The sequence below is a fragment of the Physcomitrium patens genome, chromosome 7 (assembly GCF_059467195.1).
Source record: "Physcomitrium patens ecotype Gransden chromosome 7, ASM5946719v1, whole genome shotgun sequence".
NCBI lineage: Eukaryota > Viridiplantae > Streptophyta > Bryopsida > Funariales > Funariaceae > Physcomitrium > Physcomitrium patens.
The window spans coordinates 1,475,275-1,619,453 of NC_143416.1; the positions used below are offsets into that span (position 1 = coordinate 1,475,275).

General features: G+C 35.0%; 10 protein-coding genes, 1 long non-coding RNA gene and 1 pseudogene across 25 annotated transcripts in view; 7 read left to right on the forward strand and 5 right to left on the reverse strand.

Annotated features, from left to right (window-relative positions):
- The window catches only part of LOC112284794 (lipase), a 4,304-nt gene extending 1,455 nt beyond the window's left edge, over positions 1–2,849 (forward strand). For both annotated transcript variants that reach the window (XM_024525033.3, XM_024525032.3), the window contains exons 4-11: positions 199–264; positions 454–501; positions 731–798; positions 879–951; positions 1,110–1,271; positions 1,434–1,628; positions 1,949–2,037; positions 2,197–2,849. In XM_024525033.3, coding sequence (XP_024380801.1) covers positions 199–264; positions 454–501; positions 731–798; positions 879–951; positions 1,110–1,271; positions 1,434–1,628; positions 1,949–2,037; positions 2,197–2,338 — 843 coding nt within the window. In that variant the 3' untranslated portion in view covers positions 2,339–2,849. The remainder of the gene's footprint in view (positions 1–198; positions 265–453; positions 502–730; positions 799–878; positions 952–1,109; positions 1,272–1,433; positions 1,629–1,948; positions 2,038–2,196) is intronic.
- Positions 2,850–3,129: 280 nt separating this feature from the next.
- LOC112284795 (uncharacterized) lies at positions 3,130–4,481 on the reverse strand. Its single transcript, XM_024525034.3, has 2 exons — positions 3,596–4,481; positions 3,130–3,484 (listed from the first exon to the last, which is right to left on the reverse strand). Coding segments are annotated over exons 1-2 (453 nt in total). The 5' UTR covers positions 4,048–4,481; the 3' UTR covers positions 3,130–3,483.
- Positions 4,482–29,811: 25,330 nt separating this feature from the next.
- Positions 29,812–32,605, forward strand: LOC112285223 (uncharacterized). Its single transcript, XM_024525901.3, has 8 exons — positions 29,812–29,970; positions 30,322–30,441; positions 30,551–30,618; positions 30,739–30,847; positions 31,073–31,141; positions 31,374–31,431; positions 31,623–31,858; positions 32,092–32,605. The coding sequence occupies exons 1-8, from the start codon at positions 29,968–29,970 to the stop codon at positions 32,209–32,211; spliced, it is 783 nt and encodes a 260-aa protein (XP_024381669.1). The 5' UTR covers positions 29,812–29,967; the 3' UTR covers positions 32,212–32,605.
- Positions 32,606–34,119: 1,514 nt separating this feature from the next.
- On the forward strand, positions 34,120–37,165 carry LOC112284385 (uncharacterized). Of its 2 annotated transcripts, none has more exons than XM_024524133.3 (2): positions 34,120–35,393; positions 35,784–37,165. In XM_024524133.3, the coding sequence occupies exons 1-2, from the start codon at positions 34,937–34,939 to the stop codon at positions 36,821–36,823; spliced, it is 1,497 nt and encodes a 498-aa protein (XP_024379901.1). In that variant the 5' UTR covers positions 34,120–34,936; the 3' UTR covers positions 36,824–37,165. The 2 variants fall into 2 exon arrangements, with proteins under 2 accessions (XP_024379901.1, XP_090107772.1); XM_090251646.1 differs by having other exon boundaries at positions 34,182–35,397.
- A 19,846-nt stretch (positions 37,166–57,011) lies between these two features.
- On the forward strand, positions 57,012–58,567 carry LOC149988513 (uncharacterized). The gene is made up of 2 exons (XR_016504045.1): positions 57,012–57,686; positions 58,223–58,567. It is a non-coding gene; the product is annotated as an uncharacterized LOC149988513 (long non-coding RNA).
- A 16,254-nt stretch (positions 58,568–74,821) lies between these two features.
- On the reverse strand, positions 74,822–85,098 carry LOC112284641 (protein ALWAYS EARLY 3-like; annotated as a pseudogene). Its single transcript, XR_016504325.1, has 19 exons — positions 82,950–85,098; positions 82,573–82,671; positions 82,060–82,122; positions 81,871–81,948; positions 81,400–81,586; positions 80,871–81,115; positions 80,173–80,629; positions 79,897–79,995; positions 79,363–79,619; positions 78,772–79,170; positions 78,455–78,630; positions 78,057–78,337; positions 77,606–77,699; positions 77,335–77,366; positions 76,896–77,087; positions 76,614–76,745; positions 75,987–76,190; positions 75,433–75,861; positions 74,822–75,251 (listed from the first exon to the last, which is right to left on the reverse strand). The product of XR_016504325.1 is annotated as a protein ALWAYS EARLY 3-like (transcript).
- A 3,349-nt stretch (positions 85,099–88,447) lies between these two features.
- LOC112284911 (uncharacterized) lies at positions 88,448–90,558 on the forward strand. 7 transcript variants are annotated; one of them, XM_024525276.3, is made up of 5 exons: positions 88,448–88,533; positions 89,079–89,185; positions 89,314–89,458; positions 89,865–89,951; positions 90,230–90,558. In XM_024525276.3, exons 1-4 carry the CDS (start codon positions 88,519–88,521, stop codon positions 89,910–89,912), a joined length of 315 nt encoding a protein of 104 aa, XP_024381044.1. In that variant the 5' UTR covers positions 88,448–88,518; the 3' UTR covers positions 89,913–89,951; positions 90,230–90,558. The 7 variants fall into 7 exon arrangements, with proteins under 7 accessions (XP_024381044.1, XP_024381045.1, XP_024381047.1 ...); XM_024525277.3 differs by having other exon boundaries at positions 90,241–90,558; XM_024525279.3 differs by lacking the exon at positions 89,314–89,458 and adding an exon at positions 89,479–89,557.
- On the reverse strand, positions 89,476–95,524 carry LOC141045595 (uncharacterized). 6 transcript variants are annotated; one of them, XM_073535250.2, is made up of 3 exons: positions 94,284–95,524; positions 94,006–94,090; positions 89,476–93,425 (listed from the first exon to the last, which is right to left on the reverse strand). In XM_073535250.2, the coding sequence occupies exon 3, from the start codon at positions 92,932–92,934 to the stop codon at positions 91,300–91,302; it is 1,635 nt and encodes a 544-aa protein (XP_073391351.1). In that variant the 5' UTR covers positions 92,935–93,425; positions 94,006–94,090; positions 94,284–95,524; the 3' UTR covers positions 89,476–91,299. The 6 variants fall into 6 exon arrangements, with proteins under 6 accessions (XP_073391351.1, XP_073391347.1, XP_073391349.1 ...); XM_073535246.2 differs by having other exon boundaries at positions 93,997–94,090; XM_073535248.2 differs by lacking the exon at positions 94,006–94,090.
- A 2,060-nt stretch (positions 95,525–97,584) lies between these two features.
- Positions 97,585–100,447, reverse strand: LOC112284910 (isocitrate lyase). The gene is made up of 4 exons (XM_024525273.3): positions 100,313–100,447; positions 100,117–100,161; positions 98,326–99,925; positions 97,585–98,108 (listed from the first exon to the last, which is right to left on the reverse strand). Exons 2-4 carry the CDS (start codon positions 100,147–100,149, stop codon positions 98,038–98,040), a joined length of 1,704 nt encoding a protein of 567 aa, XP_024381041.1. The 5' UTR covers positions 100,150–100,161; positions 100,313–100,447; the 3' UTR covers positions 97,585–98,037.
- Positions 100,448–103,648: 3,201 nt separating this feature from the next.
- LOC112284299 (isocitrate lyase) lies at positions 103,649–106,621 on the forward strand. Its single transcript, XM_024523993.3, has 4 exons — positions 103,649–103,789; positions 104,111–104,151; positions 104,339–105,938; positions 106,155–106,621. The coding sequence occupies exons 2-4, from the start codon at positions 104,119–104,121 to the stop codon at positions 106,223–106,225; spliced, it is 1,704 nt and encodes a 567-aa protein (XP_024379761.1). The 5' UTR covers positions 103,649–103,789; positions 104,111–104,118; the 3' UTR covers positions 106,226–106,621.
- A 2,815-nt stretch (positions 106,622–109,436) lies between these two features.
- Positions 109,437–113,599, reverse strand: LOC112285040 (glucose-6-phosphate 1-dehydrogenase, chloroplastic). The gene is made up of 12 exons (XM_024525509.3): positions 112,926–113,599; positions 112,653–112,746; positions 112,287–112,516; positions 111,971–112,065; positions 111,679–111,793; positions 111,356–111,561; positions 111,058–111,166; positions 110,893–110,933; positions 110,652–110,772; positions 110,169–110,404; positions 109,870–110,070; positions 109,437–109,763 (listed from the first exon to the last, which is right to left on the reverse strand). The coding sequence occupies exons 1-12, from the start codon at positions 113,088–113,090 to the stop codon at positions 109,523–109,525; spliced, it is 1,854 nt and encodes a 617-aa protein (XP_024381277.1). The 5' UTR covers positions 113,091–113,599; the 3' UTR covers positions 109,437–109,522.
- A 25,095-nt stretch (positions 113,600–138,694) lies between these two features.
- Positions 138,695–144,179, forward strand: part of LOC112285003 (putative ABC transporter C family member 15) — a 7,863-nt gene continuing 2,378 nt past the window's right edge. The window contains exons 1-8 of the mRNA XM_024525432.3: positions 138,695–139,052; positions 139,777–139,828; positions 139,981–141,545; positions 141,661–142,197; positions 142,307–142,627; positions 142,876–142,962; positions 143,075–143,770; positions 143,966–144,130. Coding sequence (XP_024381200.1) covers positions 139,798–139,828; positions 139,981–141,545; positions 141,661–142,197; positions 142,307–142,627; positions 142,876–142,962; positions 143,075–143,770; positions 143,966–144,130 — 3,402 coding nt within the window. The 5' untranslated portion in view covers positions 138,695–139,052; positions 139,777–139,797. The remainder of the gene's footprint in view (positions 139,053–139,776; positions 139,829–139,980; positions 141,546–141,660; positions 142,198–142,306; positions 142,628–142,875; positions 142,963–143,074; positions 143,771–143,965; positions 144,131–144,179) is intronic.

The following is a 144,179-nucleotide window of genomic DNA, read 5'->3' on the forward strand; positions in this document are numbered from 1 at the left end:
CGAAAGCTAGAAATATACATTGGTGTCTAAAACGTAAGTTCATGGTTGCCTTCATCTATGATTAGTGGCCACAAGATATAGATTGGCATATATAGGGTTTTAAGTAGATACTTGTGGTTTCTCGTGTTGTGATGCTGGCATTGCGTTTGTTTCAATCTATATTGACCGTGGTCATTGTATGCTGGGAAACACTGCCAGGTTTACAGTGTGGATGACGTCTCACTGCTAGCTTGGAATTGTTCTAGGTGTCAGGGATTGAATAAGGTGGAGTACACCAATCAATGCTTTTGATAAGGACTCTTTGGGTTTCGTTGTCATGCTCAAATTACGACTACATATTGTTGACAGAGCATCGTATTCAACATTTTCTTAGGTGTCTTCTACGCCCATTAATCTTGAATTTTATTTCGGTCATGTCTTGAATAACCAGAGTAAAAATGTTCGTTTTGACAGGATTTCAAGATTCATTCTCTGATTGTAGATGTGCAACATTGCCTTCAGGTAATTTTAGATTGCTTTACAAAACTGATGAAAAGCTGATGTTTAAGCAAGCATGTGTTTGTTAATCTGTTCCTTTCCAACCATAATTGTCCAATTGGTAAGACAATGAGAAGCATCATAATGTCGCATGGAAGTACGCCGGCGGTGATCACCGGAAATAGAACAACTTAAGTATTCGATCAGTAAGATGATTTCTAAACATCGCAAATTCTTTTCGTGATTTGTGCAGGCATTTGTAGGAGTTGCAGAAGATTTTAATTCCATTGTGATCGCCTTTCGTGGAACTCAAAAAACGAGGTGATCGTTTTTTCACTTACCAAGTCTCAAGTTTTAGCTCAGCACTGTTACAATCTCTGACATGCTTTTATGATTGGCAGTATGCAGAACTGGGTGGAGGATTTGTATTTTAAGGAGCTCGACCTCAACTATCCCGGGATCAGTGACGCGATGGTGCGTTGAATTATCCACGTGTTCTTCATTAATTTTAAAGTATTCTAGGTTTATATACGCTGACCGAATTTGATGGAACATCTGATGGTTTGGTGATTGGTAATTGTTTTACAACCTGGAAGGTTCTTAAGAGTTGGTTCTTATGTCATTGAGTCCAGGTGCATCGAGGATTTTATGCAGCCTATCACAACACAACATTACGCGAACAGGTCGTTGCTGCAGTTCAAAGCATAAAGCAGTTGAGGAGCGACTTGGAGGTCACGATCACTGGGCATTCAATGGGAGGGGCAATGGCTGCTTTCTGTGCATTGGACCTAACGGTATGCAGAATTCTCAAAGATTATGAGACTTGTCAGTTAGCGAATCAGTGGTGTGCATGATTAAACATTTCGCCACCTTCTTGATTAATCATACAACAAACATTAGTGATTTTGGAAAGCTGACCTTTTCTTGTCATCAATGCTGTTGGTGTTGAATATCAGGTAAATTACGGTGTGAAAAACATCGAGGTTTACACTTTTGGACAACCTCGATTAGGAAATGCAGTTTTTGCTGCATTTTACATTGCGACTGTTCCACGGACAATTCGTGTGACACATGCACATGACTTGGTTGTGCATTTGCCTCCATATTACGTTCGAATGGGTGAAAAGACATACCATCACTTTCCAAACGAGGTACTTCTTTCTCTCTTGACAAATATTTGTTTTGAAGTCTCATTATCTTGCTTAGGTATAAGAAATTTGTTGTCCTTGATAGTAGTCCGTGCACCTCATCACCTGAATGAAATGGTACTGTAAACTATTGAAGACAAGACATTTACTTTTGATGTTAGAGAGTACAAAATCCTGCTTCTTTGTGGTTAGTTGATCCAGAATCTTACATTGGATAGTCTTTTCCTTTCTTTCCTTTTCTTTTCTTTTTCTCTTCGTTTGTTTCTTTTGACTTGTAACAATGAAATATATATAATTTATCTGTGTAAGTGAACTTGTGGCAGGTATGGCTTTACAAGATATCTGTAGATAGACTCCACTATGAATTCGAGCAAATATGCGACAGCTCAGGAGAAGACCCATACTGCAGCAGGTTTGTATCTGTCATGTTTTCAATTTCTTTTGTACTGATAGATGGAAAACGCCAACTATCTTTCATCTACTTATTTTGGTCTTTGAATATTGAATAATAGCGCAATTGTTACAGTATTTTAGTTACTCAAGGTTAGATCTTCTGCATGATGGTTGTCAGGTCCGTTTCAGGTAACAGCGTTGCTGATCATTTGAACTACTATGGCGTTTACTTGAGGACTGTGGACAAAGTTCTGGCCTCGATTAGCGACTCAACCAACTCTTCTACAGAATTGGGTTACTGCCGAACTGAAGTAAAGTAATTCTTGTAACCTACACTAACTTCCTTGGAGCGAATTCAGGAGTGCATTGACGTGGGATTTGAAAAAGCAGGAAAGATAAATTCTCTGCTGCAACTCTGATGGTGCAAATCAGGCTCTGTTCTCGTCCTAGTGCTGTTATATACATGTTAGCCTGGTGAGGTTAAGAAGCATTACATGATCAGGTTGAAGTGCAAGAGCTGAAATGACTACTGCCGTTCAAGGAAATAGTCGATTCTTTGCGGCTATCTTTCAAGCACTGTGCATATGTCTGAGGAAAATTGGTCGACGTTTGAAGCGATCACAGTTCACAACCTCTGCTCTCGTGATAACAAAGTTGTATTGTTCACACAATTATCTAGTGTCAGATTTTGTATGAACATTTTTGTTGTATATATATATGATTCTTAACAGTCAAGGACATATGGGAATATAGTGTGGCAACAAAGGATAGAATGATGATTTGTTTTTGGGTTTAAAGACTAGATGTGTAATAAAAAGATTTTTTTCTTCACGAACATTTTTACACAATTTGCGCCAAAATTAGAGTTAGCAATTTTATTCAAGTGTCGGTTAATTATAATGGAAAGTTGAGCAGTTTTAAGATTATCGACCATGTGTGTTCTGCGATTGTTACAATGCCACAACTCCATGTTAGTGTTTGAGGTTTTTCCACTTCACACGGCGTCTGATTGCTAATAAAAGTTGATCGAAGATCGTTACACTTTTTCTCAATCTCCCATCTCACGTGACAAAATCTTCAAGAGATTCTATAGACGACGCTCCACACCAGATTACACCGGAATACAGTATTTATTTATTCACGTGGACAACCATGATACAGTTGGTCCTGTGATTGAAAATTTCAAAAGTACTACTGAAAGAATGAAAACGTATGGTCACACCTTTGTAAGTTAGTACATTGCTGGAGATGGCAACCACTACTTCAAATAAAACTACTAACACTTGCTGTACACATCCCATTACATGAGCACCATGAAGATAAAAATATTAACAACTGAAAGTTCCTCCGAAAACTCTTCCGCCAGAAAACCCTCCAAAACCAAACTTCAACAAAACTGGTCCACTGGAGGATTGGCATCGAAGACAATTCTCCTCCACAGACCAAACCGGTTAATATCAGGTACTCTGCACGGTCAAATAGAACCCAATGTTCAGTTGTGCAAATTGACAGCATGGAATCAAGATCCTGTTAAATTGCAAAACTTAAGATTGTCGGTGTCAACAAATCCAGCTTACTAGTTCCAGCCGACAACGAAACTGTATGCCATATCCTTCTTGTCAGCTCGATAAAATCCATCGAACTTGATCTGCCAGATGCAGCTAGCGCACGGGGTAAGAGCAATGGCTCCGACCAGCTTGCGGTGACCCATCACGCCCTGCCATACCTTCACATCCTGCGTGTGGAGCTTGCAAGTAGGTCCGGCTGCGCAGTCACTGGAGTCCGACCACTCGAAGTGACAGGTCCAGCCCAAGGAGAGCATGTCGCCGTTGAATTCCCAGAACTCAGTGCCCATTGGGGCGATTGTAACGGAGGGGCGGTTGGCATTGTCAGCGACACAGGTAGTCGTAACGGGGTCTCCGATGAGGTTCACTAGCTCCACCGATGCCTGGGCGTTAACCAAGAGAGGCCCAGAAATCATGAGCGCTGCAAGCGTGACTGAAAGTAGAGCTCCCAATTTGAGGTCCATGACGATGAGTGAAAGATTCTGAGAGAGCAGTGAGCTCCTGCTGAGAAAATCAGCAACCTTCTAGTTATCTTCCGAGTCAAGAAGATGGGATCGATACAGGCGAGAACGAAAGACTCGAATACGGCAGAGGGAACGGGATCAGGACGTTTCAAGAGCTAGAAAACTGCGAGTGATTGAAATATGTTCAGGGCGATATATTATATACTAAATCCCAGGTGCACACGGTCCAGCCAGAGCAGGATCCAGATTTTTACTGCTCCGAATTCGAGAACGTGTACTAGGTGGCTGGCATCTCGAGATCATAACTTTCTGCAATCTGCCGTGAGAGCAAGCGAAGTGTTCCAAACCGGCGGTAGTGCCGTGCTTACAAAGTGGCTATTGGAGAATTTACCTCGGAAGCGGAGCAAGATTGCTTCCAGCTTGAGTCGAAGTTAGAACCTCAGTTTCAGTGTACATGTTCTTACCACTCATGGTATGACACGCATGGAAGGACGCGAATTCCATCCCGCAACGACGGCACATGTTTCTTTTTATGAGGACAAAGAGAGATGCTCCATGAGTGTGTATCCCTTCAGTGCTCCGCACATAGTACTATTACTCAAGTTTATCCAATCCATGAACAGCTCACCTCGCGAGTCTGGCAACAACGAAAAAACTAATTCTAAAAATTACGTGAAAGCGAAAAATTCAAGGCTCTGAGCACAGATTCGAGTTCATGCAGCGATCGAGTATGGGCGGCCAAACGAACCGACGGCTGGCGAAGTTATGAACCATCCACTGCAAGTAAAGAAGGTCTAGAGATTCTTAAGCTACTCTACATGGCCACGGGATTGAAGCGACTATTCCCTGTCGAGTTTAGACTGCATGAGTGACGGCTCCTCCCATGAAGTACATCGACCCCTGCAGTTCATAATGCGAGAGGCCGGCTGACTTCATGTCCGGCTCCGCTCCGCCATGAAAGTTGCACTGCTCCACCACAAGCTGGCTTTAGAATGAATCCAGGAATATTTATCCTATTTCGAATATGGTTCTTCCTGTTTGGCAAGCTCTGAATGGTCCGGAATCCACACTTCTTTCAGACAGCTCATTAAACCCACTTCTGAGTGCGTAAAAAGGGGCGTGCAGAGAGCACGGGGGCTGGGGCAATGACTCATCAATCAGGAGCTCGTGCACACGCCGAGCACCTTTCCAAGTGGCGGCAGGGAGGCTTGAAGATGAGAACCAGGCAGCAGCTCAGTAAAGCACCAGGCACGGAGAATGACGCCAGTCATTCTCTGACATCACAGGCATCTGCAAGCAACCTCGCCATTGCCAGTTTCCGCTTCTAGACGCTGCCCGCCTGACATTCTTCCCCTGTCAGCACCTCCCACTCAATACTGATAAGCAACCTGGGCTTCGGTTTCCATCTAATCACTGTATCGAATAATCTCTCGCATGGATCTCGCACCCCAACGCACCACCACTGCTGTTGTGTGCATCATGTCTGCTTGTGCTCTGCCAGCCTCCATTCAATGGCATCGCTGCGAGGTGCTGTTGTCATGAACCGGTGTGTTTCTTCGAAACCCTGGAGCTCTCAAAGCTGCTGCCCCCCATCACAACTTGGGTCTCTCACTTCCTTGCCTGGACATGAGCTGCGTATCCATATGTGTGTGTGCATGCCTGTGTGGTATATAAGGTAGTCCACCCATTTCCAATAACTTAAAAATTTTGGTATATATTCATTCAGTGTAAAAATGAAAAACAAATAAATAAATAAATAAATCCCAATGTAGAAAAATAGAAATCAAAAGGATTCCAAGTGTTTATACACAATTTGGCCCAAAAATATAATTTATATAAATATTTTAGTAGAAGATTCCCTTTGATCCATTTTAGACATATAGATTAATCTAATTCCAACTAGTGGTGGATTACAAAATCTAAAATCCAACTTTTACAAAATCAAGAAGTATAGCACATAATTATGTTGCAAAGAGAAGTGTGCACCTAATTGTGTAATTATTCTACTCCAACCAATTAACAATTTCTACCTATGTTAAAATACACCCACTCCATCCTACAACACTTTTCTGTGATAAAAAATGCCATAAACTTAACCATCCCTTGGCCTAATTCCAACCATAAAGTGTCAAAATTAATCAACAATAGGTTGCCAAACTTACAAAAATTTCCACCTTATAAGTTAGAAATGAGAAGGTGGTCAACAATGGATTAGCTACCTTAGAATACTAAAAGATTTGTTGTATTATTTGTGGCTAGGGATTTGTATTTGTTTATTTGTTTTTTGTTGTCTTCATCTTGACAAGTAATGACAAGGAGTAAGCTTGAAGCATAGATTTCAATGTTTGAGAAGTAAAAATTCATCTTAAGTTATATAGTGATGCTACTATTATACAACACACATAAAAAGACAAGGTTAGTGAATATCTTACAATTAATCTACTTAATTGATTTATTTACAAAGAACTTATAATTACTTAGCTATGTAGGACTTTATTTTTTAATCTAATAATATTTTTAATTTCTATGTTTTGTATCTATTATTCTTTTTGATTCATTGTTTTTGTGATGTTCTTTGTTATTTATGCACAAATCTACCTATAGAAATAATTAGCTTTAGTCAAATTTTTAATTCTTTTTTTAAAAAATTAATTATTTTTTAAGTTTCTTCCAAAAGCATCTATATTTATTGAGGTTTTTTTTACATTAACCTTTTTTTTACTTGTTGCTCCAAATATCTTTTTTTTATAATCTTAATTTTTTTTATTCTATATTATTTATACATAAATATTTCTTAAAAGTAATTTCATAGTTCCAAATCTTTTTAAACTTACTAGAAAGTATTAGCAAAAAACGTTTATTTTTTTGAAGAATTTGTTTCATAATCTTTAATGTGTAAATGAGGTACTAGTTTGTTAGAAAGTAATTCAATCTAATTTCACTTAGTTTTTTTTTTTTTTTTTTTTTTTATCTTGAAGGAATTCTTAAAATCTATGCATTATAAATTCAATCATTTAAAGTATGTAAAATAAAATTTAATTGATTAACTAATTAATTAATTATACATATATATATATATATATATATATATATATATTATATTTAATTATTAACTTCTACTTTATTATGCCAAATTAATAATATTAACATTATCTTTTTTAAAGTTCTAACTTTAAACCAAATATCTTTCTAATCAAATATAAAATTGGTCTTATAAGATTATTTCATTTTGGTGGAAGTAAGTATTATAATTGATATAAAGTAAGTATTATAATTGATGTAAAATAATTTTTTTTGTGCTTTACACATTGGATTCTAGTTTTTAGACAAAAAATGCTATGTATGATGTAATTTCAGAATTCAAATAAAAACAATAGTTAACTTTTTATATTCTCTAGAATTATGTAATAAAAGATTATTTTCAAGGCTATTTTTCACAATTATTTTTTTATTAAATTTTAATCTATTTTTTTTAAAACACAATCAAGCTCTTTTTTAATCTATCTAACTTAAGCTTTTTTATATCTTATTCGTACAACATAATTGTTTTATTATATCAATATTTAAGTCTTATTTTATTAAAAAAATTATATCATCAATATATTTTTTGATATCTATTAAATATCTAATTATAATGAATATAAAAATAAATAAATAATAATATAGAAGAATAATATATTTTTTATAATTGTGATTTTTAAATCCATTTTTAGTTATTTAAGATATATTATTTTAAAGAATACTAATAATTTTTTTAATCTTTTTTTCTCAGTTTTAAAAAAACTTATTCACACTTTTGGATTTTAGCAAAATATCAATATAGGTATTTTTTAATCTCTTTTATAAAATCCTTAATTCAATTCTAACCATATGTTTTATTCTATAAAGACAAAGGTTTTGCTTAATTAATCAAGAAATTGAAGATGCAATCTAATTGGTTGCTTAGCTTAAAAAAAATAAAAATTTATGAAAGATAATGATATTATTATAATTTACTCTTCTATTATGTAAATATTTAATATATAAATATATGTAAATTAATTTAGTAATTAATAAATATTTTTCTTCAAAATTTAAATTTCTTTAATATAACCAATTTCCATTTTTCAAATTGTCAAGGACATAAATCTTAAAAAATTAAAAAATAAATATTTTCTTGTGTCACTTAAAAAGACTAGAAAATCATTTAAAGATGGTATAATATTAAATTAGAATGGCTATTGCTAAAGACAAGAAGATTGGGAAGACTTGAAACAAGACTAAGGACTAGAGAGGAATTGATAAGAGTGACAAAGGCTTTATTCATGCTCCCATATATACTATCGAATTAGGAGTTATGTAGTGATATTCTATGGAACCTCCAATATGTGTTCAATTTGTTAAACATGTGTCTTAATTTGTAAGGCAATTTTTCAATATATGCGCCATATTTTAAGCTTGTACCACAAGCTATCCACATGTATAATACAAGGCCAAGTTTTTAACCTATCAATCAACTATTAACATATATAAAGTCAAATATATATCTATAAAGCTTTTAAGGAGCTTTGCCATAAGATAATATCAAATCTATCTATATTTATCTTCTACCTAACTTTTTTTATCTAAATAAATATATATGTTTGTAATATTATTCCCTCTTTAAGAAATAAGTTCCACATAGAGTAGTCATCATATATTAAAGAAGTCCAAGATGTTGTAAATTTTATTTGCCACAAATTATGATTTTTGTTCTTTTTAAAGGTGGTTGATAATGTCCTCTCAATCATTGATAATGTCCCATTCTAGGGCAAGAAGACTACCATCTTATTTGGTTGTTGTTAAGGCCTTTATGACTTTCTTCAAACAAAATATTTCTAGGACCATTAGAAGACGTTTCTATTTCCAATAAAATCACTTAATATTAAAAATTTCTTTAAAGGTCATGATATCAAACATATTGTATCTGTAATAAGATATAGATAAGATATTTATATTATTGGCATATAGAAATAGATATTTAGAACCATGTTTGAGAAGATATAGAAGTTTTTAGAATTGGCGTTAGATTAGTGGACTAGATAGGATCCACCATGGAACATTTTAGAAAGAATTTAGGATAGTTATCTAAGTGAGGTCCACCATAGAACCTTCTAAAAAGACTTAGGATGGTTATCTAAGTGGAACCTACTATAGAACCTTCTACAAGGAGATTAAGGCAATTATCTAAGTGGGGTCCATCATCTAGGAACATTCTAAAAATTCTAGGGTGGTAGAACAAAGTATAAATAGGAGTGTCACGGCCTTTTGGAGCATCTAATCAGGTATGGCTTCACATCCTTTCTCTTAATATAATTGGATTTTATATCTTTCTGTTTTATTTTGTTTTGTTCTAATTCCAATTACTTAGTTTTTTCTTCTATATTTCATTCTAATCAATTTTGTTCAGTTTAGTTCTACTCCAGTTTGTCCTATCTTGTGATGAGGTTTTATGTTGCTGTAAATTAGAAGGGTCTTAGATACTTGAAATAGATCGGTATCATACTGTAATTATTTATAGTATGTAAAAATTAATTAGGACATATAATATATTCATAAATCTTGGTATATGTTAGAATGGTTAATAGGTTAATTTAAAGAGGGTGGATAAAAGAAAACTTTATTTTAAATTTTATCTATTTTTGATTATATCATTTAAAAAAATTATAGGACCTAAATATTTAGTATGAAGCCTTGAGAGGAAATTAGAGCCTAAAGATAAAAATCTTAACTAATAGAAGGTTTATTAGAAGGGATGAAAGCAAGGCATGGTTAGATGAAGGTAAGAAATGCAGATCTTCATTCCTATTGGTCAAAGGCCATGCCCAATGGGCTTCAAGGAGGCTGCTCGAGGCCTTATTAGGGAGTAGGGTTTTTTTTTCAAGTCATTTGAACTTTGGAGGCTAGGATCAGCAAGTTTAGGTTTTTGGGTACAGATTGGATGCAAATTTTGTGTGATTTGGAGTTTTTATGAAGGAATTATTGGCACTCAAAGTTAAGGTATTAATTTCATACCTACTGTCACTCTTTGGGGCATAACGTACAATTATAGATAGCAACGAAGGATCGACGATTGGGGTTGAAAAGAGCATTTTTTTACTATACTTTTTATATATTATTTGATGAATTTGAAGTTTGGATGAAGAAGTTATAGAGACTTAAAGCCAGCACATCCAAATCAAAGGTAATAAGTAAGTGATTTTGTTCATAGTAATGGTTAGAGCCATATCTTGAGTTTCTGGACAAATTTTTAGCTCAAATATTTTAAAAAAAGGTAGATTATTGTATTGAAAAGCTATATATATAAATTTTGTGGCATTTAAGTACTTAATTTGTGAGTAATGAAGAAAATTACATGGAGGTGTATAAAAACTAGAAGTTGAAGCTATTTTTAGGATTTTGGTAATATCTTAAGATCCGTAATGAATTTATGGTTGAAATTTGTTGTGATAGTTTTTAAAAATACATCAATACTTAATATAAAATTTGAGTGTGTTTGAACAATCCAATTAGAAGATATGAGTTGTTGAAGTTTGGGAATAATATCCTGTAAGGATATTTAAAGATTTATAGGTTTTATCATATTTTGGATGTTTTTAGGAACTTAAGTCTTATATATTTGGTGTAATAGCACCTTTATATATAAACTTGGTCTTTCTTATCTCAAGACTTGATTAAGCAATTAGTAGAAGTTAAAAGCGTAGTGCTTTCTTGAGGCAAACTCTCTCTACTCTGACACCGAGAGGTGAGAAGGCATTATAATAATTAAATCCAATGGAGAAATTACAACATGGAAGTTATCACGGAGCAATCCCAGATAGAAGCTCAAATACAACACCTTTTAGGCTAAATTGCTACTTTACAAGGACAAATAGAAGCCTTGAAGATAAGAGAGTCGACATTTGCTAGGCTAAAGTTGAGTAAGTCTAGTACATACTTTGAAACTTCAAGACAAGAAGATGTATATCAATGGCTCTTCAACATACAACAATATCTCCAACTATTTGAGCCAAGTACCACTCAAAGAATTATGTATGTAGCCACCTATTTGACAAATGTGACATCCATTTAGTGGCAATATCGAGTTCAAAGCTATAGAGCTCAAGGTGGATTTTGTGATTGGGAAGAATTTGAGACCAAGTTTAGGAATCGATTTTGGCCCATTAATACAGAAAAGATAACATGTAATCAATTGACAAATCTTACACAATCTAGGTCAATGCAAGATTATGTCTCCCGATTCAAGTCTATATCTTGAAATTGATAATTTTTCAAAGGCAAAGATGATAGATTAATTCTTATGAAGTTTGGAACTTAGAGTCTACGAAGAGGCAAAACTAAAGGATCCACAAACATTTCAAGAGGCAATTTAGATTACAGAGAAAGTCAATGCTATAGATTTTACAAATCATAGAGTACAACTTATAATACAAAGTCTTGTACTACTATCTAATACTATGGCATAATAACCAATGCCAATAGAGATTGATATCCTACAAGGATTATTAACACTAAAAATTTGATAAATATTAGTATAAAAATAATTATATTTCTATTTTTGAAAGCTAAGCTATCAAATCAAAGGTTGTCCAAAATGTCAAAATTCAAGCACTAGCAAAACAAGGTAGGTTCACCATCTCGAAACTCACCAAGTCAATATTGAATCAGAGCAGAAAAATGGAGCTCTCTAGTAAAGGTGCCAAAAGTTAGTACTAGAGATAGCTATTGTCTTTTAGAGACAAATGGCATGGCCTTAGATAACTATAAAAAGAGTGGGCTAGTGCTTCTAACGGGACTACTAAGAAGACAACCATGTCAAGTGTTTGTAGATTGTAGCTCTACAAAAAATTACATATCAACTGAAATTACCTACCGACTTAGAATTAAAACAAAGACAATTAAAAAAAGAAGTATATACCTTGTAGATGATCAAAATAACGTATTGAGTAAAATATGTGAAGAAAAAACCTTGAGGTTGACTAATACCTACGTCTTAAGAGAGAGGTTTAAGGTAAAAAAGCTAAGATATGATGTTATCTTTGGTATGCTATGGCTAGAGATGGAAAATAAGTAAGTTGATTGAATAGCAAGGACAATCTTTTTTAGAGATGATGGACATAAGGTGACTCTTTGCACCTCCACATCAAGTAAAGAAAAAAGATAATTTGCAACCAACAACTTTTTCGTAGAGATGACGTTTATGAAGAAGCAAATAAAACATAAGCAACTAGTATGTATGGTAGTTCTAAATCTTGCATCAACGGTGGGACAAATAACCAAAAAAGTAGAACAAGCAAATCTATTCATATGAGAATATTGAGATGTCTTTCCAACCAACCTACCTAGTAGCATGCTTCTTAATTGAGGTGCCTCCTTTCAAATAGAATTATTACCTGAAGCCAAACTAACAAGTTGATCAGCTTATTGCCTAGCTCTAAAAGAATTTGAAGAGTTATAGAAGACATTGGACAAACTATTGGAGAAAGGCCTCATTCAAGAAAGCACATTACCATTGAAAGGACTTATACTCTTTGTACTGAAGAAAGATGGTGGATTTTGCCTTTGCATTGACTATCGAAGGCTCAATAAGTAGAGTGTTAAGAATGCATATCCACTTCCGTATGTGGATGATCTTCTTGACTAACTTTGAGGTATGACCATCTTTAATAAATTGGATCTTTAGAGCGGCTATTAAAAGACATCTATTACAAGAGAGGATGTAGAAAAGTTGGTATTTTGTATGCATTATGGACATTTCGAATGATTAGTTTTATATTTTGGCTTCATTAATGCTCTAGCCTCTTTTATGGGATGATATGAACAGATTATTTTGGGACCTTTTTGACAAGTATATAGTTGTCTTTATTGATGATATCCTCATATATAGTAAAATTCTTGAAGAGCATAAATAACACCTATGAGAAGTGATGTGTTGGCTACAAGATAGTTGCTTTTATTACAAGCAATCAAAATATAAACTTTAGAAGTCAAAAGTCATCTTTTTGAGGCATATAGTGTCCTTCAAAGGTATGCATATGGAGCAAGATAAGGTAAAAGTAGTAGAAGATTGGCCAACTCTTAAAGATACTTTTGAAGTTCACTCATTTTTAGGCCTTACTAGATATAATTGCCATTTTTTTTGGCAATTTGTATACATTGTTGTCTTATTGACAAACCTATTAGAGAAAGGTACTCAATTTGAATGGAAATTAGAGTAGCAAAGCGCCTTTGATAGGTTGAAGGAGGCATTCATTACTATTCCAATATTGCAACCGTATAATCCCAACCTTCTTTGTATGCTTGACATTAATGCTTTCAACATTTCTATTCGAGCAGTCCTTCAACAAGATTTTAGTAGAGGCCTTCAACTTGTGGCATATAAATTATGCAAGTTCAAAAGAATAGAGTGCAATTACTCTACATGTGATTGAAAGCAATTAGCAATTATACATGCCACAAAGGTATGATAAGACTATCTATTAGAAAAGCTAGTGGTTATTCAAACTGACCATCAATCTTTACTTCATGATTTACATTTGAAAAATATAAAATCATGACATCATTGTTGAGAAGAATAATTATAGCTTTTTGATATTTTGCTTGAGTGTAAGCAAGGGCGACAACATACTGTGCTAGACAACTTATCACAAAAATCAAACTTAAAAGACGAAAAGAGAGATAAGACAAAAGTCGCTACCATTAGTAGTATCATTTCAAATCTAATCAAAGAGATAGAATAGAAAGAAGCTACACATAAAGATGTTTATTTTAAGATAATTAGTAATTGATTAAAGGTAGGCAATATACAATATTAAAATTGTAGTCTTAGTGATGGCTTGTTCTATTTCAAGAAGCAGGTTTATTTATCCAACAATGTTATATTTTAGATGTGCATATTTTAAGAGGGACATAACAATCATATATTTGGACATCTAAGACGAGAAAAGAATCTAGAATGAATCTCAAGGATATAATTTTGGATAGATTTAGATTGTGATATTAGAGCTTTTTTATACTCCTATGAGTTATATCAATATAATAAAACATGCAATGCAGCGTCTCCTAGACTATTGTAGTCGATTCTACTACCTACAGCATGATGGGAGTAAGTGATTATGGATCTCATTATATAATTGCCCTAGACACCTCATAATCATATCACGGTTTTTATCTTTATAGATCAATTCTTAAAACAACTTCACTTGGTCGTGGTGTCACGGCCATAATAATGTAAGCTAATAATTACATATAAAAATAGGTAGAAGTAAGTAAAAGTAGATAAAAGTAAGTTAATTCTATAATATTTAATATAGAAGCTTCCTAGAAACTTCCTAGATGCTGCTTTGACTTCATAGGTGTCTTTAATTGACTTTTTGGATTAGAAACGTGGTCAACAAGTTGGCCATGTGCCACACATGTTGTTAGCTTGAAGATCAAGCTAACTATGTGGCCCACACGTAGAAAAACTTACCTTGTAAGTCAAGGCATGTGTCCTACAAAGTCAACACATATTGGAGGTCCTATAGAACGTCGCCACGTAGCCCCTAGTTAGATAGTATATATAGAGACAAGAGTGAAGGCTTCTTCACTCTTGTCAACTCCTTTCTTGCTTCTAGTCCAGGTTCAAGAGTCTTTAGTTTCTTGTCTTGTGGCAATAGCCATTCCAGTTTCCTTTTAATATACCTACTTGTTTATATTTTGACTTATTATATCGAGATAGCCTTTTTGTGTATATTTTCCCTCATCGAGTCTTTGTCCTTGACAGATTGACAAGAGTATACTTACAATATCAGAACTTTGTTTTTCTTGAGTGAGAGTGGATTATCCCTTTCTCTTGACAAGACATAAGCGTATTAGAAGTTTGCGGATTACCCACTTCTAAACTGATATTGTTCTTAGTATCTTCTTTGTTATCAAATCTTTCTATTCTTTTGTCTTGAGCAGTATAAAACAAATTTTTCTTCTTAGTGTCATTATGGAAGAGCTTGTTGAAATGAAGAGTACAATGGCACAAATGCAAGAGCAAATGAGGGAGTTAATGCTTGCGATGCATCAACTCAATTCACCAAGACATGAAAGAACAAGAATAGCAGAAAGTGGGGATATAGAGATGATCGGAGCTGCTTCAACATCTACAACAAATCACGTTCCTTCTCCAATTGTACAACACCCTGTAAGCACTAGAGAACCAAGAATTGCCTTACCCGAGAAATTTGATGGTACGAGATCTAAGTTTCGAGGGTTCATCAATCAAGTACAATTGGCAATTGAACTTCAATCGCAAAGCTATCCAACTCCAGGATCACAAGTCAGGTTTATTGGCACTCTACTTTCTGGTTCTGTATTATCATGGTTTTCATCTTTTCTTGAACAACGAAATCCAATATTGGACAATTTGGAAGCTTTTTTGGTGGAGTTTCGATCTATGTATGGTGAACACGATGCAACTCATGTTGCAACAAATAAGATCCAAATTCTGCGACAAGAAAATCGCTCAGTAACAGTGTATGCTTCACAATTTTGACAACTTGCAATTGACATCAAGTGGGATGATGCTGCACTCATTAGTCAATTTCTTTATGGATTGTAATACGAAGTAAAGAAATTGATGCTCAACTTACTTGGTCCTCAAACTTTGAGTCAAGCAATCGATTTTGCGGTAAAATGTGATAATCGACTTTTCGAATTTCGATCTGAGAATCATTCACGGGAACCTCAACGTTATTACTCAATAGCAACATCAACATCTTTGCCAAACATACATTCGGAAGTAGAAGACATGCAAATTGACGCGGTACGTTTTAAACTCCTAACTGAGCAAGAAAAGATTCGTTGTCGTCAAGAAGGATTATGTTTATATTGCGGAGAACCTAAGCACACTGCTCAACATTGTCCAAAGAAGCAACGTAACTATAAAATGAGGGGTACGACGGTCAAAGAAAACAACATGTCGGAAAACGGATTCGTCCAGTTACAATAGGGACCATGCAGCTGGAACCTTGTACAATTCCTAATGAAGGTCCTATCCTCTCCTCAGAACCCTCTCCTTGTTTTATAATAGACTTATATTTAGGACCTATGAATTACAAAGCCTCTGCTTTATTAGATTCAAGAGCCTCAGCATGTTTTTTAGATGAACAATTTGTTAAAAGTCGTAAAATACCTTTTGTACAGAAACCTAAACGAGTACATGTAGAAGTCATAGATGGTCGTCCCTTGTCTTCTCGAGATGTTACTCATGAAACTCATCCTATAAAAGTAACAATAGACGGTCATGATAGCTACATAGCTTTTAACATAATTAAATCCCCGTCCAATCCAGTTATTTTAGGTTTATCCTGGATAGAAAAATATAACCCTCGAATAGATTGGAATTTGCATAAACTTGACTTTTCCCAGAGCGTTATTAATAGTTCTACTAACCAACTAAAAAATTATAAGTCTAGTATAGTAAAACCCGTACTGATAAGTGCAAAAGCATTTATACACGTAGCAAAAGAAGGATCAACTTTTGCTATTTATGCTGCACCTATTTCTGAAAACGTAAAGACTTCAAGTGACATTCCAAGTCAATATCAGGAGTATCAAGACGTTTTTGAGAAAAAGAATGCAGATATTCTTCCTGAGCATTGTCCATATGATTGTTCAATCGACCTCAAGGAAGGAACTCAGCTACTATTTGGACCAATTTACAGTTTATCGCAAGATGAGATGGCTCAACTCAAGACATATATTGACGAGAATTTAGCGAAGAATTTCATACGCCATTCAAAATCTCCAGCAGGAGCTCCAATTCTATTCGTAAAGAAAAAAGATGGATCTTTACGAATGTGTGTTGATTATCGAGGACTCAACAAGATAACAATCAAGAACAGGTATCCATTACCTTTGATATCAGGACTCCTTGACCAGTTGAATCAAGCTAAGATCTATACAAAAATAGATCTAAGAGGAGCATATAATCTAGTACGGATCAAAGAAGGAGATGAATGGAAGACTGCGTTTCGAACCAGGTATGGACATTTCGAATATAATGTCATGGCCTTTGGACTGACGAATGCACCAGCTGCTTTTCAACATCTCATGAATGATGTATTTCGTGAATTCTTAGACAATTTTGTCGTCTGCTATCTAGACGATATCCTGATCTATTCTAAGAACATCGAAGAACATGAAATACATGTTCGTCAAGTATTACAAAAACTTAGAGATGCAGGATTGTACGCCAAGATGGAAAAGTGTGTATTTCACACTACTCAAGTTGACTTTTTAGGATACATCATTTCAAATGATGGTCTCATGATGGATTCTAAGAAAGTCCAAACAATCATGGATTGGAAGATTCCAAGGACAGTAAGAGATGTCCAATGTTTCTTGGGATTTGCCAATTACTATCGGATCTTCATCAAAGATTTCTCACGAGTTGCAGCTCCACTTACACGCTTGACTAGTAAAGATAAATTTCAATGGAATCAAGAAGCGGAAGCAGCATTTGAAGCCTTGAAGACATCGTTTGTCTCTGCACCAGTCTTATATCGTGTTGACTTCTCCAAGGCATTTTTTATGGAAACAGATGCATCAGATTTTGCCTTGGGTGCAGTTTTATCACAAATGGGAACAGATGATAAACTTCATCCGATAGCTTTTCATTCAAAAAAATTCTCAGCAGCCGAGATCAATTATGAGATCCACGATAAAGAACTTCTTGCGATCGTGGATTCCTTTTAAGAATGGCGTCATTATCTAGAAGGCGCTTCTAGTCCAATCACTGTGTATACAGATCACAAGAACCTCGAGTATTTCATGTCAGCATGCATGTTGAATCGTCGTCAAGCTCGTTGGAGTATGTCTTTGTCAAGATTTGAGTTCATTATCACTTATCGGCCAGGAAAACAACAAGGTTTGTCTGATGCCCTATCTAGACGTTCTTATTTTGTACCAAAAGAAGGAGATGCAACTTTTGAGCAACAAAGAACGGTCCTCTTGAAACCGGAGCAATTTCATCTCCGAGCAATGAAATCAACATTGACTGTTGATTCAACTTTTCTCAAGCAAATCTAGTCTAGTATGTCCTCAGACCCTCTTGTTCATGATATCGAGAATAATTCTTCGAAGTCTCATGATCCTTCTAAGTTCGAGTTCAAGAATAATCTATTATATTTTGAAGGACGCCTATATGTTCCAGAAGGAGAAGCACGTTTACGTATTCTTCAAGCACGTCATGACTTTCCAGCAGCAAGGCACTTTGGATATAATAAGACTTTGGAACTCATATCAAGAGATTTTTGGTGGCCACAAATGTGGAAGTCAGTCAAAGACTTTGTACAATCATGTGATATTTGTTCAAGATCAAAAATTCCTCGTCATCGATCTTACGGACTTCTTCAGCCATTACCTATATCAGAACAACCATGGTCTTCTGTTTCTATGGATTTCATCACAGATCTTCCAAGCTCAAGATCTTATGATTCTATATTTGTGATAGTAGATCGTTTCACCAAGATGGCACATTTTGTGCCATGTACAAAATCTATCACAGGTGAAGAAACAGCTAAGCTTTTCATTGATAATATCTATCGCTATCATGGATTACCTAAAGATATCATATCGGATAGAGGAACTCAATTTGTGTCAAGATTCTGGATGATCCTTTTCAAGATTTTAAAAGTGGACATAAAGCTATCTTCGGTTTTCCATCCTCAAACTGATGGACAAACAGAGCGTGTAAACCAAGTCTTGGAGCAATATTTAAGGTGTACTATCAACTACCAACAAGATGATTGGATAACCCTTCTGCCATTGGCAGAGTTTGCTTATAATAATACGATACATTCTTCCACGCAACAAACACCTTTCTTTGCCAATTATGGCTATCATCCACGACTTGATACTTTTGATTTTTCAAAAGTTGATAATCCTGCAGCAGAAGATATGGCAAATCGGTTGTCAGAGTTACATGCAATAATGAAGACACAATTGAAGGAAGCTCAAGAACGACAAAAGATAAACGTAGATCTATATCGTAAGGAGCAACCACAACTCAACGTGGGTGATAAGGTATGGCTACTTCGTCGCAATATCAAGACTACTCGACCTTGTGACAAGTTGGACTATCGTAGGCTTGGCCCCTTTTCTGTTTCTGAACAGATCAACCCAGTTGCATATCGATTACATCTACCGGAGTCAATGAAGATCCATCTTGTATTCCACGTATCTCTTCTTGAACCATATAAGATAGTGGATATACAAGGAAGAAGACAAATGCCACCGCCTCCTATAGAAGTAGATAATAATGAAGAATTTGAGGTGGAAGAGATATTAGACTCAAGGTGGCGCCGAAATAAGCTAGAATATCTTATTCATTGGCACGGATATGATATTAGTGAACGCACATGAGAGCCATCCAAGAATCTAGCAAATGCATCAGCTAAAGTCAAAGTTTTTCATCAACAACATCCATCGAAACCAAGATGAAAATCTCTCTTATAAAAGAGACAAGATTGAGGCAAGATAACATTCAATTTCCTATCCTTGTTTGTAACTTCTTTGCATTTGTGACGCTAATTAGATGGAGAGCCAACAACCAGCGGATTCAACTCAAGAACCTTCGTTTGCTGACCTGCCGGACGAGACATTATGATTGTCACAACCTTCAAGACGACGCAATCGAGATGAAGATCTTCAAATATGACATGTTCTTCTTCGAATAGATGGTGAGATACAACGCGTTTGGTATCACGATTTGGGAAGGGACTCCCGATGTTTGGTGATTTTGCTAGAGGTAGAAACAACTCCTGATGGTGTTCTAAATATTCTATTCGAAGGAAGTTACGAAGACCTGAACAATGATCAAATAACTGGGTGGTCTTCCCGCCCTGGTATGGGACACTACCGATGGTTGAGAGGCCCTATCAATCATCTTCGAAGAGAACAGAGATCAGAGTATGTGACGAATACAATTTGTCGCATCATAGATTTCCTCAACATATGATGACCGCTCCTCGTGGAACTCGTCTCTAGAAGGGGGGGTAATGTCACGGCCATAATCATGTAAGCTAATAATTACATATAAAAATAGGTAGAAGTAAGTAAAAGTAGATAAAAGTAAGTTAATTCTATAATATTTAATATAGAAGCTTCCTAAAAACTTCCTAGACGCTGCTTTGACTTCATAGGTGTCTTTAATTGACTTTTTGGATTAAAAACGTGGTCAACAAGTTAGCCATGTGCCACACATGTTGTTAGCTTGAAGATCAAGCTAACTATGTGGCCCACACGTAGAAAAACTTGCCTTGTAAGTCAAGGCATGTGTCCTACAAAGTCAACACATATTGGAGGTCCTATAGAACGTCGCCACGTAGCCCCTAGTTAGATAGTATATATAGAGACAAGAGTGAAGGCTTCTTCACTCTTGTCAACTCCTTTCTTGCTTCTAGTCCAGGTTCAAGAGTCTTTAGTTTCTTGTCTTGTGGCAATAGCCATTCCAGTTTCCTTTTAATATACCTACTTGTTTATATTTTGACTTATTATATCGAGATAGCCTTTTTGTGTATATTTTCCCTCATCGAGTCTTTGTCCTTGACACGTGGTGTACTTGAATATTGATACTCGGGTATTTATATGAATCTTTTTTAATTTCAGGTGTTAATTTACAAATTTGGATTGTTGTAACAAGTAGCAAGTTATCTTCCATGTTTTGCAACTAAAAGAATTTCATATCAAGCCAAAGCACTTTCCGAATCAACAATATCTATTATCACCACCAATTGTAGTTGATGACTAACAAGAATATGAAGTAGACAACATTTTGGAGCATCACTACTTTCATCGTGGCAGTCGACATCCACAACTTCAATACAAAGTTCTTTGGAAAGGTTATCCAATCCATGATGCAACATGAGAACTTGTATAAAACCTCACCCATTACCAAGAGATAATTTGGAGATACCATTAGAAGCAAAACAAAGACGTTCCATATTAGTGGAAGAAAATTAATTGTAATAGGATATAAATAAGATATTTATATTATTAGTACATAAGAATAGATAATTAGAAGCATATTTGAAAGGTTATGCAATTTTTTAGAATTAAGATTAGGCTAGTAGACTAGGTAGGACATATTGTGGAATATCCTAGAAAGATTTTAGTGTGATTATCTATGTAGGATCCACCATAGAATTTTCTAGAAGGAATTTAAGGTAATTATTTAAATAGGGTCCATCATCTAAGAACATTTTAGAAAGTCTAGGGTAATAGAACAAAGTATAAATATGATTAGCTGGGGCCTTTTGGGACATCTAATTAGGTATGGCTTTCGATCTTTTTTCTTAATACAATTGGATTTTATATCTTTCTGTTTTATATTGTTTTGTTCTAGTTCCAATTACTTAATTTTGTCTTCTATTTTCCATTGTGTTAAGTTTTGTTCAATTTTGTTCTAGTCTAATTTATCCTATCTTGTGATGAGGTTTTATATTATTGTAGATTAGAAGGGTCTTGGACACTTGAGATAGACTAGTTCCATTTCAGTATCTTGTCATCTATTAGAAGAAGATCTTATTGTTTTTGAGGATCTTTATCTCAATTATGTTGTCTTGAAGAGTAAAACAATTGCAATGTCTTATTTAATAATTCAACAAATGATAATCTTTGAATTGAATTTTTTGGTTGTTGGTTTTTTATCTCCATAGTACCACAAATACATATAAATTATAAACAAAGATAGAAGAAAATATATATATTTTTTTAAACTATATTTTATTTATAGTAAAGATTTGTTTTTCTTTATCTTAGTTTTCATGGATGTCGTCAATAAAAAGTAAAAACTTTTTTTGCTACATTTGCAAGATTCTTAGTTGGCTCTTATGTGCATTTACTAATATTATATCTATTCAAATAAATAAGATATTTTAATTAAATTTTATAATATTAAAATATTAAAAGTAATATTTTTAGTGTTGCCTTAAATCTAAGATTCATTCTACTTCAAAAATTTTATTATTATCCACTTAATAGATCCTAATAATTCTATTCGGATTATAATTCTATTAGGATCTATTAAGTGGATAATCCTATTAGAATTCTAATCAAATTATAACAATATTAATCAATCTTTAATTAAATTTTGAAAGATTTTAAAAGAAATTACAAAGAAATGTAAAAAAATTATAAATTAGTCTTAAATATATATATATATATATATATATATAATAAATCAATTTTAAAGAAATATGAAAGAAATAATATAAAAAATATTTAAAATAAAAAATTTAATTGAATTTTAATCAAATTATAATATAATCCTTAACAAATCCTAATGAAATTCTAAACCAATTCTAACCAAATTTTAAACAAAACTTAATCAAATTTTAATCTAATCATGATAAAATCTTATTTAAATCCTAATTAAATCTTTATAAAGTCCTAAATCAATTCTAATCAAGCTTTAACTTTGTGCCTCAAGGTCTGATTTCAACCTTGGTGGGCAACCAATCCTCTCCAAGTATCATTTTTTTTTTTTTTTGAGGAAAATATTCCTAAAATCAACTCATAATTTTTATTTTCATATTTCTATATTTTTATTTTTTTAATCTATCTTATTTTGCCTTATTTATGATTGTACAAAATTAATAGAATATATTTTCATAAAAGGTAATTTTAATACTACAATTTTTTTTTATTATATCTATTTAATTAGACTCTTCTACAATAAAATATTTTCTTTCTTCTTTAACCTAATAGTTGTATTATTACACAACACCATATTTCTCATTTTGTAGTTGTTTTGTTTATTTAGATAATGTTGATTAGTGTGCTTAGGTTCTCCATAATATAAAAATTAATTTTTTTGATAGCATCAAGTTTTTTCTTGCTTAGTAAGAAGTATGAAAGATATCATGTTAATTTGCATAGGTTTCAATCTTAATGAAAAGGCTTTTGTGAACTTAGAAATTATTGCCATGGCTTGATTTGTACCTCCCTAATTAAATCTTAGTTTTAGGCATCTTTCAAAGAATTGATTATTGGATGTAATGGCTTAAAAAATAAATCCTTCTAATTAAATTGATTTCGGAATTATTAATAATAAATCTTTGATATTATTTTTTAATTCATATTAAAATGGATTAATAAAGATTTTTTTATTTCAATCTACATCACAAGTAAGATTTTAAAATTTTATAGCATATATAGTAGTTAAATGTGATCCTTGTTGTAAAGATACAAGTTTAATTTTAAATCTTATTTTCAATCTTGATTTTCAATCTTTTTCTTCAAAAATGGATACAAACACTTTTAAAAATGAAATCAAATTATAGAAAAGACATGAATCTTTTTTCATCAAAGGTACAAACCAAAAAAAAATACTCTTTAAAAGAAGTAAACATACATATCCAACTTGAGTAAATCTATCAAGGTATTGAAAAAGATGCATCCTTAGATTAAACTTTACTTGTTATAAAAATCGTCAAAATTTTGATCTTGTTCCATTAAACTTCTCAGGCATATTTATCTTAGCCTCTCTTATACTTGGCATAGCAAGACTTCTTGGATTTAGTTGTGAGCTTGATTTACTTACTTCACTCAATTCCACACCTTCTTAGTATAGACTGTGAACTTTGTTGTTGATCTCTTTTACATGTATCAAAATACTACTTCTATAATTGATATTAAAGATACATGAGATTTTTACTTTTATAGTATTGACAAGTTTGTGAAGATCTGTAATAATTGCAAATCTATTCTCACTTCTATGAAGAATAGCATCCATAATCTTTTTTGCCATTGATAATTTAAACAAATCTAAAAATCAAATTAAAGAAGGATAATCTACAACTTCTAATGTCAAATAAAAATTTCTACAAAAAAAAATATTTGATTTTTATTAAGAAAAAATAATTGGTATTAAAAAATTAAAAGTGAGTTTAAAAGTAGGTAGTCTATAACCTTCAAAATACAACAATAGAAGTGGAATAACCTACTTACTTCTAATACAAAACAAGAACAACAAGTTAGCATTCTTATCAAATTGTCAATGATATCAATCTTAAACAACTAAAATATCAATATACTCTTGTATTATTCAAAAAGATTGTAAAATCACTCAAAGATAATATAATATTAAACTAAAATGGCTATTGCTAAAGATGAAAAGACTAAAAAGTCTTGAAACAAGATTAAGGACTATTTGGGCATTGATAAGAATAAAGAAGGCTTTGTTCTTGCTTTCATACATACTATCCAATTAAGAATTATATGGTGTTGTTCTATAAGACTTCCAACACATGTCCAATTTGCAAGACATGTTTTTTAACTTTTAAGGTAAATTTCCTATATGCATGCTATATCATTAGCTTGTACCAGAAGCCATCTATACGTATGACACATGGCTAACTTGTTGGCCAAGTTTCTAACCTACCAATCAATTATAAACATATATAAAGTCAAATATGTATCTATAAAGTTTTTAAGAAGATGCGCCATAAGATATATCAAATCTACCTATATTTATTTTCTACCTATCACTTCTTATTTAAGTAAATATGTATGTCTAGAACACAAATTATATTCTATTTTTTTAAAATTAAAATTTTATATTTTTTTGATTAATTATTTTTTTATGCAATGTATAATATAATTTTAATTATTTAATAAATAAAATTTAATAATAAAAAATTATTTTTTCTAAAAATATATTATTGGTAATATTTTTTACATGCAATTTGTTCTTTTTTTTGCTATTTTAATAAATAGATTTTCTATTATCTTTTTTTTGGTCTTTTATATATTTTTTACATCATACTTTATTTGTAAGATTTTTATATATTGATATTTTTTTTATTAATCTAAAATATATGATTTATTGCTTTATCTTTATCCGTCTTCTATTTAAGCATTGTCTTTATCCTTTAAATTATTTGCCTTTAATTATCTTATTTTATGAAAATTTCTTACAATATATTTTTTAAATAATTTAGAACTTAATGTAATCTTCTTAAACTTCTTTATTCCAACTAATTTTATAAGCAGCAATATTTTTTCTAATATTTATGAATTATTTGATCTTTATAACAATTTTTTAGATATTTAATAAAATTCTTAAGTTTGAATAAAAAATTAACTTTCCTACTTTTATTTGTCTATTTTTTACTTTATGTTTTCTAATAAGTTTCAATTTTAGACAAAAGAAAGATTTATTATGTATTATTGAAGCAAATTTTAATAAATATTATAATCCAATTAAAAGATATTGAATAAATAAATAATATATTTATATTTATTTATTTTAAATACTCGAATTTCGATATATAATCTATCTTATCTATCCTACACATTTACTTCTTTATGCATGTTGTTTTTAAAAACTTCAAAATGTTGTTTTCAGAAAAATAGTCTTCTAGTTAAAATCTAGATTCAAATAAATTTTTATATCTTCTTTATTTCTTGTAAGAATTATTATACAAAATGATCATTCTTCTTATTTTTGTCTTTGACATGTTTTAATATCCACCAAAAATCTATAGAGTCCTATTTAGAAGTTAATCCATCAAGATTTCTAAAATTCAATTTTTTAATGATAATTATTTTAATACATGATTCTTGTTAATCTAACCTATTTTTCAAAATATATTTTGAATGATTTATAATTTTTAATGGTTATTTAAAAAAATTATGATTATTTATCTAATTTTAATATAGGCAACAATTATTAAATATCCTACATATTTCTTCAATTTTATTAGAATTATTAATGTATCTTGGATCAACTCCTACTATGTTAAACTCTACATCATGTCATATGATTCTATTCAATTCTTAGGATATTGTTAATAGTTTATACATACTTATATTATTATATTATTAAAATATCACATCTAGATTGTATATTATTTAACAAACTACATAATTTAGAAATATTTTTAAAATAGTATTTCTAGTAATATATAATATTTTTTTAATTTTATTTGAATTTGATTAGAATTATAAAATATGAGTAATAAATTTAGATATTATATTGTAGATAATAGGTTCTTCTATTTTTTGTACAAAATATTAGATATTTTATTCTTTAAAATGATAGAATACTTAGTTGAATGCAATTTGTTTTTAGACACTTTATGGTTTTGACTTAAGTTTTTTATGACTTTTTGTGAATTTATGTCTAAAGATACACAATGTTATAATTTCAAAGTCTAAAAAAATATAAGAGTGGCATTTACAAAGTCATATATATTTTTTTGCTTTTTTATTCAAAGGTAGAATTTCTTTTATTGTATTAATTATTAGTCTCTTGATAAACCAAATCATTAGGCTAAAACATCCTCAAAGAAGCAATTTCAATCCATGATTGAGTTTCTAATTTTGTTTAATTATAATTATATGTTTAGATTTTTTAATAGATATTATTTCTATAATTATTTTAAAAATTAAATTAAAATCCTTCTCAATTGATATTTCTTTGATTCTACATCTATTAGCATCTTTTATTGCATTCTACATTGTTTCTTGCTTTCATTTAAGTTATTATAGATTTAAGAAATAATTTGGTATAGTTTCTTTAGTAATTTACAAATGAATATTGATATAGAAATAATCTCTATCTTGTACAAATTATTAGAAATTTATTTGTTTAAATTATGTCAAATTCACAAAGTCCTTATTTTTAAATGGTTATATACTAAAATTCTTTAGTAGATTCTATAGTTCTACTTTTTTGTTATTTTTATTTCTTTATAATAACTCATGCTTGAAATATGCTTTAACTTCTTCCTAACCTATGATTAAGTATTTAAAACTTATTAATATTCTTTTCATTCTAGGTTCTTATTTTGTAATCATATATCTAATTTTTTAATTATTTTAGCAATTAAGAATATTACTACGTTGCCATAGGTATACTTACTTTGCACTCTTACTAACTATGTGTTGTCCTATCAACAACTTTATTAACGTCCAATCATAAGGAACATTTTATAATTTAGAGACAATGTTGTAGTTTAAACATAGTTCACAATGCATAGTTTTCAGAATAAATTGGATTATACATCACTGAAAGGAGGCAATAGTTTATCCATCTTAAATTGCAATATTTAGTGGACTTTAATGGGGATATGATGCAAATATGTAATGTATGAAATGTAGTAATTATGTTGCATGTTGCACATCAATCTTAACCTGAACTTTACATAGAAATATTTCTATCACCTTAAGTTTTTTTGTTGAAAAAAAAATTGTATGTGAAGTTATTTTTAGAATGTTTAATTTTAGAATGTTTAATTTTATAAATTTTAATTTCTCAATAATTCTTATTATTTTTAATTTAACATATTGAATTGCACAAGTTGGAAAGTCAAGTATCATAAATGATACTTTATATGCATCATATGTAGTTAAAATTGTAACTTTTTAATATTATTGACATTCATATGATAGAACAAGTTTTCATATTTTTATTTTAAGAACAGTTAAAATTAAATACATGTCATTTCTATATGTGTGCTTCCATAAAAACTCAAAAAAAAAAAAAGGTTTTTTCATAATGAAATATTTGATATATTTCCAATGATGAAATTTCTGGAAAAACACAAGCTCTGGAAAGGGTTTAAATTTTTTTCTTTGACATCTATTAAAAACTAAGAAATTGTGTAGACTTTCTTTTTCAAAAATAAAATTACTCGGAGTTGAATAATTTTACTTTTCAAATACACTTTCTACATATCATCTATAAAAAATAATAGTTTGAAAACATGTTATACTCACTGTGTAATAATCCCATCCATTAAAAATGAAGAAAATTTATAATATACTGTAGTACACAAAGAGGCATATAATTTAGTTTTTTTTCTCTTTTTTATTTTCTTCTTCAATAAAACCTTTTTATATTACCATCGTGAATTTCCCTTGTTATATTTTTCAAGAAATATCAATTATAATATGCATATCTAACTTGTTTATGTAAATATGCTTGAATTATTCTTTTCTAAAATAATTCAATAAATTTGAACTAGGGAGGAAATTTTCCTGTGTAAAATTCTTAAACAAGGAGATTACATATAGATTTAAATTAATGTTTCCAGAAATTAAAATTTTCAACAGTCACATTATTTAATAAAAATATTTAAATTGCCTCTAATGAATGCAAATGAATGCAATTTTTTTCATGCTTACGAGCTCACACTTAAAGCTATATGAACAGTTTAATTGCAACTATTGTTTGGGTTTTAAACAGAATTTACTGTATATATATATATTTATATATCATTATATGATTTTGAATGTATGCATTACAGGAATATATATATATATATATATATATACACACACATAGAGACATACATACACATACAAACCCTAAGAGAGTTTAGGGTTTTATAATAAAATCCAGTTACAAATGCTTTGCCCAAAGATGTTTGAATGTGAATATTTGGAGTGCAGGAGACTCAGAATTATTTCTACACCTGCTCAAAATTTCAGAAAATTAGTTTTTTGGGAGTTAAAAAGATATCATTTTCTAGTCTCCACTTCACTCACTTGTGTAAGAATCAAATAAAATGAGAAATAAAATATTTTTTTAAGAAAAGGTAAACACTTAATTTGCTAAGAAAAAATTAAAGTAACTGTATATACATGTATATAAATACAGAGGAAGAAATTGTATGATCTCTAGAATTTGAACTGAATGCTTAAAAAATAAATAAATAAATAAATAAATCTTTGAAATGTTTAGACATTGCGTAAGACTATGAGCATGAAATGCACTAAAATTGTAGTTGATTTATAATCTATGTTATCTTTATGCTAATCCTAAAATGAGGCTCATTTTGAAGTAGCTTTGTGATGTTGCTTGATTTTGGACACATTTTTTGATGTATACTATGTTTTATACTTATCACATACCAAAAGATTGGACAACATTTCAAATTACAAATTTGGTATAAAAGAATTTATATAATTCTATTAATAAATGCATGAAAATGAAAATTTCAGTAAAAGGATGTTTTAGAATAGAATAGAATAGAATGATTTTTATTTGATCGTTTTAATATGATCGAAATTATTTCCAGCTTCCAAATTAGGATTATGTTTAATTTAATCAAAATTCAATGTAATAAAAAAAATATGTAATGGAAAAACATGAGGAAAATAAATAGTAGTTATTAAATCCACATACACTACTTTCAAATACACTATTTTATCATTAATTTGTAGTTAAAGCTCATAAAAAATAATCGTAATAATAATTTCATTTAGCTTTTAATTTATATTATTAAATAATTTAAAACATGATTTTCAATTTATTAATTTAAATAAATAATTATTTAAAATAATTTTTTTTTTTAGATAATAAGTAAATATTTCTTTTTGTATGTTGTAAAAAATGAACCGGGGAAGAATGTTTTATTTGATTTGATTTAGAAAGATTGAGGTCTTACTTTCTCTCAATCTTAAAAAAACCATTGAAATAGCAACTATTTTTCTCAACATGCATGTATTGAACTTTTATCAACAACATTATAAATTAAACCTCTAACATTGTAATATATATATGTATATTACAGAGGAGGACAATTCCGCCAAGGAATCTACGACCTGCCACTCGCAGAGCATTACGCTCCCATAATGACTAGACAACCGGGAAAGTGCCGCGGAAACCGGCTACGTGCCGGTTTCGCCGGTGGCTCCTCCCCAACGTTGTTGCCGAAGCCACAAAGGGGCAAGGGCGGCGATGGCTCCGGCAGGGCATTGTGTGTGTGTGTGTGTGTTGCGCCGCCCTCACCTGGCGAGAGGACGACAAATCCTTTGTCTCCTAATTTGCGAGGTTGTTCTCTCATTCCCTCCTTCACGCCACTTCCCCCTCACGCCCAAGCCACAAACCTCGTGGCGGTGTTTTGAAAGTCTTTCACCATGGTAAGCTCTCTCCATTGTTTGCTTCATCACATTCATTGCGGCCTCTCTTCTCCGTTAGGGTATTTGTTGGAGATGCTTCTCCTGTTAAATTTTTGGTTGAGTTGTGGGAGGATTGTGAACTGTGTTTCGTTAACAGTCAGGTTCTCTGCCAGAGTTGGGTTAATTTAGCTCGGAGTGGCTACTGCCGTATGTTTAGGTTTGCGTTTGGGAGTTTTAAGGTTTTGGTGGTTGTGGAGGCATTGGGTTTGGGTTTTGAAGGTGTAGAGTTTGTTTGGTTAGTTTTGAATGGTGAGTTTGTAAACTTACTTTTGGTATTCTGTGTTATTTGTTTTTGTTTCCACTGGGTAACAGCCGCAGGGAGATCATATTGACTTGCATCGCAAGCGTCATGGGTACCGACCGGATTACTTCGAAAGGAAGCGCAAGAAAGATGCGCGTGAAGTTCATAAACGGGCGGCCTTCGCCCAGAAGGTATGACGTCAACTTTCTCCCAAATTTTACAGTCTTTGGGGTTTAGGGTTTTGTTAGAATTGGTTAGACTTGTGTCTGTTAACTCACAGTGTTCTGGTGTGGGTTACAGGCTCTGGGTATCAAGGGTAAGATGTACGCGAAGAAGCGGTACTCAGAGAAGGCTACCATGAAGAAAACGTAAGGAGTCATTCGACACCGTTACATTCCTGCCGAATTTCTTTAAGTATTGGGTTTTCTTTTTGGGTATGTAGTTATTATTTGTATTAACTGTTTTAATTTTTCTGTCTTCTTCTACAGATTGGCTATGCATTCTGAACGAACCAATCGCCACAAAGCTGATGACCAAGTACAAGATGGAGCTGTACCTGCTTACCTATTGGATCGTGAACAAACTGCCCGTGCTAAGGTATTGATTTTTAAGTATATTTCTCTTTTTTCGCTGATCCTTTGATAATGGACTTAAAACTTTTCGCTTCTGACTTGAAAAGTGCTGGTTATTGTGTGCGCGTTCATTCTTTTGAATCAGTTTCTGTACTCCTGAAAGTTTTTCATTTTGCGGTGAAAAACATTTGCCGTCAAAGTCACTTCATTTCGTATTTTCCGCCTATAATACTTTCATGCGAATTTTCAGGTTCTCAGCAACACCATCAAGCAGAAACGTAAGGAGAAGGCTGGTAAATGGGAGGTGCCTCTTCCTAAGGTGAGCCGATATCGTACGAATGCTGTAGCTTGTGAAACTCTTGAATAATCCACCACATCACTTAAATTGTGAAGTACGTGAACGGAGGCGATGTGGTTTCAAAATAGAGTGTTCGAGGTCGGCTGTGACGTAGCGGATCTGCGAAGGGATTTGAGGTTGAACAAGGATACGATGAAGTTTTGTGGATGTTTTCGTAAATCTTGCTTTACAAGCTATGTTTTGTGTGGTGTAGGTGCGGCCTATTGCTGAAGATGAAATGTTCCGTGTGTTGAGGACGGGAAAAAGAAAGTGTGAGTTATCGTGATTACGACCTCACTTCTTTATATTTTATTTTCTCCTTTATAAGTGAATGATTTCTTGTCTACAGTAGCTACATTAAGGCCGTTTTAACTACTTTTTGGGTTGTCTGACTGCTAAATTTTTCAATGCTGTTGGGTATTCATCATGCTAACGTATATGTCGTGGTTCCTTCGTGTTTCAGCTAAGCAATGGAAACGAATGGTGACGAAGGTCACATTTGTTGGACCAGGCTTCACTCGCAAGCCTCCTAAGTACGAGCGGTTTATCAGGCCCATGGGACTTCGTTTTACCAAAGCTCATGTAACGCATCCAGAGCTTAAGTGCACTTTTAATTTAGACATCATTGGAGTTAAGAAGAATCCCAACGGACCTATGTACACGTCGATGGGAGTAATCACGAAGGGTACCATCATCGAGGTATGTTCGTTTCTAAGCTTATCCTTTGTATCTTTGTCTACTCCTTCCAGCACTGCAGCTCCAATTGCCTCTGTTTAGTCTTACCTTTCAGAGCAGCCGGCCAAGGACTGTACCTGCTTCGCACCTGATATACTCACGTTGTTATTGTGAACCTTTGTAGCCTAATGAGTACGCCCCTTATCAAACGCGTCTTAGGGTACAGTGTAACAATATGTGAATTTTTATGCATGCAGGTGAATGTCAGTGAGTTGGGACTCGTGACACCAGCTGGAAAAGTTGTATGGGGTAAATATGCCCAAGTTACAAATAACCCTGAAAATGATGGTTGCATCAATGGAGTGCTACTTGTGTAACGCGGACAAATGTCATCGGGATCTGCAGTTAGAAAGCCTGCGTTTTTTTGGGCCCCAGCAGCCAGTTCGAAGAAATCTGGATGCTTTGGCGTCGTTGCTACTGCGTGAGAAGATGCAATTCGTGTGCGACATTCAGCTCTCGTAGAGTTCGATCGCTGAAGTAGAGACTCGTACTCGTTGCTGCAAGTGGGCAACGTGAATGTGCGAGGTTTATCGTTAGAAGGGTTAGTAACCCGATATAATTCCAGTAGGCTTTGATGACATTTTTCCATGTCGTTCACAATAGGATGATATTTCTTGGCTTTATATTGGAATATTCCTACTTCAACTGTAACATGCTTCATAATTGGCACGGCGATGTCACTACGATATCAATTTGTATTTCCTTTTTCAATGATTTTTATTTTCTCACAGTTAAATGTACAATGTTTGAGAGTCATTTATGCATGTTTTTATTATAAATGTAAAACAAACTGAGAAGGAAGAACTAGAAATTGACAGGTATTAATATTATTCAAAGCGAATATTATGAATCCGTCAAGGTAACTCTGATGAGTGACAATCTCCTTACTTGAAAGTAGTGTTGGCGAGTTTAGAGATAGACCTAGTCTCCCTGTTTGTATACTACCTGAGAGATTCACAATGTAGTCAGGCTGTTCGACTAGAAGTAATTATCTTTAGAAGTCCCGATCTTTGTGTAATTCTAAATTCCAATAAAGTTAACAGGTAAAGTCATTGCAATTTTCTATCTTCATGGTGGTTTTTATTGCACCACCTCCACTCCTCAGTGAAATTTTAACTTAAAATATGCCCCTTTTTTTTTTCTTACTTTTCCGTTTTTACGATGTACGAAATAAAAGTACGTCATATAAGATGATTTCTTTTTGAAAGATTCTCTACTTTATTATGATTTTGTTTGCCCTCTAAAACCGCTATGATTTTCTATAAGTCTTCTGCATTCATTAGAACTTTTAGAACCTGTTTTGGAATCAATCTTAAATTGGAGCGTTAGGCTCCACCATGTCTGCTCATATGTTTATTTAATTTTAAAATGGGTCTAGCAACACTTGTTGGGACGAAATTGTTCACCTATAGAAAACAATTTCAAAACAACAAATAAAATCCATCATTTAATCTAAAAGTAAAACATGTTTGAAAACATGGTTTTAAGTTGCATGTTTATTTTTTGATGGTTTTAATTGAATGGAGTTCTATATTTAAGCATTCCTATCAAATCACATTGAAAATACTTGCAAAAGAATTGGCACAAATAACACATCAAAGGTGAAAAAAACTTGTGCAAAATTCGAACAGTAATTGTTGAACTTCACAATAAGAATCCGAGCCTCAAACTTGCTAATTTGCACTCTTACTAGACGGGAAAATTACCCACCCAATATCACAATGTGAGAAAATAAGCCCCCAACTTTGACTCATTCCTCTCAACTACACAGAATCAGGTGGTGATAGAGTTCCAAGGCAGACACACACACGCCCTCACCCTGCCCCTCCCACCCAGCCCATGATTCGGCATATCCATGTTGCAAATATCATGCAACTAACAGTGTCACCGACGACAACGCTCTTCCCTGATCCAACAGCAAGCGACAGGAACTCTAGATTCCACAAAAACCTCAGGGAGCACAACGACCCTACCATTTGGGGAATACCATCTCACAGTTTTGCAACGTTAAGAACTAGGGCGTTGACTGGGTCCACAGTAAAAATTCTTTCTCGACCAATCGATAAAATTCGCTGCATTGTTGGCAACAGAAAGGTGATGCTACGCGTTACCCACACCGTTGACTGGTGACTTGGCAGGTTGAATAACGGCTACAACGGTGATGGTGGTGGTGGCTGGAGAAGTAAGTGATTATTTTGTGGTGTGCGTCCAGTTTCATGCGAATCTTCGTCATGGCTGTTCTGAATTCCTCATATAAATTCAGTTGGAATTGATGTGGAAGCTGTGTGCCTGCCAAATTCAGTCAAGTGAAACTCATGTTTGACAAATGTGAAGCTGCCGGATTGGATCACATGTGTTTAGGTTGCGGGATTCTCGTGGAATCCGAGAGTTGTGATTGAGCTTTAAGTGTAGAGGAGTTGGATTCTGTAATCAAAAGGAGTAGTGATTGAGCTCTTTTAGTCTGGAGGAGTTGTGTTTCAAGGACACCGGTGAAAGTTCGGAGTTCGACGAGAAGTGACTGATGATGAGCTGGATTTCGAAGTAATATTGATCGAGTGCTGGTTGGCACTGATTTCCTCAGTGTTAGTTCGAAGGGTCGAATCTGGAATCGGTGTGAGTGACAAGCTGGAATTTGCGTGGGTTGTTTCTGTAGGGTGGGTTGCAACTATAATTGCGTACAAGGGGTTTAGGGAGGGGTTTTAGTATTCTGAAGTAGCAAGCCGATTTTACGTGAGAGGGACGTTTTGAAGAGGGGAAAGCTTGCTGGGAAATTTTCTGGTTCAAATCGAAGAAGATAAAAATGTTCAGCTGCTTGGCATCGCGAATTTTTTTTGCAATCGAAACGAAAGTGTGCATCGCTCGACTTTTTTCTTTCAGGCTGGAGCTCAAATACTGGGCTGATTAGAGTGCTGTTGGAGACAAAATCCGGAAACGAGAGCTTGCTTACAATATTCAAATTAAAGATCAATCGCGTGCCTCCACAATTCGGAGAAAGAAGCGGAAAATTTCGAAGCAAGATTTGTATGGCCTTCGCAGGCGCCAATGTCAGACCAGCTTGAAACTAACAAACAACCAGAGATTCAAAGACCCCCTGACTCAAATCCTAACGCATCGAACTCCACCTACCGGGGTATACCCAACCCAGTCACCGAAGTCTCCATGATCATAAACGCGCTGACGAATGCTGCAGGACTGCTTGAACCATTGCAAGTGCCGGAACACGGCTATGGCGCACAATGTGCCAAGACTTTCCGAATGGTGTCAACGACACGAGGCTCACAGTCAGAGCATGTAGACGTCGCTGGCGCATCTGCAACGCCGTGGTTGCCAATCAATGCGGAGTGGAGCGAGCAGACCCCGCAAAGAAGCAGCCCTAGCCACGCCCAGGACAACTCCCCCCAGTCTGCCCAGTTCCGTGAATCAAGTTGGCAGCAACAGCAACAACAGCAGCAACAGCAGCAGCAGCTCCAGCGTCCTCTTGCCCCGTTGCAGCCTCGAGGTAGGTATTGAATGAACTCTTCACTTCTCCTCACAACCGACCATAAGAACTTCTGACAGTGTTGGTCCTCAGGACAGCTTTAGGTCACGATGCCCGGAGTGTAAGTTAAGGCACGAAGGCATTGCTTTCTTTTGGTATAATATTAAAGTATGTGGGGCCATAGTTCCCAGTAAGCGTGTCTAAAACTATTTGGATTCGTACGCAACCTGGGGAAGCTTTGAACTTCAGTCTCTTCCATTTCCTCGTAGCGAACAGCCGCCTCTCCATGAATCATCAACAGTCGATGTCATCGACATTAGAATTTTATGTGCTTGCACTTAGGTGGGGTATTGCAGATATGGGATAGAGTTGATGCTGAGCTTCGTCTTGGGTTTGAATTGTGAATCGCAGAGTCCCAAATGCACAGGACAGGGTTCGATCAGGACTCGAGCGGCCACTTTGCTGGAGCAGAAGCCGAGGCGGTGCACAGCCTGGAGCCAGAGAAGAAGCGCAAGTTCCGCGGCGTGAGACAGCGGCCGTGGGGGAAATGGGCAGCCGAAATCCGTGACCCCAAGAAGGCTGCACGAGTGTGGCTGGGAACATATGACACCGCGGAGGAGGCCGCGCAGGCTTACGATAATGCAGCCAAGGAGTTTCGGGGATTGCGTGCCAAGTTGAATTTTCCCGATGGGGAGCATCTGGGCATCGGAACGTCTTCGAGGATAAGCTCCTCATCGAGAACAGCTCGCGGACCATCCAGCGATTCACCTCGCGCCTCGTCTGATGCAACCTCCGGATCTCTCTTTGCGCCTAACGCAAGGCATCAACTCTCTATTGTCGAATCGTTTCTTTACAGTGATTCTCATTCGGTTCCTGAGAATTCAAGCTGGAATTCTCCGACTCGCACTTCCTCGAGCACAGACCACTCTCCAGCTTACTCTGCGCCCGCGACGTCCTCCGAGACACCTTACTTATCCGGGTACTCTTACTTTCAACCTGATTCTGGGTCGCCGTCTTATTACAATCAATTGGGTCCGTATCAAGAGCGTCGGTCGTGGCAGGAGACGCCTAGCTCCTCCGGTCACCAAACCATCGGCATGCACAACGATTCAGCGGCTGATAACCGGAGCCCTTCGAACATATATCAGCCAACTTATTCAAGCACTCCAGATGAGTACTCCACATCGGGATCGTTCATGGCAACTTCGTCAAGTTACATGAATTTGCATGATCAGGAAGCAATCGACCCCTACAATTGGGCACCTCAATATGCGTCGAATGAATCAGACCGCTATTCCTGTTTCCAGAATCTGCAAAGCTCAAGTGCACCGGAGCTCTCGTACGATCAGATCTTTGAGCAGGACTCGGGTGCTTTGCCTTCTTCGAACACAGGAAATCTATCACCTAGTTATTACTTTCCATTCTATGACAGGCAACAGCAATTTATTTGACCGATAATAGGACAATTAACGGATGATCATCTCCGACGGAAAGTTTTTGATGTGGCGATGATCATTCCATTTATTTGATTTATTGGTGGGCACAGGTTAGAATTTATGGGTCTTTTGTTACACATTCTTTACAGAATAAATGATTAAAGTTGGAGCTTGGACGAGTTCCAGTTGAAAAAAAGTCGAGAATTGGAATAGCCATTGATGGAAGGAATGAATCTCATAACCAAAAAAAACCTCTGACTGTCATCAGTAACGGTCATATGGGTGCCATGTAATATGGATTCAAGTTCAATTTTCAGCCTGTCCGCCCTGGCGGATCGAAATTCGGCGTTCACTCTACTTTTGAACTCTCCCGTGTTTTCATATAATTGTCACAGCTCATGTGAGACTATCCATCCAGGAAATCGTCGATTGTCGGAACCATTTCAGCGTGGTGACTCAGTCTCGTCGGGAAAGTTGCATACTTGGCAACGACAGAACGTTGTTGGGCTTTTCGAACATTCTGAAATGTTCAAAGGTTGGTGAATCCTTCACTGTTGCATGAAGGGGTCCGTAACTGCCCATTATGCGCACACCGTCTGTCAGATCTGTCACTCCCGCGTACCCTGTCGCTGTCCCGCAATTCATACAATCTCACACCTCGGGGGAAGTGCACCAACTCATTGCACACGTTAATATAACAATCCTGCCGCTTATATGTTTTAAACTCAAACAGCTCGGAGACAGCTCACGTTCCTTCCACCTTGGTCCCATCCACTTGCTACTCCACTTGCGATGGAGTGCCAGTCGCTATCTCGTTTCCTTCTCCGACCACAACCTGGCAGAAGCTGACAGAGCGGTTTCTAACGATCTGTCGAGAAAAACCCAGTTTGCGGTGGTTTCCGCGGTTGTGACGTTGCAGAATCATCACGAATTCGACCCAATCCCAAGGGCTCATCCAGAGCAAGAACCGAAACCTGATGCATCTGGTCGTGAAGGTGGGGATTCTACTAGATGTATCCACACGATTCCATGGATGCGATCGACGAGGAAGGCGAGGTTGCAATTAACTACCGTGACCTGTTTACGTAATTTTATGTCTCCGAAGCGCGGCGCTGCATCGATCACGACAACAGGTGTTCGTGGAAGCCACCCAGCCAGATGCGATGAAAACGTCATGCCCGGGGGACCAGCAGTGGAGTGCCTGAGCTCAGAAGATGATGTCATGGGATATCCGAGAGGTGACGGGAAGATGATGCCAATAAATTAATGGTGGAGTTGGAGTAGGAGTTAGTAAGGGACGAGGGGAGGATGAGCGAGAAGGGCACGTGGAACTCGAGGCTGCGTTGATGTGTTCGACATGCTCGACCTTATCTTAAGGGAGCCCCTTGCCATGCCGTGTAGTGCCTGCAAGGTCCTATTGGCTGAGTTTGTGCACTGGCCCCAGCATCGTGGACGCGCTGGTTGTGTGGGTCTCTTGTGCTTCGCCTTCTGTCAGTCAAGATAACAAACCTGCCCATCCACCAGCACAGGGTCTCCATCCGAAACTGCGGTACCTCTTTCCAGCTTGAGGAACACACCTCTATCCACGACTAGGATTAGTACCTCAACCACGAAACCTCGACTTCGGTGACCATAAATTCCATATTAGCACAGTGGCATCTTTTCAAATAAGGTTCTCAAAAGCACAGTTCCATAAGTACACTTTTTGAGAAGGAGATCGGGTTTATCGTTTAAGTGATTCCATCATGATTCGAAAAGTGATTCGGAAAGTGATTCGAAAACCATCTCGTTGCGAACACTTCCCAGCATTGTGACATCTGTTCGTACAAAAATATGCCCTCGCAGTCCTGCCATTTTCTTCACTTCAACTTTGCCATACATGACAAGCAATTACTCATTCGCTCCAACTCTCACTCTAAAAAATCCTCGTTTACCTTATTGAAAACACCAAGATAACAAAAAATTGTGAGTCAACGCAGCCTAAATACGATGAGCAGATGATCGGGGATGGTGTTCCTCTGAACAAATCAAGCAGGGCACTATGGATGGAGGAGGCTGGCTGTGGCTGCAGTGAGGCCAGAAACCAAGAGGCTGGATCCTTTGTAGCACTATCATTTAGATTGCCCGTCATCTCTTTTCTGAAGAATTTCTCGGACGTCTTGAAGGTCAACAGCACTTCTGAGCATTTGCTAAACCGACGAGAATCTACTACGGTCAATATGGCATTGTACATTCGGTGGCAAGAGCAAGAATTCTTTGCCGTGTGGTTGATCACCTAGCGGCAACAAACATTACTAATCAGATTATCATCAAGATTTCAAAACAGGACGTACTACCGAGCATTTTGCCACAACTGATGGATTCTTTTGCAAGCTCACGTTATCTCTAGGAAAAGCTTGTTGACGAGGACGTCACAAATCATTCGAAGTCTTACTCTCATAGCATTTACAACAGATTCTTTGCCCAAGTATTCACCAATATCGATTACCTGTGCAACCAAAATGCCCTCGTATGCATCCGACCGATTCCGCGGAAAGTTCCACGTTACGTGAAGGAATTAACATTAGACCCCTTCTTAACGTACCCAGACTCCAGAAATACCGCACAAGCTTCTGCAAAGAGACGAAACACTACAAGAGTCTTATCTTTGTACACTCCCTTGACACGCTTCTAAGCTTGACGAGCAGTAACCCAACTTGGTTCAGCACACAAAAACCACAACTTGAACAACTTGAGTCTCATGAAGCCCTCCGTTAACCGGGGTTTGTTCAATTGGCTGGATATGACATGTTGCGGTGTAGTAAGGTATTCTTTTTTCCCCTTTCCTTCGTGCATGGTTTGACTCTGGACGCTATGGGGACTCTATGGAGATTGACAACTGGAGTGTTGCCAAATTTCCTCAAGAAGTTATTTTACCAAATCCAGAATGTTTTGAGATCTTCTTTGTGGTCCAAGAGGTAGTGTGATCTTGGCTTCTCATGGGTTCTGATACTAAGTGACGATTTTCTGTGGTTTTTCAGTGTTTGCCTTTTGATTAGCATTTGCCAGTATCATGAATATTTTTACTCAGGACAACTATATGCTCTAGTCACAACACGGAAATTTCAGCAACATAAATTTCGTTTTTGGTTTTTATAATCCTAGGTCGTTTCGGTGAGTTAGTGATCTCCACGCTCTCGCTGCTGCGTTCACCTAATTATTGTTACCTCGAGATCATTGATCAATGTGCAGCATGAATCTTTTGTTCTGAGACATTTCTATGTTTTTGTGCAGCAATTGGTGTCAGCATGGCAAAAGTAAATGAAGAGGGAGCTCCCACAAACACTCTTCGAGCAATCCATTTCTGGGACACCATCCTTCAGAACCACCATCTCAGTAGCCGCTCAATATGGTTTCTATCAAGAATTTTTGCAATCAAACCAAGTGGGTTAGACAATGTCTCTTGCCAAGAACTTTGGCCAATCAAACCAAGTGGGTTAGACAATGTCTCTTGCCAAGAACTTTGGCCTAATGGATAGAGAGTGTTGTAACTTGTTCTAGAATTGTCACTTAAAATTCCTACATCTAAATTTTCTGTTAGTATAATTTAGAACATACATCTTAATATATAATATATAGATAGGAATAAGACTAAGAGACTTCTTAGGAGTTGATTACAATAACCATGTAAATAAGATCTTGCTCCTTGGATTCATATAAGTTTACAATGATAAATTAGAGGGTATAAGATTCCCCAAGTTTGACTTTGTTTAAGTAATAGGAATTACTTTGTAATACATTTTGTGAGTTGATTATATATATATATATATATATTCATTTATTTATTTATGGTATGAGAACAAATCATAAGAGAGAACGAGGTAAATCTCAGCTATCTTTTGTTATAGAAGATGAAGAACATGGCAATGAGTGCAATTGCATGGTCTATAAGTGACTACTTGATTGATATTATAATAGAATATGAAGATTCAATCAATGCGTAGAAAGTACTAGAATATAATTTTTAGTCTAGAAATCTAGCTTGAATACTAATGTTAACAAGTCAACTTCACATACTTTGTATGCATGAAGGAGATTTAATAAAAGATTATATAAAAAAGTATAAAAATAAAGAATAAATTAGAAGCAATAGAAAAAAGAATACCTGATAAGAATCTCATACATGTAGTATGAAATAGCATGCCTTTTTTGTACAAAGGAGTTTTGTAAGATATGACTTCTACAGAAATATTACTTACATTTGAACATGTAGTAGCAAAACTTATTAAAAAGGGATATCAATAAGACTTTAGAAGCAAGAAACTTAGCAACAAATAAATTGTATTAATTGCAGAATAGAAGAGAACATCAATGCAAGGTGAACACAAAGCTTTTGTAAAAGGTAGATATGGTAATTTAAGATGGAAAATACAACAAAAAATTATCAATCAATAAAGAAGATTCAAATGTTTTGCATGTAGAGAAGAAGGTCACATTGCAAGAAAATGCCAATAACAATAATCTACAATATGTTCCTATACCAACAATAGAAATATGTTAAACCATGTAAAGTATTATGAAAATCACAAACATGCTACTAACAATTTTGATGCAACCATAATGGATATTATTGACAATTTGAAATAAAAATGATATATGAATAGTGACATTTTGAGTCATGTCACACAAAACAGAAATTTATTAAAAATAATACATAGAGATAAGAAAGGACTTACTACTACAATATGGAAGGGAACCTCATTAGATTAAAGGCAATTATATCTATTGGATCAAATGGAATAAAACTTGACAATGTGTTCTATGTGCCATCTCTATATAATAGCCTCATATCAATAGGAAGTCTAACAAATGCAAAATATATAGTAATATTTACAAAATATTATTACTGAATATTAGAAAATATTAAAAATAGAAAATCCTATCAACTAGACACGTAAATTCAATAACTAATTTATATAAGTTTAATCATCTAATATCAGCTTTTAATTTTGCTACTTATACAAAGGAACCGCCTTCATACTTTGTAGTAATGTTGTGGCACTCAAAAAATACAATAACAAAAGTAAACAACTTGACAAGAAAAAATAATCCACAACTTTGGCATCACAAGCTAGAATATCTAAACTACTATAGACTTGGTCACTTATCAAAAATTAACAAAGTCATTAGGTTGTATAGAATTGATGACATAAAAATCATATGTGAAGGATGTCAAGTGGAGTAGGAACATAGAGAGCATGCTCATTGAAAATCTAATGCAAGGATAACTAGCATATTGGAGTTAATACATATAGATATAGTAGATCTATGTCTCATCAAACATTGGAAGGAGCATAATACTTCTTAGTCTTTATAAGTGATTATTCATCATACTCATGGATATATTTCTTAAAAGCCAAGAATAAAACTTTCAGACAATTTATAGTATTCAAAACCATGATTGAAAAGCAAAGAGGATGTAATATTTTAAAAATCAGATTAGATAGAGGAGGAGAGTATCTTTGAGAAGATTTCTAGAAATTCAATAAGCTAAATGGAATTACATGCCAACTAACACAAGTCAGAACACCATATTAAAATGATGTTGCAGAAAGTCAAAATAGAACAATCATAGGGCGCACAAGGAGCACGGCTTTCAAAAATAAGTTCTCAAGCTTTCTATGGAGCGAAGCAATAAAAATTGCCAATTATTTTGTAAATTTCATTCCAACCAAAGTAAATTCTAGTATGACTTTTCATGAATTTTTTTTTCAATGTAAACCAAATATTAGCAATCTAAGAGTGTTTGGATGTTTAGATACATACATACATCTAAAAAAGAAAGAAAGAAAATGGAATTTTTTTAATCTATTAATAGGCTATGATACTGAAAATAACGCATACATAATATACTATACAAATGAGAAAAGAATACTAATTTCAAAAGACATCATCTTTGACAAACAAAAGATAGGATATTCATTTTTAGACCATACCATAGCTAATAAACAAGAGATTTTTTCATTCAATAGTATGACAAACAATCACACAAGTGAAGATGAAGTATGAGTACAAGTACTAGATCAACATCACACACACATGGATTACAAATACTCCCCTTAACATCATGCACAATAAACTTCAAATCTAGAGAAAGATATTGATACTTATCAATGGTACAAGATTCTTTTTATTTTATTAGAATCAATAATTAATTTATTATAATTTCTGATTTTATTTTAAAAAGATGTTATTTTAGATTGCAAAAATTATACTACATAATGATATTTGTACTATTGGATCAATATTAAATCAAGGAATGATGATTTCAGCAATTGTAAAGTATTCATATTGAGAATCAGAATAGAAAATAATTGAGGTAAAATATTTTTAAAAATGTACGAAGGAATTAAATTTAAAATTTTATAATTAATTGAACTCTTAATGTAATCTACTGATAACATTCATATATTTAATTTAAAAAATAAATAAACACCAATAATATTTTTAATATAAAATATCTTTTGTATTTGTTTCTAAATAAGTTTTTAAGAAGTTTTACAATCTTATTTGCTTACAACAATTTTTATAATATCTACAATACGAAAATTAAAGGTAGAATTACTTAACCACTATTAAAAAGTTAATTTAAAAGTTTAGTTGAAAAGTCTTGACAGAAAGCTTTTTTAGAAGCTTTAATCTAAAACTTCAAATAACAAAATAACAGAAATGTAAACCAAGTGCTTCTATCTTGCAAGTATTATATATATATATATATATATAGAAATTTTAGTGCAATGATTACAGAAGTACAATCTTATAGAAGTACATTATAGTCTTTTAATTTTTTAGTGCAATGATTTTTTTGCAAATGATTTTTTAAATATATTTATTTTTATCTATTATTTTAATAATTATCTTACATGAAATTATTTTCCTTTAATAATATATATATATATATATATATATATATATGCATCTTTAATATCTTATTTACATATATATTAATAATGCATGGATTATATATATATATATATATATATATATATAATTATGTCTCAATTTGTAAGATTTGAGAATAAATTTCTAATTAAAATCTGATTTAACTCACATGTAATTTTTGATTACTTCTTTTGGCCGCCATTTGTAAAGAGCAGTATATATATATATATATATATAAAGATTTTTTATCTATATCTATATCTATATATATATAATTATATGTAAAATTTATATAATTTTAAAATATTTACTAATATAATAATTGAATAAATTTATGAATTAATTATTGTGTATCAAATTTTCTATCATATGTCATATTTCTTTCAAAAACATAGTCTTAATAGAAATAGTACAAAAAAACTTGATTAAAAATTGTAAAAAAAAACATAGTTTTGTACCTTAGGAAAACAATTCAAATATCTTCAATGCAAAAATCCAAGCTTATTTATTAAATAAAATTTTAATTAAGCTTATTTTAAATGTTTATCTAATAAACATATGGATAAATATTTTTATTATTTTAAATTATTCTATTTTGTAAGTAGGTGAGTTTTTAGACTCTACTATTGACACTTAAACAAAAAAAAATTAACATGAGTAATTTAAATTCATTGGTACATAAAATCATTTGTGATAACAACGTCAATGGTTGAAAAAAGTGCCTTGTGGTATACAACTCAAGTTTATGACAACTTGTAGTGACAATAGTAAAAACTATAGTAGCTTACAATAAATGGCAAGTTGTGGTGATATAAAAAAAATGGAGTAGTAATAGCAACATTCTATTTAAAATATAAAAAATCACAATAATTAATAAAAGTTTAATTAAATTAATTATAAAAAAATATTAAGATTGATTAGCAAATAGTATAATATAAATTTAATTTTATTACTTTTAAAAATATTTTTATTTAATTATTTTTATATTTTTTTTGTATTTTAAAGTTAATATTTTAAATTTACTAGCATATTGTATTTCTTGTAATTTTTAAAAAATAATTAGTTTAAATATGCATATTTTTTTCATAAAAATATTTTTTTATAATTTTTTTAAATAACTTTAATTTTTTATTACCTTATCATATGTGATTTTTTAAATTTTTTTTAAATAATTTTAAAAATACTTTTAGAATAACTTTAAAAAAATTATTATTTTTTATAAAATTTATTTCTTTAATTTTGCCAAAGACATGAATCACAAAACAACTAAAGAATCAATACACTTTTGTGTCACTAAAAAAAATAAATATTTTCTTAAACATAGTTATAATATTAAAATTAAAATGACTATTACTAGAAATAAGAAGACTAGAGACTTTTGAAACAACACTAAGAACAAAAAAGACATTGATAAGAATGAAGAATGCTTCACTCTTGCTTCTATATATACTATTTAATTAAAGAGCTATGTGGTGATGTTTTATAAATCATTTGACATGTGTTTAACTTACAAAGCAAGTTTCTAACATGTGTGCTACATGACCAATTGGTACCAGAAGTGGTCAATATGTATAACATGTGACTAACTTGTTGGCCAAGTTTTTAATCTATCAATCACCTATAAATATTTGTAAAATTATATTTGAGACTATGAAGCTCTTAACTTGTTGGCCAAGTTCTTAACCTATCAATCACCTACAAATATTTGTAAAATTATATTTGAGTCTATGAAGCTCTTAAGGAACTTTTCCATAAGATATATCAAATTTATCTATTTTTATTTACTTCTACCTAACTCATTTTATCTTTGCAATTACTAGTATTGATATATATATATATATATATATATATATATATATATATCTTATAACAAGCTTTTAATATAAATTTTTATTTTAGTTTTATATGAAAGTTATTTTTTTAATTCATGTCTATATAATTTTTTTTTTATTTTTTTATCTTTTTATTTTTAATATTTCTAAAATTTTATCCAAAGTTTTATTAAAATATTCAAACTAGTATAAATTAAGAATGTGAATTTGAATCAAAACATGTAAAATAAATGACTAAAATTTTTTGTTGATTTTTGAGTTTGTAGAATCATATCAATTGTTATCTATTTATTTTTCTAATATAAAAATTATAAATACAAATATAGTACTGTTTATATAACAACATGTTGAGTAGATTTTTGATTTTCTTAAAGCTTATTCTAAATCTACATAAGATTATCGTGTGCATTTAAATCCTTTTTTTTATTTTTTTATAATTTATGTCAAATATTTATAAGATATTTCTGGTTAAATTATATTATTATTTTTTATATAGACTAAAATTTCATCCCATTAATTTAATTAGAATAAAAATTAAATATAATTATGCATATAAATTTTTAATATATTAGATTAATGACTTAACATTTTTCTTTTACAGTGTGGTGATAGAATACTGCTATAGTTATTATATTCAAAGAATTGATAATATTATACTTAGATCATTATATGTATATATATATATATATATTAAAAATCTGAAACTATAAGCAACTAGGTTGTTATAGAATTTAGGAAATTTAACAATCACATGATACTAATCTATCAAAAAAGATTAGAGTATAAAATTGATTTTTTAAAATAAAAATTGAATACAACTATCTTTGTAAATTATTAAAATTTTTAATTATGATTCTTAAAACTCATTTAATAACTAAATTTTATACAAAATATTATCTTAATTTTTTAAATTTTTCTATTAAAATTTTTTATATATTATAATAATAATCTATAGGTATTTAAAAATTATAAGTGTAATTCAAAAAAAATATTTATTTGTAATATCATTTGTAAGAATGAAATATAGTAATTTCTTCATAAAAGATACATTAATTCTTTTTTCTTTTTTTATATTTTTTTATTTTTTATTTTTGTTTTTTTGATTCTTTTATTTATTTATTTATTTTTATTTAATGTTATATAACTATACTAAAATATTATAAAACATGATACAAAAAATAGAGATTTAAAGTTCATAATATTTATGTCAATTTATTTTATTGTAAGTACGTTAATAATTTAAAGATTGACATAATAATTTTTGTATACATTATTTTATAATGGTTTATTTAATATGATTTTAATGTTCATCAAAATTTTATTTACTTATCTTTAATTACATTTCTACATTTATAACTTTGGTGATTAGAACTATTAAGCTTATGCTTTAAATATGAAAAAAATTAAAAATTAAAAAAAATTAAAAACTTTGAAAGAGCAATAGATTTTTATAATATATCTATATAATTATTTATGATACACTCTTGTATTATTATTATTTTCTATTTACTTAAGAAACAAATTTTAAAATCTAAGTCTTACACAATTGTAAATTTAATAAATACCAATTAAAATATTTAATACTATTGCAAGATCATAATATGTCATTAAATAAATTAAGATTTTTTTATCTACTATATGTCAATATACATATATTTATATGTACTATGTATACTCTTTTTTTTTACTCTTTTTCTTGCTATATATATATATATACATGCATATTTTTCTTAAAATAAAACATTTAATATTATAAAAATATACATATTTTTTAGTTTTTCTTTTTTCTTTCTACTTTTAATAAGTGGATTTAAATTTAGAATGATATATATATATATATATATATATATATATATATATATATATATATATATTTGTGTACATTATTCTTTAATTTCTTTAAAAGTATGTATGTTATATTAAAAATGATTACTTTATACATAACTTTTTGGTCCATGATTTTTGAAATACCAATTTATTTTTCATACTATTTGTAGAATTGTAATTTTTAAATAATATTTTGTTATAATTTAATTTTTTATATTATTTATGCAATATCACAAATCTATGAAAAATATAAATATACAACTATATATATATATATACAACTATATATATATATATATACAACTATATATATATATATATATATATATATATACAACTATATATATATATATATACAACTATATATATATATATATATATATATATATACAACTATATATATATATATATATATATACAACTATATATATATATATATATATATATATATATATCTATATATATATATATATATATATATATATATATATTTACTATAGTGCATAATATAATAGATCTATTTTTTAGAAGATAAAGCATGAATAATAGAATGCATGTTTGGATTTTTTTAATATTTACTGTACAACATTCACAAAAATGAATATGAATGATGTGGTTTGTTCACAAAATTCTTTATTCTGTGATTACATGCATAGATACTTGTAAAAACATACAACACATAAAACATGTGTATATAGAGATTTAAAAGTTAGTATAAGTTACAATGGATAAGGATAGTGGGATAGAAGAGTATATGTCTTTTTCCAAAGTTTTCCTTGAACCACATTATAGAGAAAAATATTGTTGCACAATGGTACAAGATTGGAAATATTTGTGACAATATGGTTGGATTTTGAAAGTATCACAAAGATCATACCTTTTTGGGAGATTAAAGCCAAAATTATACTTAAGAAAGAAGCACATATCTTATTACATCTAAATCATCCAAATATTATTAAGGTGTTTTATTGTGCTCGTAAAGTTGATTCAAATGAAAGTGGAGAAATTACAATTGGTATGAAAAAAAGAGAGAAGAGCTTGGTTAATATGTTATGTAACAATCAATCTTTGGAGATGTCTTTTTTACACAAAATAAATGTGATGATTCAAATTGCTAATGCAATGTTCTACCTTCATGACATGAAGGTGGCTCATTATAATTTAAAGCCTCAAAATGTTATAATTGTAGATTTTGAGATGGAAAAAATAAAAAACATAGTTATATACATGTGAAATTGATAGACTTTGGAATATTTAAAGCTGAAATAAATGGTGATGAAAGAACAAAAAAAGAAGGAAAAATACATTGTATGGCTCTTGAAGTAAGATATCCTATAAAAAAATTCAATCCATATAAAGCGGATGTTTTTTGTTTTGGAATTTTATGTTGTGATATTTTGATAGGTATTGAAGATATATGCTACATTGAAGACACTTCTATTCATATAAAGAAGAAATTAGAAAGCATACATAAAATCAATCATAGACTTTAATTATTGATTAAAGTATATTTAGATACAAAATATCCTTCAAAAAGACATTCTTTTTTAGAAATTGTAAAGAACTTAATATGAGTGAAGAAATATTTTTTTGAAGATCAACTTACAAAGAATGAAGAGGTAGTATCCAATTTTAATATGTCACTTGGAAAGAAATCTTTCAACAATCTAAAGCAAAAATTATAAGATTGGATCTTAAATCTATGTAAGTCGTTGGCTAAATATACACACAAAAGTAACAATGATATGAGTAATAAATTTAAAAATTTAGCTAATGATACATCAAATATTTATAATTCAAATATAAGTATTAATAACTTTTGTAAAGATTTAGAAATAAGCCATTTTATTATTAATTATATAATTAGTTTCTTTAATTTTAAATTTTTATCAATATATATTATATATTTTTTGGATTAAAAATAATACAAGTATTTAAAAATAAATTTTCTTATAATACAAGAATTTATTATTTATAATATTATATTTATGTACAAATTAGAAAGTATTTGCAAGTAGAGTACAAAGATGCAAGTCTTGAATCAAAAGTTTTGAAATTAGTGAAGTTACTTTTTAAAAACTATATGGTAGGTGTATTTGGTATGGCTAGCATAAGCAAGTCTATATTAGTGAAGGCTTTTAAAACACATATTGATGAAAAAGTATCCAATAAATTAATATTTTCATCAAATGAAAATAATAATATGATGAAAATAACTTTTGAAAACACAACTTATCTACATGGTAGAATCTCATGGAATCTATAAAGTAAATATTTGATAGAATTAATAAAAACTTTTTAAGTTTTAGACAAAGAAAGCAAAGCCATGACTCTTGAAGAAGAAAAGTAATTATTTATTGAAAAAAAAAAAAAAAAAAGACTTCTTATAATTTTTGATGATTTTTTGAATCAAAAAGATATGAAAAAAGTAGTGGATATTACAATGTTAGATATAATAAGAAGTAAATTTATAGTAATTATTTGTGAATGAAATATACTAAAAAATTCTACAAGTGAATGAAGCAAAATAGAATTGAGCCTACTTGATGAAAGTATCACAGACATACTTATGTAAGCTAGTAATTATATATACAAAGTAGGTAAAAATAAGTTAATTCTATAGTATTTAATATGGAAGCTTCCTAGAAGCTTTATAGATGTTGCTTTGACTTCATAGGTGTCTTTAATTGACTTTTTGGATTAGAAACATGGTCAACAAGTTGGCCATGTGCCACACATGTTGTTAGCTTGAAGATCAAGCTAACTATGTGGCCCACACGTAGAAAAACTTGCCTTGTAAGTCAAGACATGTGTCCTACAAAGTCAACACATATTGGAGGTCCTATAGAATGTCACCACATAGCCCCTAGTTAGATAGTATATATAGAGACAAGAATGAAGCCTTCTTCACTCTTGTCAACTCGTTTCTTGCTTCTAGTCTAGTTTCAAGGGTTTCTAGTTTTCTTATCTTTTGGCAATAGCCATTCCAGTTTCTCTTTCAATATACATACTTGTTTATTTATATTTTGTTACCTTTCTTTGAGTGAAGGTTTACTTGTCTGAATCGCTTTTTCATCAAGTTCTTGTCCTTGATAGATTGACAAGAGTACATCTATAATATCAGAGCTTTGTCTAATCTTGATTAAGAGTGGATTACTTCTTTTTCTTGATAAGATATAAGCATATTAGAAGTTGCAGATTACCCTCTTCTGAATTGATATTGTCCTTACTATTTTCTTTGTTTTCAAGTCCTCTCTTTTATTTGTCTTGAGTGATATTAGACATCTTTTCTTTTCTAAGTGTTATCATAGCAGAACTTCTTGAAATGAAGATTACAATGGCACAAATATAAGAGCAATTGAGGGAGTTAATGCTTGCAATGCATCGACTCAATTTACCACTACAAGGAGCAACAAGATTGATAGGAAGTGAAGATATAGAAATGGTTGGAACTGCTTCAACATCTGCACCAAACCATGTCCTTTTTCTTATGGTGGAACGTCTTTCTAGTGTTAGAGAACCAAGAATTACCCTACCCAAGAAGTTTGATGACACTAGATCTAAGTTTCGAGGATTTATCAATCAAGTATAACTTGTGATTGAACTTCAACCCCAAAGCTATCCAACTCCAGGATCGCAAGTTAGATTCATTGGCATGCTTCTTTGAGGTTCAGCACTATCATGGTTTTTATCTTTTCTTGAACGACAAGATTCAATATTAGATAATTTAGAGGCTTTTTTGGTAGAGTTTTGATTCATGTATGGAAAACATGATGCAATTCGTGTTGCAACTAATAAGATTCATATTTTACGATAAGACAATCGATCAGTAATGTTGTACATTTCATAATTTTGACAACTTGTAATTGATATCAAGTGGGATGATGTTGCACTTATTAGCCAATTTCTCTATGGATTACAATATGAGGTAAAAAAATTAATGCTCAACTTATCTGATCTTCAAACATTGAGTCAAGCAATTGACTTTGCTGTGAAGTGCGACAATCGCCTTTTTGAATTTTGATCTGAGAACTGTACAAGTGGACATCCACATTACTATAATTCAATGGCAACACCAACACTTCTTCAACACATACATTCGGAAGTAAAGGATATGGAAATTGATGCAGTACGTTTCAAACCTCTTATTGAGCAAGAAAAGACTCGTCGTCGTCAAGAAGGATTATATTTATATTATAGAGAACCAAAGCATATTGCTCAACATTATCCAAAGAAATGACGCAATCACAAAATGAGGAGTATGGCTGTGAAAGAAGATAATATGTCAAAAAACGAGTTTGTCCAGCTATAATAGGGACCGTGTGGCTGGAACCTTGTACAACATCTAGTAAAGGTCCTATTCTCTCTTTAGATCCCTCTCCTTGTTTTACATTAAATGTTATTTTAGGATCTAAATATTACAAAGCCTTTGCCTTGTTAGATTCAAGAGCCTCGGTGTGTTTCTTAGATGAAGAATTTACTAAAAGACATAGCATAACTTTAGTAAAGAAAACTAAACCTGTTCATGTGGAAATCATAGATGGTCGTCCATTGTCTTCTGGAGATATTACTCACGAAATCCTTCCTATAGAAGTAATAATCAATAGTCATAATAGCTTTATAGTATTTAATATCATTAGATCTCCCTCTAATCCAGTCATTTTAGGTTTATCATAGTTAGAAAAATACAACCCTCAAATAGATTGGATTTCCCAAACTCTTACTTTCTCTAAAAGTATAACTAATAGTGTAATTAATTAAGTAGAGAGTCATAAGTCCAATTCAATTAAATCCATATTTATAGGTGGAAAAGCTTTCTTGCATATTGCTATGAAAGAATCACCATATATTATTTATGCCATACCTATTTCTACTGGTGGAAAGACTTCAAGTGGCATTCCAAGCCAATATCAAGAATTTCAAGATGTATTCAAAAAAAAGAATGCGGATACACTCCCGAAACATCGTCCCTATGATTGCTCAATTGACCTTCAAGAAGGAGCACAACCGCCATTCGGACCAATCTACAATTTATCACAAAATGAGTTGACTGAATTCAAGGAGTATATTAAAGAAAATCTAGCCAAGAATTTCATACGCCATTGTAAATCTTTGATAAGAGCTCCAATTCTATTTGTGAAGAAAAAAGATGGATCATTGCAGATATGTGTTGATTATCGAGGATTCAACAAGATTACCATCAAGAACACGTATACACTACCTTTAATATATGGACTTCTTGATTAGTTGAATCAAGCTAAGTTCTATACAAAAATAGATCTCCAAGGAGCATACAATCTAGTACACATCAAAGAAAGAGATGAATGGAAGACTACATTTCGAACTAGATATGGACATTTTGAATACAACGTCATGCCTTTTAGACTTACAAATGCACCGGCAGCTTTTCAACATCTAATAAATGATGTTTTTCGAGAATTTTTAGACGATTTTGTGGTCTGTTATCTAGACGACATCTTGATTTATTCTAAGAATCCAAAAGAACATGAACTTCGTATTCGTCATGTGTTACAAAAATTAAGAGATGTAAGACTCTATGCCAAGATAAAAAAGTGTGTATTCTACACTACTCAAGTCGATTTTTTAGGTTACATCATTTTAAATGATGGACTTATGATGGATCCAAAGAAAATTCAAACTATTATAGATTAGAAGATTTCAAAAATGGTAAGAGATATCCAATGTTTTTTGAGATTTGCCAACTACTATCGGATCTTCATCAAGGACTTTTCTCGAGTTGCAGCTCCACTTATACGTTTGACTTGTAAAGACAAACTCCAATGGAATCAAGAAGTGGAAGTTGCTTTTGAATCTTTGAAGACAGCGTTTGTTTTGGCACCAATCTTATATCGTGTTGATTTTTCCAAAGCATTCTTTATAGAAACAGATGTATCAGACTTTGCTCTAGGTGTAGTTTTATCACAAATAGGAACAGATGACAAACTTCATCCAGTAGCCTTTTATTCAAGAAAATTCTCAGTAGCAGAAATCAATTATGAGATCCATGACAAAGAACTTCTTGCAATTATGGATTCTTTTCAAGAATGGCATCATTATCTAGAAGGTACTTCTAGTCCAGTCACCGTATATACGGAACACAAGAACCTCGAGTATTTCATGTCAACACATATATTAAATCATTGTCAAGTTCATTGGAGCATGTCTTTATCAAGATTCGAGTTCATCATCACTTATCAGCTAGAAAAACAACAAGGTTTGTCCGATGTCTTGTCTAAACGTTCTTATCTTGCACCAAAAGAAGGAGATGCAGCTTTTGAGCAACAAAGAACAGTTTTCTTGAAGCCAGAGCAATTTCATCTTCGAGCAATAAAATCAACATTGACTGTTGATTTAACTTTTATCAAGCAAGTCCAGTTAAGTATGTCTTCAGACCCTCTTGTTCATGATATTAAGAATAATTCTTCTAAATCTCATGATCCCTCTAAATTTGAATTCAAAAACAACCTATTCTATTTCGAAGGATGCCTATATGTTCCAAAAGGAGAAGCACGTTTACGTATTCTTCAAGCTCGTCATGACTTCCCAACAGCAGGACATTTTGGATATAATAAGACTTTGGAGCTGATATCTAGGGATTTTTGGTGGCCTCAAATGTGGAAGGCAGTCAAAGATTTTGTAGAATCATGTGATGTTTGCTCAAGATCAAAAACTTCTTGTCATCGACCTTTTGGACTTCTTCAGCCATTACCCATTCCAGAACAACCATGATCTTCTGTTTCTATGGACTTCATCATAGATCTTTCAATCTTAGGTTCTTATGACTCTATATTCGTGATAGTAGATCGTTTTATCAAGATGGCATATTTTGTACCATGTACAAAATTTATCATAGGTGAAGAAACAGCTAAGCTCTTTCTTGACAATATCTATCACTATCATGGATTATCCAAGGATATTATATCAGATAGGAGAACTCAATTTGTATCAAGATTTTGGCGGACTCTTTTCAAGATTCTAAAAGTAGATATAAAACTATCTTCGGCATTCCATCCTCAAATCGATGGACAAACAGAGCGTGTTAATCAAGTTTTGGAGCAATATTTAAGATGTACCATTAATTACCAATAAGATGATTAGACAACTCTTTTGCCATTGGTAGAGTTTGCTTATAATAACACGATACATTCTTCTACAAAACAAACACCTTTCTTTGCTAATTATGGTTATCATCCACGACTTGATACTTTTGACTTTTCAAAAGTTGATAATCCTACTGCAAAAGATTTAGCAATTCATTTGTCAGAGCTAAATGTAATGATGAAGGCGCAATTAAAAGAGGCTCAAGAATAACAAAAGGTCAATGCGGATGTCTATCAAAAGGAACAACCACCATTCTTCTTGGGTGATAAGGTATGGCTACTTCGTCACAATATCAAGACCAGTCATCTTTGTGGCAAGTTGGACTATTAAAGACTTGGACCATTTTCTATTTTTACACAAATCAATCCAGTTGCATATCGTTTATATCTATCGGAGTCAATGAAAATCCATCCAGTATTCCACGTGTCTCTTCTTGAACCATACAAGATAGTGGACATACCAAGAAGATGACAAGCTCAACCTCCTCCTATAGAAGTGGACAATAATGAAGAGTTTGAAGTAGAAGAAGTCTTAGATTCAAGGTAACGTCAAAATAAATTAGAATATCTTGTCCATTAGCACGGATATGATATTAGTGAATGCACATGGGAGCCAATAAAAAATCTTACAAATACACCAAAGGCGGTAGAGGCTTTTCATCAACGACATCCATCAAAATCAAGATGAAAACCTTCTTTATAAAAGAAACAACATCTAGGCAAGATAACATGCTACTTTCAATCCTTGTTTGTAGCTTCTTTGTAGCTGTGGTGCTTAGGAGATGGAGAACCAACAACAAGCGGATTCGACTCAAGAGCCTTCATTTGCTGACCTGCCGGATGAGACATTACGATTGTCACAACCTTCAAGATGATGCAATCGAGATGAAGATCTTCAAGAATGACATGTTCTTCCTTGAATAGATGGTGAGATACAATGCATTTGGTATCACGATTTGGAAAGGGATTCGCGATGTTTGGTGATTTTACTAGAGGTAGGAACAACTCCTGATGGTGTTCCAAATATTCTATTCAAAGGAAGTTATGAAGGCCTCAACAATGATCAAATAACTGGGTGGTCTTTCCGGCATGGTATGGAACACTACCGATGGTTGAGAGGCCCTATCAATCATCTTCGAAGAGAACAAAGATCAAAATATGTGGCGAATACAATTCGTCGCATCATAGATTTCTTCAACATATGATGACTACTCCTCATGGAACTCGTCCCTAGAAAGGGGGGTAATGTCATAGACATACTCATGTAAGCTAGTAATTATATATACAAAGTAAGTAAAAATAAGTTAATTCTATAGTATTTAATATGGAAGCTTCTTAGAAGCTTCGTAGATGCTACTTTGACTTCATAGGTATTTTTAATTGACTTTTTGGATTAAAAACGTGGTCAACAAGTTGGCCATGTGCCACACATGTTGTTAGCTTGAAGATCAAGCTAACTATGTGGCCCACACGTAGAAAAACTTGCCTTGTAAGTCAAGGCATGTGTCTTACAAAGTCAACACATATTGGAGGTCCTATAGAATGTTGCCATATAGCCCCTAGTTAGATAGTATATATAGAGACAAGAATGAAGTCTACTTCACTCTTGTCAACTCCTTTCTTGCTTCTAGTCTAGATTCAAAGGTCTCTAGTTTTCTTGTCTTTTGGCAATAGCCATTCCAGTTTTTCTTTCAATATACATACTTGTTTATTTATATTTTGTTACCTTTCTTTGAGTGAAGGTTCACTTGTCTGAATCGCTTTTTCATCGAGTTCTTATCCTTGACACTTCTTGGCTTTGACAAATTTCTAGCGACAACAAAACTCTAGTAATAAGCTGATCAGCTAGTTTTTTTCATCCACAAAAAATATCTAATTTCATCCAAATTGATATTCATGTTCAATACTGTTCATTTAGATTGATATTCATTTGCAACATTGTTCATCTAGCTCTTATACCATGATATGAAAACATGATGAAAACATGATGAAAACATGAAAGCAAGATGGATATCATTTATTGCTAATGAAAAGAGCCAAAAGCAAAGGGAAGGGTACTTCCAATGTTTTAGTTAAATGCTGAATTAGTTACAGCTTTTGATACATATTGGCCTTCTATTACAAATATTCCTTCCAAGTATCATTCTAATTTCTTTTTTGGTAATTAACAAAAAAGACAATCAAAATAATCTATAGCTTTTAAAGACAATGATGTTATAAAAAAATAATTAAATTACTTTTTATTTTTTAAATTTTTATTAATTTCTAATATTACATATATTATTCTTATTAAATTTTTAAATATAAAAATTTATAAAAAAATTCTTATAAATATACTTATATACCATAAAAAATTAATTTAATTAATAATATAAAAAAATAAAATTAAAAAATATATCTATATATTTTTATATATCTGTACATATATAGTCACATATGCTTATTTTTTTATTTTTTTTATTTATAATAAAGTAAATAAAAAGTAAAAAGTAAAATGGTCATTGTTATATACAAAAAATTAAAAAATATTCTCTCATTTAACTCATCCAAGACTAATTTTAGAGTTTTATCATGTTTTTTCTTGGAATTTAGAAATATTTAGTAATTCTCAACTCCACAGTTAGTTTACAAACAAAATTTGCACTTAATTGAAAAATCATTGTAGTTGGTAAAATTTATTTTTCTTTGTTCGTAATTAGGTTTTTTATGTAGATTTCTAACTTTCAATCTTGTCCAATATCTGGAACCAAACATAACTAAGATTAGTTTTTTTATTTTTCTTTTTGTTATTGTAATAACTTTTTCCTAAATATGTTGTATGAAGACTGCCATGCACAATGTGCAACTGTGAAGAATTCATTGAATAACTCCTTGAGAGTAATCTCTATTCCATCACCCCTACCTAGTTCGTCATGTGTGGAATTCCCAGAAACCCTAGAAACTGAGACAGGGAAGTTTGGTCATGCTCAGATTTGGAGAGTATTCTTAATTCATCTGGTATGATGAAATGCCCTCTTAAGAGGTGTAGAGCTCAGTCTGATATATTGATGGCTAATCTACATTGAAGAATAAATCACATGCACCCTCCACCAGCAAGCTCTGCAGTTTAGGCTTTCCATAGCTAACATCTGGAACAAAGTGGGACCTTTTGGCAACATTTGCAACAGCAAGTATGATGTAATACAAGCCATAATCCAAACCACATCTGATCACCTTGCTCCCATGTTTCTTCATATATAATATGGCATAAAAGCGCCCTTGGAAGTAAACAGATTCCATACCCCCAGTCACCATACATAGCAGCAAATAGGGGAGGAATAGAACTGATGATGTAATATTCAGGAGTTGCTTCCTGATACTGTCCGGCACTGCATATTCCCAATACCTGATCAGAGCCTGGTGAAAGAAAGGAAGAGCAACCATTACCACAATCCCTTGGCAGTTGAAAGCTAGCAATCAACAACTTAATTTCAATGCATAGTGATATTATTGAAATGCTTATTCACCCGTACACTTGGAGAACTGCATGAAAAGTTGAATTTTCCCAATGGGAAGCATTTGGGTGTCTTCTAGGATGTGCTCCTCATTGACACCAACTTGTGGACCATCCCACAAAGTGCAAAAATAGTGATGGGGATGCAATATCTATTGTAAATATAAGGAAGACCATGCACATGATGACATTAACTTATTGGTATGGTTGGAGTGGGCAGAAGTTGATGGCTAGGAGAAGGCATGCAAGACAGGCACAAGGGACTTGAGATGAGGTCAATGTGTTTGCTATGCTAGGGTTTCATCATTCCTCGAACAGCAACATTCACATTTTCTTCAGGTTGGATTGTTATGGACTCTGCATCCTTGATGTGAAAGACTTCCCAGCATAGTGGCATCAGTACCTCCAGAAGTAAACCTTCACAGTCCTGTTACCTTCTTCAATCCTATTCTGCAATACATGCCAAGCAAATATTCATTTGCTGCTATCTTTACCCTAAACATTCCTCCTTTACCCAGTTAAAAACACAATGATAACAGTAAAAAAAAAAAAAAAAAAAAAAAAAGAGGTCAGCCAACACACCCTAAATATGATGAGCAGATGATTGGGGATGTTGAGCCTCATTATGAATCAAGCAGGTTTTAGTGAAGAATTTCTCAGACATCATGGAGGACACAACAATTCTGAGAATTTGCAAACCAAGGAGCATCTGCCAAAGTATTATCCCACCAAAATTTATACTAATATATTGACATGCTAAAATCATATTATATGTTATTTATAAAAAAGAAATATAAAAAACACTTTTATCAACTGATATATATTAAACAAATAGAAGCATTTGTTAGAAATTAGGTTTTGACTTTGCCAATGCCATCAATCAATATATATATATATATATATATACATATATATATATATAAGATCTATTAATTGTTTTTTAAATCCATCTTTATCACTTCTTTTTTTGTCTTTTAGAAGAAATTGCATCAACACAATCAATGATAAGAAATATTTTACCTAGTCTAAATATCAAGAAAGAAATTCTAAAAAAATATAGGTCTTTTCAAGTATGATTAGAATCTACAACTAATTGATTAATAGTTAATTGTTCTACCTCTAAGTTGCTGAGAAATAATAGCAAGAGTTTAATCTCATATAGGCTTAAAGAATTTGTTTCTTAAAACCAATCTATAATGCTTAAAGCATTAAAAAAACAAAAAAAAATCAATATCTTTTGGAACTTTGGAAATCTACCTCTTCTTGTCTTTCAATGCACAAAAAAAAAAAAATACAAACAAACAAACAATGATACTAATTTCTTTTGCCTTTGCAAATAACATCTCTAAGACAAAGAAAACTTATCAACAATCACTATGTTCTTCTCTACTATCTCTTCTAAGATCCATACTAATCAATTGATTTCTACAATGCTATAATTTTATTTTTAATTAAATATATATTAATTACCAAAAAAGACTTGTTTATCCTTGCAAACAACAAAGTGCACTTTTCTATTAAAAAATCTAGTAATAAATTTTTTAATATATTTATAAGTTGGAATTTCAAATTATATTTTACCTTTTACTTTAGATACTCAAATACCTTTAATGAGCAATAAGACTTCTAACACAGGCATTGGGCAAGTTTCTACATAATTATCTATTAGATCTAATTTTGATGTTTTTTTTCTTACTAATTCTAATAATCTAAGGAGATGTTTATAAGTCTTTTTTTATTAATTAAAGGGGCAATAAAATTAGTTATAAAAAATATATTAAAATAATTATTTATTATATTTATACATTAGTTGGCATAATTTAACAAAATAGCAAATCTATTAGTGACTAAATTAACTAAAAAATAAGATAAATTAATTATTTATTAATTAATTAGTGTCTTTTTTTTAATAAATTTTGATTTTTATATAATAATTTTTATTAATTTAATTATACATACATATATATATATATATAAAGTATGGTTATATCAAATAATTTAATTTATAATAACATTTTTTTAAAATAGATTTTGAATTATTTTAAAATATGTTTAAAAATTAAAAATCATAAAAAAATGAATAGACAATTTCAAAAATTAAAATAATGATGGTAAATTTGCTAATATATATTCTCTTAATTTTGCGCTACTTCACTACTTTATTCTTTAAAAATATTTTTATTATTAAAATTTATTTAAATTTAGAATTAGATAATATTAGTATTGTATTAATAAATGATAGCCTAACTATTCGATAAGGTAATTTTATAAATGCAACATAGAAAATTAGCCAATTATCTAGAAGTAATGCCTACTCATATTAAGTTGTAAATATTTTAACTCAATCTATTAATAATAAAGACCAAATATCATCTTCAAAATTTAGATTAATTAAAAATATCCACACATCATATTATTTCAAGACATCCTATATATGAGCCTATAGAAATTCTATATATTTTGAGCCTATAGATTGACTATATAATTTTATTCAAGAAGTGAAACACATTAGTTGTCTATTTTTTTTTGGCATTAAGAATAGAAGAAGCGCAACAATTATTATAGTTAAGATTAAAAAACATAAAAAAATAAAATAAAACTAATTAAATAATTTTAAATTATAAAAATTATAAAAATTAAATTCAATTCAAGAATTTCTTGTAATAAAAAAATACTTTAGAAAAAATTATAAGTTATATTTAAAAGAGATTTATTTTTTATTATTGGCCTTAATGGTAGAATTTATCAAAGAAGTATAAAAAATAGTGGCTTATCTTATGGCAAATGTCAATAATTCGAATTTATTTATCTTCCATGAATGAGATATAATAGCATAAAATAATTATGTCATGGACATATATATTCATCTAGATAAGAAGTATTAGGTAGAAGGTAAATGTAGGTAGATTTGATATTATTTTGTAGCATTGCTTCTTATAAGCTTCATAGATGCGTATTTGACTTTATACATGTTTATAGTTGATTGGTAGGTTAGAAACTTGGCGAACAAATTAGCCATGTATTGCACATTCTCATATTACATGTATTCTTAGTTAAGAATGCACTGGGCATCTAATTGTGGAAGATAAGTAAAAATGCAACAACAATTCTACTAAGTCCAATAGAGCCTTAAATAAACTTCAAGTAATCCCTGATAAACCTATTCGAATTTTAACCTATCAAAATAAATTTAAAAGAAGTTACAATAGAAACACAAAGAATTCTAAAAAAATATTAAAAATAAAAATCCTAATATAATTGTAATTTAAATCCTAAATCCTAAATCCAAAACCAAATCTTGGATCAAATCCTAATTGAAATCTTAATTAAATCTTAACCAAATTCTAAGTTAAATCTTAATAAAATCCTAATAAAATCCTGAATTCTAGAAAAATTCTAAATAATTTTTAAACAAAATCTTAAACTAAATCCTAATCAAATCCTAAATCTTAAATAAATTCTTAACAAATCCTATAGAAAAATCGAACCTCAACAACTAATGATCAAACTATTGATATCAACTCAAAATTTGCACACTTCTTAATGTCTTAGTTAGAAACAAGTACAAGAAAGATGAAATCAATCACATTCACCAATTGAGAAAAATGCAAGATAATCCAATTGGGTATTGAATGGCCTCCTATTCCAACTTAAATGCTAAATTTTCAATGCCAATATCTCCTTTTTGAATCATTGAATTGCTTTAAAATTTCATCTTAATATTTGAAATCAATTCTAACATCCATACAAAAAAAAATCACTTTAATCTAATTGATAGATTGCTAAAGATCTTAAAAACACTCACTAACCCTCAAACTCCAATTTTTAAGATCTCAATCTACAAAAACCTTCATTTACTTCAATTTTACTATTTGATTGACCTCAAAATTTGTATATACATTTACAACTAGCACATTAATATATTTCTCAAATTTACTTATATACATACTATAAAATTCGAGAAACCCTCAAATTTATAAACATGTTTTTATTTTTCAAATCCTAATCCTACCAAGAACATCATTAATTTTGAAAATCTCTCAAAATCTCAATATTGATTCAAATAATATGAAACTAATGCCTAAAAATCTCTCCTCAAGTCTGCTCTCAATTCCGTTCCTTGATCTATCCAAGAATCTCAAAGTCATTGTATGGATGCAATTTTATGCCTTAAGATTTGATTTTGATCTAGGTTGACAACTAATCCTCTCTGGGTATTAATTTTTGATAATTCGAGATAAATTTTGATTTATCCTATTGTAAACTCTCTCTTAAACATGCTTATATTAATTTTTATTTTATTTACTTTAATTTGGCTCATTTATGACTTTGCAAAGTAAATAGAAGTTCCTTCTATAAAAAAATAATATTAAGTCTAAATCTTTTATTACCTATCTATCATTTATCCTTATTTTTCTATTACATCTTTTTGCTAGATTTTTTTATAATAACATCTATATTTTTATTTTTCACTATATAATTGTGTTACCACATAACAACATGTAGATAGTTTGTGGTACAAGTTAATGATGTGGAGTGCATATAAGAAACTTACCTTACAAATTAAGATACATATCTTGAAAATTAGATACATATTAAAGGTCCTATAGAATATTGCCATGGTATCTCTTAATTGAATAGAATATATCGAGGTATGAATGAAGCCTTTTTTTATTCTTGTCAATTCCTTTTTAGTCCTTATTCTTATTTCAAGACTTTCTAATCTTCTTATCTTTAGCAATAACCATTTTAATTCAATATATTACCATCTTTCAGTGATTTTTTAATCTTTTTGAATAACATAGGATTGTATTGAAATTTACTTTTTTTGAAATTCATATCTTTGATAGTTTGACAAGAATGCTAATTCATTGTCCTTATTTTGTATTAAAAATGAGTGAATTATCTCACTTCTATTGTTATATTTTGAAGGTTGTAGGCTATCCATATTCAAATTTACTTTTAGTTTTTTAATACTAATTATTTTTTTTAAAGAAAGTAGACTATCTTTCTTTGTAAAAACTTTTATTTGATATTAGAGGTTATAAATTACTTTCTTCTAATTTTTCTTTTAAATTTATTTGATTTATCTAGAGAAGAAAAAATTATAGAAACTATTCTTGGAAAAAATAAAAATAGATTTAAAACTATTTTAGATCTTCACAAACTTATCAATATTCTTATTTTAAATCATAAAAACCATGCAATTAAAATCTTGCATAATATGTAAAAAAAAATCATATTCTCTCCTCAAATCCGTCACCTTGTTTTATAATAGAAGTTTGTTTTGGACCAAAAAATGACAAATTTTTTAACTTGTTAGATTCAAGAGCCTTAACTTATCTTATTAATGAAAATTTTGTTAAAAATAAGAAATATCTTTAATTAAAAAAAATAAATTTGTACATGTAGAAGTCATAGATAGTCATTTATTGTCCTTTGAAAATATTATCCTTGAAATAGTTCCTTTAAATATAGCAACTAAAGATAATAATAGCATAGTAATATTCAATGTTATTAAATCTCTATCCAACCTAATTATTTCTGGATTATCATAGCTAAAGAAGCATAACCTTCAAATAGACTAGACTTCTTATAACCTTGATTATTTTTGTAATTTAGTCTAGGATCCTGCTAATGAAGTAGAAATTTATAAATCTAATACAATTAAAACCTTGTTGGTAGGTGCAAGAACTTTCATACATGCAGTAAAAGAAAGATCAATTTTTGTTATATATTCCATACTTATTTTCAATGAAAAAAAGACTTCAAGTAGCATTCTAAGCCAGTACCAAGATTATCAAGATGTTTTTAAGAAAAAAAATACAAATATTCTTCTAAAGCATTGTTCCTATCATTATTCTATTGATCTTTAAAATAGAATTCAATTACTATTTGGACCAATTTATAGTTTATTGCAAAATGAATTAGTTTCATTTAAAGAATATATTAATGAAAATTTGGCTAAAAACTTCATATGTTATTTTAAATCTCTAATAAGAGCTTTTTATCTTATTTATAAAGAAAAAAGACAAATCTTTGTAAATATTTGTGGACTATTGGGGATTCAACAAGATCACCATCAAGAATAGATATCTTCTATTTTTAATTTCAAGACTTCTTGATCAACTCAATCAAAGAAAGATCTATACAAAAATAGATTTACAAAGAGCATAAAAATTGGTATACATCAAAAGAGGAAATAAATAGAAGATAGCATTTTAAACTAGGTATAGGTATTTTAAATATAATTTCATATTTTTTGGACTCATGAATGCACCAGATGTATTTCAACATCTAATGAATGATGTATTTTATGAATTTTTTGATGATTTTGTAGTCTATTATCTATGCAATATTTTAATCTAATCTAAGAATATAGAAGAGCATAAACTTCATGTTTTTCATTATTGTGTAGTAATATAACTATTATATGAAAGAAGAAATAAAGTGTTTTATTATAAAAAAGCCTAATTAAAAAGATATAGTAAAAAAATATGAATAAATGATAAGAAGGTAGTAAATTTTTTAGTATTAATGTTTTCATTTGTAGAAAAAACATCTATGTACTTTGTAGGAGCATAAATACCTCAAAACAAAGTAAATAAGATAAGTAAATAATATAAAAATATTTAGAAGAAAATTAATAATAGATTTAAGTAAAAATTACTTCAAAAAAATAAAAATTGCTACTTAGAAAGGACTAGTTGTGAAACTAGGTTGAAATCAAACCTTGAGGCACCTACAATAATTTTAGGGTTCTTTTGCCAATTGAAGAGTGAGATTTGAAATCAAATTTCAGAAGAAATTTTTGAGAATTGGTTTTAGGCCATTTGAATTACTATTGAGGTTTTGAGGGATTTTTAAACTTAGTAATGTACTCAGATGGTTCAGATTTGTAAAAATATAAATAAATTTATAAATTTTAGGATTTGATGAATTTTGTAGTACATTTATAAGTGAAAATTTGGTGATTTATTATTGTGCTTGTTATAAATGTGTGTGAAAAATTTGAGGTCAAACAAGAAGATAGATTGAAGAATATAAGATTTTTGTGGATTATAGTCTTGAAAATTGGAATTTAGAAGATTAGTGAGGATTTCTAAGTTATCTGCCAATCTGCTACTTGAATTGTATTATAATTTTGCTCAAAAGTTGTTAGCTTGACTTCCAATAATTGTACAAAGTTTGAGACTAATTAAATGGTAAAATAAGAGATTTGGCTCAAGAATATCACTATTAAGGTTAGAAAAGGAGGCCGATCAATACCCAAGAGGAGTTTAAGAACTATCATCTATTTGATATGTGTAATCTTTTTCAAATTTTATATGCTTATCATTAATTTAGTTGTTGCAAATTTTACAAATTTTGAATCAAAATCAATGATTCAAGCATTAGTTAATAAATTTTCAATCTGCGATAGGATTTGTTAAGAGTGTATTTCAGATTTAAGATTTGATTAAAGATTGATTAGGATTAATTTAGGATCTAAAATTTGATTTAGATTTTTTTAAGATTTAGTTTAGAATTTGATTAGGATTTAGATTTTGTCTAAGATTTTATTATAATTTGATTAGGATTTAGGATTTTATTAAGATTTGATCTAAGATTTAGATTTAAAATTTGATTAAGATTTATTTAGGATTTAATTAAGATTTGATTAAGATTTAAGATTTCATTAGAACTTGATTTAAGATTAGGATTTAGGATTTGATTAGGAATTAAAAAATATTTCATTAGGATTTGGTTTAAAATTTGTTTGGATTGATTCAAGATTTTATTAGGATTTTTTGAAGGTTATATTAGGATTTGATTAAGATTTAATTAAAAAATTTATTTTTGATATTTTTTAAATATTTTTTAAATATTTTTTAAATATTTTTTAAAGTTTTTTTATTACATATATCTTATTAAGATTAATTTATGATTTCTTTATGTTTCTTCTATAAGTTCCTGAGACTTCTTTTGGTTTTAATTAAAGATTTATTAATATTATTATAATTTAATTCGAATTTGTTTAGGATTCTATTAGAATTATTTGAATAATCTTATTGCAAGTTCTATTTTTTCCTTCCACACTCAAGTATTGAGTACATTCTCAAGTAGACTTCATGTAATATAACATCTTGTACTACAAAAACTTAAAGATGCAAGATAATATGCCAAGATATATATATATATATATATATATATATATATATATATATATTTCATACTACTTCAATTGAATTTTTAGGATATATCATTTCAAATTATGCCCTAATTATGGATCCTAAGAAGGTCCATATTACTTCAATTAACTTCTTAGGATATATCATTTCAAATCATGGCCTAACTATGGATCCTAAGAAGGTCCATACTATTACAAATTATAAGATCTCAAAAATAGTAAAAAATGTGCAATATTTTTTTAGAATTTGTCAATTATTACTAAATCTTCATCAAGAACTTTTTTCAAGTTTCAGCTCTTCTTATATATTTGACATGTAAAAACAAACTTAAGTTGAGCAAAGAAATTGAACCATCTTTTAAAGGTTTGGAGACAATATTTATTTTTGTACCAATCTTGTATCACATTAATTTTTTCAAAGCATTCTTTATGGAAATAGATGCATCAAAATTTATTATAGGTACAATGTTGTTACAAATGGAAGGAGATGATAAGCTCCACCCAATAAATTTCTATTCTGAGAAATTTTTAGTAGCCAAGATTAACTACAAGATCCTTAATAAAGAACTTCTTGCAATTGTAGATTCATTTTAAGAATAGTGAAATTATTTAGAAGATGCTTCTTATTTAGTCACCATTATTGTATTATATGTATTCTTACTTAAGAATGCACCGGACACCTAGTAATGGAAGATAAGTAGAAATGCAACAACAAAATCCTACCAAGTCTAATAGAGTCTTAAATAAACCTTAAATAATCCTTAAAAATCTTAATTAAGTTTTAATCAATTTAAAAAAATTCAAAAGAAGTTACAAAAGAAATATAAAGAGGTCATAACTAATTTCAAAGAAAAATCATTTAAAAATCCTTAAAAAATACAAAAATAAAACCTTAAAAAGTATTAGAAATAAAAAAATAAAAATACTAAAAATACTAAAAATAAATTTTTAAAATAAATCCCAAATAAATCCAAAGTAAATTCTAACCAAACTCTAAACCTTAGACCAATCTTAATCAAATTCTAATTAAACTTAATCAAATCCTAATAATATCCTAATAAAATTCTAAAAAAATATTAGCCAAATCCTAAACCAAATCCTAATCAATCCTTAATTAAATCTTAAATCTTAAATAAATTCTTAAAAAATCCTATAATAGATTGAAATCTCAATAACTTATGATTTAATCATTGATTTTAATTAAAAAAAAATATTTTTTTTTTAATAAATAAATTGGCAACAAGTACAAAAAAACTTGAAGATCAAACATATGAATAAAAAAGTAACCCCTAAAATTTGCTCAAATATTGGTTGATTTCTTTTTTTAATCTTAATATTGATATTTCAAAGTCAAAATCTCTTAATTTTACAATTCAATATATAGGTCTCAAACTTTTCATAATTATTAGAAGTCAAATTCACTACTTTTATATAAAATTATATTTTAATTCAATTGAAAAATTGATGGATATTTTAGAGAGCCTCATTAGTCTTTTAAACCCCAATTTTTAAGACCTCAATATGTTTGTACTTCAATGAACTTTGAAAAAAAATTTAAATTATGCTCAAAGTTATAATATAAATTATATACAATAATTATCACATAATTAAAAAAAATACTTGTAGATAATCTAAAAATTTCATGCAATTGTCCAAAGTATAAATTCTTTAAATTTTTCAAAATTCAAAGTCATCCAAAAATAATTCTAAATTTGCAAAGCCTTTATAAAGTTGCTATGCTCTCCAATCATTTGAAATTAATGCATAAAGAAATTTTTTCTTATTTTCTCTCAAAATCCACTCTTTGATCAACCAAAGAATCTTAAAGTCGCCCTAGGTGCATAATTTTGTGCCTCAAGGTCTAATTTTGACTTTGATTTACAACTGATCTTCTTTGAGTATCAATTTTTTATAATTTTAAATAATATTTATTAAAACCTATTTTTAATTTTTTTAAAAATATCCATATATTAATTTTTACTTTGATTTGGCTCATTTATACTCTTGTAAAAAGTAAATAAAAATCTCTTCTACAAAAAAACATCATTAAGTTTAAAATTTTTATTATCTTTTTATTATTTATTCTTATTTTTTTATTATATCTTTCTACTTAGATCTTCTATAATAATGTTCATATTTTTATTTTTCACCATCTAATTGTATATACAGATCATAAAAACTTTGAGTACTTCATATCAATACATGCTTTGAATTGTCGCAAAGCTTGTTGAAGCATGTCTTTATCAAGATTTGTTAGATGATCTATCTAAATATTTTTATTTTATATCCAAAGAAGAGGATGCAACTTTTGATTAACAAAAAATAATTTTCTTAAAGCCAAAGTATTTTCATCTTTGAGTAATAAAATCAACATTAACTATTAATTCAATATTTTTTAAAGAATTTCAATTGAATATGTTGTTTGATTCTTTTATTCATAATACTAAGAATAATTCTTTTAAATTTTATAAAACTTTTTAAGTTTAAATTTAAGAATAATCTATTTTATTTTGAAGAACAATTATATATTTTAGAAGACAAAGTATAATTACGTGTTCTTCAAGCTCATCATGACTTTTCAGCAATTGAACATTTTGAATACAACAAGTCTTTGGAATTAATATCTAAAGATTTTAGTGGTCTCAAATGTAGAAGACAATCAAAGACTTTGTATAATCATGTGACATTTATTCAAGATCAAAAATTCATATAAGCTATTACCTATTCTAGAACAATCATAGTCTTTTATTTCTATAGATTTTATCATTGATCTTCCAATCTCAGTTTGTATGATTCTATATTTGTGATAGTAGATTATTTTACCAAAATGGCAAATTTTATATCATATACAAAATCTATCACTGGTGAAAAAATAGTTAAGTTTTTTCTTCACAATATTTATTATTATCATGGATTGTCCAAGGACATTATATTAGATGGGAGGATTCAATTTGTATCAATATTTTAAAAAATCTTTTTAAAATTATTTTTTTAATTCTAAAAATAGATATAAAATTATTTTTGGCTTTTTATTCTCAAACTAATAGATAGATAAAGCACATAAACTAAGTTTTGAAGTAGTATTTGAGATATATTATCAACTACCAATAAGATGATTGAATGATTCATTTGCCATTGACAAAGCTTTATTTTAATAATATAATATATTCTTTTATTCAAAAAATACTTTTTTTTACTAATTATGGTTATCATCCATGACTTGATATTTTTTACTTCTTAAAAGTTGATAATCTTGAGGCAAAAGATTTACTAAATTGTTTATCTAAGCTACATATAATAATGAAGGAACAATTAAAAGAAACTCAAAAATGACAAAAAACCAATGTGGATGCCTATTGCAAGGAGCAACCTCAATTCCACATTAGTGACAAGATATAATTACTTTGTTGTAATATTAAGACTAGCCACTCTTGTGACAAGTTTGATTACTATAGACTTGGACCATTTTTTATTTGTGAGAAAATCAATCTAGTTGCTTATTAATTATATTTACTAGAGTCTACAAAAATCCATTTTATATTCTACATGCCTCTTTTTGAGTCATATAAGATAGTGAATATTTCAAAAAGAAGTTAAATGCTACCTCCTCTTATAGAAATAAATAATAATCAAGAATTCAAGGTCGAAGGAGTCTTAGATTCAAGAAAATATCAAAATAGGTTGAAATATCTTGTTCATTGGCATGGATATGATATTAGTGAATACACATAGAAACTAGTTAAGAATCTTATAAATGTAACAAAGAAGGTTGATGCTTTTCATTAATGAAATCCATAAACCAAATCAAAGATATTTTTTTATATGCATGATGTATCAATAATATCCAAATTTAAGATAAAAAATAATAAATCTTTTTAATCAAAAAATATATTTTTTATTTTCTATCTTTGTTTGTAATTTATATATATTTATTTTATTAAAGAAATGAAGAACCAACAATTAGTAGATTTATCTTAAGAGCTATCATTTGTTGACTTATCAAATGAGACATTGCAATTGTCACAATCTTCAAGACAATGTAATCAAGATGAAGACCCTCAAGAACAATAAGTTCTTCCTCAAATTAATGGTAAGATATAATATGTTTGATATCATGACCTTAGGAGAGATTCTTGATGTTTGGTGATTTTATTAGAGGTAAAAATGATTCTTAATGGTCTTACAAATTTTATATTTGAAAAAAATTATAAAAGCCTCAAAATCAACAAAATAACATAGTGATCTTTCTACTCTAGAATGGAATATTATTGATAGCTGAGTGGTCCTATCAACTACCTTCAAAGAGAATAAAGATCAAAATATGTGGTAAAAATAATTTGTCGCATCTAGGACTTCTTCAATATATGATGACCGCTCTTCATAGAACTCATTTTTAAAATGGAAGATAATATTATAGATGTAAATATTTATTTAAATAATAAGTATTAGATAGAAGATAAATATAGATAGATTTGATATTATCTTGTAGCAAATCTTCTTAGAAGCTTCATAGACACGTATTAAATTTTATATATGTTTAAAGTTAATTGTTAGGTTAAAAATTTAACCAACAAGTTAATCATGTGTTGCATGTGTGGATAGCTTATAATACAAACTAATAATGTGGCACACATATAGAAAACTTGCCCTACAAGTTAAGATATATAACTTACAAATTAAACATGTATTGGAGGTCCTATAGGATATCACTATTTAGCATTTAGTTAGATAGTATATATGGAAGCAAGAGTGAAGCCGTCTTTATTCTTTTCAATTTACTTTTAGTCCTTAGTCTTATTTCAAGACTTTCTAGTCTTCTTGTCTTTGACAATAGCCATTCTAATTCAATATTATACTAGCTTTGAGTGATTTTTTAGTCTTTTTGAATGACATAAGAGTATATTAAGATTTTTTTTTAAGATTCATATTCTTAACAAATTATGATTTTTAATAGCTAAATTAATTTATAATTTCTTATTTATAGAATTAATAAATCCATTTTAATTAAAATCTTAAGATAATATATTCTTTAATTAATAAAAAAGTTTAAATAAATAAGTATTTACAATAGAAATCTAACCACTTAAAAATAAAGAAGGATATAAAAATCAATAAAATAATTTTAAAAGCTAAAAATAAGTATTGATATAAAGATTCCTAAATAAATTAAACTTTTGAACTACTACCAAATTGATAAGTAGGCAAGAAATAACTTAAAAAATTAAAACATTTTAATAGCCAAAAGAAAATAAAGCTAAAGAAATTTTTATAGTACCATCACAAAAAATGGAACGAGCTTAAATTATAAAAACAAGATTGTAAGAAAGAAAATGAAGTATTTTTTTATTAGTTATTATCTAATAGCCAAAAGCATAATAACCCTCATGCTCTAACCTAAATAATATAGAATATTAGAAATTCCTTGTAAATTAGCAAGGACTATCTTGTAAGGCAAAATATTCTTATGTACCTAATAGTAAAGTAATATTATAAAAAAAAATTAAAAAGAACCTATATTAGAAAATACAATGGAATATGAAATTATAAATAGTTCTTTAATCAACAAGTTTCTTACTTTTTAGAAGTTATATTAGAATCAACCTATAACTTCATGTTTAGGCCACAAGCCTTGTTGACTTTAGAAAGATTCTACAAAACCTTCTTTGTAGCTAATATATATACATACAAGATTAAAGCCATCTTTAATTTTATCAATTCCTTTCTTACAAACTACTCTAGATTCAAGCCTTTCAAATTTCTTTATATTTGGCAATAGTCATTCTATTTTTTATCTAATCCTATAACTATCTCTTTTTTTCTTTTTTTTTCTTTTTTTTAGTAATATATGAATGTATTGTCTTTTAAATTTTGTTTCATTTCATATCCTTAAGAGGTATTGGATTTATAAGGAGAATATAAATTTGAAAACTTATATCATAGTATTTAAAAAAGAATTGAAGGCAAATAAAAAGACTAATGAAAGACAAACAATATTAATTTATTTAAAACCATGTTTAAGAAAGAAATTTAAAATTAGCACAATAAGTTTTTTCATAGAGCTCAACATTGCATTTAATCAACATTAAAATCAATAATTTATTACCAAAATATATATAAGAACAAACAAATGTGATAGTATGTGGTTATTAAAAAAATCAAAAAAAAGATCAAATAAAATTTTTAATTAAATCTAAAAATAATTTATAAATTTGATTAAAAATTTCTTAAATTAACTATTTTATTTTTATTATGATTTTATATATATTTAATGGATTCACTTTAATATGCACTTATATAAACTTTGTATAATAATTGACTTGAAAATTTTAGTAGTCAATATCTAAAAGCATTGTAATAATATATAAATCAAATTAGAAAAGAAAAAACTTGTCTTTATTGAAAAAAGCTATAGCAATGAAAGCCACTTCTAAAATTGAAAAAAGAATTCTTATAAATAAATAAGATTTTTTAAAGCATTTACAAAAATAATATTTTTTTTTAATCCAAAAAATCTCAAATATTAATTGTGTGTACTTTTAAATTTTAAAAAATCATTTGGTGTAAATAACATTTATATTTAAAATACCAAAAGCAAAATCTTTGGAAGATATTTATAAATAAGTGCTTAAAGCAACACTTTTTAACCACATTACAACAAAGTTTTTTTTTGTGCTATAAGCAAAGTATTAAATGTTATAATTAATAAAAGTATAAATATTTAGAAATTATTTTTTAAAATCTATATAATAAGAATTTTAGAAAAACTTTAATCTATGACAAAATTTAAATTAGTATCTATCATAAATATATAGTTAAAAAAAACTACAGTAACCAACATAAAAATAATTATCATCCAAAAAATATTTTAAAAAATTAAAAAAAATAATTTTTTTAAATAAAAAAGTTTATGTTTAAAGACAAAATATGATTAGAAATCAAATAAAAAACTAAATTTCTTTTTATCAAGAAAATTTTAAAAAATAAATAAATAAATAATAATACAATAATACAAACTTATAAATTATATCTAAGAAATTATTATACACTAGACAAGCAAGAATACAATTATTTAATTAGAAATCAACATTGTTCTAAGAATCAACTAAACAATATTTAGTAATAACTGTTTCTTGATTAATTAATACCATGGCTTATTAAACTTTAGTCAATTTAGTCAGCTTGATCTCACAAATGCAAATTAAAGTCTATAGCATTTCATATGTGATTAATTTAATTATCATTTTTAACAAAGTAGTTAGAAATATATACAATTTATTGTTAAAGCTATAATATTTGGTTTCAATTAAAGTCATATATAGTGCAAACAATCATTATGATGCTATTTGTAGATACCAAATTTCTTAAACCATCAATGTACTATGATATTAGATGTATGTTACTTTTATATTAATTTTTTGAGCATTTTTTTGTTTCAATTTAATCCAAATTATTACACATAATCTTGGAAGTATAAACTAAGTCAATGCATTATGATATTAGATGTATGTTACATAATTGCTCAATGAGAACTTAATTTAGCTATTGTCATCTAACTTCAATTTATATATTAAAAAAATTATAACATATATATATGATGTTCTTTTAAACATTTTAACATTTTATTCAAAATCTTAAAATCAACCACTTTCTTATTTTTTAATAAGTTCTAAAGCATTGTATGTATAAATAATATATAAATAATATATAAATACTTATTAAAAAGATATTATGCAAGACTAAATATAACTAAATATTAATCAATCATAAAGTATAAAAAATTCTAAATAGATAAAAATATGTGTTCTGTATATTACATCAAAAAAATAAAAATAAAAAATCATAGACATAAAACATAAAATAAAATGCATCAAAAAACCTTAATAGAATAATTATATGGAAGATTCTTAAAGAATGTTTAAAATATTATTTATGATTATATATATATATATATATATATATATATATGTTCTTTATAAGGTGTATTGTATGAATTGTATGTTTTGGTGATGTAATCAATATTTTACATGTTTCATCCCTTAAGTTGTTTGAAAATTCATACAATTAAAATTGTAAGTCATTTAAAAAGTTGGAATATTTTTTAATAAAACTCATCAAAACAAATATAATATTAATTTAAAATAGTTTATATAAACCATATTATCAAACTCTTAAAATGCATATTTATATCTAAATATATATACATATATGAGAATGTTGAATAGACTCATGCTTTTGCTAAAAATCATGATGAAGAATATGGTAATCATGATGAATGTAGTTGATTTTTATTGGTTGCAAATCCAATAATAGAGAAAAATCATTATTTTTTTCATGATGGTTAAGATGGGTGGGTCAATTTAGTAAAAGCTTTGGTCTATTTAACATTCCCCTATATATTTATATATATATATGGTTAAGGGAATTAATAATCACATAACGTTATGCTATGGAGTTTGTAGTTCCACAAGGAAGTTATGGCCACAACATATAGTCCTAACCTCGGGAAGTAACTCATAGGTGGGCTGCAATGAAAACCCAAACCACCATCCATTCAAAATTAGTTTTACCACTTTCATCAAGATCACAGAAACCGTTTCCGAACGAGTTGCAACGTTTGATACACAAAAACAGTTACACTGGCGGATTCGGTTTCGCAGCAATTTGGAACTCAATGTGATTAATTTGTATAACCGAGAATACAAAATTTAATCAATCCCGGCTTTTAATAACGATTGAACAATTCATAATTCACAACGAAGAGACTCCTGGCAGACTGAGAAGTGGCTGTCGGTGGTTCTAATTTTATGGAGTGTACGAGAGCACTTGAGAGGCAAATCCGCTACAGGGTTTTAGGAGCGGGTTGAGCGGCAATAGGAAGCACAGAATTTCCAAAGGGTGACGAAGGACGGGAGGTTGGCAACGGTATCTGAGTCGTGATCTGTGCTTTCACAGATGCAAACTGCTGCTCTATGTCTTTGAAAATAGCGTTGTTCTTAGACGACTTGGGCCTCAACGTCAACAGTGCAGAGTCCAAGGTCTGCTGCATTTCAGCTGCTGAAGAGGGCCTGTCAGATAGTGTCTGCATATACAGCAGAACATAATGCAATTATCAGTAGCATAGTGTTCAAGGCTTAATCAACCATAAATTTTTAGGCATTCGAAGCATACACCAAATAATGAACGTACTTATTCATGCAAGTGGAATATTTGCAAAGCACACCACCGTCGATACGTGCTCTAGGTAGTTTCAAGGTACATACCTGCAGCATAAACAACGTAGCGACACATGAGGTCATGAGCTCCACAGGAAACGTGCAATCCTTAATTGCACTCTGCTGAGTCTCAGTATGGTTGAGATCCTGCGTTAGATCTTGGGCAGCTACCTTAAGAGTTGCAGGCCTCTGACCAGGTTCACTTATATCAGCTTGAGACAACCTACTGGAGATAGCTACAGTCCCGGTGTCAACTTCGCTGTTATCCTCTGTGATTGAAGATGAAGACGACTGAACAAGTGACCCTGGCTGAGCACTTGGTGTACAAGCATCCTGGGGTACATCACCTTCACTAGTTGGAGCAGGATAAAGGGATAACTGAAGTGGAGCTGATACGGATCCTGGAACAGATATAGCATCCAGTGCGCATCCTAATTTTTGAAGAGCATCTTCTCCTGTTTTTAAATTATCCATGGCCTGCATTCCACAAATAAACCATGTTTGAGATCCACGTTAAGATCCCTTTCGAAACTGTGATAACTCACTGCAGTAGATTTGATTTCATTGGACAACGCAAGTTTGGAAGAGAAAATTAGACATACCTTCACTGCAGTGAACACCATGAGGTCGGCTTGCTTTCTAGCCGAAACAGCTATCTCTGAAAGGACCGGGGTTCTGTCCAAGGCCCATGGTTCACTAGGCTCCGCCGCATCTAAACTTCCTTGAGTTATCAACCAGTACCATGGAGGAGCAGCGTTATCTTGATACTTATTCCTTTGCCGCAACTGAAGTAGAGCATATGTAACCTGCTGAATGTTCACAACAAGAACTTCAAAAACAAGCTTCTATGACATGCAAGCGCTATTCGATAAACTCATGAGGTAGATTTAAGACCCATGAGTCACAAGCTACTCAGCTAGCAACTACGGTTTTATTAACAAACTTCAAAGACTGAGTTCTGAAAACAAAGTCCAAGATACTTGAAAATCCTTTCTTCATCTCAAAAAGATGTGGCATAGGAAAAGACGGCCAAGGTGACCTGACCTATAGTTTGACAAATAGTTGTGTTGATGATTCATGTTCAGCCAAACGACGGGATATATAAGTTTTACTGAACAGCACGAACCGCCTAATTGGGCTTCAAATCCACAATGAAAAACCTTAGAATTGAATTCAACCCAAGTTACCAACGAACGTGCCAATAACAAGAAAGTGAAATTTTACGGGACCTGCTCGTTCACTTCCTTCAGTTGGAGAACGACCGTGGCATACTGACGTTGAAAGGTCTCAGGAGTCTTAAATCCCCCTCGACTGCTACTTGCGTCATCATTCATTTGCCGAAACTCCAAAACAAGCGCTTCCTGCTTACAATCATAGAAGAATTCTCACTCAAAGAACAGAAAAAAAATGTACTATGGACTCCAACATATCAACCTGTTTGTTGTCCTGTGAAATTCGCAATGTGCAAAGGCGATCATTAGGTGGAACACATATGATACCGCAATTCCTACCTTTTTATCAAGTGCACGTGAAAGTTCAGCCAATGCCCATACTTCCGCTTCCCTTGACTGAAGACCACTTCGTGTTTGGTGCGGGCCAACTCTTGAGGAGGCTACAGCAGACTTAACGGTCATTTCGTTTGCCTCACGAACCGCTCTGTTAGTAACTTCTTTTGCTTCTCGTACAGCATCTAGCGTGTCAGCCTGTCCACACAATTCCACCATTTTGAGAGGGATAATGAATTGTACAAGGCAAAGAGCTCAGAACGTACTGAAATCATATCATAAACTGAACTTGACAATCGTTGATTTCAGAAACTTTAAATCAACATTTGTCAAACAATTACAACAAGAGGTTTATTTTTCAAATTGTGGTCGAGTGACTGGCTGGTCAATAGTTGATAGGTATTTATGCTGGCTAACAGCAAAGATGGTTGGACAGCCGTATAACCTTAAGTAGCTCCATGAACGGATATAGAGTACCTGATATTATGATACGAAGAATTTGTGAGATTAGACATCCAATATCGTATTTCTACCGACACAACAACATTGATAGAAACCACATTTGAGCCTAGTCACATACCTATGACCAACTAGAAAGGTTGTTAATAAAACGTTGTGTTAACATGGTAAACCGAAGCTCCAAGCGCTCATTTAAGGCTGCACGTGCAGCTCCTCCGACACCACTGGAGATACTCCACGTCTTCAGCTTCGATAACTGAGTGTGCGGTCTATCCCTTGCACTGATGTGAAACGCCGTCGCATCACTTCAGGCATGTTACCAAGTACATTTGCAGGCATCGCATCGATATCCTGAAAACGGTGCGAGGAAGTCAGACCATGATAACGAAAGCCAATGTTCAGAACCTTCATATAAAATAATGTCGAAAGCTGTATAAATCTCATGTGGGATACGGCGCTTCTAACAAGGCATGATATTCGATGATTCCAGATTTTGAATTGAATCAGATAAACAACTCAGATTTCAATACATAACGATGATTGTAAAAACATGCACAACCTCGTAACAGTTTAGACTAACGCTGACTTAGATCAGTCATCTTAATTATTGCACCAAGGAGACAGGTGGTATTAGCTATCTCAACTTCCCTTCAAACACCAGAGAAGGGTTGAGAAGTTGCTACATTATGCTGGAGTCGAAGGACTTACCATGACCAGTTCCACCCCTAACTCAGGTATCAAACTGCACTCGACAGCGAGAACGATCGACTGTAAGGATACTCCCATCGTGTATTTCGCGCGTCCTAGGGTGACGAGCAATTACTTTCTGACCCACCGTCAAGGGACGAGCTAAATCAGTGGGTAGCCCTTCTCTAAGGCCAGTTCGAAGTTCATGATAATGTGTGCGCACTGACTCACGATATGTTTCTAACTTTTCCCTCTCTTCTTGTAGAAATCGTTTGGAGAGTCTTCTGGGTTTCCCAAGAGAGCTGCATACACAGGACGGCAATATACTTGTAAAACCCCGTTTTCATGACAGAAAGTGTTCATTGGCACTCCCACCTTTAGTTATCAACCGAATTCAATACAATCAGTAGATAACTTACCCTCGTATAACACCCCACTCGATGCGTGTGAGCCTTGGCACATGACCAAGGCCTGCATGATTCAGATACTTAACAAATTCATTACGTGCGAACCAAGGAAGGTCGATAGCACTGTAGAACCACTCACACATGCACCATCGCCGAACTTTTGGGCATAGGCAATGAATGATTTTTGCCTGCATAATGTCAAGCACATCAATATATAGTTGCAACTATTTTATACACAAAGACGGTTAAATGAACTAACGTCGTTCTTTCAACACAGCTTCATCAAGGGCTGTGTTGATATACACAGATCTGGTCTTTCGAATACCTACCTTAGCACTGGTTAATCCAAGTTCAGGGGTGGAATGTGGGCAGAAATTTTTTTCTCTTCTCTTAGACTCCTGACGTGGGGAATTCACCCCATTAACCGACTTCGAGGGAGTACCGATACGTTCTGGAAGCAGTTTCTCTGATACCCCATTCTTCTTACTCCCAAGTTTTGGAGAGAGAGAACTTTCGTCGATGTCCATAGAATGATCTTCTGCATTCTTAGGGGTCTGCTTACCAAGGCTAGAAGCACCTGCACCATCTACTGCATCAATTTCTGATTGCTGCTTCAGAAGCTTATGCCACGATTTAGAAGATAGTAACTTGGTTCCAGTTGGCCTTTTAGTTTTGGTTCGTGGCTTCAGCGATACAAAAGCCTCTCCATCAGGAACTGGAGCCACAACCTGCAACTCAAAGATAAACAACTTTTATCATCTTGAACCTCACAGTCCCACGTTAAACACACGCTGATAACCCAAGTCTCATTCCCAGATCCTTGAAATATGCACCTTGAAGAGAAAACTATGCAAATTAGATTCACCAAGATATTCACCATAACGTTTGACATTATATGATGGTCTATGTTACAAAATTACCTTGAGAACCTTATCACCGGAAAACTTCCTTTTCCGCTTTTTAGAATCTGCTGGAGAAGTACATGGGCGTCTATCTTCAGACGCTGCTTCCTCTTCCTCTGTCTTAAGATCTCCTTCCCCTTCAAAATTATCATTGCCTAAACTTCGCATTTCTTCGGCTCGTAGAGATTTCGAAACATGTTTTGGTTCTGTACCATCCAGGCTAGATTGCTTCCTGGCCTTGGGTTTCAGATATTCAGTATAAGCTTCAAAAGTAGCTGCAAACCTCAAGTGTACGTTATATCAGATTAGAAAGTCCAAAACGAAAGACGGTGGAGCAGACTCTAATGGATTGTGCAGAACAACAAACCTTTGTATGCCATACTTTCAGGCGGAAACTACCGACCAATTCGCATAGTAGGCAGAAGAACCGAACAGTGACGGTAAGTCTTGATAGTACATATACACGTCACAGCACCCTTTCGACATAAATATTTCCCTATACACGACCACATTATTACTCGAACAACTTACAGGAGAAAGAAAGTCACTTACTGGGAACAAAGTTCAAATTCTCACCAAATTCCAGACCTTCTAGCTCCAATGACGAGGCCGCTAGAGTCGCTAAAGCATCCAGTCCGCTGTTGCTAACTACTGCACATAGGTATGTTCTATATTTTCAATGTTTCGGCAACGAATATCGGAAAAGCACTGTAATTAAGCAATACAATAGGACAAAAGATACTGAAAAGCTGATGAAGAGCTATTTTTAATTCTGTATGACATGCTGCTCAGAATAAAGATAGCAAACGATGACAATGGACTACTCACCAGCTGGACTTGTATATGTACCGCCAGAGAAGAGTTGTCTACTTCTCTTCTTTTGCTTGGGAGGAGGTGAACCAGGACGCCGCCTCCTCTGAACAAAAGGTGGTGGACTAGACCCCTCTCCTGGTTCATCCGCACCGATGCGTTGTCTTTCTGCTGCTTCCAGCAACTCCTTGACATTTTCTTTTCTCTTCTCTCGAATCTGAGCAGCTTCATGTTTATCATCCAAATTCTGTAACTGTATCTTCTTGAAGAACGGTTTTTTCAGCTTACTCTTAATGTCACCAACTTTCGGAGTTTTTCTATCTGCGTCTGACGTATGCGTGCTGCTGCTTGCTTTGGTAGCACCCTCGTTCTGCAGAACTTTGCTTTCAGGACTTCCGTCCAGCTGATTATCCGCTTGGCTTGTCGAAGCAGTAGGCTTCACAGAGCCATCAGGTTCTCTCCTCCACAGTGACTCCTGAAGAAAAGAGTTATATGTGCAATCCATGTGTAAATCATATCCAGCTTAAGTATCACCAATGCTGTCGATTAGAACATGACAGTAGAGACAAACGCAAAAGAGTTTCTGACAAAACATCGAGCAATTTCGTGCTGCCACTTAGCACTAGATAGCACTTAAGACTGCCCTCAAGTCACTGATCAACTTATAAACCAGTCTAACTTCTGCTTTTGAGCCAAGGTTAGCAGACCAAGAGTACCTTGTCACCATTCTGGTGAACAGAGGATTGTCTAAAGCTCCTCCTTGAGAGATTATTTGATGCCGATGGTGACGTTGTCGGCTTTGACACTAAGGTGCGGGCAGCTGCTACATCAGAGTCTGAATCCTCTTCCACCACATTCTGAGGCTTGGAATCAGGGACTTTGATGATCTTTATTCTTTTCTCCGATGCTTTGCCCGTCTGAAATCGAGGAGTGCGTTTGCCTACTGGACCAATACTGCTTGCTGTATGAACAATGTTATACATCAATTGACCAAATCACTTAGGTTGCTTCTAAGAAGTCACTCAATGCAAAGAGTAGTACGATAATAATCCCCAATAGGAGTGAAGAAGTTAAACCATTTCTCCTAGATTGGAGCCCAATATGAAATTTCATACTCGACTGAACTACATGACGAGGGATTCCCTCATCAATTTAATTGTAAATTTCGTAGTCCAACATTGGGCAGACTAGTCCTAAATTTTTTTCAATACGAAAATTACACAGATAGCGAAAGATGTAGCTTACTTCTTGGTCTTTTGACAGGTGAAGGACCTCCAAAACCACTAGCTCCTAAAAGGCCATCGAAACGGATGCTGCTGCTATCCATCCCTGTGCTGGTAACTGGTTTCTTCGTGAGCGGAATATAGTTTGACCTCTCTTCTGAACCAACACCATCATCACTACTCTCTGCACCTGCACTTTGGCTTACATCCTGTAACAATTGTCAAATCAGGAATGCGCAATACAACCGTTTCAAGACAGACACCTCCATTTTGAATGATTTGCATACAGGTAAGTTTTCATAAACAATGAAAGCACTTGGGTGCTTCAGAACTTGGATAAGTCTATCAGGAAGGTGCCACCTATTGACTTGCTGAGAAAAGACTACAAAAAAAAAAATAGACGAGGGGTACACCTAAGTTTAATTTTTTGAAAGATGAATCAAATATGAGATTTATTCTTTTAATCATTCAGCAAAAGACGAAAATCACGCACCAACAAGTTATAATGGTCTGTCATCATGGCTTTAAGTCCAGCAGCAGATACATCTCCTTCAGGAAGAGACAAATATGCCTGCAATGTGCAAACATCTAAGTCACAGCCACTCCATTTTCAGGGATAAAAACAAAATTACTCGAGCTCCATGACGAAAGATCGAAATCTTCCAGGCTCTTAGACGTGTACCTTGTTTGTGGTATATAATGCCTCAACCATCTCTGCCGTTCTCTTGTGTAAGCTCGCAGAAACCTGAAATCATCAAATTCTGTGACTCATAGTTTGCACCACGAAAAAATAAATGCAGTGGACCATAGTAAAAGCATAAACCAATTCTTTATCCGCATTATTCGGTGGTTAGAGTGAACTGAAGAACACCCCAGGTAACATAATTACTACCGAAAAGAAGTACAAATTCTGCATAGTATCGTATTAGCTGCTGTACACAATATCTACCCACGGTTGGTTGGCAGATGAAAAGGAAGTAGAAATCGCAAGCAAGCAGCTAAAAAGGACCTGAGAATGCATTCGACTTGTAAAACCCAGTTAAGAACCAGTTAATCAACCAATCTTTGAATAACACCAGGTTCCATTAAAATGCACAAAAATGCATGACAAACAATGGAACTTCAATCTAATCTGTCCAGGCTCTGTCGTGCCCCGTTGTGTAGGCATTAAGCAACATGCAGAACAGATCAGTACCTTCTTCCAGTCCTTGCCATATTTGCGAAAGGCTTGGTAAAACATCTCAAGATCTTCTTTACTCCAAGGAGATCCAAGCATATCTGTCAGCTTTCGCTTCTGCACCCCTAGCCACAACACACGTTACTTCTTTGACCTATGGTTCTCGGGGCTCACAAAATCAAGACTTGCTAAACAAAGATCTGAAGGAATAGAACAACATACAACACTCAGCAGGGTCAAATTTTTTTAACAACCAGAAACCCGCCGCGAAGGTGATCCCACACAAGCATTATAACGCTATGGCAAACATTCAAATGACGTTAACCGTAATTGACGAAAAGCATCCTTCACATCTTCCATATCTGCAGCTGAATGTGGAAGCTCGGTTTCCTTACCCTGGATTTACTCTTTTCCGTTCCATCTTCGTTCCTATCTACACCACCTGCAATCTTTGCCACAGGTTTTGAGGACGTTCTTGGCCGTCTAGCCGATGCCATGTTGGTGGCTCCTAATCTCCTCGAACTCCCAGTTTACAAACAGTAAACGCACATGACCCCCACAATAATTAAAGATGGCGGCGTAGAGGTCTTCGATGGAGTCTCTGAAAAATCAAGTTGCCCCCAATTGCACCCACAAAGATCATCTCGCAACTAGGAAAACCACTTCTTTAGGTGCAATTAATTGAGGAGTACTCAGCGTGAACTCAATATTGGGGATGCTCATCATTAATCTACAGCACTCGATGATTCGTCAAAAAATATGTTTCTCCGCGTATTAAGCTGGCTAATCTCAGCGAAGTAATCCCAGTCATGCTACCTTTCAATACTGTAGCGTACAAAATGTGATAAACACCCATAAAACTGCAAATAATCCAGTACACTCACCCTAAAATTCGCACATTTGCTAGATACAAAAACGATAGGCGTTGGCAAAATCACATTGTCTCACGCGAACAAGCAAATAGTATAACGAACACCCTCTGACGGTAGTTAAGCTGGCCAGAGAGAATGCCATTCACAAATTAGACTAATCACAAGTTAATCGGTAAAGAACTTCACAATCACCTCATAGTGTCCCTAAACAATATCTCTAGAAGTCCATCAGATAATGCGAAGCGATAGTCTAGTGGTCACGTACTTAGACTCGAACTGCCCTCGGAAAACGTGTTTGCCAGGGAGTGCCATCATTCTTCCTCTCAGCAAACAAAACAACCTACAGTCTACCAGAGAAAAGGATGTACAATCAAAAGATAGTAAATCACAACCTCATAATGAGAAGGGGAGGAAGATTAAAGGAAAAGACGGAACAAATGCATAGTCCACAACTGAAAAGTAAGGTGGTGCGGAAAATTCTTAAAGAAGATAAGCTGCTCCAAAAAAGAGCAACATGAGCTTCAGCAGATACAAAAAGGAAAAGAATCCCGAGTGTGGAAGCAGTCGACAAAACCAGTAGGCTTCGATGCATCCATAAAGACCAGCCAAGACATGAAATTAATGATTTCATTGCTTCCTAACAATTTGGCAGAGAGAACCGCTACGGATAATTTACATCACAGCATCAAGTACCATTCGAAAGTGAGCTTAAAGTTTTCACAATGGTTAATACTGCATTCGTTGTCTTGGCACGTGAAGCGACAAGTCAACACAGATTACAGAATAATCAAGGGAGACACTTACAATCTACAATCCCTTACAATCTACCCTTCGTCCTGGAAGACGAGAAGCCTGGAGGGAGATCATTGAAAATTTCGTGAAAAAGTCACGTTCCAAACTGTTACGTAGCCCAAACTACATCGAAGGCAACCCGAGATTAACAAGGCCAGCCTCAGTGTACCAAGAGAAAGCAGGAAGCCAACAGGAACAGAAACACATCCGTGTCCTCGTAAGTTCCCTTTCTCTCCAAATTCCTCCACCGAAGCCACTAAAACCTCAAATTAAAGCCACCAAGCTCGCCAAATGTCGCCCCGCGCAATAGTTCCACGTCCAAAACGTCGAGCACCTGCCAGGAAAAGCCAGTAAACTCCATCCCATGGAAAGCCACTACCAAGTTGCGGGTTCTTTCTTTCAGCAGAAAATCACGTGTGAACCAGGATACAATCGCGCGCCACCTAAACTACAAACAGCAAACGATCACTCATCACTCTAAACCACCATACCCGAAATCTCTGTGTGTCAATCTCTCTCCCTCTCAAAAAGAAATACAAACACTCGATCAACCACCAACTCGCTTGATCCGACTATGAAAAACTCGAAACAAATGTCCTCCTGCAGCTGTCATGCGCATACAGCTAACGCCACCAATCCGCGCAAAACTCACACGACAATTCCTGGCCAAATTACCCCTCCTACACCAAATGCGGGGTCAAAAAGACAAAGAGCAAGCTCAAATGATACCGCGAGGGAGCTCCAGTGCAGCGACTAGCAATCCAGGGCCCTGCATCGCAGGCAACTCAGCGAAATCTAGCGCCCCGCAATGTTTTCTCCGAGCTCCGCCACAGCTTCATGCTCGCGACCTGCTCCAAAATTTCAAAAGACCTAGCCACTGGCAACCCCAGTAGGCGGGCGACCGGGGGACGAGGGGTGGAGAATTGGGGGAGGAGACCAGACGGTAGTGCAGACGCGGAGTTCAGCAGGGTTTATTGAGCGACCGATGGTCGGGGTGGTTTTCATCCACGTGCAATGAATTTTTGAAAATTGGGCGGAGTTAGCATTTGGGGCTTGGCCTAGACATAAAATCATATATATATATATATATATATATGTATTTTTATTTATTTATTTATATTTAAATTCGGCCCTAAGACCTTCTTTTTGAGCCCTCCATTGAGACATTTTGTTTTGTAAAAGCTTGGGAGCCATATGATGTTTCTTCTATTTTTTCTAAGAAATCATTGTAGAGTGATTACTTGACAGAAATATATATATATATATATATATATATTCTTATGCAATATTACCTTTGCTAAATTTTCTCATACTAAGTTTTAATTCCAATAAAATATATAAAAAAAAAATGGAGGAATTGACATGGTTCTATAGTATTTATGTTATATCTCTCCTAAGTTCTTAGTTATGGCCTTGATAGAAAAATATAACTTTGTAGAAAGAAACAAAAGTAGAGATGGAAAAAGCGGAAGGGAGTGCAAATAGGCAAATAGGCCACCATCTTAGCCAAGAATCGAGCATGCTTTGGTAGAGACCTTCTATATGCAACTTCCACTAAATGTTGCAAAGAAACTTATAGATAGCATATTCACTTAGATTTCAACGTTAAGCATGGAGATAATAATAAAAAGGCTCTGTAGCTTTTTTATGAATGTGAATGACAAGGGTATTATTAACATCTTTGTCTTTCCTTTGCTTGTTGATGATAAATAAGCTCAACAATTTCTTGATTATTTAGCTCAATATGCACACCATTCTCTTTGACTAGTTTGAGTAGGTTCTTGATTGACATTAGATTTTGTAATAGAAGATCCCAAATTATGCCCATTAGCTCTTCTTTGACTATTTCTTTACCATTATCAATATTTGCAACTTCAAGTGTTTGCTCAAATAGTCTAGTATGTTTGAAGTAGTTCTTTATTATGCTTGGAAGTAATTCTACTTAAGTTGTAAGTGACCAATGCATTGCCATCAATTGGTCGACCCTATACATGTTAAGCTTATATTGCTTGTCTCGATCAAGTATATTTTATAAATAGAAACATCAATACTATCACTTAAGTATTGCCATAATTCCAACATCTATTAGCTAAATCTTTGATGTAGAATTTAGGAGAAGCATACAAATATCAATGTTTGGAGTCACATAGTCATTTGTAATGTGCAACAATATGTTGTCTATTAGAAGAAGGATCTGCCAATATGCCTTCTCTATTTTTTTATTGAATTTTTTTAGCCATTCTTGAAAAAAAATCTTGATCATCCATATTTTCTTATTGAAATAATAATAAAAGCCCAACTATTTGCATGTGTAGTGGTTGAAGCAATGAAGCTAGTAGGCATGACCAATGAAAAAAAGCAACAACTTAAAGATTCTATTGGCATTTGCTATGAATGCAATGGTATTCTTTATATATATATATATATATATATATATATATTGTAATTGACAATTTGTTGTTGAGTGATGGTTCACTCTGGCACCATATTATAAAAGAATCATATTTCATCCATATTATAAATGATGCACAAATTATAGCTTACAATGTGGGTGTGTAGAATAAGCATTGCTGCATTGATACTAGCTTGATCACTTGGCCTTACCTCTCTATGTATTTTGATAACCTTTAGCTTGTAGCAAGCAAGGAACTTCTCAAACCAACCATTCAAAAACTTGATTATACCTTTAAGGATTGCAAACATCTTTATAAAGTATCAAAAGTGCTTTTTAATGAGCTTCAATGACAATAATATATTTTGAGCTTGCTGTTGGAGAAGCTATAGAACAAGTGCTTTTTCAAGTTCAGAAAAGTGAATTATCCTTGGACGCTTTGCTTGAAGTTGGTCATTGTCCATTGCTTCATACTTGTCACGTTTTCTTCAAGACCTTGCTAATATTGACTTTTGAGGGTGCTTTTGCAAGGTTAAACTTAGTGTTGGCCTACTCAACAAGGGATTTTTGTGAGATCAAAGGCTACACATCTTTTTGTTTGCAGATTTGTAGTTGATGAGCATTGGTGAAGCATAATATTATTATGGTACTCCAATCAAATGTTTTGGTTTAAGGAGATGAATTAGAATGCTTTCTTTATGAGTTTTTTAAGACATGAAAGGTACATGTTGATGCACTTTTTGTGAATAATAAGGTATTGGATGTGCAAGAAAGAATGCACTAGACAAGCAACAAGTTTATGTACAAAATGTGTTTCAAGCAAATTGATGATGTCATGGCCTTTGTAAATTTTAACCTCCTATAAGTTATACTAAGGAAGACAAACTAATCCTATAACTTGACAAAGATAATATTGTGTGTGTATGTATATGTATGTACGTGTATATACATATATATATATATATATAAGGAAATTTGAATGCTTTACATTTATTTTTTTAACTAACTATCACCATTCTCTATAAGTTTTTTTGATTTGTGCATGTCAAAACCTGGATGTATTGAAATAGTTAGATGTGTTCCAAAATAACATCTTTCATATCTATATATATATATATATATATATATATATAAATTTATTGATTGAGATTAATATACAATGGTTTCACTCAATAATTTCAAATAATTTGCTAATTTCTATATTTTCTACAAATATTTTATTTGATAAACGAATTATAGAGGCTCTATTAATTCAATAAATTATCAATTATTTTAAAAGATTTGTATTTTTTATTTTAAAGGAACATTGTATTAAATCACAACATTTTATATGCTTTTGTCATAGAAATATTAAAAAATAAAGTAAGAACTGATAAGAACTAAGAATGAACTTAATCTTGCCTTAAAATAACCTTTTAATGATTTTTTTTACAATAACTCGAACATATTTTGTACTAAATATAATAAACCTTACAAAAAGATTTATTATAAAAGATTTATAGGATTTTTAAAATGAATAATTTTTTTGGGAAATGACTTCTCTAACTTTTGGGAAATGTCTTTTAATAAATTTCCAATGATTCCAAATCTCATTTAACTATGAAGTTATAGACGGGAATGGAGTTAATCGAAAAGCTCACGTGCTTTACAGTGTTCGTTGTTATAAAACCTTCGGTGAACCAGTTTAAGTTCACAAACGATACCCGCCCATGATGGACTACGTACCCGCCGAAAATACCCGGTAGACAACCTGTCGGGGCAGGCGGCATGTGTTAGAGAGAAACTGGACGCAGCTTGACCATGCGAGCTTCGAAAGTCTCGAAGTGAAACAAGCTGCGGAGCCTGGACACGCCGCGCAATTCTCCCTCATCTTCACTGTTCCTCCACTCGCTCGATCGCTTGGCAGCTATGGCGGTTGGACCTGTGAGTGCTTTGTGTCGATTCGCAAAAAATTGAAACGGTTTTCAGGGAGTAATCTTGGATTTTCCGCTTGTCTTCAGCAAATGAGAGATTACTACAATGAGAATCGATAGCTTGAAATTAGTTTTCGGGAATGGATTAGGATGTTTCTCGTATTGTATCACTTTAGCTCTGTACTTCTGCATTTTCCCCTCGGGTCATCGGGTTGATGGTACTTTCTAGTATTGGCATTATCTTGGATTAGGGTGGTTTGGAAGTGAAGGTGCGTATGTTTCATCTGTATGATCGAGAGTTGGGGTTTTCTCCAGGATTTATCAGAGGAGTTGTAGTATTCAATAAAATTTCTGGAATGTTTTCAGACGGTAGCTCTACATTACCCCCCTATGAGTAGTTATCATATTGTAAAGTAGTGGCAATGCTTCATCGCAATGCCGGGTACAAGAGATCAGACATTTTTGTTTCAGGGGTTTACCAGGGCCTATCGTTATTTTTTTGTACTGCAGTAGTTGACTTAAATGGTTTTCTAAACCTTTGGCCTTGACATACAGGGAGAGTTTGGGGTTCCCTTATTTAGCCCAGTCTCGGAGCCTTTACACCCACTTTTGGCTGTGCTTCTGATAACAATCGGGCTTTTGGTGATGGCGTCTTTTTTCATGTAAGATTTAAAAAAATATTATTATTGTTTTTATTTATTTATCAAAAACTCTTAGTTTTGGCTTTGTTATTTTTTTTTAGTCACACTGATGCTGTGCTAGAGCTACATCTGGATCTTGCATGGTGCAGTGGATTGCTTGCAGACCATGCCTATTTGATATCATCTTTGAGCAGTACGATGACTGCTGCACTTCTCTTCATATTTGTATCTGGCAAGTACCAAGCACATGGCAGAGCTCATACAATTAAGCAACAACGTAAATTGTATACTAAGGTGTGGATTTTCCTGAGCAGTTATGAGGTAACTTCTACTAAGTTCAGTCGAAGCCTGGGTTATGAGTTCGCTACAGGAGGATTAGCATCCGTCTTCTTGGTACTTAAGCTTATGCCGAAATTGTGCTATTTGATTTTGATTTGTATTCCACTGTTTCCAGTTTAATACTCTCATGCATTCTGTTGACATGAGAGCACATCGTACACTACCTCAATAATCCAACATAGTCTCAGAATCATCACATCATCGGTGCACTACCATCGCGTCGAGCAATTCTTAGGCTTGGCTAACAATGCACCTGAATTACAGTCTAATGATGAATTGGGTTGTTCTTTTATTATTCCAGCTCCTGTAAGCCAAGTTCACGTTCGTTGCCAACTTATTCTTCATGTCGATGCTGCTGTAGGGCTTTGGGACGCTCTTCTTGCTGCTATGGACAGGAGTATATGTTTGATTCGTCTGAAAATATGATCTATTGAAATGAAGTTTCCAGGTTCGTAAAAGCAGATTCAGTACAAACAGAAAGAGATATATCCTTTGCCGAATCTCAGATATGGAGCCCGTTTTGCCAGATAGGTTTTACGTAACAAGTTCGGGACATTTTAAAACTATATTGGTTGATTCTATATTCTGCACCATGTGAGTGGATGCCAGACTTTTATCTGAAATGCATTATCGATCACTAGACTACTTGTTTTTGCATTTACATGACAATGCCAATTGGAGGAGTGGAATGTGTGCTATTTTATAAAGTAAATTGATATGTGCTAGGTGTGGACCAGGGAGTGGTTTTTCACTTCACTGAAGCTCTAAGATGCAGTCATATCATGCACAGTAGTTTTCGCTGGATCAAACCATGTGCTATTGATTTCGAAATGGAGAAATTTCGTGCGGTGCTCTGTGTAGTACATGCATGATCTGTTTGCAAAGGGTAACTAGGAAGTGTGGTTGCCAATCTGTTGAAGAGTTATAGGAAGGTGCGGACGTTAGTAAATATTGTCACCTTAAATGAAATGCTGATCAATCATAGCGTAGATCATGATCAGGTTCTTTTACATTTTGTAAGTTCAAGTATTTATAGGCATGCGACTCAATGCTTACGCAGTTGCCGTTTGATGTATACTCTATTCCTACCAACGACCGCGAAGGACCAGATGGACTATTCTTCTGGTTACTCAAAGGTCTATTCCACCAGAACTTGATACTGCTCTAGACTGGAGGTGCAGTATTCCGTCGACGTCTTTTGTGGGTTTTGGAGTTGACAGGTGTTCCTGATTCTAAGCCCAACATGACCATAGGTTGCAAAGCCGTGTCATTTTACATTCAAGATGAAAGCCTCATACCTCTCAGAGGCTTGTTGTGTTTTTTTTACTGTTTTCTTTCTCTTTTGTGTATTTATTTTTTAATTTTTTAATTTTTTTTTGTCTCCCACTTGTCTATTTATTCATGTTTCTCCTAAATTATTCTAGATGATTGTGATACTGGAGTGCGCTTTTTTCATCTGGTATTGAATTTTCAGTTATCCTCTCCATTTCTCCTTTTCCTGATGGTTACTGTGGCTGTCCCACGCAGTAGGCATGCTTCATGCCTCGGTTGTCCAATACAACTGACGTTCCTGCTGCTTGTTGCTTGTCTGTACCTATTGTTGCCCTTTGTAAAGACCCATCGTTCTGTTGCTGTTAGTCGATACCCGATTGCTGTTAATATTTGAGGCTTCGGGATTAGATACCTGTTATTAAACACTTCGTGCTTTACATCCTCTTAGGTCAATCGACGAGCAGCCGGACCTGCTTTTTTGAACTCATTGGCATTCATTGTTCTCAACTGGTGAAGGTTAAATATCAGAGGTTGAATCCTCTGCTAAGGCTCTCAATCCATGATGAAGATTGGAAGATAATGCTATGCATCCGAGCTTCATCTTCCATGAGCCTCCTCCTTTTCATTCGAAGTTCCTCTTTCCTTCTCTGAACTTCACGGCTTACTTCCTGCAAGTTCACCTCAATATACTGTAGAGATTTCTCTTCCTCCTCTAATGTTATCTCAGTGAAGCCACCATTAAATTTTAGATCAATCTCTTTGCTGGTTCCCATTGGGTACCCTTGTAGCATCGCTTCCACTTTTTGCTTAATTCCTGCTGGTGATGCTGACCTCAATTGTTGAAGTCGCTCCAGAAGAGCTGTGTGAGAGGAAGCAGGTCCTTCACTTGTGCTCGCAGCTTGTTGAAGAAGTCTCTTGAATGGCGGAGGACTTTCTGGCATCCCCAGTTGAAAATCCGTCATGGGAAGTTTACATGCTCCAACAGCAGCATACGGACGGAAGGGCCTATTGACTGGTGGCGAAGGAATGTTGTTTATGGGCCTGCTCCCGTCAAGAGAGGAAGTCTGAGTCCTTGAACTAGGGTCCTTGTTCTCTACACAGCTTTCAGATGTTAAAGCTCCAGAGGTTGGGCTTCCAGACTCGGGAGAAAGACGCAATGACAATGTGCTTCTGTCAAAGGGCATCTTGCACATATTTGAGTGTTGTAAAGAACACAGCTGTGTGCAGGAAAGCGATGCCAAGCCATTACCGTCGTGGTGATCATTCTCACCTGCAAATCTATCCAAGGTTGTTATGTGATTTCTTAGGTTGCTGGTAATGCTTTGACCTGGTGAGTTCTCATAAAGAACCAAGGCAGGAGGTCCCTGCCCTTCAGTTCCTTGGTTCCGTCTCTGGCCTTTGGGAGACATGTAGTGCATACTTGTGACAGAACTTGATCGGGACGAGTTCTGGACTTGTTGGATTCTTCCTGGTGTGGTGGCTGCCTCATTGTCACTACTTGATGCTGGGGAGGTTGATTTTGGTGGAGTGTGATCTCGGTTCCCAGTGCCTCGAGGCATGAACGGTGGTGAAACAACAGTAGAAGTTCCTTCACTGTTGCCATGTAGTGAAGGACCCATTGATATTGATGTCACCTGGGTCCGCTTCCGTGAGATGCTTCGAATAGGCTTAGAATAGCAAGGTTGACAGAGTGGGCTGGCATCCGGAGGTAGTTGTGGGGTGAAGCAAATGCAAAACAACCGGTTGTCACATTTTGAGGATAGGAGAGAGATAGCCAGCTTGAAGGAAGCACGTCCTGATGCCATGCGAGTTGGCCTATCCTGAGCCGGAAACTCCACCCCATTGAATGTTGTGAATAATGGTGGCTCAGCTAGAAATGGCTTTTCATCTCGAACCACAGGGCTGTGGTCATGGGCGTAGGCCACCGAAGCCACGATGGCCATGTCGCGAGATACCAAGCTTCCTTGCTCATCCAAAAGGTGAACACTCAGTACGAACTTCCTCCTGCAGGATGCCTTTCCTCCTAGTACGGTCAGAACTTCAGAGCTCTTCCCTATACCCATTGCCTCAGAAGCTATCGATGATACAAGCTTATACATCTCGGTGGGTAGTCTCGCGCCTTTGGTACTGCCGTTGTCTGAACTGCAGACTACAACCATACCCACGTAGTTGTGGAAATCTGTTGTCAACCGTCTCCGAACACGCAATAAGCCATATGACGATTTTCTCCTTCTTTCGACTCCAGAAGTAACTCCTTGATCCTCTGAACTTGTTGAGCTGAAAGCTCATAAATCAGCAGCTCCTCTGGAGTGTTGTTTCATATTACCTGCTGGTCAACAGGCTTCGTTCGAGTGTTCTTTGCCTGGTAAGGTACATCACTTGCTTTATGTAAAGTAGTTTTCTCTACTTTTTCTTCAAAACATGTTCTTTTTGCCGTTTTGCGTTCCAGTATCGTCACTTGGTTTTTAATGTGAGATCGCTGCATGCAAAGAGCCTCATTGCTAGTGAGCAAGGGCTCCGGTTGGCTCCTTGTACCTCACGTTTTTACTTCTGCAGCTTTTTGCAATTTTTACGTTTTGCGACTACGCAGGACTTCTGTGTTGTAAAAATCTGACTGGCGATAAGTGTTGATCCGAGCTGGGCTGTGCATCTGTTAGACAAAAATCATTCGCGTTAGGAAACCGCAATTGTATCAACAATTATGTTTTCATGTCAATTACATTTTTTATTAGTTCGTTCGTTTGTTCGTTTGTTTTGTGTGTGCATGTGTTTGTGTCTATTTAAAAGAAACCTTTTTATCCTATGAAATGTTTAGTTGACTTCGTTTACAACGAACATGAGGAAGTTCCAAACTACGGCAGTGATTCAGACCAAGTGGAATGAGATCTTGTTCATGAAATACTGAGCTTGCCAAGTTTTTCCAGCTGCGGGTTTATCATTTCTACCTACTCCTGAGTTCTATTTGAAACAAGACAGTTCAATCTTACGCACTCATCTGCGATTTACAAGCAGCACCCGTGGAGGAAGGGATAGAAATAACTACACCCATGTTTCATGATGTTTTAGAAAGTAAACAACAATCGACCTTATTTCCAGTCCGTTCTCGATCGAGAATGTAGACAAACCCTTGAATGTGAAACGAAAACGGAGACGACTGAGAAACTGGTGGCATTGCTTCTATAAACTTAGCTGGCAATGTTCGAGGCTGCACTTCCACATACCGTACTTACGGCTATTGAGTTGTGAAGCTCTTTTTAAGGCAATGTGTTCTGAAATTTGAGTTTTTTTGACATTGACTGTCCATTTCTCCACCTGCTGTAGTGCACCAAGAACCTTTTGAGGATTGATGAATGAGATTGCCTGATTAACTCGCAGCCGGTGCTATCGGTGGAAATTGCGATTAAGCGAAACATGATTAGACCTCGCTGATGCACATAGACCACCAAGGGAAATAATCAATAGCTCTCACGCGACTGCTGCAGAGGAGATCAAGGGCAGAGCTGCGGACCTGGATGTGGTCTCGCAGTTGTCGGGGTGCACAGGTGCGGAACTTGTTTCCCTTGCCCTTTTGAGCAGACAAACTCCAAAATTAAAGGAATTGCAAATTTGCAACCGCAAGGATTCCCACATGCAACCCCGAATTCCTCTGGGCTAGATTCATATCCATCAGCTTGTCACTCCACAGCGACGGTTGCCATCGGACTCTGTGATGGTTTATTCGATTGGCCTCTTAGTCGGACTGCCTGCCCCTCCACGCGTGGTGATCCAGCTGAAGTGGAAGTCCTTCATTGGTCGCTGCAATCTTCAGGCTTGTCTGGTGGGACACATTTGCGCTAAACGGGGCCCTAAATGCTGAAACTTTAATGTTCAGTTCTCGTCAAGTCCAACAGTGTGGCTTGAGCGACAGAGTGGACGCCAGGAAAATGTTCTTGACTCGAACCCAAATTGTTGGTCATACTCGGCCTAAATAGTACGCCTTCGTCAATGGGTTTTGTGGCTTCATGAGAAACTCTTCGGAGCATACTAAGTGGGGAGAGATTATTTATTTGTATGGTTTTAAGCTGCTCTTGATGAAGCGTTTTCTCAGGTGTGGATTCTTCATGTCACGGTCTTTTCTGAAGAATGCATGAAGTGCAGCGTTGGAGGGCGTTTTTGAAATGAGAGAAGAACTTTAAAACTCTTGAGAGCAATATGAATTCCCAACTTGGAGCATTCAGATGTAATGCATTGCCCTTCAGCAGTATGGATGGATGGAGTAGCATTTGATCATAATCGATACAGTAAGGTGGTATTACGTCACGTGGCGAAAAGCGTATCAAATTGATACAGCATCGCTTTCTTACTAAGTTGCTAACTTGGCGATCTCGGTGAATCTGCGTGTAGAGTGCAGTGGCCATGACGAAAAAACTCTTTACTAACCGCTAAGCCGTAGTGGTGGTGCGACCAGTTAGGTTGCAAGAAAGTGATTCCGGGACAGTTATAGTGCGGTCTTCACCATTCCTACGGTTGCAACCGTGCTTGCTAACTGTACACCTTTTACCCCTCCTGCTCTCGCAACCGAGGCAGTTTCTTTTAACTGCAAGACTGTCGGCCTCATTCACACTATTGCCATTTAAGGGTTTTGTAAGAACAGAGATTGACAGCTTCCGGAGTGATGTGTAAGATGGTTCGTAGTGGGTGGCAAGATTGGCGATTTGTGCTCGTTCAGTGAGGTGAGTTGAACTGCACAAGTCGCTGCAAATTTCGGTACCCTTTCGTTATCAGTTTTGTTGGGATTTGCTGAGATATTCGTAACTACACCTTGGGTTTGTAGGTTAGGGTTCAGAATCTGTTCAGTTTGTGCACATGCATCTGTAGACCTAATCGACTACACTAGACTCCATTGATAGCAAGGGAGATCACGTACTCAAGCCTTTCTGAATGAGGTAAATTTAAATAGCTTCGACAGTGTGCTTATATGCCGATGGATTTAGAGTAAATTTTCTCGTAATTCGGAATTTCTCACTGGTATGTTGTGTGTGTGAATTGAAAAAATGAGGGTATGACTGATTATTGTATGTTCAAGCAGATTTTTCTCTGTAATGCTTGGGAATCGCTCTGGAGATGCAAGTAGTGGCGCAAATGATTGTATTCTCAACCTATTTGATGAATTCTGTGACGTACAATATCATATATCCTTCGCGTTAAATGTGTAATAATTTTTGATTTCTAAGCTACATTTAGTAAAATGCAGGTGATTTTAGGGTGTAGAACATCGAGCGCGATCAATTTGCAAGGGAAGGCAAGTTAGTGAATGGCAGATGAAAAGGACATTCGTTCTTATCACCATCCATCCACCTGGTGCTCAAACCGCCAGCGCTTGTGAAAACTGACGCACAATAACTACTTTGATATCTGATGCATGTTGTGCTGTGGTAGCTGCCTCAATTGGCAAATAGAAGGGCCTCGCAAATGCTAATTGGGAACTTAAACCTCTCATCCGTAACTTATTACTCATTCACATTTTGCAGACATTCACCATTTAGTTATGAGTTATATCTGCAACTTAATCATCCTTCATTCGTGCAAGCTGAGTATTATTGTAAGCTGTTTCCAATCTTGTAATTTTTTTTTTCGATTTGGCTTTTTGAAGACGACTCTGGGAGGGAATTTATTACAATCGCAACCACTGCAGTCTATCGTTGTACAATTTAACTTTTAAGCAGAAATGTCTCCATATCAAGTCGGTGCTGTATTTCACGTTGTATCTCAATGTAATATATCAACTGGACTGCATGTTTCGTACAAGTAATCACTTCACGTTGTTCATGTAGTCAGATTATTTCTTTAATCGAAGTTTGATAAGTGCCTACGAAGACACAACTCAGTCCACATTTCTAACAAACTAATTGACAGTGGTTCTCGTTCTACTTGGCAGAGTTAGTGCTTTTGTGTAATCTCGTAAGATATTGAAGAGTATTAATTTCGGGAGAGCATAAAAAAATAGGTTTCAATCATTGCTCAATTATTAGCTAACTATATCATCTGTGGCTGCGTACTTGTAAGATTTCTTGCCTGCATCTGGAAAACGCATCACAACTACATTCGCAGTTCACAGTTGAGTTAGGACATTCAAATCAGTCATGCCTAGAAGCAACAAAAACTAGTCCTTTTGCCTGTGAAAATTCCTTCCAGTTGAATACCCTGCTGCCATGCACGAAATATCTGAAACAGTCCAAAGGCGGTTTTTGCGGAAACTTGAACCCTATATTATAAAACTCCTCGTAAAACTCTTACTCAGAACGTCTATGCTACTGGTAAAACTCCATATCCTCCAAGCTCTTCCTATCCATTTCATCAGAACATCTGAAAGTAGAACTTACTGAAAGTGCGCATTGCACACGAATCAGTAAACAATTCAAGGAACTCAGAAGGAGGTCTCTCTCAACGGTTCACATCTCAATATTGTAAGTAGCACAAAAGTTCTATCAGATAACCTACGCCTTAAAGCTCCACAAACAGTGGCGGCGCCACGAATATCAAAAACCGTAAAAGCCCCGAAGTACGATTCAGTCAAACAGTCTCACGCAACGACAGCACGTGAGGCAGGGACCACTTCCACCGTTCTCACCGACCTTTTACCCAGGTCATTAACTTTCTCCATGAATAAAAATGTGGTCTCATAAGTCCCATCACACGTAATAGCCTAGAGAAAAAAATGTTCATTGTAGAATATCTTAATGAGAAACACTAAAATATAAATTAAAACGCCAAATGCGGATTAAACTTCACGAAAAGCAAAAAAACCAGAAAGAAAACCAAGCCCGAAGTGAAAAATGATGTCACATTATATTCTTTAACTAAGTTCCAAAAAACAATACCCATAAGAATACCACCTGCAACAAAATGCTAGATAATCACTTTCTCCAAATATCAAAATCTTGAGAGACCTTTTGTAAGGTTTTCTTCTTTCAATTCTACCAAAATCCCGCTAGCAATCAACATGGAACCCTGCCATTGCGACCGAGTAGGGACCTAAAATCGATTTACACGCTCCACATGCCGCACATCAACCCACGCTCCTAGTTCCCGCGACTTCCACCAGCTTGCGCCATGTCCTCAGTCACGAGGCTCACCAAGTTCTAGACGTTCTATCCATCTATCCGATGCTTCACATATATCTGGAGCTGCAACTCGACTAGTTTGCGGAAATCGCAACCATCGGGCGTCTCCCAACCACTGGCTAACCTTCGCTTGCAGGCCTCCTTTCGTCCCCCTCGTCTCTACAACTTCGACTTGGCGTACACCTCCCCACTGTGGTAGCTGTCGTCCTTGAACTGTGTCTCCGTCACACCTGCATCAACAACATCGTCCCACCCATAATCCGTCAGCGCAGGCTCTCCGTCACCAGCTGAGACTCGGTTCAAACTACGCCACACTAATGACAACGAACCCAACATGCAGCGATTCCACAACAAAACCTCTCCCATCATCCCCCCCCCCCTCCCCAGTCAATCGCCGTGCAGCGCCGCGCCGCCCCGCGCACATCCACCGATCCCATCGCCACGTACCGTGACCCATGGCTGCGGTGGACGACACTCCTCCCGTCACCGTCTTCAGCAGCTGGTCGTAGTAATTGGCCCCGCTCCACGTCTGGTGAGCCAGCGTCTCCACGCCGTGCGTCCTCTCCTGGCGCTGGATGTCCTGCACGTACGCCAGCATCCCTCGCTGCGCGTAGTCCCGCGCGAACGTGTCCACCACCAGCGCGTTCGAGTGGAATCCCGCTAGCGTGATGAACTGCCAAACGAACCCGAGCCGCGCCAAATCCGGAATGTAGCTCTGCATCTGCTCGTCCGTCATGCCGGCCGCGTCCCAGTTGAACGACGGCGACAGGTTGTACGCCAGCATCAGCTCCGGGCACTTGGCTTTCACGCACGTCGCGAACTCCCGCGCCTCGTTCAGGTCCGGCTTCGCCGTCTCCATCCACAGCAGGTCGCAGTACGGCGCGAACGCGATCCCCCTGGCAATGCAGGCCTTGATGCCGCCGTCGAACCTGTAGTACCCCTCCCTCGTCCTGGGCAGGTCCCAGTCGAAGAACACGCCCTCCGCCACGCCCATCTTGGCCGCCAGCCTCCTGGCGTTCACAATCGACAGCCCTCCCACCTGCGACAAAAACTCCCGCACGCGCTTCGACTTCTCCCCCTCCGACAAGTTCAGCGCCCTGATGTGGTCGGCCACCACGTCCTGGAACAGCCGGATGTTGGCCTCCGCCAGCCACTTGTCCTCCACGGCCTGCAGCGCAGCGCCCGACAGTCCCGCCTCCGTGGCGTCGAGCATGGCCTGCACCAGCGGGAAGTCCTTCACGGCCGGGTTGGTGGCGCCCAAAATGAAGCAGTGGTCGCGCGGGTCAATGTTGGACTGGATCAGCGTCGCCGCGCCGGAGTCCGTCCGGGCCACCAGAATCTGCTCCACGCCCATGATGTCGAACTGCAGCCTCGCCGCCACCAGGCGGTTGATGTGCTCGGAGGTGGCCACCAGCACCTTGCCTCCCATGTGGCCGCACTTCTTCGTCACGGACGCCTGGTCCTCCATGTGAATTCCGGCCGCGCCCCTCTCCACGAACATCTTGGCCAGCTTCACGGTGGCCGTGGTGCCACCGAATCCCGTGTCGGCGTCGGCGATGATGGGCGGGAGCATGTCCACGTACGGGGTGCGCAGCCTCTGCTCCTTGGTCATGCCCAGGCGCGCCTCGCGTTGCTTGCGGTCGTGGAACTGCTGCGCCATGAACAGGTGCTCCACCTTGTTGGGCACCGTCTCCATGGGGTAGTCGGCCAGGTCAGGGCCCGGCTCGTTCGAGGTGGCCGCGGTGGAGGCGCACTGCCATCCGGAGACGTAGATGGTGTCCAGGTACTTTGCCATCTGCACGACCTGGACGGGGTCCAAGGCGCCGAAGGTGCGGGAGCAGGTGCCGTTGGCCTGGTGGGTCTTGAGGAGGCGCCACAGCTTCTTGGCCTGCTCGCTGGAGGCGTATTGCTGTGGGAGGGTGCCCCTCAGCTTGCACACCTCACGGGCGGAGTAAGGGCGCTTGGTGAGGCGCCATCTCTCGGACTGCCACCATCTCTCCACCTCGCCCACCTGAGCCTCGAACAGAGCCTCCTCGTGGTTCACGAACTGTGCGGTGTCACACGGATGTTAGTTGGAGATGGAGTTTGAATTACTATATGTGATTTTGAAAGGAAGTGTGGAAATATAATCGTGTCAATTGCAGGAATTGAGGGTAATGCTATGTAACCGGTTATTTAATGCTTCGAATTCTGTTGCTAATGTTGGTCTAGTTATGCAGAATGTCATGAAGTAGTTACCTCGACAGCGGCATTTTGGTTGTATAGAGCCATCAGGACTTCTTGCTGTACGAATCACCCACACAGATGTCCCTGTTATTGCTGTGTAGAATATCTCAATAGCTCGAGTTCTCTAAGAAACAAAACTGCAGTGTGAAAGAGCATTCATATATGAAGTCATGAAAATGTAGTTGAGAAAGGTTAGTGAATTCACTACCTTGGATCGGAGTAGTACGCTAAAATTGGAGCACTTTGTACAGGCAACTAAAGACTATGACTTTCGATCTTACTACTCCGTGAGCAAGGGTACGCAAAGTGCAGTGAGACCTTGTGACCTAGATCTGGTGTCAATCACAATCTGAGAGCATTTGGGAGGACGAGCTCCTTTTATATGGGAAGTAACATGCTATTTTTGATTATCCACGTATGAATTTCTTCATTTATTTTTAGCTGATAATTGATTTGTCATCGCTACTGTGTTTCGCTCATCCGTCAACAACTTAACAGGTGGATCAAGGACTGCGGCTGATCTGACTGGGTTTGAGAAATTTCCGAAGCAATTCGGTGGCTGAGAAATCATGAGTTTATTACCTCACGAGGTAATGTTAGCCACCGGTGAAGGTGAATAGTTTTTTTCTCTTTCGTTTGAAAAGAATAAATTTGGCTAGAATAATGTGTGAGATTCGGTGAATAGTACTTCTGGTTGAGTGTGAGATTGGGAAGTAACAGGAAGTAGACTCCTTCAAAACTAAAATAGGCTATTTTGACACAAGCAATACTTCATCTCAAATTAGGAATGACAAGTGTCTATGAACCCATACAATCTGTACAAGGTAGCTAGAGCAAAGTTATGTACACACAAGAACTTGGTGTGCATGGGTAGAATGGGAACAAGGATGAACATACTGCACGCTTCATCATGCACCCACCGTGTGCGGTCGAATAAGAATTTCCACTCCTCTTAGTACTAATTTTCAAAAAATATAAATAAGAATAGCACTTCATATTTAGTACTTCAATAATAAATAAGTCCTGCGTTTATTTTGTGTGTTAAAGTGGTAATGTTGTTTCATCATATGTGAATTCTCAAAGATAGTATCAATAACAGCATACACAGGTAGAGTGTATACAAATATATGTAAAACGTACGTATATATAGGGATGAGACGTATATAAACAAACAAGCAAGCAAGCTGAGTGAACCCCAGTAGTTTTGACAGAGACCAGTGGATGCTTTGGTTGAAAGATAGTGCTTGCAAAAATTCCTAATCTGTGTATGCTAACTTTCAGAGCTGACCACAAAAATTCATGGAAGAATTTCATTTTTCAAAAAAAGTCGAACATAAAATATGTGCTCAGAATTTACCACATACTTACCACACTTTTTGGCTTCACTGCACCACCCCTATAGCAAAGTATTTTACCACATAGAAGAGAGAAATTTCACAACAGACAGCTTGTTGACCTGGATCTAGTAACCCATGACAAATTATCATGGGAAAACCCTTGTAAGATGGAAATTGGTGAAGTGAATTCATGAGATTATTTTTTCACTTTTATTTAGTTCCATTCCTGACCAATCATATCGTTTAAGATGATTGGTTGGTTAACATTTATGGGCAATGAAATTATGAAGTGTGGGTGGCAGGTTGAGTGCACCAGTACATTAGTTGCCTTTGCCACATTGGCGCCATGTAGGAATCCTCATCCCTGAGGCAAAATTCATTGGTACATTGTGGCTTCCAACTCAGGTTGTGTGTGTAAGGAAAAAATGATGAGAAATTTGGCCCACCATGACTCACAACATCAGCAATCCATGCTGTGCACTCAACCAGCAAAGAGTTGTCTGAGCCCTACTTTGCCTAGGGGATTAGATTTGCATTGAACCAGATTAGCTTGATGCTTCACTGTGTTGGTACTGGGCTTCGTGATATAAAGACTACAAACTATATACTATGATAATAATAAAAATATTAATATTAATATGTAAATCTGCTTTAAGATTGTTGCTGATATTTCTGAAGTTAAAATTAACTTATGAAGAGAGTCTGAAGTTAAAAGATGTAATAGGAGGTAAATGTTGACAAAGTTAAGCAAATTAGTTTTGAAATATAATACTTAGCACTTATAGTTTAACTTCAGACAACATAAACAAGACTCTAAGCTTGTGAAATTTTGAAGGAAAACTTTGGCCCAAATGCACTTCAGTGTTTGCACCTCTATCAAAACCTTAAAAAACTTAATCTACAAGTCCTAATCAAAATCTTATACCTGGCATGAAACTTTAGGATTTTATGTGAATTGGGTTTCTTTTATTAGCACACAAGCAAACAAAATTTACCATCCAAAAAACTTTTGTTTGTTGCTTTAAGACTTTTTCAGTTTGTTAACACGAATGTGTATTATGCATTTTCAGGTCTTTGGGGATGGAATAGATAGTCAAGATCCATACTGCAAAGGATTCTTACCTCTGGTAAGTTGGCTCCAATTCCGGGTTAATCATACTTTCAATTCATATTTTTATTAAAAATTGTACACCTCTTGTAGTATATGTTCACACACTCTTCTGAAGATGGTATGCCTTCCATTTTCCATTCCCGATGTTGTCTGGTTCACAATTCAACAGAAGTATTTTATAACCATGTTGAAGAAAGTAAAGAAAACATATCCATTTGCGATGTACATGATTGAAACACATCGAAGTAGGTCACATTTTATCACAACAAATTGATTATTTTTACAAACGGGTGTGGTCCCGAAAAAACTCAAGATTCCCAGATAAATAATGCACGGCATAGGAAATTAAATAATAACAATAATAATTAAATAATAAAAACCACTATTGACAACAAATACATACCGTAAAATTGAATAAAAGAGGACAAAGTAATTTACCCTGTAGATAAGAACAATACATCTGAAGTCCGGCCTATCAACAAGTTTCACGATCTTCTGTACCAACCAATGAAGGGGCGCCGCATGCATCCACCGTTTTAGCTACCCGCGGAGGCGTAAATTGTGGCAACACGGCAAACTTTGAACAAGTTCAGAGCATGCACCGAATTTCGAAATTCGAAATTTATTTTGTGCCGGACACGGACGTGCGACACCGGCACTCAAACTGAAGCTCATGTAAGTCAGGCCCACACTAGAAGCTCGAGTATTAATTAAACTGAATCAGACAATCAAAGTGCACGTCATGAACAATCGACACTCGTTGCTCGGAGCTGGAAATTTGGGTCCATATGAAATTATTGCGCAAACTTTGTGAAAGGGCAAAATTGAAAGGCATGTACCAAGGGTGTTTTCCTTAAGGGCGGAAATAGTGCCAGCAGTTTCCGTAGAAGCATGACCCCAACTGGTGGTGCAGCCGACGGATTCGGCGGCAAATGACTTCACAGGTTGGCCTTGTAGGGACAATTTGTGAGTATTCACTCTCACGACTGGAATAGCCTGAACCGTCCGGGGATTGTCACCGTGGGAATCGACTTGGGTGACGAGGTTACAATCAACTTTGACACTTGGATAAGGCCAAGCGGCGGCGGTGTCCTCTTGGGAGAGATTATTAAACCCGACCTCTGCCAAGCTTGAATCATCATTTTTTCATAATCGAGTTCGTGACTTGGTTTACGAAGCCGAGTGTGGTTTCTGCTTTCGGGGTTTTGAGGTTGTGAGTTTCACAGGCGTGTCTAAGGTATTTTTTCTTGTTCTGTCGTTTGTTCAAAGGCAGTGATAATGAGCTAGACATAGATCTTTTCGTGTCGATGGCGTTGAAGATGTCTTGTGTGGGAAATTTTTCCAAACCTTCAATTGCAGACTACTTGTTAGACTGAGGAATGATATCACAGCGGTCACGCTTCCACATGTTGGGACCTTGACAACACTTTTGATACCAAAGTACAACTGCGATGACAGTAGACTTTAGTCGTTAAACTCGCTACAATTTGACGTCGCAGCACCTAAAAATCTGAGAACTTTTTTGTGGTCCTTAAGGTGGTACATGATTTGTGTGCAGGAGGAACCATGGCTCTTTACGATCAGAATGCAGCAGCTCAGGTAACTTTTGTATTTCTTGAAATTTTTGAGGGAACTGACTGTATTAGAAATAGTGATCTAGGTGTTCGAGAATGTTGTGATAGACTTGTAACTCACAAAAATCAAAACGCACGCTATCTTTAGATATGCGCGGCTTATTTATAACACTATCTAATAACTTTATGCTTGAGTGTCGTCGATCATACAGTTTGTGAACCACGAGGAGGCTCTGTTCGAGGCTCAGGTGGGCGAGGTGGAGAGATGGTGGCAGTCCGAGAGATGGCGCCTCACCAAGCGCCCTTACTCCGCCCGTGAGGTGTGCAAGCTGAGGGGCACCCTCCCACAGCAATACGCCTCCAGCGAGCAGGCCAAGAAGCTGTGGCGCCTCCTCAAGACCCACCAGGCCAACGGCACCTGCTCCCGCACCTTCGGCGCCTTGGACCCCGTCCAGGTCGTGCAGATGGCAAAGTACCTGGACACCATCTACGTCTCCGGATGGCAGTGCGCCTCCACCGCGGCCACCTCGAACGAGCCGGGCCCTGACCTGGCCGACTACCCCATGGAGACGGTGCCCAACAAGGTGGAGCACCTGTTCATGGCGCAGCAGTTCCACGACCGCAAGCAACGCGAGGCGCGCCTGGGCATGACCAAGGAGCAGAGGCTGCGCACCCCGTACGTGGACATGCTCCCGCCCATCATCGCCGACGCCGACACGGGATTCGGTGGCACCACGGCCACCGTGAAGCTGGCCAAGATGTTCGTGGAGAGGGGCGCGGCCGGAATTCACATGGAGGACCAGGCGTCCGTGACGAAGAAGTGCGGCCACATGGGAGGCAAGGTGCTGGTGGCCACCTCCGAGCACATCAACCGCCTGGTGGCGGCGAGGCTGCAGTTCGACATCATGGGCGTGGAGCAGATTCTGGTGGCCCGGACGGACTCCGGCGCGGCGACGCTGATCCAGTCCAACATTGACCCGCGCGACCACTGCTTCATTTTGGGCGCCACCAACCCGGCCGTGAAGGACTTCCCGCTGGTGCAGGCCATGCTCGACGCCACGGAGGCGGGACTGTCGGGCGCTGCGCTGCAGGCCGTGGAGGACAAGTGGCTGGCGGAGGCCAACATCCGGCTGTTCCAGGACGTGGTGGCCGACCACATCAGGGCGCTGAACTTGTCGGAGGGGGAGAAGTCGAAGCGCGTGCGGGAGTTTTTGTCGCAGGTGGGAGGGCTGTCGATTGTGAACGCCAGGAGGCTGGCGGCCAAGATGGGCGTGGCGGAGGGCGTGTTCTTCGACTGGGACCTGCCCAGGACGAGGGAGGGGTACTACAGGTTCGACGGCGGCATCAAGGCCTGCATTGCCAGGGGGATCGCGTTCGCGCCGTACTGCGACCTGCTGTGGATGGAGACGGCGAAGCCGGACCTGAACGAGGCGCGGGAGTTCGCGACGTGCGTGAAAGCCAAGTGCCCGGAGCTGATGCTGGCGTACAACCTGTCGCCGTCGTTCAACTGGGACGCGGCCGGCATGACGGACGAGCAGATGCAGAGCTACATTCCGGATTTGGCGCGGCTCGGGTTCGTTTGGCAGTTCATCACGCTAGCGGGATTCCACTCGAACGCGCTGGTGGTGGACACGTTCGCGCGGGACTACGCGCAGCGAGGGATGCTGGCGTACGTGCAGGACATCCAGCGCCAGGAGAGGACGCACGGCGTGGAGACGCTGGCTCACCAGACGTGGAGCGGGGCCAATTACTACGACCAGCTGCTGAAGACGGTGACGGGAGGAGTGTCGTCCACCGCAGCCATGGGTCACGGTACGTGGCGATGGGATCGGTGGATGTGCGCGGGGCGGCGCGGCGCTGCACGGCGATTGACTGGGGAGGGGGGGGGGATGATGGGAGAGGTTTTGTTGTGGAATCGCTGCATGTTGGGTTCGTTGTCATTAGTGTGGCGTAGTTTGAACCGAGTCTCAGCTGGTGACGGAGAGCCTGCGCTGACGGATTATGGGTGGGACGATGTTGTTGATGCAGGTGTGACGGAGACACAGTTCAAGGACGACAGCTACCACAGTGGGGAGGTGTACGCCAAGTCGAAGTTGTAGAGACGAGGGGGACGAAAGGAGGCCTGCAAGCGAAGGTTAGCCAGTGGTTGGGAGACGCCCGATGGTTGCGATTTCCGCAAACTAGTCGAGTTGCAGCTCCAGATATATGTGAAGCATCGGATAGATGGATAGAACGTCTAGAACTTGGTGAGCCTCGTGACTGAGGACATGGCGCAAGCTGGTGGAAGTCGCGGGAACTAGGAGCGTGGGTTGATGTGCGGCATGTGGAGCGTGTAAATCGATTTTAGGTCCCTACTCGGTCGCAATGGCAGGGTTCCATGTTGATTGCTAGCGGGATTTCGGTATAGTCATTGTTATACCGTATAAATTGTTTTGTTGGTACTGAGTATTTTATAATTAGTTGATTAATTAATAATTGATGTTTGTATTTCTAAACATTGTTTGAGTGCGAATTTGCATGCTTACGTTAATCTACGTTATTCGGTTGTTCATGGTTATGTTTTTTGGGTGAGTGATGTTTTACCGTATTGGATATGTTGAGGGGCAGTTGTTGAATGGTGTATATTTTTTATGCTGTTTAACATTGAAGAATTTAGGTATGGTAGATTATGCTTCATTTCATTTTTAATTAATAGATTTTAATTTGGGCATGTAATAGCAATCATTTTAAGGTTGGACGTTGGAATGTAACTAACGTAGGAGTCGGTACAGGTGGTCCTTCCGCCTGATTCTCATGCTGACGGTGTTTGAATTTTGCTGCCGTGAGGGGATTTATTATAGTATCTTTTAGTATCACCGCCACTTTTTACGGTAAAATCTGACTATTTTGTGAAGATAACGTAGAATAGGGGAAGCAGTAGATGTTTGGAGATGTATGCAATCGTAAGCTTTTGCGTAAGTCGTCTTACTGCCGAGTTAGTGTGTCGCCTCGTGATGTGGCATTGAATGGTCTTGTGTGGATGCTTAGTTTTCTGAGTTGGAAAGAATATTCAATATTTGGTAGTTGTCAGGCAATTTGGATGTTATCAGGCTTTTGAAAGTAGCTTTTGTTTTGTTTCTTTCGTTTATTTTTGAATTGTATCTTTCTTGAAGTGGGTATTCGTCATAACTATTCCCCTCGTAAACATGTGACATATAGCATGAATCGGCAAGCACAAAAAGGTTTGTTTTCGCTAGCTTTCAATAACACATTTGAAGTATGCATGATATGGCAGATTATATCTTTCGATGCGTGAGAAATTATTGCCGTTTATTGCTTTCACAATTAGTGTATTTTGAGCATCAATAGTTTGAATTGATTTTGTTACGGTAACATGTCTGTACAAATCAAGATTTTGTTGGAATTTAAGGGGGTTTTAAATCTACAAACTTTGTGCTGATTAAAGGAAAGTTAATTTCAATATCGATAGCCCTACAGAATTTTCTATTTAGCAAGATTTAGTTTTATTGTATTTTACTTGTAAGAAGTTTTTGAGGATTTTAAATATTTTAGAATTTGTAACAATAATAAAAATGTAACTACAGTTTTGGTATCAGTAGTGGTTGATGCTGTATTTGCAAATATGAGATTTAAATTGGAATATTTGGTCAGGAGAACTTAAATTAATTGATAGCACTGAAGTAAATTTCTTTTGAACTATTCCATATCTATATATATATATATATATATATATATATATATATTATAGTTAGATGTTTTTTTAGCAATGTGTTCTTTACATTATTAAATAGTTAAACATAGAGGAAAAATATAATGTGGGTCATATTATTTCTATATTTTAAAGAGTTAATACTAATATATTTTGAAGAAAATCATAATATAATAATTTGGTGTTAGTACAGTAGTTTCTGGAATAATTTTTAATATGATGTTAGAAATCTTGGTGGTGTCTTATTATGTGTATGTAAAAATAATAAGAAATGTCATTTAATATTTATTAAAAAATCTTTTTTGTCAAGTCTATTAAGATTAAAGTGGTTACTAGTACAAAATCATAGATTTAAATTTTTTTTATATAATCCCCTATTGTGCTTAATAACTTCAAATGTTTTGCATTAGCTAAAAAACCCACAAATAAGTATTAGTCAATGATTATGCAGCAATAAATGATCATTCACACAATAATGCTCAAACAAAATCCTTTATAATGAATTTATATTAATTATCTAGAAACAAGAACAAAAAATAGTGGCTATGGTGCATGTAGTAAGAAAGAGCTTAGGGTTGGATGAAGTTCTAGGTTTTGGACAAATACAAAAAAAAATATGTTGTGGAAAATTATATTTCTACTACATATCTAAATTCAACAATAAATCATTGGTTATCTTTTCAAATCTATAATCATAGTGTAACTCTCGACCATTTGCTACTATTTAAAGCTAATCAAAGTTGGTTTGTTTTTCTATTGTACTCAAAAAAAAATTAAACCATAAAGGTGACAAAATTTGTTAACAATAGGGGGGTTCAAATTTGGCACTTTTGAAAAACCCAATAATTGGGATTCAGCACTTGATATTTTGAGGATCACTTGAAATACCAAATCCAAAATATCACAATTTAAACTAATATTACCACTGATTTCAACTTTATTATCCATTGGAATGGAGTCAAAGAAGGAAGAGAATTGAGGCAAGTGAGGCAGTTTTTGATATTTCACCCACCGCTCTTTTGATATTTGGATTTTAAAATCACCCACCTGAGGTGGGTGATTTCGTGAAGTATCAAGTGATATTTCAAAATATCACTAGATAGTTTGAGATCTCATTACAGTAATCCTTAAGTCTAAATCCCCTTAATATGAAAGTTCTGAACCAAAAATCAGAATGCAACGAGCATTTGAAAAGCTTCTAAGCGTATGTGTGTCAATCCCATGACTGTCTCACGTAAGCAAAGCAGTAAGATATGGCTCCAAATTTTGGGATGAGATATTGCCAAATCCTCTAAAACACATCCTCGGTGAATATTCCTATTTGGTGCTTAGCACATTTCCACGCAGAGCTAGATTTACCCACTTGGCAACAGCGATTCCTGAATGGGTGGCTTGGAAATCCAGTGACGAATCACAACTGCCCTTAAAGATTTGTCAGATCATATCGACATCGTGTAGACTTCACTAGTATGTCCAAAACAACATGCGAAATCTGAGTGCTTTAAAACCAGAACTTATAAGGAATGCCGAATTTACTCGTTTGTCGACAAAGACAAATAAGAAATCATCTGAACAGATCCATAGACAAAATGCTCATCTGATCGCTGTATAGGAACTCAGTTAATTAAATTGAGGTTTTACAAGGTTGTGTGATATCGACAAATTATCATGCTCAGTATGATATACATTATTCATCTGCCCATCGAACGCCGTGCTTGGCTCCTAGGTAGTAGGCCCCGACTGGACCTCGACCACCGAAGGTATACATTTCCGGAGCCACCTTCAGCTCCTCAATCTCTTTCAGCAGCGGTGTAAGCAGATCCCATGTGGCTTGTAACTCGTCACTGCGGATAAAAAGATGGTTGTCGCCCGTGATCACGTCCAGGATCAAGCGCTCGTAAGAGTCTGGGATCACTTCGCCATCGTACCTGTTTCAATCATTCAACGGATCCATGAATCAATGTTTCTAAATCAAGCTGATGTGTAGTAATACTGTAGAAAATTATTGGGGAGGAATGATGAAGGTTATCTTACTTTTCTTTGTACAGGAGGTTGAGTTCGGAGGAGTCCAGCTGCGTGCCCAACCCGGGCACCTTATTGTTGATCTTCAGGAAAATTGCCTCTTCTGGCTGCACAGCGATGATGAGCTCGTTGCTGGCCATATCCATGTTCATGCCAATTTGTTCACGGTAGAGGTTTCCGGGGACGTGATGGAATTGGATGCGGATCTCCACTCTGAGGAGGGAATCCCACGTGTAAGTAAACTGTAAGAACTTACACAACTTTCTCTGCATGACAGGAGAAGGGGAGGAATAGAAGGATCGGACATATACTTGTGTTTGATGAGTCCATAGCCGGCTTTGATGAGGAAGGGAACCCCGTCCCAACGAGCATTGTCAATGTACAGGACTCCGGCGACAAATGTCGGAGTGAGGCTATTCGGATTAACTCCAGGTTCTTCCAAGTAACTACGAATTCTCGATTTTCCGTCCTTGGATACGCTGGCTTTGTATTGTCCTAAGCAGAAATCTTGCAGCGATGGCATCCGCATTGATCGTAGAACCTTGACCTGCGTAAAGAATTTTTTTTGTTGATGAAGCCAGAATATGATCACCAACAGACAGGATCGAAAACTAGTTTGCGACACAAAACTGGACTTAACAAGTGAGGGATATAAAACTTCGGCAATGATTGCTGAAAATCCATAAGAGTTTGCAAGTCAATTTGACACCATGCCAACGTTGAATGCTCTACCAGCAGCCAGGTACTGGAGTCAATGAAAAAATCAACGTAGCAGGCGAGAGCGTAGTGTGGACCTTCTCATTGCGGATGTCTTCATCGTCCAAGCTGACGGGCGGCTCCATAGCGAAGAGAGCTATCGTTTGCATTAAGTGGCTCTGTACAATGTCGCGGATGATTCCTTGCTGATCGAAATACCTGATCATTCACAAACAGATGCCATCATGTACTGCATTACTTGAGGTCGAAGATTGGGTGAAAGAGAGACATATTAAGACGCCACAAACTGCATCAAAGCTTCATAAAAACAGAACATACCCTCCTTTGCCTTCCATGCCCCAGTCTTCAGCCAGTAGCACCTGTGAACCATATGAGCAACCGCAAAGGATTAGACAATACGGAATCTCGAGATTCTAACATTCAAAGTCATTTCTTTACATGGTTGAGTACGCTTTAGGACAGAAATGTGAATCATATACTCACTTGGACACTTTTGATGTAAGTTCTAGTCCAGAGCGGTTCGAAAACCAAATTGGAGAAACGCAAAATAGTGAGATTTTCGATGAGCTCCTTTCCCAGGTGATGATCGATCCTGCAATGGAAAGAAGGTATTTCTTTACACAACATGGCATGAACCAACGAGAAAAAAAGAAAAAAAACAATCCGTAAAAAGCTAATATAATTCAGTTAAGAGACACTTGGAAAGACCAAAAATCATTAAGTTCTTTAGATCTACACTTCCGAATAAAACCTGAAACTTAGAGAAGCCAACAATAGAGACCTGTATATTTGACTTTCGTCCAGATGTTGCAAGAGACTGTCAGCCAGCTTCGCTGATGACTCGGAGTCTACGCCAAAGGGTTTCTCTACAATTAGCCGTGTCCACCCAGTTTTGCTTTCTGCATCTCTGCTCAGGCACTTGCTGACGTCTGGTACTACCTCATGGGGTACCGACAAGTAGAAGATGCGATTAGCTTCACCCATACCCTGGTGATATCAGCAAGAACCCTTTAAAATGTGAGAGTTTCCAACTTCATTAGACGCATGCTGAATTTTGTTCGACTGATTTATTTTAAAAAAAATGAGGTAATGAATTGATCAAACCTCTAGTTTCTTTAGCCGGCTGTCCAATTTTTTCATGCCATCACAAGTTGAATAGCCGCCTGACTCATAGTAGACACTCTGCAGAAATGTCTCCATGGCTTCCTCACATTTCTCACTGCAGATTGAAAGAAAACAGAGAAGCAAATCTGAGGCCAAAACTACTACCTTGCAAAACATGAGCCTCGTGCTGTAAAACTGGAAACAAAAACGATGAGCCCTACTGGAAAGTTATAATATAACTCATATGAAGTCACTGATCGCGTATGAGGTGACAAAAGGCGAAAGTACACACCCCTCATCAACTCGACAAGTCGCGCTCTCACTAAGCATATCTCGAAACTCCTCGTCCGTAAGTTCACTTCTCGAGTATCCGAAAATGGCGATTTTCTGCGCAAGGAAATATTCACACCAACTCACCCCTGCATGAGAATCTTAAAAACAAGGGGATCAATTGTATCGTATGAAGGTGGTGCAGCGTGAGAATTTCGCACAAAAAGTTTCTAATAACTTTGACGGAGCTGTTCCAAAACTGTAAAAAGTAGCAATGAGGAATTACAGCTCTTCCAGTTGAACAATTTCACTTCCGTGCTGCGATGAAATACATATACCTTGTACAAATTTCCGCTGTAGTAAAGAGCAAACAAAGCTGGAAAGATTTTGTTCCTGGCGAGGTCTCCAGTAGCGCCAAGCACAATTATACTCAAGAAGGGACTCGTGTTAGGCTCGTTCCATCCATGGTAACCGTCAGGAGACTCAAGGTTCTCCGGAACTTTGTTCCCATTCTCGGATTTCTCACTTGGTGGAGCAGTTGGCAGAGCTTGGCCATTAGCAACAGCTCCTGAAAACACAGAACTAATCACTAAACACAGAGCTTTTAAAGAGCTAGATTCGTCTCCAAAAGAAAAACGTAGAGAAAGGTTAGGTAATTTTCGAGTGAATTCATGTCAATTATTGCGTTGGGTTTATTCTCATACCTTCAGCTGTCTTTGTTTGCACACCGTGTGAATCAGTGGGAGCCGCTTCTGCTACAACCCGCAGCTTCCGTTCCAATTTTGTAGTCCTTGCGTTCTACTCGATTGAGTACACATGAACAGGTAAGGAAGCAGGTGTTATTCTAGAATCCAATGCACACATCTTTCAAAAGAAAATGTTCGTGCCAATTTCCAAGAGTTGCGGAGTAAACTCGAAGGGTTCTAGAGTACACAAAATATTTTCACTTATATATATATATATATATATATGCTTACTGAGCGACTGCGATGCTGCACATTGTGGATGAGTTTGCGGAGTCTCGAGTTGCGGCGAAATGTCGGAGAGACGCAAGGAAAGGTAGACTGGTCACAACCGTTGCAGCTCAGACGAGGGGAGAAAGAGAGGGCAGGTGCCATAGACGCAGCCATACTGCTCGCCATTGCGGAAAACACGAAGATGGGACCTAGTTCAAACTACAGAGAGTATTGCATTCGCGAGCAACTCGGAAAATGTACGATCGCACTCACAACACCGAGCGCTTATACGTGTGCGCAGAGGAAGGTTCACATCCGCCAACAATGCCCTACTTTAGTATACAATGACACTGGACAAAACGAAGCTCTGTACAAATAGCACTAAACCTCAACTTGAACAAACACAGAAATCCAAATAGACATCACCAAATCAACACAAACACTAAGCACAAAAACGTAGCAACTCGATGAAAAATCAGAAAACGCCCACTCTCCACAGCGCAGACACCACCCAAGAATTCAAAAGAAGCTCGAAGCAGCTCATCGCCGGCGCCTCCAGAGCGTTAGAAGACAGAGGTGCGGGGTGTCAGAGCCAGAGATGCGATCGATGGCGTTGAGATCGATTGGGCAACGTCTGCGGGATCGAATTGTGGGAGGAAGGATGGCATCGCAGCTGCGCTTGGGTTCAGTTTGCGTCAGAGCTGATTCGGCATAAAGCTGCTGCAAATAGCTTTATGGGGGATTGTTTGATGGGCGAAGAGACATGGGCAGTGAGTGAGTTACACAACAATTGTGCCCAGAAGATGCTTATCCGGATTTTTGTTGCTGACTGGAGCTGAATTGACTCCTCCGATGTGGGTCCGGATTCCTCGTCCAGGACGGGATTCCTCGTCGAGTTCCTCGACTGCGTCCCCGCTTTGCATCGCGACTGGCCTCATGCCTCGCTTGGTCGACCTAAGACCGTGGCTAGGGTTGTGAGGGTTTCGTTTCGGGCAGCACAAAACTGCTCTGAGTTCCTCTTCTGCGCAGATAAATATATTAGGGTCTATTTTCCATTATGTTTCCTTGAAAATCATGATTTATATTATTAATATTTAGTGCTAATACCAGAAAATATTTTCAAGTATGTGAAATTATCTTCTTTTCATTGCTCCATGGATGCACAACAGCATGAAAAACTAATTACATTTTTATATGATTGACATTGGTAAATTCAACCAAAAAATATATATATATATATATATACATACAAATATTTATTTATAAACATAAATTATTATTTTTTGTAAAATTTATAACAATCTTTGTGATTTAACTGAATTGCTAAATATCACTATTAGAATAATAAAAATAAACTTCAATTTTTTTAATTATTTATATATATATATATATATATATATATATATATATATATTATTCAATTAAAAAAAAACTTAAAGGTATCACATCTACAATGTGAAATACACTAAGATTATACAAACATAGTTTAAGACCAATGGATTTTATTTTATTATTTTATTATTAAAATTACAACTACAATATACATAGGGTATTGTAAATACCACCATAATTTTTGTTTTTGCCACATATATGCAAGTTTGGACTGCTCTTGCTATATCTTCTTTTGGCATGAGAGGAGAAATTTCTCAATAAAACCTTGATTAAATCATTTATACTACTTGAAATAGTTCTAAATTGTTTCTTTTAGATGCTAGTGGGGGAAAAAATATAAGAACTCCCAGTATTATTCTTTGAATTATTTTGCATCCAAAACCTTTTATTTTGCCGAAGAAAAAAACTACTGCAATTGTGATGTACATGTAGATTGCAATAAGAAGTCTGTATTTTCTTACACTTCATTTACTCCCATATTTCCAAATTAAATCAACTCCTTCAACATGTCTTTCAACACATTCCTAAAAGATCTAATCTTGTGTTTTCACCCTTCTAGCATTAGAATTAGTAGAAGAAATCACCAATCTAAAATCTATGATGGTTTTTGCAATAGATGGGTGCTTTCAACATACCAAAGATTGTGAAAAATAGATCTCTACCATTTTCTTGATTTGAAAAAAAAAAATAATAATTTGGATTCAGTTGAATTGATATATGAAGAGAGAAAAAATTACTCAAGATATTGAATTCCAAGACATTGGTGCTCAAAATGACTTTAGTGACATTGATAAGAATGTGGAGATAAAATTTGAATGACAAAACAAAAGAAAACACTTCTCAAATTAGTGAAAATTTGATTGCTACTCAAGCAATACAATTGAAGAGGGAAAGATCTATTTTAGTATACCATCATAATAAAAATGCCAACATTTAGTATGCAAAAAGCTTAATTAGACTAAAAACCTACCATTGAGGTTGAGAAGATGGTAAAAGACTTTAGAAGAAGAACAATATGCTTGCAACTACAACCAAAACATCACTTGATAGTCCTTCAAGCACTTATTTTCATTATCTCTCAAGATACTATGTTGGTAGTGATCTCAATCCATTCAGGCGTAATAGCTTGAAGACAATTCAACACATTATGACTAAACTCTCAATAAAAGTTCAGGTGTCAAGGACATGAATCTTGAAGAAAGAAAATCCTCAATACACTCTTTTTTCACTGAAAAGAACTAAAAAGTCACTCAAAGATGTTACAATATTGAACTAGAATAGCTATTGCCAAAAAAAAGAAAACTAGAAAGTCTTAAAACAAGACTAAGGACTAAAAATGTGTTGACAAGAGTAAAGAAGGCTTTAGTCTTGTCTCTATATATACTCTTAAGTAGGAGCTACATGGCAATGTCCTATAAGACCTCCAAAACGTATTGACTTTGCTAGTCACATGTCGTAACTTGCAAGATAAGTTATTTATGTATGCGCCACATAGTTAGCTTGTTCCACAAGCTATTATACGAAGTTAACTTGTTCCACAAGCTACCAACATGTGGTTAATTTGTTGACTAAGTTTCTATTCTACAAATACATCTAAAGTCAAAACCGCATCTATGAAGCTTCTAAATAGCTATTCTAGAAGTCTTTATGAAATTAATCTATATTTATCTACTTCTATCTAATCATATAAGTAACTAGTGATGTAAATACATATGTCCGTGATATTATCCCCCCTTCTCTTTTAAGAATGATTTCTATGAGGAGCAGTCATCATCTTTCATAAATCTTTGCAATTCTTCATCTTGATTTTGATGGATGTTTTGAATGAAAGGTCCTAACATTCTTTATTGCATTTGCAAGATTCGTTGTTGGTTCCCATGGCATTCGCTAATATCATATTCACACTAATAAACAAGATATTCCAACTAATTTTGGACTACATTGAATCTTAGACTTCTTCTACCTCAAACTCTTGATTATTATCCACTTCTATAGGAGGAGGTGGAATTTGTCTTCTTTTTGAGATATTCACTATCTTATACAACTCAAGAAGGGACATGTGAAATATAGGGTGGATCTTCATAGACTGTGATAGATGTAATCAATAAGCAACATGATTAATTTGTTCACAAATAGGAAAAGGTCCCAACCTACGATAGTCCAACTTATCATAAGAATGAGTAGTTTTGATAATGTGACAAAGTAACCATACCTTGTCACTTATATTGAATTGTGGTTGTTCTTTGAATTAGTCATCTGCATTGGATTTTTTTCATTCTTGAGCTTCCTTTAATTGTATCTTCATTGTTACATGTAGCTGTAACAAACGGTTTGTTATATCTTCCGCCGCAGGATTATCAACTTTTGAAAAGTCAAAAGTATCAAGTCATGGATGATAACCACAATTGACAAAGAAAGATATTTGTTGAGTAGAAGAATGTACTAAATTATTGTATGCAAACTCAGCCAATTGCAAAAGAGTTGTCTAATCATCTTAATGATAATTGATAGTATACTACAAATACTGTTCCATAACTTGATTCACTTGTTCCATTTCTCCATCAATTTGAGGATGAAAAGTCAAAGAGAGATTTATATCCATTTTTAAAAACTTAAATAAGATTCTTCAAAATCTTGATATAAATTGAGTCCTCCTATTTGATATAATATCCTTTGGCAATCCATGATAGCAATAGATATTGTCAATCAAAAGCTTGGCTATTTCTTTACCTGAAATAGATTTTGTACATAGTACAAAATATACCATTTTGGTGAAGCGATCTACAATTATGAATATAGAGTCATATGAATTTGAACTTGGAAGATCTCTAATAAAATCTATAGAAATGGAAGACCATGATTGTTTAAGTATAAGCAATGGTTGAAGAAGTCCACAGGATCAATGAGAAGGAGTTTTTGATCTTGAACAAATATCACATGACTAGACAAAATCTTTTACCGCCTTTCATATTTGCAACCACAAAAAATCTCTTTATATTAGTTTTAAAGTCTTATTTTATCCAAAATATCCGGCTGTTGAAAAATCATGATGAGCTTAAAAGACACATAATCGTGCTTCACCTTCTGGAATATATAAGCAATCTTCAAAATATAGTAGGTTGTTCTTGAATTCAAACTTTGAAGTGTCATAGGATTTAGAAGAAGTATTTTTGATATCATGAACAAGAAGATTAAAGGACATACTTGATTGAATTTGCTTGATAAAGGTTGAATCATAGTTAATGTTGATTTTATTTTTCAAAGATGAAAATGCTCGGGCTTCAAGAAAATTATACTTTATTGATCAAAAGATGCATCTCCTTCTTTTAGTACAAAATAAGAACATCTAGAAAGGGCGTCTAATAGACCTTGTTGTTTTTTGGGTCGATAAGTAATCTTGAAATTGAATTTGGATAAAGACATGTTCAAACGGACTTAACAATGATTCAAAACACATGCTAACATGAACTATTCAAGGTTCTTATGATTTGTATACACAATGATTGGACTTGAGGCACCTTCTAAATAATGATGTCATTCTTGAAATGAATGATCTCATAATTAATCTCGGTTGTTAAAATATTTTTGGAATGAAAAGCTACTAGATGGACTTTGTAATTTGTTCCCATTTGTGACAACATGGCACTCATAGCAAAGTCTAGCAAATCTATTTCCATAAAAAATATCTTTGAAAAGTCAATGCAATATAAGATTGGTGCAAAAATAAACTTCTTCTTTAAAACATCAAATGATGCTTCAGCTTCTTTATTCTACTTAAGTTTCTCTTTACAAGTCAAACATATAAGTGGAGTTGCAACTTGAAAAAAAGTTCTTGATGAAGATTCGGTAATAATTAGCAAAGTCCAAAAAGCATTGCATATCTCATACTGTCTTTGAAATCTTCTAATCTATAATAATTTGGACCTTCTTGAAATCCATCATAAGGCTTTTGTTGGAAATTATGTACTCTAAAAAGTCAACTTGAGTAATATAGAATACACACTTTTCCAACTTAGCATATAATCCTGTATCTCTAAGTTTCTGTAATATTCGACGAATAAGAAGTTTATATTCTTCTGTGTTCTTAGGATAGATTAGAATGTCATTTAAATAGCAAACAATAAAATTATCCAGAAATTCATAAAAAATATCATTCATAAGATGTTGAAAAGTAGTCGGTACATTTGTGAGTCCAAAAGATATGATATTATATTCAAAATATCCATATGTAATTTAAAAAGTAGTCTTCTATTCATATCCTTCTTTGATATGAACTAAGTTGTATGCTCCTTATAGATCTATTTTTGTATAGACCTTTGCTTGATTGAATTGGTCAAGAAGTCATGAAATCAAAGATAAAAGATACCTATTTTTGATAGTGATCTTATTGAATCTTCAATAATCCATGCACATTTGCAAAGATCTATCTTTCTTCTTTACAAATAAGATAGAAGCCCTGGTTGGAGATTTAGAATAGCATATGAAGTTCTTTGTCGAGTTTTCATCAATGTACTCTTTTAATGTAGCCAACTCATTTTGCAATAAGCTATAGATTGATCCAAATAGTGGTTGAGTTCTTTCTTATAAATTAATTGAACAATCATAAGATCAATGCTCTAGAAGAATATTTACATTCTTCTTTTTAAAAATATCTTTGAATTCTTAATATTAGCTAAAAATACTACTTGATATTTTTCTACCATTAAAAATAAACGTAGCATATATAGCAAATGATGATCTTTCTTTTGTAACATGTATGAAAGCTCTCACATCTATCAATAAAGGTTTAGACGCATTAGACTCATGTATTTCTACTTCACTACTACGATCTTCAATTATACTAGTAGAAAAGTTAAGGTTACGAGAAATCCAATCTATTTGAAGGTTATATTTTTTTAGTCACAATAATCCTAAAATAACTAGATTAGAGAGAGTTCTTATTATATTAAATACTACTATATTATTATGATCTTTAATTACTATATCTTAAGGAGCAGTCTCATAGATAACATTTCTAGAAGACAACAAACAATCATCTATGACTTCTACATATACGGATTTAGTTTTCTTGACTAAAAATATTTTTTGATTTTTGACAAAATCTTTGTTTATAAAATAAGCTAAGGCTCTTGAATCTAATAAGGCAAAGACTTTGTGATTTTTAGGAATAAACATACATTTATTATAAAATGAGATGAAGGATTTGAAGAGAGAATGGGATCTTTATTAGGTGTTATACATGGTTCTAACCACATAGTCCCTATTATAATTGAAGAAACTTGCTTTCAAAGATATTATCTTCTTTGATAATTAAGCTCTTTATTTTGTAATTGTGTTGCTTCTTTGGATAATATTGAGGAGTGTATTTAGCTTCTCTACCATATAAATACAAACCTTCTTAGCAACATGAAGTCTTTTCCTGCTCCATGAGAGGTTTAAAACGTATTGTATCAATTTACATTAGTTCCAGCTTTGGTGAATATGTTTCAAAAAACTTGAGAGCTACTGCCATTACTTGACTTGTTCTCCTTCAACCAAGTCTTTATTCTTTACTCCTTTCAAATAATCGATTGTCACATGTAATGGCTTAAGCAATAAATCATTTTAAAGATTTTTCTTTTGATATTATTAATAACAAGTCTTTGACACTATCTTTTAATCTATATTGAAATTTTTTGATAAGTGCTTTGTCATTCCAATCCATATCACAAGCAAGGTTTTGGAATTCAACAACATATGTGGTGGCTAATCATGATCCTTGTTGTAAAGATAAGAGTTTGTTCTCTATTACTCATTCTTGATCACTTTCTCCGAATATAGGGGTAAATACTTATAAGAATGAATTTAAATCATAAAAAAGTTTTGAATCTTTTTCCATCAAAAGTGCAAACCAAAAAAGAGCACTTCGAGATAAAAGTGCACCTATGAAGCTGACTTGAGTAAATCCATCTACATATTCAAAAGGTTGTAATCTTAAGTAGAGATTAACTTGTTGTAAAAACCCTCAAAATTTTGATCTTATTCCATCAAACTTCTCGGGCATACTAATTCTTGTCTCTCTTAAGTATTTAAAAGTAAGACCTCCTAAATTTGGTTGTGAGGTTGATTGACTTATTTCCCTCAACTGCACAACTTATTGATATAGACTTTGAACTTCTTCCATAGGTATAGAAGTAGTACTCATATGGTTGATATTGGTGATGCATGAAATTTCCACCCTAAGAGTGTTAAGAAGCTCGTGAAGATCTGTAGAATAGGCAAATAAACTTTGTGGTAAGTTATTAGTTGGTTATTAATAATCTTGAGAATTAGACTGATGGTTAGGTAGTTTAGTTGGTAAGAGTAGGTTGTTAGTGGAATAAATGGTTAAGAATTCAAAGGGTCATAACCTTTGGAATCTACTAGCCGACAGTCCATCTTTTTGGTAGGATAAAGAGGTTGAAGAAAGAGAGATTAGAGCCAGACAATGAGAGTCGTAAGCTAAGAATCTAAACTGTGATAGTCGTAAGCCAGGGTAAGCTTGGTGCTACCTCTTTTTGTTTCTTTGTTGTTGATAAGTAATAGATAGTTTTTGAATATTGAGAAGTTAGTCTAGAGTGTCAGACTGTGAGAGTCGTAAGCCGAGATATTGAATTTTGTGTAATAAATTGAGAAACTGAATACAATAAGTAAGTTGGAGATCAGTAATTGAATATATATAAACCACAAAGAGAGTAACTAAGAGATGAATGGATAAGAATATGGAAGTATTATTAAATTGATAGTCGTAGAATGGATTATGGGTTGAATGAAGATAGAAGTAGTAAGCCTTGGTGTTTTGTAATTTGATAATTGATTTCAGATAGCTCGAGTACAATCAATTGTGACACTAACAAACCCAATTCATATAATTAGTCTTTCCCCGTGTTTGAACCCACCTCTATTAGTTCAATTGCTTTGGTATATTAAAGCTTGAATACAACGAGAACAACATTTTGGTGCCGCTACCAAGGAAATGATAACAATATGAAATGTTAAAAATTGATTGTATGGAAGATGGAATTATATGTTGAATGAGAACGTGAAAAGAAGAAATTTTAGAATTACAAATATGTGAGTTATAATTCAAGGCAGTATTGATTTTGTAAAAAAAAATGAAAGATTATGAATGATAATCATGAAGGGGAGGATTATCAAAGAATTAATCGATAAGCAAAAGAAAAACAAGAGCAATTACACATAAGAAATCTCCTACGGGAACGACAAAAAGGATTTGTAGGTCCAAATAAAATCAAAGGAAGAAAAATTCAAATTCAAATAGCAAAGAGACTAGTAATAACACCAATGGCCATGGAAGTACCAGAAGTATCAATTGCAGTATAAATAGAAGCAATAGAAGACCAAACTAAAAGTGTGGCACTATTACCTACTTTTAGTGGTTGGCCGGACTCTGATCTCGATCACCATATATCTCAATTTTTTATAGCCTATATGGCTAATAATGGTAGAACTGAAGACATTTGGTTGAGATGGTTGCCAGCAACTTTAAAAGATATAGTTTTTGAATGATATATTCGGCAACCAGTGGGTAGATTTTTCAATTGGGAGACCTTGAGGAATGCCTTCCTAACCCATTTTAGACCAATTGGATTTGAAGTTCGACTTAGAGAAAGTTTTATGAATAGCAAGATGTTTGCAGGGGAATCAGTGGAGTCCTATTATGGCTGGGTTGCTGATATACTTTGTAAATGGATAAATAATCAAATATTAGATATATTTATATTGTCGATATTAATCAATGGTTTGCATCTACCAGACTTGAAAATATTTGTAAAAGAGGCTCAAGCAGCTTTGGTAGAGGCATCGTTCGCACGAGCAAAGGTGTGGAAAGAATGTCATTATGACCAATTATTAACAATGGGGGCCACGATGATTCCAAGTTCAAGAATCCAACAAATACAATCGAGAAATGTATTGATGAATAACTATTCACAAATGGTTGCCTCCAATGTGAAGAATGTTATGTTGCAAAAATCAATTAATGATACACCACTTCAAGCAATAGTGCTAATAACAATGACACCTTATTGTACATCGCCAACCTATCAATAACTGGAGTTGCTCACAAATGTGACTATTAAAAATTCAAATGAAGCCTTGTTATCAAATCTAATAAAAAAGATGGAAGAATTGGCCATGAATTTAGCTAAAGACAAGGAGAAACGACATAAGCCTTCTAATATGAGACCTAATGTATGGTGTAATAATTGTAAGGAACAAGGTCATTTTAATACGGAATGTCCATCACCTAGATAAATGGGTGTTCAATGTATATTTTGTAGAGGAAAGCACACTATCCAAAACTACTGGCATTTACAAAGGCAACAACAGTTCAATAATCAAACGATACAGCCAACTCAATGGGATATTAATCAAGTACACATTAGAAATATAAGTGGTTAGAATAGTAATCGCTTAAATTGACCTAATCATGGCTTTGGAATTTATCACAATACTAATTATAATCCGGTTAATGGAACAAAGATGTAGAATAGTGGAAATAATCAAGGAGATAATCTCGAAACTATACCAACTCAACAGTCCAATTCTTGACCAGTAACAATTGGTTAGGGTCAAGGACAAGAACTCGATGAAAAAGTAATTCAAACAAGTGAGCCTTCACTCAAAGAAAGGTAACAAAATATAAATAAACAACTATATATATTGAAAGAGAAACTCAAATGGCTATTACCAAAAGATAAAAAAACTAGATACCCTTGAAACTAAACTGAAAGCAAGAAAGGAGTTGACAAGAGTGAAGAAAGCTTCAATCTTGTCTCTATATATAATATCTAATTAGGGGTTATGTGGCGACGTTCTATAAGACCTCCAATAAGTGTTGACTTTGTAAGATACATGCCTTAACTTACAAGGCAAGTTTTTCTACATGTGGATTACATTATTAGCATGGTCTTCAAGCTAACAACATGTGTGGCACATAGCCAACTTATTAACCACGTTTCTAATCCAAAAAGTCAATTAAAGATACCTATAAAGCATCTAAGAAGCTTCCATACCAAATACTATAAATTAGCTTACTTTTATCTACTTTTACTTATTTCTATATATTTATATATGTAATTACTAGCTTACATGAGTATGTCCGTGATATTACCCTTCCCTTCTAGAAGCGAGTTCCACGAGGAGCGGCCATCATATATTGAGGAAATCTAAGATGTCACGAATTGTATTCGCTACATGCTCTGATCTTTCTTCTCTTCGAAGATGATTGATAAGGCCTCTCAACCATCGGTAGTGTTTCATACCATGGTGGGAAGACCACCTAGTTATTTGATCATTGTTGAGGCCTTCATAACTTCCTTCAAATAGAACATTTGGAATACCATCAAGAGTTGTTCCTACCTCTAGTAAAATCACCAAACATCGCGAGTCCCTTTCCAAATCCTGATACCAAACGCCTTTTATCTCGCCATCTATTCGAGGAAGAACATGTCATTCTTGAAGATCTTCATCTCGATTGTATCATCTTGAAAGTTGTGACAATCATAGTGTCTCATCCGGCACGTCAGCTAATGAAGGCTCTTGAGTCGAATCTGCTTGTTGTTGGTTCTCCATCTCCCGAGCATCACAACTACAAAGAAGCTATAAACAAGGATTAAAAGTAGAATGTTATCTTGCCTAGATGTTGTTTCTTTTATAAAAAAGATTTTCATCTTGATTTTGATGGATGTCGTCGATAAAAAGCCTCCACCACCTTTGCTACATTAGCAAGATTTTTTAATGGCTCCCATGTGCATTCACTAATATCATATCCACGCCAATGGATAAGATATTCTAATTTATTTTGGCGCCGCCTTGAATCTAAGACTTCATCTACTTCAAACTCTTCATTATTATCCACTTTTATAAAAGGAGGTGGAGCTTGTCGTCTTCTAGATATGTCCACTGTCTTATGTGGTTCAAGAAGAGACAGGTAGAATACTAGATGGATTTTCATTGACTCCGATAGATGTAAATGATATGCAATTGGATTGATTTGTGTAGAAATAGAAAATGGTCCCAACCTTTGATAGTCCAACTTGTCACAAGGACGAGTGGTCTGAATATTGCAACAAAGCAGCCATACCTTATCACCCAGGTAGAAAGGTAGTTATTTCTTTTGATAGACATCCGCATTGACCTTTTGTTATTTTGACCTTATTTTAATTGCACCTTTATTGTTGCATGTAGCTCTGAGAAATGAATTGCCAAATCTTTTGCAGCAGGATTATCAACTTTTAAAAAGTCAAAAGTATCAAGTCATGGATGATTACCATAATTAACAAAGAAAGGTATTTATTTTGTAGAAGAATGTACCGTGTTATTGTAAGCAAACTCTGCCAATGGCAAAAGAGTTGTTCAATCATCTTGTTGGTAGTTAATAGTACATCTTAAATATTGCTCCAAAACTTGATTAACATGCTCCATTTTTCCATTAGTTTGAAGATGGAATGCTGAAGATAGTTTTATATCCACTTTTAGAATTTTGAAAAGAGTCTGCCAAAATCTTGATATAAATTGAGTTCCCCTATATGATATAATATCCTTGGATAATCCATGATAGCGATAGATATTATCAAGAAAGAGCTTAGTTGTTTCTTCACCTATGATAGATTTTTTACGTAATAAAAAATATGCCATCTCGGTAAAACGATCTACTATCATGAATATAGAGTCATAAGAACCTGAGATTAGAAGATCCGTGATGAAGTCCATAGAAACAAAAGACCATAGTTGTTTTGGAATGGATAATGGCTGAAGAAGTCCAAAAGATCGATGACGAGGAGTTTTTGATCTTGAGTAAATATCACATGATTGTACAAAATCTTTGACTGCCTTTCACATTTGAGGCCACCAAAAATCCCTAGATATCAGCTCCAAAGTCTTATTGTATCCAAAATGTCCTGCTATTGGGAAGTTGTGACAAGCTTGAAGAATACGTAAATGTGCCTCATCTTTTGGAACATACAAGCGTCCTTTGAAATAGAGTAGGTTGTTCTTGAACTCGAATTTAGAGGGATCATGAGATTTAGAAGAATTATTCTTGATATCATGAACAAGAGGGTCTGAAGACATACTTAATTGGACTTGCTTGAGAAAAGTTAAATCAACAGTCAATGTTGATTTTATTGCTCGAAGATGAAATTGCTCCAACTTCAAGAGAATTGTTCTTTGTTGCTCAAAAGCTGCATCTCCTTCTTTTGGTACAAGAGAAGAACGTCTAAACAAGGCATGGGACAAACCTTGTTATTTTCTTGACTGATAAATAATGATGAACTATCACGGAGACAGAAATACAGACTTGAGATCTAACAAGAAATTCAAAAAGAACTGGCAAGAACTAGATTAATGAGATGAGAACAACACTAGAGAGTTGAGCTAGAGCTCCAAGAGATGTGTTCTCGAGACAGAAGAGCTCTTCAGCCTCGATTCCAATATATACTTCTATTTACGAAGCTTCTCAACAAACTTCTACCAACTAGGAAGCTTCTAGAAGGTTCCAGAGACTTGCTTCTAGAAGGTTCTACAAACTTATCTGTAGAAGGTTCTAAGGACTATGTCCCTAATATCTTCTATCAACTAAGAAGCTTCTAGAAGGTTCCAAAGACTTGCTTCTAGAAGGTTCTAGAAACTTGTCTCTAGAAGGTTCTAAGGATTATGTCCCTAACATCACCTCCTCCTTTAGCTTCGAGGTCTCTGAGAAGCAATGTTGTTGATCAGTACTAACGTAAGAAAATGAAGATCTGTCACACAACATCTGCTATGAACTCCAGCTGTTGTTCACAAGGCAAGTGGTTCATCGGCCCTTGAAGCCAATGGTAGTGGCCCACTCCTTCAATTTTTGACCAAGCATGAACTTTCGTATCCCCATTATGAAATTGTCCTACAAACACGCCTTCTGGCTGACCATCGTAAGCAGGCTCGGACTCAAATAAAATCACCAGTGATCGGTTACTCGGTATCCTCCGTCGTTGTCGTCGTGTAGGCGGTTCTTTATTTCAGAGTTGCCTTCGTGAGCTAGTCGGTTGAAATAATCTGACTGACATAGTATCTATCTCTTGGCTATCCATATCAGAAGACCAAACTATGGCTACTGAAAAAATTCTATTTTATCTTGGAGAAAATAACTACATCAACTACGAATTTTGGTGGTGCTCTCTCCCTTTCTTATATTCTTGGGTGAGCAAGCTTCAGAAGGAAGCTATCGTCAAATCGGCTTAAATTTATGAGGATGTTGTTGATGAAACTCCTGTACCTTTTGCGGCGCATTGGCGAGATTATCAGCTGGCTCCCACGTTCACTCATTAATGTCGTAGCCGCACCAATGAACAAGATACTCCAACTTGCTCCACCTTCGCCGTGAATCCAGTATCTTTTCAACCTCGTATTCCTCGTGGTTCTCGATCTCAATACTAGGTGGCGAATATTGTACTCTTCCAGAAAAAGATGACTCTCGATAAGGCTCTAACAGAGAAACATGAAAGATTGGATGTACCTTCATAGAAACCGGTAATTCCAGACGGTACGCCACTGGATTGATTTGCTTCTGGATGATAAATGGTCCCAATCTTCGATAGTCCAACTTATCACATAGTCGCTTGGTCTTGATATTCCGTCGAAGAAGCCATGCTTTATTTCCAATTTTGAAAGTAGGTGCTTGATTCCGAAATCTATCTGTAGACGCCTTGTAGGATTCTTGAGCGGATTGTAATTGAAGCTTCAATGTATTTTGAAGCTCTGATAGTTGTTTTGCAAATCCTTCAACTGCTGGATTGTTATTTATTGACGAACTCAATAAATCAAGCTTTGGATGATACCCATAGTTGGAAAAGAATGGTGTATATTGAGTCGACGCATGGAGGGTGTTGTTATATGCAAACTCGGCTAGCGGCAGATATGTGGTCCAATCGTCTTGCTGATAGTTGATGTTGCATCGTAAGTATTGTTCTAAGACTTGGTTCACCCGTTCTGTTTGGCCGTCAGTTTGAAGATGAAAAGTCGAAGAAAGCTTGATATCCACCTTCAGTATCTCAAAGAGAGATCTCCAAAACTTTGATACAAACTAGGTTCCTCGATCTGATACAATATCATCTAGTAGTCCATGATATCGATACACATTATCGAGAAAGAGCCTTGCTAAAAACTTCACTGGACGATGTTTTCTTGCAAAGAACAAAGTGCGCCATCTTTGTAAGCCGATCTACCACGACAAAGATGCTGTCAAATGAGTTCGATGATAGAAGGTCCGTGATGAAGTCCATGGAAACTGAAGACCATGGTCGATGTGGAATCGGCAATGGCTGTTGGAGTCCATAAAGGCGATGCCGAGGATTCTTGGATCTTGAACAAATGTCGCAGGAGAGGACAAAATCTTTCACATCCTTCCACATTTGGGGCCACCAAAAATCTCGAGAAATAAGCTCCAAGGTCTTGTTGAATCCAAAATGTCCCGCAGCTAGAAAATCGTGGCGAGATTGAAGAACTAGGAGTCGTGCTGGTCCTTTTGGGATATACAACTGCTCTTTAAAGTATAAAAGATCTCCCTCCACCTTGAATTTGTCATCATTGGCACGTTGCTTGATATTCATGGCTACTGAATCTTTAATGGTCGCAGCACGTAATTGATTCAAGAAGTCAGCATCAATTGACACAATAGTAGCGCAAAGCCGAAATTACTCTGGCTTCAACAACGTCATACATTGTTGATCAAACACTTCTTCTCTAGCCTTTGGTACAAGATACGATCTCCTCGATAAGGCATCAGATAGTCCTTGTTGCTTTCCACGTTGATAAGTGATAACAAAATCGAACCTAGATAGCAACATACTCCACCGAGCATGACGTCGATTTAGAACTCGAGCCGACATGAAATACTCCAAATTCTTGTGACCTGTGTATATGGTCACTAGGTGTGCAGCTCCTTCAAGAAAATGATGCCATTCTTGGAAAGAATCCACTATAGCAAGAAGTTCCTTATCGTGGATCTCATAATTGATTTCAATAGCAGAGAACTTTCGAGAATAGAATGCAACCAGATGGAGCTTCTTGTCTTCTCTCATTTGTGAAAGTACAGCTCCCAAAGCAAAATCTGAAGCATCAGTTTCTAAATAAAAGGCCTTTGTAAAGTCTGGATGTACCAAGATTGGAGCCGTAGTAAATGCGATTTTTAGGTCTTGAAACGCCTTCTCCGCTAGAGGTTCCCATTCCAGCTTATCCTTGCATGTCAACCAAGTGAGAGGAGCAGCAACTTGAGAGTAATTCTTGATGAAGATCCAATAGAAGTTGGCAAAGCCTAGAAAATACTGTACGTCTCTCATCATCTTCGGAACCTCCCAAGACACGATTGCTTCGACCTTCTTGGGGTCCATCTTCAAGCCTTCCGTAGTCGCAACGAACCCCAAAAACTCCATCTCTATTTGGTGAAATAAACACTTCTCCAACTTGGCATATAGTCCTCGCTCGCGTAGTTTCTCCAAGACCAAACGAACATGCTTTTTATGCTCTTCCTCATTTTTGGAGAATATCAAAATATCATCCAAATAGATGACAACAAAATCGTCAAGGTACTCTCGGAAAATGTCATTCATCATATGTTGAAAGACCGCTGGAGCATTGGTAAGACCAAAGGGCATGACATTATACTCAAAATGGCCATACCTTGTACGAAACGCTGTCTTCCACTCATCTCCCTCCTTGATTCGTACGAGGTTGTAAGCTCCTCTTAGATCAATTTTTGTAAAAATCCTTGCACGTCCAAGTTGTTCTAAGAGACCAAAAATCAAGGATAATAGGTAACGATTCTTCTTTGTTACCTTGTTGAGGCCTCGATAGTCCACGCACATCTACAATGAGCCATCTTTCTTCTTCATAAATAAGATGGGTGATCCAGGTGACGATTTTGAATGACAGATGAAGTTCTTGGCTAGATTCTCGTCAATGTACTTCCGCAACTCCGTCAACTCCATCTGCAATAGATTGTAGATTGGGCCAAAAGGCGGTTGTGCTCCTTCTTGTAAGTCTATGGCGCAATCATATGGTCTGTATTCCAGTAGCATGTCGGCATTTTTCTTTTGAAACACATCTTTAAAATCCTTATATTGCTCCGGTATACTTGTTGTCGAGATCTTCTCCCCGATAGTTGGAGCCGCATAAATGAAAAATGATGTGCCTTCCTTGGACGATCTTATAAACGCTCTTGCTCTGATAAATAAAGATTTTTTTATTCGGGGTTTTCTACTAGGCTTGCTCTTGGGTGGTTTTGTGGGAAAGGTCATCTTCCGCAACTTCCAATCTATGCATGGGTTATGCTTTTCCAACCAGGAAAGACCAAGAATAACAGGATTTGATGGGGTTCTAATAATATTGAAAATAATATGACTACTATGGCCCTTAAACATCACTTCTATAGGTTCCGATTCATGGGTGACACTACCAGATAATAAAGGTCGCACATCTATGACCTCGACGTGAACAGGTTTGGATTTTTGTACTAAAGGGATCGTATGATGCTTCGCAAATTCTTTGTCTAAGAAACAAGTAGATGCTGCTGAATCTAATAATACTGAGGGTCTCAATTTCTGAGGGCCAATAAGCAAAGGGATTGTAAATCAAAGGGCAGGTTGAGCGAAAAGAAAGAAACTTGGTTGTTATTATGATGTTTCACTATTCAGCCGCACGGTTCCTATTGTAGCTGGGCATCCTCGTTTTCCTGAATAAACGCGCCCCTAGTCCTGACAATACGTCAATTTTGCTTCTTGGGGCAGTTTCCAACTTTGTGGCCTTCTTCACCGCAATACAAGCATAGACCTTCCTCCATATGTCACTTTTTTTCTTCTAGAGTAAGGGATTTGACACGTACCACATCAATTCGCATGTCTTCTACCTCTGAATGTGAATTCACACTGCTTGCCGACATAGTTGAGGCGTGGCGAATTGTATGTTGTCTTGAACGTTGGTCTTGGCGGCGTTTGAATAGGCGATTATCGCACTTCACAGCTTGGCTAATAGCTTCATTGAGCGTTTGTGGATCAGGAAGAGTTAACAGTAAATCCTTCACATTATCCCTTAAACCCCAATAGAATTGACTCATCAACGCTTCTTCATCCCAATTGATGTCGCATGCTAATTGCTTGAAGTCCGATGCATAGACTGATGTAAAGCGCATCCCTTGTCATAGTGATCGAATCTTTGTTGTAGTCCATCGAACCTTGTCATGTTCACCAAATGCTTTCGCAAACGCCTCCAAAAAGGTTTCAAAGTTGTTTAGTATGGACGATCGTTTCGCAAACAAAGGAGCAAACCATGATAGAGCTTGTCCTGTAAGTAAGGTTCCAACAAGTCCAATAAGTGACTCCTCCGTTGGATAGCGTTCAGGCTATAAAACTATTATCAACCTGATTTGGTTGATAAATCCTCGAAACTTGGAATGCGTACCATTGAACTTATCCGGAAGGCTAACTCGAGGCTCTTTATGTTGTAGAACCAGCGGTGCTTGTTGAACTTGAAGCAAAGTTGCTTCTCCAAGTATAGAAGTTTGAGGCTGGTGCAATCTAGATTATGCCATCTCAGATGCTCCATCATTATGAAGCCTTGCCACGACTCCTTCAATCTCTGCAGTTCTTTGCCATAACGTAGCGAGGACATTCATGATAGCATCCAACTTGAACTCCGAACTTTCCGTCATACTAATGTCTTGGCCCCCGGCCATTTTAAGAGAAGGATAGAAATGACTCTACAAGAAGACAATATTGGTTTAGAGGAGGGTACTCCGCAACCTCTAAAATGCCATAAGAGCTTCAAGAAAAGGGGTAATCCACTCTCTCCAAGAAAAATAAGACTCCAATATTGTAAGAAAAGAAATATCAGTTTAGAGGAGGGTAATCCGCAACCTCTAAAGTGCTAGTACACTTTCAAGTAGAGGGATAATCCACACTCTAATAAAGAAGAAACTAGCTCTGATATCTGAGGTGAGTGCAGTCTTGACAAACTGTCATGGACACAAAAATATAGACTCGAGATCTAACAAGAAGTTCAAAAAGAACTGGCAAGAATTAGATTAATCAGATCAGAACAATACCTTAGAGGTGAGCTAGAGCTCGAAGAGATGTGTTCTCGAGACTGAAGAGCTCTTCAGCCTCGATTCCAATATATACTTCTATTTACGAAGCTTCTCAAGCAACTTCTATCAACTAGGAAGCTTCTAGAAGGTTCCAGAGACTTGCTTCTAGAAGGTTCTAGAAACTTATCTCTAGAAGGTTCTAAGGACTATGTTCCTAATATCTTCTATCAACTAAGAAGCTTCTAGAAGGTTCCAAAGACTTACTTCTAGAAGGTTCTAGAAACTTGTTTCTAGAAGGTTCTAAGGATTATGTCCCTAACATGAACTCGAATCTTGATAAAGACATGCTCCAACAAGCTTGACGATGATTTAATATGCATGCTAATATGAAATACTTGAGGTTCTTGTGATCTGTATACACGTTGACTAGATTGGAAGCGCCTTCTAGATAATGATGCCATTCTTGAAAAGAATCCATAATTGCAAGAAGTTCTTTGTTATGGATATCATAATTGATTTCTGATGTTGAGAATTTTCTTGAATGAAAGGCTATTGGATGAAGTTTGTCATCTATTTCCATTTGTGACAAAATCGTACCCAGAGCAAAGTCTGATGCATTTTTTTCCATAAAGAATGCTTTAGAAAAATCAACACGATACAAGATTGGTGTAGAAACAAACGTTGTCTTCAAAGATTCAAAAGCAACTTCCGCTTCTTGATTCCATTGGAGTTTGTCTTTGCAAGTCAAACGTGTAAATGGAGTTGCAACTCAATAGAAGTCTTTGATGAAGATCCGATAATAGTTGGCAAATTCCAAAAAGCATTAGACATCTCTTACCATTTTTGGGATCTTCCAATCTATAATAGTTTGAATTTTCTTAGGATCCATCATAAGTCCATCATTTGAAATGATGTAACCTAAGAAATGGACTTGAGTAGTGTAGAATACACACTTTTCTATCTTGGCATAGAGTCCCGCATCTCTTAATTTTTGTAATACACGATGAACATGAAGTTCATGTTTTTCTGGATTCTTAGAATAGATCAAGATATCGTCTAGATAATAGACTACAAAATCATCCAAAAACTCTCAAAAAACATCATTTATTAGATGTTGAAAATTTGCTAGTGCATTTGTAAGTCCAAAAGGCATGACGTTGTATTCAAAATATCCATATCTAGTTTGAAACGCAATCTTCCATTCATTTCTTTCTTTGATGCGTACTAGATTGTATGCTCCCCAAAGATCTATTTTTGTATAGATCTTAGCTTGTTTCAACTAATCAAGAAGTCCAAATATTAAAGGTAGTAGATACCTATTCTTGATGGCAATCTTGTTGAATCCTCAATAATCAACACACATCTCCAATGATCCATCTTTTTTTTTCACAAATAGAATTGAAGCTCGTACTAGAGATTTAGAATGGCGTATGAAATTCTTGGCTAGATTTTCTTCAATATAATCCTTGAGTTCAGTCAACTCATTTTGTGATGAATTGTAGATTGGTCCAAATGGTGGTTGTGCTCCTTCTTGAAGGTCAGTTGAGCAATCATAAGGACAATGTTCCGGGAGTGTATCTGCATTCTTTTTTTCAAATACATCTTGAAATTCTTGATATTAGCTTGGAATGCCACGTGAAGTCTTTGCATAGTTAGAAACGGGTGTGGCATAAATAATATATAATGATTCTTTCATAGCAGCATGCAAGAAAGCTTTTGCACCTATAAACACGGATTTAATTGAACTGAACTTATGACTCTTTACTTAATTAACTATATTGTTAGTTATATTTTTAAAGAAAGTAAGAGTTCAAGAAATCCAATCTATTTGAGGGTTGTATTTTTCTAACCACGATAAACCTAAAATGACTAGATTAGAGGAAGATCTAATGATATTAAATACTATAAAGCTATTATGACCATTGATTATTACTTCTATAGGAAGGATTTCATGAGTAATATCTCCAAAAGATAATGGATGACCATCTATGACTTCTACATGAACAGGTTTAGTTTTCTTTACTAAAGATATGCTATATCTTTTAGTATATTCATCATCTAAGAAACATGCTGAGGCTCCTGAATCTAACAAGGTAGAGGTTTTGTAATGTTTAGGTCCTAAAATAACATTTAATGTAAAACAAGGAGATGGCTCTGAGGAGAGAATAGGACCTTTACTAGATGTTGTGCAAGGTTCCAATCGCACGGTTCCTATTGTAGCTGGACAAACTCATTTTTTGACATATTATCTTCTTTGATAGCCATACTCCTTATTTTGTGGTTGCGTCATTTCTTTGGACAATGTTGAGTAGTGTGTTTTGGTTCTCCATAATATAAACATAATCCTTCTTGAGGACGACGAGTCTTTTCTTGCTCAGTAAGAGGTATAAAACGTACTGCATCAATTTGCATATCCTCTACTTTCGAATATATGTGTTGAAGAGGTGTTGATATTGCCATTGAATTATAGTAACGTTGAGGTCCACTTATACTGTTCTCAAATCAGAATTCAAAAAGGTGATTGTCGCACTTTACAGCAAAGTCAATTGCTTAACTCAATGTTTGAGGATCAAGTAAGTTGAGCATTAATTTTTTTACCTCATGTTGTAATCCATAGAGAAATTGGCTAATAAGTGCAGCATCATCCCACTTAATATCAGTTACAAGTTGTCAAAATTGTGAAACGTACAATGTTACTGATCGATTGTCTTGTCGTAAAATATGAATCTTATTGGTTGCAACATGAATTGCATCATGTTTTCTATACATGGATCGAAACTCTGCCATAAAAGCATCTAGATTATCCAATATTGGATCTCGTCATTCAAGAAAAGATGAAAACCATGATAGTGCTAAACCTGAAAGAAGCATACCAATGAATCTAACTTGTGATTCTAGAGTTGGATAGCTTTGGATTGAAGTTCAATCATAAATTACACTTGATTAATAAATCCTCAAAACTTGGATCTAGTGCCATCAAACTTCTCGGATAGGGCAATTTTTGATTCTCTAACACTAGAAGGGCGTTCCACCATAGGAGAAAGGACATGATTTGGTACAAATATTGAAGTAGCTCCAACTATTTCTATATCTTCACTTCTTGCCAATCTTATTGCTCTTTGTGGTGGTAAATTGAGTTGATGCATTGCAAGCATTAATTCCCTCAATTGCTCTTGTATTTGTGCCATTGCACTCTTCATTTCAATAAGTTCTGCCATGATAACACTTAGAAAAGAGAAGATGTCTAATATTGCTCAAGATAAATAGAAGAAAGGACTTGAGAACAAAAAAAATACTAACGACACTATCAGTTTAGAAGAGGGTAATCCGCAACTTCTAATATGCTTATATCTTATCAAGAAAAAGAGATAATCCACTCTTAATCAAGATTAGACAAAGCTCTGATATTGTAGGTGTAGTCTTGTCAATCTGTCAAGGACAAGAACTCGATGAAAAAGTAATTCAGACAAGTGAGCCTTCATTCAAAGAAATGTAACAAAATATAAATAAATAAGTATGTATATTGAAAGAGAAACTGGAATGGCTATTGCCAAAAGACAAGAAAATTAGAGAGCCTTGAAACTAGATTGGAAGCAAGAAAGGAATTGACAAGAGTGAAGAAGACTTCACTCTTCTCTCTATATATACTATCTAACTAGGGGCTATGTGGCAACGTTCTATAGGACCTTCAATAAGTGTTGATTTTGTAGGACACATACCTTGACTTACAAGGCAAGTTTTTCTATATGTGGGCCATATTGTTAGCTTGGTCTTCAAGCTAATAACATGTGTGGCACATGGCCAACTTGTTGATCACGTTTTTAATCCAAAAAGTCAATTATAGACACCTATAAAGTCAAAGCAGTGTCTATCAAGCTTCTAGGAAGCTTCCATATCAAATACTATAGAATTAACTTATTTTTATCTACTTTTACTTATTTCTACCTATTTATATATGTAATTACTGGCTTACATGAGTATGTCCATGACAATAGGTAGTAGACTTATCTTTCTATGTATATGAGATATTTGAGATCAATTGAACAATTCAATAAGGAGATAATGATGCAAGAAATTCAACATTTAGATTGAAGAAGGAGGTTGGCTAATAACTAATCAAATATTAGGATTGATCTTCTTTTTGGTGAGTTTCATCTTCTTCAAAAAATTTGTGCTTGTAGTCAATTCAATGTTGAAGAGATATGCAAAATTTGAGTTTAAATCAATTGTTCATTCATTAGTTATTGAGGCTTAAATCTATTGTAAGAATTACTTGGATTATTTAGGACTTGGATAGGATATGTTTAGGATTTGATTAGGGTTCAGTTAAAGTTTATTTGGGTTTGTTTAGTATTTGGTTAAGGTTTGTTTAGTGTTTGACTAGAATTTATTTAGAGTTGATTTGGGTTTGGTTAGGATTTGACTAGGATTTGGTTAGGATTTGATTAGGGTTTGGTTAGGACTTCAATAGGATTTGATTAGGATTTGATTAGGATTCGACTAGGATTTGATTAGATTTTGGTTAGGATTTGAAAATGATTAAGATTTATTTAGGATTGACTAAGAATTGGTTAGGATTTAATTAAGGTTTGTTTAAGATTTGATTAGGGTTTGATTATGATTTGTTAGGATTTTATTAGGATTTAGTTAGAATTGATTAGGATTTGATTAAGATTTGACTAGGATTTGGTTAAGGTTTGTTTAAGGTTTGATTAGGGTTTGATTAAGATTTGACTAGGATTTGGTTAAGATTTGTTTAAGGTTTGATTAGGATTTGGTTAGGATTTGTTAAGATTTGATTAGGATTTAGTTAGAGTTGATCAAGGTTTGATTAAGATTTGACTAGGATTTGATTAGGATTTTATTAGAGTTTGATTAGAATTTGGTTAGGATTTGATTGGGATTTATTTAGGATTGATTAGGATTTTGTTAGGATTTGACTAAAGTTTAGTTAGGATTTGGTTAGGATTTGATTAGTATTTAGTTAGGGTTTGACTAGGATTTGGTTAAGATTTGGTTAAGATTTGACTAAGATTTTATTAGAATTTGATTAGGATTTGACTAGGATTTAATTAAGATTTTTATTTTAAGATTTTATTAAGATTTTTATTTTAGTATATTTTTGAATTCCTATATTATTTCTTTATTATGTCTTTAAAGGATCTTTAGGAATATTTTATATTTCTTACATAATTCTTTTGTAATTTTGATTGAATTTGATTGATGTTTGATTATACTTGCTAATCTTTAATTGTAAATTGTTTAAGAATCTATTAGAATTGTTCGGACTTGTTGCAATTTTCCTTTTATCTTCCACAACCAGGTGCTTGATGGATTCTCAAACCAAACACCACATATTACAACACTGTAATGCCAAAAGACAATTCAAGCATCTTCTTTTTTGTGTTGTCCATAGCAATAGCATTAGCATGAGAATTTCTACATTTAATCTTCATGGACTCAACTGACAAAACAAATCAATTCAAAATGTAAATATTGCACGTCGTTGACATGACTTCAACAAGTTAGACATTTTTTTACTTGTTTTTATATTATGACAGCTAAAATAGAGAGTGATTATATTTGGACTTTAATCAAGATCATAGAGATGTTCATTATGGAATGTTAGTCACAAATAATGGTGATAAAGAAGAAATTTGCACTAATGTTGGCCATTTGTACTCGGTTGGAGGATGCATCAAGTCTTCTCTTTGCTTGGTACATCAACAAAAACATGCTAGCAAATCTACAAAAAAAAACTGCTCAATAATAGATTGGGAGGAATTCATGTATAACTAGAAGAAGACAATTGTTGTTACTAATGAAGCAACATTCAATATGTCATAAAATGAGCTGCTAATCAAGTATCTTGTAGACATTCATGAATACCTTGACTAAACATGGATTTCCATAAATAGCACTTTGTCCTAGTGTGAACAAAACATATCCACTACCTAAGTAATCTGGTGACATCTTGAGGGGAGGAAAAGCACACAATTGTAAAATTATGGATTGGCATATTATCTGATGACCTAAGAGACATTCAAAAGAAGTTGATGCTTACAATTCAACAACAAGAAGACATCATCCGCCATCAGATTGCATATGATTAAGCAAACACAATGATCTATCAAGTATAATGCAATCTAGGCAATGGTTTGATACAAAATTTTGCACTATATTCTCAAGAAGGTAGAGATGGAGGTTGAGAAGGCTTGTCACCTCTTACACACCACAACCCCATGTATTGGTGTTTTTCATTGCAAGAATATCACAAATCATATGCACAAGGCAATGAAAATCACTAGGATGGCCCAGAGGAGCATGTGGATGCCGTCTCGAGAATAGCACACCGAACGAGCAATCAGTTTTTGAACTTGAGCCATAGGCCCATTATTAAGTCAAACTTGCATTCAATGACGGTTGAAAAATGCCCTCTGATCTGTTTTAAAGGAGGTGTGCACCCAGAAGAAGGGGGGTGTGCATAATCCGCCCCATATTTTAAACTCAGAACTTTATACTCTAGTGTTTGTCTCCTTTAATAAGAAACAAGCTTTTACTACAACTAGTCTGCAACAAGGTTTTCCATTTTGGGCGAAGGAGAGTTGTGCACCCATGAACTCCAGACATGGAACACATCATATAACGTCTGTATTGACGGATATCCCGAGGACGCTGAATTCCTCTCGGAAAATTTCAATGCTTGAAGTTCGCTGGCACACGGAACTTTGTTGCGTGATGCCATTCGTCGTTGCAACGGCGAAGGGTCTGAGCACAGATTCAGATTACAATCTACACGCTCATGATCCGACCTTTCATTTAGCTTGCTTGGATCGATCTTTATATGGGGGCTAAGCGAGCACCTGACATGCTCTTGTGGACTTGTTCACTCTTCGGAATCGAGGGTGTCAGCTTTTGCAGACGTGGGTCAGCGTGAATGTGCATTTATCGTCGTTCAAAGCCCTCACTTTGATCTTCAGAGTAAGGGTGGGAAACAGCAAGCAACGCCGACAGATAAAGGATGCAGTGGCCCTGGCGTTACACAGAAAGAACGAACCCCTGACAATCCTTTGAGTCGCCTGTCCCCTTGCGCCACGTCCAGGAACACAAAATTGTAAAATTCTGTGAATGAGGTTTTCTTAAATTATTTTTGGGTTCTTCAATGGGAATCTTCGCGATTTTTCTCTTTTCGGAGAATATGCAGGGTCGATGCGAAAGTTGAGGCACGATATTCGCTGCTGGTCAACTTCCTAGGTCCAAATGGCATGCAACTGTGTGGGCTCTAGTTGATTGCTGACTCCACAGGAATAGTACCCAATATAGTACCAAAAAACCGAGGAAACAAGAATGGGAGAAGAAGACAGATGAACAACACCCCCCTGAGAGAAAGAGAGGACTTGTCACAAATTCAGCCTCTTCCACCTTCCTCTTCATGATTATGAGGATGTTGGGATGTTGTTGCAGCTTCTTGGTGCTTGGGAGCGCATCGCCACTTCTGTTAAGTTTTCAAACAGCCATGGTGGTTAATCTGTACTATCCCACTGACTGCTTCCGAAGCGGCCTCAGTCATCTTGGGTCACTGGATCTCACGCAAAGGAGAAGCTCTAAAGATGATTCTTTCGAGTAGCACGTAAATTTTCGGGAGCTGCACTGAGGAGGTGATTGACCACCTGCACTGAATATAGTTGCATCTTTTGAGGTTTTACGTGTGTGAGCGGTGATGGTGTGGTTAGGGGTGTGTGCGACGTGTTTTACTTAGGAATTCGCAATTTGGTTGCAATCGGGAACTATTAGAGTGACTATCGAGTGGTAGTGTTATATTGTGCTCATGACTAGCGTTTATTTCGGATTTTGAAAACGAGTTTTTGGTTCGGTGCCTTTGAGATCACTGTCTAACCCTACACTTTGAAATAGTCAGCAGACAATTCTGGGGTTCGAAGCCACCAGCGTATAGCAAGTGTCGAGGCTTAAGTACGACTTGGTCTTTCTCTGGACAGGTTCAGATGCGTTAAGAGAGGGAGTTTTGTGACTTCAGGTTCCTTTGCATTTGATATTGTCCCGCAATTCAATGTCACAACAATCGGAAGTTTTTTGCACGACAGTAGTGTAATGTCGAGAGCACAGAACCACTTTCCTGTAATAGTAGCGAAGTCCATTTGCAAGTTTTGAACGGTCCGAATCTTAGCTATTTGGATCGCAACCTACTCTTGCTAGCGGTTTAGTTTTTTGAGGCTCTTAGGGAGTCTTTGAGTTAGGCTTTCAAAGCAGGAAATCACCCTTGCTTCTTCTTGGATGATAGACTTGTGCTTCACTAGTGATTCAATAAGCATAATGGTTGTCGAATGTTACACTGGTTTGTTGAAAAATGAAACCTCTTTGCAGATGGTTCAGTGAGGCATCAAAATGACATCTACTCCAGCTATGGCCTACATAGGTAATTGTTGCTTCCCCACCACAATTCCCATTTTCTCATCTACTCTTCAATGTCTTTGGATCGAGTTTGTAAGCACGGTACTGTTGCTTATTGGCAGAGCCTCTGGATGCGGAGTTCTTGCTTACTTATCCTTTGGTTGTTGCTTTGCACAGAGATGGTGCGCTCTCCGGCGCTGGAGATGGGCACATACCTTCTCACAGCTTGGACAGCGACCTGCAATTCGCCGGAGGCGAACAGCACATGGGATTGGATCAAAGTTATTCTTTTCTCCCCATGCTGTCAGCACGTCCTTATCTCATCGCTCCACCTCGTCTTCGTGGCCCTGCTCGCCCTCTACTCTATCACTCGCCTTGTCGCAGTCCGACAAACAAGATCCTCATCTGTACAGCAGAATGGAGTAGGAAAAACTTCACCGAGCGAAATCCACATCAGCTCAATATACAGAATTCAGGTCGCATGCATCGCACTCGTGATGCTCTTCCAGTGGTTTGTAGCTATCTGGCGAGTCATCCATGCTGCGCGCTATGGCTGGTTCCATGTCCCTGCCCACGAGCTTGTCTTCTCCCTTAGTCAAGCCCTTGCATGGTCAGTGTTCGCTGCTATTGTGTGTCGCCAGAAGAGGTTTTGTGCCACACTGCATTCGAAGCTACTGCGAGCATGGTGGATCATGACATTCTTATTGTCACTGTTGGCACTCTATACCAGCATTGTTCGGTATTTAAACCATGATCCGCGTGACGTCCATCTTTGGATCGATGACATTGTCAGCATCGGGATGTTTCCCGTCGTTGTTTTGCTTGTGTTGGTGGCTATGGTGGGACGGACTGGCATTTCAGTCGAGGACAGCGACCTCTTTGAGAGCCTTGTAGGTTTTGATGCTTCTATACCTGAAGACGGTGCCGTCGCAGGGGTTACTGAATTCGCTTCGGCCTCCTTCATCTCGAAAGCTATGTGGTTGTGGTTGAATCCACTACTGAAGCGAGGGAATTCCAAGGTTCTTGAGCTCAAAGACATACCTCTTCTTGCACCCGAAGATCGTGCTGAATTACTCTACTCCAAGTTTATTGTCAATTTTGAGTCTCAACCCGCGCCAGCATCCGTAAGGACCGCTCTGTTGCAAACCTTCTGGCCTCAGATCCTGTTCACAGCTTTCTTGTCAGTGTCGAAACTGTCTGTCATGTATGTGGGGCCAATCCTCATCACTCAGTTTGTAAGTAACGTGGCTGGAAACGAACTCTTCTCCTGCGAAGGTCTCGTTCTCGTTGTCATTCTATTTGCTGCGAAGTTGGTGGAGGTCCTCTCTGCGCATCATTTCAATTTTTACACCCAGAAACTGGGCATGGTGGTGCGGTCGTCTCTGATCACAGCCATGTACAGAAAAGGACTTCGCCTTTCGAGCTTTTCCCGGCAAACTCACAGCGCTGTTCAAATTGCGAGATACATGTCAGTGGATGCGCAGCGAATCTCTGACTTGATGTTGCAAATCCATCATTTGTGGGCGCTGCCACTCCAAGTTGCAGTGGGTCTGATCATATTGCACGCCGTTATTGGAATTTCGTGCTTAGGAGGTATACTAATGATATTTTTCATTCTGTTCCTGAGCTTCAATCTAGCCAAGTTTCACCGGGGTTACCAGGGCAATATCATGAGATTGAAGAACATCCGCATGACGATCACCACTGAAGTACTCAACAACATGAAAATCCTTAAACTGCAGGTATGCAAACTTGAGTATTTTGAACTTGTTGCAAAATCCAGACGCCTTCCTCAAATTTGTGGAGAATTATAGAATGAGAACTCGGCTGACAAGTTATCTCCTGTCCGATTGATAGGCTTGGGAAGATATTTTCAAAAGGAAGATTGAAGAAATACGAAACTCGGAGCGGAAGTGGTTGGCGAAATTCATGTATGTCTTAGCCATTAACGTCTTCTTGCTATGGCTCTCACCGATCGCTTTCTCGACTGCCACATTCGCCCTCTGTGTGCTGCTCAAAGTGCCACTTACCTCAGCTAAAGTCTTCACCGCCATTTCTACCTTCCGAATTATGCAAGAGCCACTTCGTCTGTTTCCTCAGGCGCTGGTGACCATTTCGCAAGCCATCGATTCGTTCGACCGACTCGATAATTACATGTGCAGCGGAGAGGTTGATCCCAGTGCTGTTGAGGAACTCCCTCTTGGCGGTAAATTTGACGTCGAAATTGAAAATGGAAACTTCAAATGGGATCCAGCAAGCGATCGACCCACTCTGAAGGATGTTAATGTGAAGGTCAAGCATGGAACGTTTGTTGCCATCGTTGGGATGGTGGGATCAGGCAAATCTGCTGTGCTTTCAGCTGTTTTGGGCGAGATGACAAAACTCTCTGGTTCGGTGAGTCATTGATTAGATATAATCTTTTAGTCAGATTGAAAACCGTTTTTCCAGCACAAGTTTGATGGGTAAAAGCTTCACTCTTATCGCCTCATGTGATGATCAACAGGTTAAAGTCAGAGGACGCACAGCCTACGTAGGGCAATCGGCTTGGATCGAGAATGCAACTATCAAAGACAATATTTTGTTTGGAAGAGAACTTGATAAAGCGAGGTATGAGGAAACGATTCGCACGTGCTCGCTTACTCAGGATCTGGCACGAATGAACCTTGGTGACGAAACGGAGGTCGTTGATCGTGGAATTCATCTTCCCATAGATCTGAAGCAAAGAATTCAGTTGGCCAGGGCTGTGTACCAAGATGCGGACGTTTACGTTCTAGATGATGTCTTTAGTTCCATTGATGCCCACAATAGCAGCGTTCTCTTCAAGGTACTGTTTTTCTGTTTCACTGCAAAATGTGATGCACACATTTTTCAAATGAATGGCTGAAGGCCTCTGACAACAAATGCACAAGAAACTCAGGACACTAAGCTTAATTTGAATTATAGGCTCTTATGAAAGACCACGTCTTGGTGTTAGAGGTGCCGGACTACCCATGAAAGGTAGGTAGTGCATACCCTTTTGAAGGTTTTTCAGTTATCATTAAGTCATTGAGTATTGTGTCGTTTCAACTGCAGGAATGTATTATGGGTGCCTTGGGGAAGAAGACGGTGTTGTTAGTCACTCACCAAATGGAATTTCTGCGTGGAGCTGACCTTATCTTGGTGCGGAAAGACTTGCACTTAATATCTTTGCTCCACTTCACTACTCTTTCTTACAATGAAAGGAATTTAAGTTCCTGGAGAACTAAACAAAGCCTTTATTCAATTTTGTCAGGTACTTCGAAACGGCGAGATAGTGCAATCTGGAAAGTATAATGAGCTTTCAGAGGCAGGGACCGACTTCCAAACTTTACTGGCTGCTCAAAAAGAAGTTAAAGTGGTCTTCGAAATGAAAGAAAGAGAAGAAGCTTTAGTTGTGGTGGACTGTACGACTCTTTCAAAACAAACGTCCCACAATGCAGAGTTGACAAAATCACCTTCTACAGAGAAGAATTTGGACAAGAAAGCATTGGGGGGCAGTGGCAGGATGATTATCAAGACGCTTCATTTAAAGCATGACTCCAAGACAGTATTCAGGAAAGCTAAAGCTTCCTTTATCGACGATGAGCAGCGTGCAACTGGCCAAGTCAGTCTCGGTGTGGACTTGCTGCACGCCATGAAAGCGTTCAAAGGGTTCCATGTCTTCGTGCTCCTTGTTCTTCAGACGTGCTGGCAAGGACTGCAGATTGCAAGTGACTACTGGCTGGCGCATTCTACCGCATATCCAACCAACTTCCAGCCTGCTCAGTTCATTACAATGTACTTTGAGCTCGTCTTTGGGAGTGGATTCTTCATCCTCCTGATGTCCCTCTTCACAGCTTTTGCAGGTCTCATGACTGCTCAATCATTCTTCGATTCTCTCCTCAATTGCATCATGCGTGCTCCCATGGCCTTCTTTGACAGAACACCTTCTGGAAGAATTCTTTCTCGGGTACTGTTATCCTCACCATAATTATTTCATGTGTACTAGAGTAGAATCAAAAAGAAAATGTGTTATCTGCTATGCGATAAATAATCCAATACCTCATAAACTGAAACTATCCTCTGAGTTGTGCATTAAAATGATAAACGTTAAATGCTAATTTTTCGCTTTTCATTGATGATTTTGACCCTATTGTGATGACAGTTTGCAACCGATCAATCGAACGTGGACTTCTTGGTGCCCATCTTAGCGGGCACCGTCCTATGTCAGGGCTTTCAAGCCTTCGGTATTCTCGTTGTTGTTGTTCAGGTGACGTGGCAAATGATATTCGTTATCGTGCCACTTGCGTATGTGTACGTCTTGCTCCAGGTATGTCTCACTTTGGATTAAATCATTTGGAAGCTGAAAGTGGTATATG

Coding starts and splice junctions, on each gene's coding strand:
- LOC112285040 (XM_024525509.3), bottom strand. CDS start 113,090: ATGGCGAGCAGTATGGCTGCGTCTATGGCACCTGCCCTCTCTTTCTCC. Junction 111,794..111,970: donor ACTTGTCGAGTTGATGAGGG/GTGTGTACTTTC, acceptor TTCAATCTGCAG/TGAGAAATGTGAGGAAGCCA. Junction 109,764..109,869: donor AACCTCCTGTACAAAGAAAA/GTAAGATAACCT, acceptor TGATTGAAACAG/GTACGATGGCGAAGTGATCC.
- LOC141045595 (XM_073535248.2), bottom strand. CDS start 92,934: ATGGTTGTAGTCTGCAGTTCAGACAACGGCAGTACCAAAGGCGCGAGA.
- LOC112284795 (XM_024525034.3), bottom strand. CDS start 4,047: ATGGACCTCAAATTGGGAGCTCTACTTTCAGTCACGCTTGCAGCGCTC.
- LOC112284910 (XM_024525273.3), bottom strand. CDS start 100,149: ATGGCTCTATACAACCAAAATGCCGCTGTCGAG. Junction 99,926..100,116: donor ACCAAAATGCCGCTGTCGAG/GTAACTACTTCA, acceptor GACACCGCACAG/TTCGTGAACCACGAGGAGGC. Junction 98,109..98,325: donor CACCGCAGCCATGGGTCACG/GTACGTGGCGAT, acceptor TTGTTGATGCAG/GTGTGACGGAGACACAGTTC.
- LOC112284299 (XM_024523993.3), top strand. CDS start 104,119: ATGGCTCTTTACGATCAGAATGCAGCAGCTCAG. Junction 104,152..104,338: donor ATCAGAATGCAGCAGCTCAG/GTAACTTTTGTA, acceptor TCGATCATACAG/TTTGTGAACCACGAGGAGGC. Junction 105,939..106,154: donor CACCGCAGCCATGGGTCACG/GTACGTGGCGAT, acceptor TTGTTGATGCAG/GTGTGACGGAGACACAGTTC.
- LOC112284911 (XM_090251647.1), top strand. Junction 89,186..89,313: donor GTGATGGCGTCTTTTTTCAT/GTAAGATTTAAA, acceptor TGCATGGTGCAG/TGGATTGCTTGCAGACCATG. Junction 89,558..89,864: donor GATTAGCATCCGTCTTCTTG/GTACTTAAGCTT, acceptor ATGCTGCTGTAG/GGCTTTGGGACGCTCTTCTT.
- LOC112284385 (XM_024524133.3), top strand. CDS start 34,937: ATGTCAGACCAGCTTGAAACTAACAAACAACCAGAGATTCAAAGACCC. Junction 35,394..35,783: donor TGCCCCGTTGCAGCCTCGAG/GTAGGTATTGAA, acceptor TGTGAATCGCAG/AGTCCCAAATGCACAGGACA.
- LOC112285223 (XM_024525901.3), top strand. Junction 30,848..31,072: donor AACAAACTGCCCGTGCTAAG/GTATTGATTTTT, acceptor GCGAATTTTCAG/GTTCTCAGCAACACCATCAA. Junction 31,142..31,373: donor GGGAGGTGCCTCTTCCTAAG/GTGAGCCGATAT, acceptor TGTGTGGTGTAG/GTGCGGCCTATTGCTGAAGA.